The sequence below is a fragment of the Oncorhynchus mykiss genome, chromosome 1, assembly GCF_057628025.1.
Source record: "Oncorhynchus mykiss isolate SJ-2025 chromosome 1, ASM5762802v1, whole genome shotgun sequence".
NCBI lineage: Eukaryota > Metazoa > Chordata > Actinopteri > Salmoniformes > Salmonidae > Oncorhynchus > Oncorhynchus mykiss.
This window is the reverse complement of record NC_143022.1, coordinates 75635788-75779966: the sequence shown is the minus strand read 5'-3', so window position 1 is coordinate 75779966 and position 144179 is coordinate 75635788. Positions and strand designations below refer to the sequence as shown.

The 144179-nt window shown below is 42.7% G+C and overlaps 3 protein-coding genes and 1 long non-coding RNA gene across 6 annotated transcripts; 2 read left to right on the top strand and 2 right to left on the bottom strand.

Moving 5' to 3' along the window:
• Positions 1-590: 590 nt before the first annotated feature.
• On the bottom strand, positions 591-15802 carry prokr1b (prokineticin receptor 1b). The gene is made up of 2 exons (XM_021600162.3): positions 15084-15802; positions 591-1518 (listed from the first exon to the last, which is right to left on the bottom strand). The coding sequence occupies exons 1-2, from the start codon at positions 15551-15553 to the stop codon at positions 807-809; spliced, it is 1182 nt and encodes a 393-aa protein (XP_021455837.1). The 5' UTR covers positions 15554-15802; the 3' UTR covers positions 591-806.
• Positions 15803-34182: 18380 nt separating this feature from the next.
• On the top strand, positions 34183-51602 carry bfsp1 (beaded filament structural protein 1). 2 transcript variants are annotated; one of them, XM_036984882.2, is made up of 8 exons: positions 34183-36032; positions 36720-36780; positions 37629-37724; positions 46490-46582; positions 47756-47869; positions 48888-49108; positions 49550-49641; positions 50071-51602. In XM_036984882.2, exons 1-8 carry the CDS (start codon positions 35662-35664, stop codon positions 50997-50999), a joined length of 1977 nt encoding a protein of 658 aa, XP_036840777.1. In that variant the 5' UTR covers positions 34183-35661; the 3' UTR covers positions 51000-51602. The 2 variants fall into 2 exon arrangements, with proteins under 2 accessions (XP_036840777.1, XP_036840778.1); XM_036984883.2 differs by having other exon boundaries at positions 35462-36032; positions 47762-47869.
• Positions 51603-52468: 866 nt separating this feature from the next.
• Positions 52469-141227, bottom strand: pcsk2 (proprotein convertase subtilisin/kexin type 2). Of its 2 annotated transcripts, none has more exons than XM_090240338.1 (12): positions 140623-141227; positions 135995-136099; positions 119066-119179; positions 118520-118628; positions 109968-110005; positions 100976-101052; positions 97262-97350; positions 95332-95507; positions 80943-81158; positions 79140-79264; positions 76839-77066; positions 52469-53684 (listed from the first exon to the last, which is right to left on the bottom strand). In XM_090240338.1, the coding sequence occupies exons 1-12, from the start codon at positions 140815-140817 to the stop codon at positions 53198-53200; spliced, it is 1959 nt and encodes a 652-aa protein (XP_090096464.1). In that variant the 5' UTR covers positions 140818-141227; the 3' UTR covers positions 52469-53197. The 2 variants fall into 2 exon arrangements, with proteins under 2 accessions (XP_090096464.1, XP_021466718.2); XM_021611043.3 differs by having other exon boundaries at positions 79140-79240.
• On the top strand, positions 74585-78409 carry LOC149985642 (uncharacterized). The gene is made up of 2 exons (XR_016497112.1): positions 74585-74817; positions 76788-78409. It is a non-coding gene; the product is annotated as an uncharacterized LOC149985642 (long non-coding RNA).
• Positions 141228-144179: the final 2952 nt, after the last annotated feature.

The following is a 144179-nucleotide window of genomic DNA, read 5'->3' as shown; positions in this document are numbered from 1 at the left end:
CCTGTCAATTGAAATACATTCCAGGTGACTACCTCATGAAGCTGGTTGAGAGAATTCCAGGAGTATGCAAAGCTCTCATCAAGGCAAAGGGTGACTACTTTTAGGAATCTCAAATATAAAATATATTTTGATTTGTTTAACACTTTTTTGATTACTACATGATTCCATATGTGTTATTTCACAGTTTTTATGTCTTTACTATTATTCTACAATGTAGAAAATAGTCAAAATAAAGAAAAACCTGTGAATAAGTAGGTATTTCTTAAGTTTTTACTAGAAATGTATATTGGACTCAGTATATTGTTGAAAAGAGGAGATTCTGAGCTTTAGAACAATATCCAACGTGTGCAACCAATCTCAGAATTTAGTGCAGCAGAGCTTGTTCAAACAGAAGTGTCACTGATCGGCTGTTTAGAGAAAATAAACCCTGAAGTGTGTTATTCATTTTCAGGAAATGCACTGATGGCTTGTAGGCTATTTGATCAGTAGATTAATTGCTGCAATTTTGAGCAGAATAAAGGAGAAGACCGTTTTTTTTCTTCTTACATTTGAAATTAAATAAATGTTTGTTAAGAGCAGCTGGCCGACTCGTGTGTTCACTGAATGCTGCCAAAACAGGTATTGAAATATCCCTTTTCAACAGTATTGTGTATGTGATCACTGAGATCGTGTGAGGATGTCATAAAACAATATTAACATTAGTTTCTGTCGTTTCTGTAAAAGTTTCTGTTGTGCCAAAACACCAACAAAGACATCTCCCTGACAACATCACAAGATCTGAATGTTTCAAAATGGCGTCTCCTCGTTTATCTCAGGCGAATGCATTCGACCTCCTCGGTCAACGGCATGGAGGACGTCCGGATATCTGCCTCGTCCACAGTCTTACTGGGAGCGTAGGTGGACCTCCAGCGCAGCAGCACAATCCTTTTCAGGTACTTGACCGTGTTGTTCTTGACACTGACAAAGCAGAAGGTGTTTATCATGCTGTTGCTCATGGCGATGCACTCAATAATGTAGAAGGCCACCAGGGAGTTCCTCTGGCGGGAGATGATCGTCGGGTGGAAGTCTCGTAGGATGGTGAAGCCGTAATATGGTGCCCAGCACAGAATGTATGCTGTCAGGATCCCGATCAGGACCATGACTGTCTTCCGCCGACAACGCAATCTCTTCCGGATCTGCTCCGTCTGGAAGCCTGGGACACTCTTGAACCAGAGCTCTCGGGAGATCCGTGCGTAACATATTGCCATGACAAAAACGGGCCAAAGGAACTCCAGGGCAAATATAAACAGGAAGTAGGAGCGGTAGTAGGCCTGCTGGTCCACAGGCCAGATCTGGGCACAGAAGGTCTTGTGGGTGTTCTGAGAGGTGCTGGCACCGCCATGAGGGTACATGGTCTCGGAGGCAAAGTAGGCAGAAGGGATGGAGATTAGGATTGGTACAACCCAGACACCAGTGATCAGACAGTATGCCGTCTGGTACTTCATACGAGGCCTCAGAGGATGGACGATGGCCATGTACCTGAGGACAGAGGAGAGGGTGTATTAAGGTACATAAAAATTAGCAAAAAGGACATTTTTGTCAGTATATATTTTCATCAGGCTACTAGGACACATGCAAATGAAAAGTATACTGTCGCTAGTCCTTGCAATTTAACCAAGGTGCATAACATTATGAGCGAACCAATCCTAATGGGATCTACAAACAAGTTTGAGCTGCTCTTGAAGGAACAAACAAAAATTCTAATGAAAATATAGAAACAGTTTTCCATGCTCCACCTAGAGTGGTTGAATATCTTTAGTAGATCAAATCAAAGTTTATTTGTCACGTTCGCCCAATACAACAAGTGTAGACCTTACAGTGAAATGCTTACTTACAGGCTCTAACCAATAGCGCAAAAAAGGTATTAGGTGAACAATAGGTAGGTTAAGAAATTAAACAACAGTAAAAAGAGAGGCTATATACAGTAGCGAGGCTATACAAGTAGTGAGGCTACACACAGACACCAGTTAGTCAGGCTGATTGAGGTAGTATCTACATGTAGATATGGTTAAAGTGACTATGCATATATGATGAACAGAGAGTAGCAGTAGCGTAAAAGAGGGGTTGGCGGGTGGTGGGAGGGACAAAATGCAAATAGCCTGGTTAGCCAATGTGCGGGAGCACTGGTTGGTTGGGCCAATTGAGGTAGTATGTACATGGAGGGGGCACACAATGCAAATAGTCCGGGTAGCCATTTGATTACCTGTTCAGGAGTCTTATGGCTTGGGGGTAAAAACTGTTGGGAAGCCTTTTTGTCCTAGACTTGGCACTCCGGTACCGTAAACTTTGCTGTTACATGTATACTGGGGTAGCGGTATACAGTGGGGAGAACAATTATTTGATGCACTGCCAATTTTGCAGGATTTCCTACTTACAAAGCATGTAGAGCTCTATAATTTTTTTCATAGGGACACTTCAACTGTGAGAGACAGAATCTAAAACAAAATCCAGAAAATCACATTGTATGATTTTTAAGTAATTAATTTGCATTTTATTGCTTGACATAAGTATTTGATACATCAGAAAAGCAGAACTTAACATTTGGTACATAAACCTTTGTTTGCAATTACAGAGATCATACCTTTCCTGTAGTTCTTGACCAGGTTTGCACACACTGCAGCAGGGATTTCGGCCCACTCCTCCATACAGACCATCTCTAGATCCTTCAGATTTCAGGGCTGTCGCTGGGCAATACGGACTTTCAGCTCCCTCCAAAGATTTTCTATAGGGTTCAGGTCTGGAGACTGGCTAGGCCACTCCAGGACCTTGAGATGCTTCTTAGGGAGCCACTCCTTAGGTGCCCTGGCTGTGTATTTCGGGTCGTTGTCATGCTGGAAGACCCAGCCACGACCCATCTTCAATGCTCTTACTGAGGGGAGGAGGTTGTTGGCCAAGATCTCGCGATACATGGCCCCATCCATCCTCCCCTCAATACGGTGCAGTCGTCCTGTCCCCTTTGCAGAAAAGCATCCCCAAAGAATGATGTTTCCACCTCCATGCTTCATTTTGGGATGGTGTTCTTGGGGTTGTACTCATCCTTCTTCTTCCTCCAAACATGGCGAGCGGAGTTTAGACCAAAAAGCTCTATTTTTGTCTCATCAGACCACAGGACCTTCTCTCATTCCTCCTCTGGATCATCCAGATGGTCATTGGCAAACTTCAGATGGGCCTGGACATGCCCTTGCTTGAGTAGGGGGACCTTGCGTGCGCTGCAGGATTTTAATCCATGATGGCGTAGTGTGTTACTAATGGTTTTCTTTGAGACTGTGGTCCCAGCTCTCTTCAGGTCATTGACCAGGTCCTGCCGTGTAGTTATGGGCTGATCCCTCACCTTCCTCATGATCATTGATGCCCCACGAGGTGAGATCTTGCATGGAGCCGCAGACCGAGGGTGATTGACCGTCATCTTGAACCTCTTCCATTTTCTAATAATTGCGCCAACAGTTGTTGCCTTCTCACCAAGCTGCTTGCCTATTGTCCTGTAGCCCATCCCAGCCTTGTGCAGGTCTACAATTTTAATCCTGATGTCCTTACACAGCTCTCCGGTCTTGGCCATTGTGGAGAGGTTGGAGTCTGTTTGAGTGTGTGGACAGGTGTCTTTTATACAGGTAACAAGTTCAAACAGGTGCAGTTAATACAGGTAATGAGTGGAGAACAGGAGGGCTTCTTAAAGAAAAACTAACAGGTCTGTGAGAGCCGGAATTCTTACTGGTTGGTAGGTGATCAAATACTTATTTCATGCAATAAAATGCATGTATACGTACATGGCCCTTTTTTTCAATAGTTACATAGCAATAATAAAAGTATTTGATATTTTGATATATGTTACATCTAAATATATAGTATAAGTACTATCTATACTTATATTATAAATCATGTTTTTGGTCAAACTGAGCTTTTAAACCCACCTCTCATCTATTCTCCCTCCATCCCATCTCTCTTTGTAAACCACCCTCTTATGATTTCCATGTGCCATATATTTTTCTACTGTGCTATGATGTTTGACATAAATTCTGAACCTGTCTAGTTGCATAGTATACCATATACAGATTGTGAGTTAAAGATAATTATTTTTGCTAAAAGTATTATTATATTGTTGATTGATTGACAATGGTTCTCCACATCCCCCAACAGTACTATTGCAGGATTAATTTGAGATAAATTCCCATATCTGTGACCAGAAAATAAGTGATCAAATTATCAAATGATTCTATCACTTGGTAGCAAAATCTGCAGAGCTGAGATGGTTGTATGCCCCATATAGATAACATTCTGTTTGTGGCAATCATTTTGTACAATAATTTAAACAGAAAAACTCTCTTTTGAAAAGCTCTGTTTGAATCAAGCGTTGTTTTGTGTATCAGTTTATTAACCAGGTGCCATGGAATCAGCACATCAAAAATTTATTCCCAGCTATTTTGCAACCCGTATGGCGTCGCGGTCAACATTTTGGTCCTCAAGTAAAACTGATATATTTTTATATTCATGTTTTTTTTGTGCTAATTTGGCCAAACAAACATGTTCCCTACCTTCTCCCCCTTCCACTTGCCTCCTCCATTTTTGCGGTAATGCTGCAATCAGTTGTTTATAATTTTGGAGAGAGCAAACATTTCCGTATACAGTATGTTTGTTAACTTCACATGTGACATAACTCCACCTTTCCTATTCATAATATTTAACAAAGATAATTACTTAAAACAAAATGTATTTCCATAAATATATATATATTTTCTATCAATTAGTATATTTTAAATTAACTATATAATTTGTTATATTATTTGTTCTGTGTTTTCTGGGGGATGAAACTGGTATTGCAGCCAGCTTCGAATGTCTTGTTTTAGAAAGGGTGATATTGTGAAAAAGGTTCCATTTTCAATTAACTGAAAGTGACAAGGGATGAACAAGGGATGAACAAGGGATGAGACATTCTTACTAATCTACTGGAGAACCAGTTTGGGTCTTTTGTATGACTGATGCTTTTAGTGAGAGGTTTAATGCATTGATATTTAGTACTTTTTGCCACCCAAACTCATTTTTATTATATAAATAAGCCCGTTTTATTTTGTCTGGCTTGCCATTCCAAATCATTTGAAAGAAAAATAGTTTGGCGTAGACAGTGTCATAAGTAAATAGGTAAACCGGGATATGACAAAATATTTACTCAAGGTGATTTTTCCACAAATAGACAGGTATTTATCTCTCCATGTTAGCAAGAGCTTATCTATTTTGGCTAACTTTCTGTAAAAATGAGTTGTAGTATGTTCCTTTATTTCGTTAGGGATAGGAATAGCGAGTCTGTCCACTTCACCGTCAGACCATTTTATTGGTAAACTACACAGTAACCTAAAAGTTGTCTTTTTTTAGCGATCCAATACGTAATATGGTACACTTATCATAGTTTGGTTGTAATCCAGATCCACATTGAGGTTGTGCAGGGATCCAGATGGCAGATTTAAAAGAAATCTATGTCATCAGCATACAATGCCACCTTTGTTTTTAAGCCCTGGATTTCTAGACCCTCTATATATTTTTGTTGGATATGATTTTAATAGCTAACATTTTGATGACCATAATAAATAGATATGCCGATATTGGACAACCTTGTTTTACTCCGAGGGTCTTGTACCGAGTGTCAGGATAAAGACCCTCTGTGCCATTTTTGGAAAAAGTGGATCCTTGCCTTTTGGCTGATCCATTTGTGGTTTCAGACTGGGTGAAAACAGATTTGGACGCTGTGGAGTCAGTGAAGGTATCCAGAAGTGGTCTTATATCAATTGTTTGTGTTTCTGCAGGTCAGAGGGCGCAGGCGCTTCATGTTAAACGAATGGGGAAAAGAGATGTGAATTGTTTTGCTTTCAAGAAAAGGGTGCCATTGAAATGACTGATTATGGGGTAGCGGTAAATGTGAAAGTTGACCAACTGAACGGGAAGATTCCCAGTGTTTGTGATGCTCGTTGTTTAGTGTGATGCAGACAGAGGGGCGTGAGTGGTGAAACAGAAAAGTCATTGTCTGTTCCTTTGAGTTTTGATGTTGAGTCTTTGCCCGACAAAGGCATGTTAGGATACATAAGTTATCCCGTACAGGTTTTTGTGCCAAATATATTACATTGTTACAGGTGTCAAGCTTATGGGCATGTGGCAGCAGTGTGTAGGAGGAAGGTCCCTACTGTAGCTGTGAGAAGTGTGCAGAAGGGCATGAGACAAAGGAATGTGTAGCATTGGGGAAAGTAGTGGTATGTGTTAATTGTAGGGGTGACCATGGGCTGGGGATCAGAAATGTCCGGTGCGAGAGAGCACGGTTGAGGTTTCCAGGGTTAGAGTAGTGCAGAAGTTGTCGTATGCTGAGGCAGTGAGGAAAGTTGAGGAAGAAGGATCAAGGGGGAAGGATCTTGAGAGGGGTGGTATGAGTAGTAGATCTGTACCAGTACAGAGGAATACATGCAAGTCATATATGCTTCAGTAAAGTCTGATTTTTAGAGATTATAGCAATGCTTATCAACTGTACTGCAGGGATGGAACATAAATGGCAGAAATTTGAAGTTGTGGTGGCAGCTGCAGAGAGGGATTTGGGTGTACGAGACGTGACGTCAGAAGAGTTACAGGGTGTTTTGAGTGGTGGTGTCCCGTCCTTTCAGGCTGTTGACCTGAGGTAGGACTAGGTAGATTTAAATAGTGGAGTAAGGTGTGGTGGGTTTTTAGTGTAGGGTTAGATAGTAGGGTTAGACAGTAGGGTTAGATAATAGGGTTAAATAGTAGGGATAGACAGTAGGGTTAGATAGTAGGGTATTTGTTGATTTTGTTGATCTGCTTTAAAAAAAAAAATTAAGCAATGTATAAAGGAGTTGTACTCCAGTCTAGTAGGTGGCGGTAATGAAACATTTATTTGATGCCAACTGCTGTTACCCTGGTTGAAGAAGAAGATACACGTGAAAATAATAGAGGGCTTGTAGTTGTGTCACAAATCACCTAGAAACCGTACCAGGCACCATGTTTGAAGACCAATGTTAACTTAAAACTATTATTCAAGGTGAACAGCGTCATTGTTGATTCATCACAGCTCACAATTCTGCAGTAAAGCGGGTAAGGGAATCTGCCACTAATGTCTGTGTTGTATTCTCAAATTAACATTAACTAACTTTTTGTATAGTTGTAAACGCTCCTAATAGTGTTGTTTGATTACCACTCTTTTTTTCCGGATATCAGCCATGTGAACCCATTTTGCAGCTGATAATGGCGTGCAATGCCAATACAGCCATAAGCCTACAGCAGTGGTTCTCCAGTCCTTTAGTACCTCAACAGAACATTTTTGTTGCAGTCCCAGACAAACATGCCTGATTGAGAGTCTGATGATTAGTTGACAAGTTGAATCAGGTATGCTTGTCTGGGAAAACAATAAACTGTGTATTGTTGGGGGTACTTGAGGACCGGACCACTGGCCCTACAGTATGATGGCATCAGCGCAGAGTTTCCCAAACTCTGTCCTCGGGACCCCAAAGGGTGCATGTTTTGGTTTTGCACTAACACTGCCCAGCTGATTCAAATGATCCAAGCTTGATCTCTCTCCAACGCACCTGCTGTCTCGACCTCTGAATGCTCAGCTATAAAAAGCCAACTGACATTTACTCCTGAGTACTGACCTGTTGCACCCTCTATAACCACTGATTATTATTTGATCCTGCTAGTTATCTATGAACGTTTGCACATCTTGAAGAACAATCTGGCCTTAAGTTACCATGTACTCTTATAATCTCCACCTGGCACAGCCAGAAGAGGACTGGCCACTCCTCGGAGCCTGGTTCCTGTCTAGGTTTCTTCCTAGGTTCCTGCCTTTCTAGGTAGTTTTCCTAGCCTGCTTCTACATCTGCATTGCTTGCTGGTTGGGGTTTTAGGCTGGGTTTCTGTACAGAATTTTGTGACATATGCCAATGTAAAAAGGGCTTTATAAATACATTTGATTGATTTATGATTAGTTTATTATTTGAATCAGCTCAGCTTTGTAGTGCTAAGGCAAAATCCAAGATGTGCACCCCTTCGAGGACTGAGCTTAGGAAACCGTGAGATTAGCCTTATGGGCATTTGCAATGCACCCCTTGACATTGTGCATCTGAAGCAGAGAATAACTTAACTCATACATTTTCTACATTTTGTTGAGCTACATGTTCTCATTTTAAGAATGATACCAGTAGACCAGGTATTCCCAAACTGGGGTACGCATAATGGGGCAGTAGCTGTAGGGGGTACGCCAAATAAAATGTGACTCACAATATATATATTTTTTATTATGTTTTTTTGTGGTTTTTTTCTCACATTTTCAAACAGTGCATTTATATTTTCCAACAGGGCTATACATTTGAGTGAGGTTATTTCTCTCGCCTGAGTAGCCTCATTTCACTGTGAAAAATAAAATGAAACCATCTAGTGTTCAGCAAAACAACAACACAATGTCAAATACAGGTAGCCTAGTTAAATAATTAACATCCAATCACATGAACTGTTACTCTCTCGCGGGAAGTCCAATAGCGGTCTGTATGTAGCCAAACGTAGCTGCTGCTCATTCTGTTTGCTCGAAAATTGATAAATGGTTAAAGTAAGACCCGCGTCCATAGAGACACATACCAGCTCTACTGGAAGTACTCTTACTACCAGCAGTACTACACCTGCACCTGTCGACGACACAAGTTGTTCTGCTTCCACGAACACATCCAATGCTAGCATCAGTAATTGTACATTTGTTGTTAGCCCATCTAGCATGGACACTGACAGTTGTGAATCTGATGCAGCCGAAGAGTTACTGCCCCCTTACCCTGGAAAGCATCGAACAACAGACATGGACGTTGGTCCATCGAAGAGATGCAAATATGATGAGAACTACATTGATTTGGGGTTCACTTATATTGAGATTAGTGCCTTTTTCTCAGCCACAGTGTGTTATATGTGGACAAGTACTATCTCACAACTCTATGAAATCTTCACTCTTGCTCAGACATTTAGAAACAAAACATGCCAATTTGAAAAATAAGCCACAGAAGTTTTTGAGCAAGAATTAAAAATACTTTCGAGTAGTATATAAAACATATATAAAATAAACAGATACCATTAATAAGAAGGGGCTTGAAGCGTCTTATATGTTGAGCTACCGAGTGGCTAGGACAGGGAACCCCCATACTATTGTGGAGGACTTCATTCTTCCTGCTCCCGCGATATGACTGGGACAATGCTGGGTGAAAAGGCCCAAAAAACTATACAGACAATGCCTTCATCAAACAATACTGTTTCATGACACATCAGTGACACGGCAGGAGATGTTTTGAAACAATTACTGCTTCGCATACAAGCCAGTGAATTATATGCGTTACAGCTGGATGAGTCAACAGACGTGGCGGGCCTGGCACAGCTCATGTTATATGTCCGTTACATTTATGGGGGATCGATTAAGGAAGACATCCTCTTCTGCAAACCACTGGGAACCAGGACAACAGGAGAAGAAATGTTTAATAAAGTACTGGACAACTTTGTGACATCAAATGGACTTTGGTGGTCAAGATGTGTTGGTATCTGTACTGATGGCGCAAAAGCCATGACAGAGAGTCATAGTGGAGTGGTAACGAGCGTTAAAGAAGTTGCTCCTGACGCCGCTTGGGTACACTGCAGCATCTACCGAGAGGCTCTTACTGCCAAAGGAATGACAGCTTGAAATTTTCTAAATTTTCTACAAAATGTTAAATTTTCTGCTGAATGCAATAATATGGGCAGCAACCATGCAACACTTTTACAACATACAGAAGTGCGCTGGGGGGCAAAGTATTGACATGTTTTTTTTAAATTGAGAAATGTGCAAAAAGTTTTCTTTAATGACTATAATTTTCACTTGCAACAAAATTGCAGCAAACGGTTCTGTGAAAATGTAATTTAATCAGAAGCGGCTGCCAGATTTCTGGTTTGGGCTGCGCTCAGAGTATCCTGCCTTGGCCAATCGTGCTGTTAACATCTTACGGCTGAAATCCCGTTAACGGGATCGATTTGACAACAGCCAGTGAAAGTGCAGGGCACCAAATTCAAACAACAGAAATCTCATAATTAAAATTCCTCAAACATACAAGTATTATACACCTTTTTAAAGATAAGTTGTTGTTAATCTCACCACAGTGTCCGATTTCAAAAAGGCTTTACGACGAAAGCATACCATGCGATTATGTTAGGTCAGCACCTAGTCATAGAAAAAAACAGCCTTTTTTCCAGCCAAAGAGAGGAGTCACAAAAAGCAGAAATAGAGAAAATGAATCACTAACCTTTGATGATCTTCCTCAGATGACACTCATAGGACTTCATGTTACACAATACATGTATGTTTCGTTCGATAAAGTTCATATTTATATCCAAAAATCTCCAGTGATCTCCAGTGATTTTGCAGAGCGCCACATCAATTTACAGAAATACTCATCATAAATGTTGATGAAAATACAAGTGTTATACATGGAATTAAAGATATACTTCTCCTTAATCTTCCAGTGTCTGGTGGAAAGCAGACTGAACCAGGTTTTCCTTTACGATTTTACCTGTGCTTAGCTCCATTCCTTGTATTTTTTTTATCCTGAAAAACTCCCCAGTCCTTAATGATTACAAGCATAACCTAACTGATGCAGCCACCACTATGCTTGAAATTACGGAGTGTCGTACTCAGTAATGTGTTACATTGGATTTGCCCCAAACATAACACTTTGTATTCAGGACAAAAAAGACAATTGCTTTGTCATCTTTTTTGCAGTAATACTTTAGTGCCTTGTTGCAAACAGGATGCATGTTTTGGAATATTTGTACTCTGTATAGGCTTAATTTCTTTCACTATTTCAATTAGGTTAGTATTGTAGAGTAACTACAATTAAACTCTGTGACTGTTTTAAAGTCACAATTGGCCTCATGGTGAATTCGCTTAGCGGTTTCCTTCCTCTCCAGCAACTGAGTTAGGAAGGATGCCTGTATCTTTGTAGTGACTGAGTATATTGATACAACATCCAAAGTGTAGTTCATAACTTCACCATGCTCAAAATGTCTGCTTTGTTTTTCCCATCTACCTATAGATGCCTTTCTTTGCAGGGCCAATTATGAAACTTCAGAAGCTTTCTTTTAAGAAATTTGGTCCTAGAGTCATGAAATGTTCAAAGTACATTGAGGTACAATTGCAATGGTTGCTGCTGTGGCTAATTCAGAGGACTATGAATATAGACAAGCTATTGACATTAACAACATTTTATAGAACATTCTTCTTTCATAATTGCGTTTTGATACAGTTTTGGATTTAAAGTATGGTGTTCAAGCAAAGAAAACATGAGACTGGTCTTTTTGATGAGGAACAAATAAAGCAGCTAAATGCCGCTTGAGGGTAGTCGATTATTTCCTGTACAGCAGGCTGATCTTTTATTAAAGATGTGCCCCAATAGCTTACCTTCCTCCTCTCTCTTTTAGTTTGTTTAGAAAATATTTGAAAGGTGGAAACTGTGTGTAACCGTGGGTTTGTGGAAAGTTTGTACACTACCGTTCAAAAGTTTGGGGTCACTTAGAAATGTCCTTGTTTTTTTAAAGAAAGGCACATTGTTTGTCCATTAAAACAACATCACATTGATCAGAAATACAGTGTAGACATTGTTAAATGTGGTAAATGACTATTGTAGCTGGAAACGGCTGATTTTTAATGGAATATCTACATAGGTGTACAGAAGCCCATTTTCAGCAACCATCACTCCTGTGTTCCAATGGCACGTAGCCTTATCTAATCCAAGTTTATCATTTGAAAAGGTTAAATGATCGTTAGCAAACCCTTTTGCAATTATGTTAGCACAGCTGAAAACTGTTGTTGTGTGCCCTGAGAGTCGGGAAGCAAGTACAGGGAGTGAGTGTTTTAATAAATAAACACGAAACACAAACACACCAACATGAAACAGAGTCAATAACACCTGAGGAAAGAACCAAGAGGAGGGACAGATATAGGGAAGATAATCAAGGAGGTGATGGAGTCCAGGTAAGTGTCATGAGGCGCTGGTGTGCTTGACGATGGTGACAGGTGTGCGGGGTAATCAGTAGCCTGATGACCTTGAGGCCGGAGAGTGTATAGGTGACAGTACCCCCTCCCCGACACGCAGCTCATGCCGCAGGACGCTGACAAAGGGGACGAACCCAGGGATCAGGAGTGGACCGGTCACCCCTGCTGAAGCGCGGGACCCTGTCACACCGGCTGAGGCATGGGAACCTGTCGAGCCGGCTGGGGCGCAGTAACCTGCCAGACCAGCTGAGGCAGGGGAGCCTGGCGATCCGGCTGAGGCATGAGAGCCTGACGAGCCGGTGGAAGCAGGGGAGCCTGGCGATCTGGCGGAGGCATGAAAGCCCGATGAGCCAGGCTGAGGCAGGGTAGCCTGGCGATCCGGCTGAGGCATGAGAGCCTGACAAGCCGGTGGAGGCAGGGGAATCTGGCTGAGGCATGAGAGCCTGTAACGGCTCCCAGACCCAAAGTAATTTACACTGTCACAAAAAAAAAAACTCCTTGATGCTTCTCTTAGGTGAGGTGTTATTCTGTAATGAGTGCGCTGAGACTCGGGAAGCAAGTACGGGGAGTGAGTGTTTTAATAAGTAAAGAAAACAATAAACATGAAACACAAACAACGCACTGACATGAAAGAGAGTCAATAACACCTGAAGAAAGAACCAAGGGGAGTAACATACAGTGCCTTGTGAAAGTATTCGGCCCCCTTGAACTTTGCGACCTTTTGCCACATTTCAGGCTTCAAACATAAAGATATAAAACTGTATTTTTTTGTGAAGAATCAACAACAAGTGGGACACAATCATGAAGTGGAACGACATTTATTGGATATTTCAAACTTTTTTAACAAATCAAAAACTGAAAAATTGGGCGTGCAAAATTATTCAGCCCCCTTAAGTTAATACTGTGTAGCGCCACATTTTGCTGCGATTACAGCTGTAAGTCGCTTGGGGTATGTCTCTATCAGTTTTGCACATCGAGAGACTGACATTTTTTCCCCTTCCTCCTTGCAAAACAGCTCGAGCTCAGTGAGGTTGGATGGAGAGCATTTGTGAACAGCAGTTTTCAGTTCTTTCCACAGATTCTCGATTGGATTCAGGTCTGGACTTTGACTTGGCCATTCTAACACCTGGAAATGTTTATTTTTGAACCATTCCATTGTAGATTTTGCTTTATGTTTTGGATCATTGTCTTGTTGGAAGACAAATCTCTGTCCCAGTCTCAGGTCTTCTGCAGACTCCATCAGGTTTTCTTCCAGAAAACAGGCCCAAATCATGATGCTGCCACCACCATGTTTGACAGTGGGGATGGTGTGTTCAGCTGTGTTGCTTTTACGCCAAACATAACGTTTTGCATTGTTGCCAAAAAGTTCAATTTTGGTTTCATCTGACCAGAGCACCTTCTTCCACATGTTTGGTGTGTCTCCCAGGTGGCTTGTGGCAAACTTTAAACAACACTTTTTATGGATATCTTTAAGAAATGGCTTTCTTCTTGCCACTCTTCCATAAAGGCCAGATTTGTGCAATATACGACTGATTGTTGTCCAATGGACAGAGTCTCCCACCTCAGCTGTAGATCTCTGCAGTTCATCCAGAGTGATTATGGGCCTCTTGGCTGCATCTCTGATCAGTCTTCTCCTTGTATGAGCTGAAAGTTTAGAGGGACGGCCAGGTCTTGGTAGATTTGCAGTGGTCTGATACTCCTTCCATTTCAATATTATCGCTTGCACAGTACTCCTTGGGATGTTTAAAGCTTGGGAAATATTTTTGTATCCAAATCCGGCTTTAAACTTCTTCACAACAGTATCTCGGACCTGCCTGGTGTGTTCCTTGTTCTTCATGATGCTCTCTGCGCTTTTAACGGACCTCTGAGACTATCACAGTGCAGGTGCATTTATACGGAGACTTGATTACACACAGGTGGATTGTATTTATCATCATTAGTCATTTAGGTCAACATTGGATCATTCAGAGATCCTCACTGAACTTCTGGAGAGAGTTTGCTGCACTGAAAGTAAAGGGGCTGAATAATTTTGCACGCCCAATTTTTCAGTTTTTGATTTGTTAAAAAAGTTTGAAATATCCAATAAATGTCGTTCCACATCATGATTGTGTCCCACTTGTTGCTGATTCTTCACAAAAAAATACAGTTTTATATCTTTATGTTTGAAGCCTGAAATGTGGCAAAAGGTCGCAAAGTTCAAGGGGGCCGAATACTTTCGCAAGGCACTGTATATAGGGAAGATAATCAAGGAGGTAATGGAGTCCAGGTGAGTGTCATGAGGTGCTGGTGCGCTTGACGATGGTGACAGGTGTGCGGGATATTCAGCAGCCTGATGACCTAGAGGCCGGAGAGGGAGTATACGCGACAGTTGTTCGGATTTTAAAAAAGCAATAAAACTGGACTTCTTTACACTAATTGAGTATCTGGTGCATCAGCATTTGTAGGTCCGATTACAGGCTCAAAATGGCCAGAAACAAAAGGAAGGGGAGTGGGAGGCCCCGGTGCACAACTGAGCATGAGGACAAGAACGTTAGAGAGTCTAGTTTGAGAAACAGACGCCTCACAAGTCCTCAACTGTCAGCTTTATTAAATAGTACCTGCAAAACACCAGTCTCAACATCAACAGACTGGCCAATAAAAACAAAATATTAAGATGGGCAAAAAAACACATACACTGGACAGAGGAACTCTGCCTAGAAGGCTAGCATCTCGGAGTCGCCTCTTCACTGTTGACGTTGAAACTGGTGTTTTGCGGGTACTATTTAATGAAGCTGCAAAAAAGGAAGGAAGACACTGACAGGGGAATATTTTGAGACATTGACACTGACTTTGATGGCAGACTATGCTAGCTAAGTCACTTATTGATTGCTACAAGGCTGAAACAAGGGGCAAGGTGCCTTCAACAAGATAAAACTCCTGACAAGTGCAAGGCAATTAGAGGACACACACACACACACACACCTGTCATTGAAAGATGCTAATAAAAGGGGATAAGGCACTGACCCACCTGTCTGCAGCGATAGCCAGCAGTGCGTTAGTGGACACGTAGAGAGACACAGTCCTGATGTAGTTGACAGAGGCACACAGCACCAGGCCATAGTCCCAGGACAACTGCTTCACCACATAGTAATCCACCAGGAACGGACAGCACACCACTGACACTATGAAGTCTGATATAGCCAGATTAGCTATGAGCAGGTTAGTGAGGTTACGTAGCTTCTTGTACCGTGCCAAAGTAGCGATAAACAGGAAGTTGCCAACACCGCAGACGAGCATAATGCAGATGAGCACCATGGCGATGACGATGGTGGCAACGAAGAAGGCTGTGCCCTGCGTAGTGTCGGGAATCTCATTGTCGGGAATACCATAGTCTGTGTCGTAGTTATCCGTAAACGGGTCCAGCTCGCTTCCTCCCAGCACGTGGCCAGGGGTCTCAGCGTACACTGCAGCCAGCTGGCTGATGTTGGGATCTCCCATGGTGAATTCCCAATAAGTGTTAGGTTTCTTGTTTTAATTTGTGTTTTCTTTCTAAATTATTTCAGTGTCTTCCAGGAACCATTTCAGAAGGTTTTTGGGTCATGGTGTCAGTGTCTTGCAGGAACTATGGAGGTGGATGAGGGAGGGTCTTTTTGAGTGTAGAGAAGATCCCACTTGTCACTCAGACAGCCAAGAGATCATCTTCGACTGACCTGCAACACAGTTGTTCTCAACTTAGACTCACAGAGAGACCAGAGAATGTGTGAAATTTCATTAAACATTGATTTCAGATTCAAACATGCTCCCCGGATCAAATAAGCATGAATAAATGTAGCATCTTGTGGGTGCCGCTGTTGACATTGCAGAGCTGGTAAAATAATAATGAAAACCGCTATGACAATTTATTTTCTGCTCAACAGTTTTATTATTGGTCAATGACACAGATTCTTGCCCCCAGTCTGCTCTCTATTGAAGAGCAACCCTGGGTTATGTACCTAGCAAGTATGTTGTAAAATTATTCACTTCAATCTACATGAATGGACATTGCGTCAGAGTGATTTGTGGTCAGGACATAGAATAACCATGACAAAGCTGAAAGAGAATTAGCCAATTTACTCTCATTGTTAGAATAATAATGCGGAATAAGAGCCAGCTGTAATAACCTGGACACCATCCGACACACAATAGAGTGTTGTGAAACACTCAGAAAAAAGGCTTAACACTGACTCAATAGACAAGCCCTCCACAAACAACATCAACACTCTTGGCAAGGGAGAGAGAGTGTGTGTGGAGGGCAGAGGACAGGAAGCAAGTGACAGAGTGGTTGGGGGAAGAAATATCACTTGTATGAGATAGATAGATAGATAGATAGATAGATAGATAGATAGATAGATAGATAGATAGATAGATAGATAGATAGATAGATAGATAGATAGATAGCGAGAAAGAAAGAAAGAAAGAAAGAGATAGCGAGAGAGGGACAGAAAGAGAGAGAGAAAGAGGAAGAGAGAGAGAGTACAATCATGCAAATAATACAATTTAAAGCTGTTGGGAAAATAAAGCAACAATCATGCACACATATGCAAATCAACAAATTAAATAATCACTTGTTGCAATTAAATGCAAACTGAGTTTGCTAATTGCACCTTGAAAAGGTGAGGAGGTGGTATATTGCATTAAATGGTTTCTCATACAAACAGGCTCGTCTCTATTTAACCAAACCACTGGGACTAGATCATTTAGCCCTACTTTACAATGAACCACGGCATACCTGTCACCTTTGGAGTTCCAGCTGACTCAATTTACATCTGTGCTCTTCCATGATTAGACTGTTAGGCTATGTCGAATTATCAAGTGCAGAAAACATCCGATCTTTCTCTCACACCAATGGAAAACAATATGAATTCGGACTTATGCACTGTCCAACTAAGCATCACACAGACATTTAAGATTAAAGCTTTAACTTTCAAAATGTTATTGGTCTATATAACATTTAATGAGCTGAAGCTGCACCACTGTGTTGTGAAGAGTTATCCTGACTGATAGGCTACAAACACCCGACTATGCACGCACAAGGTATTTTCCTACATGCGTTTTCAACATGTGAAATGGATTCCATTCCATTAAACCTCTTTGAATGAAATAAGCAAGTGGACGTGGGCTAGAGAAAAACAAAGAAATCCGTCACTGTGGGTACATTATTCAACAACGCAGTGTAAATTACATTTTGCTAAGATTTACCGTTGTGGAAAGTAACATTTAAACTCGTCTCTCAAAAAGATCACCAATTTGATACATAAGAAACTGAAAATATATCCAGAATACTGACTTGCGTTCAGAAGATCCCAGGAAGTGTTGTCTTTTCGCGTTATCAATCTCATCTTGAGCAGTTCATGTATTTAGCATGTAGTCTAGCCCACGTCCCCAGGCAATTACTTTCCGTAGGCTATTGTAAGAAAACAACGGGTCCTCTCCTCTTCATCCCTCCAAATGCACTGTCGCTCCTGTCCTTCCTGCTGTTCACTCCTCTCCACCAACGTGCTCCTAGATAATAAAAAATTATGCTTCCTCCTCCTCTCCCTCTTCTGGCAATGTGACACATACTGTTTCTTCTTTTCTAGCAGAGAGGCTTCCTTTCTAGCTGAGAAGGTGTTTTATAAAGGTGTCCTGTCTCAAGTCTTGAATGCAGGGTTGGATACATCTTGTCCAGTTCCCTGTATTGACAGCTAGCACGTATGGTGGAAAATTGCAAGACTATGTTATAATACTTTTATTGCATCAAATGGTTGTTTTATGCAACAGAATAGAGTATTCTTAACTATTGTGAGTGTGTTCTACTGAGGATTGGCCTCTGGGAGATAACACTGACAGGAGAGATTTACAATGTATTTTGGGTGATAAAACCTAAAGAGCATTCCAGAGCATGAGTTAATGTTTCTGCTCTATACCGTACCAGGAAGAGATGGTTCCAGTTTGGAGTCAGAGGGCCAGACACTGGTCTCTACACAATGAAAACTGTTAACACAGCATATACTATCTGCTATGTATTATAGGTATCTTTCATACAAATCTTAACCTTGTGACCCATTCTATATATCTGTTCGTCATGTAGGTTGAAAGGGGTGTATCTTGGCTATAAAAGACCTTTGTACTTTTATCTCGGGGCTCTCAACGAATCATCTGAGTGTGAATCGTCGACCAGCCATGACCAGCCATCATTACCGTAGAGCACTCAATCGATTCACTTTATTAATAAGTGATTCAAGATTTAGTTTAAGTATAACTCTGACTTGCGTGATACGTTTGTCTCTCATTTGATAGTAAAGAAACTAACCACCACACATGACATCACTGGCTTTGCTAATTGAATTGTGGTGCACCTGTTATAACGTTATAGTCAATGGGGAGATTTTCCAGTACCTTGGCAGAGGTCACAGTTCGCTCACTCATGGGGCCACACTGTTTAATACGTTTCTAAAATACAAATTCAAGACTATTCATAGGCCTAATGGGTGACATTTCTCTTCTCTAAGTGACATTTTAACAAATTAGCTAGTTTGTATAATCACAAAATGTCCTTCCGAATAACACTTTGGCATTAGAGCACGCATTTTAGCAATCAGTTATGTCAATGGCCAGACTGCATGTTACCCTTGGAAGCAATTCCATTAGAAATACATGCACTGGTGGTTGAATAAATGTGAAAATATACAGATGAAGCATATACATTTTAACTCATTAGTTTTGATAATGAACATGCATCTGATAATGAATATGCATATTTAAATGTGTATGATGTGAGAATGTGTGTGTATGTGATTCTTTTAATGAAGGTGATGCCAAAGAAAAATGTCCATCCTGGATGGACAATAAAGTTTTATTATATTCTATTGAAAGTTCCACTGTCCTCTTTGCTGAATATGTTTCACATGTTCCCAGCTCATTTGTGAATGCATCTTGTTTGGAAAGCAAGTTAGTGAGGGTATTAGTTTTCCTTTGTACCAGTGATGAGAATAACTATCTTCAAAGTATTGACTCTGGACGCCGGGTTGTGAAGTGAAAGCTTCTTTTAGTAATACTACTTGTTCACGTTACATTTAACAACTTTAGATTCTACAAACAATAAAAGAAAGTTGCTAGTGAAAGTCCGGATAATCACTTGTCACTTGTACATAACTGGCGTGTTCTTCGTTTTTCTACTACCTGTAGCAAGGCATTCTGGTACTTGCAGTCAGTAGCGTAATCCAGTACTAACCAATACACCATCAATATGTATGTAGTGCTCTCAATCTCAATCACACAAATTTTAATACAATTGCATATGTAAATAACTGTAAAGAAAATATCTTTAGATCCAGCTCAATGGGTTAACTTTAAACATTAACACTGTATGTAACCCATTAAAAGTTACAGCATCCTCCCACTGATGAAAAACTGTCTTCAACTAAATCTCTAAGCAGTATATCAACTGAATAGGTCTTCTCAACAAAGTACCTGAAGCAGTACGAACTGAATATGACCTAAAAACAGTTCCTGTTTGGTAGGAATCCTCAATCTTTCCTAGTTTCCAGGTTTGTCTGGGTGTGTTATCTTCTCCGATGAGTACAACGTCACCCACTTCCAGTGGGGTGGGCTGTGGTGTGTCACAGCGGTGTGCTGACTTTAGATCCAGCAAGTAGCCTCTTCGCCAGCTGTTCCAGAAGCTGGTCACAAACCTCTGCCTGTATTCCATCTGCGTGTAATTTTCTCCTTGTTTAGCATTGGATGCTGAGTGTCTAGCAGAGAGGATGTAGATATCCCTAGCAGAGAGGATGTAGATATCCCTAGCAGAGAGGATGTAGATATCCCTAACAGAGAGGATGTAGATATCCCTAGCAGAGAGAATGTAGATATCCCTAGCAGAGAGATCTGTTTTTGTTCCATTTGCAGTGTGATCATCCGGTTGTTTGCTAATCTCACTCCAATCACAGCTCCCATGAGCTCCAGACGTGGCGGATTCATTTTCCTGAATGGACTTGGATGCGCCTAGACTTGTCATTGTTTCCGTGTCTTGTGATTCACCCTGCACCGTAAGCCCATTCACTTGCGCCACAGAACACGTGTAGTTTCAGTGTGTGGCTGTTCTGTGGCCGCATGTCTGTTCTGTACCTCCTTGGCGAGCTGGTGTAACTGGGTTAGTTCTGAACACCACTGTTGCCATTCTCGTGTTAGATCAGGTGGTAATTCTTCAACCCAGCTGAGTCCCCTCTCCCACATTTCCTGGAACATGCACTTGATCCTGATGGTGAAGGGGGTCAGGAAACCAAGAGGGTTGAAGATACGTGCAGATGACTGCAGAACACTTCTCTTTGTGTTTTCCTTTTGCTCTAGAATGTGCAGTAGCGGCCTGAGGTTCAAACACAAAGTCATCTGTTCCCGGTCTCCATACTAAACCTAAAACCTTCAGCACTAATCCATGTGTTTCTAGCGCCAACGGGTGGTCAGTTGTCGTACTCTCCCATTTTGTTTTCAGTTCAGGTGAGTTGGTCATCCACTTGCAGAGGTCCATGCCTGCAATCGGCAGCATTCGCTTTGCAGTTGTTGTCACAAGGTAAGCCTCTTCAACATCTCGTGAACTTGCAATGAAGTCATGTACATAGAGTGACTCTCTTAATATGTCTACAACTTCTGGTTACTTTGTTTCATATTGTTTCAGGTGCTTCCTGATTGTAGCTGCCAGCAAGAATGGACTTGGGGAAGCTCCATATATCACTCTTTTTATCCTACGCACACGCAGCTCCTCTTCATTTTCTCCCCTTGGTGGGCCTGTGAGCCATTGGAATTTCATGGCGTCTCTGTCCCTCTCTGCTAGGGATATCTGCAGGAAAGCCTTCTTGATGTCTGCCATGAATGCGATCTCATGTAGTATGAACCTTATCAGAACGCTGAGCAGATCAAGATTCAGGTTCGTTTCTGTGAGTAGACAGTCATTGAGGGATGGACAGTCATCTTCATGGGACGAGGCATCAAACACTACTCTCAGTTTTGTCATAACCTTACCTTCTCAGATGGTGAGGTGAGGTAAGTAGTATTTTACGTTGTCTGTGCTTGATGCGTTGTCCTTGTGCACATCCTCTGCCTGTTGTAAGTAGTCCTCTACTACTTCATTGTATCTGCTATACAGCATCACATCCTTCTTCAGTCTTTTATTCAGTCCTTCAACCGTTTCTTGGCGATTCTATCGTTGTCTCATTTCCATGGCAACCATGTGGTATCGTCCATCTTTGAAGGTGGTTGTTTTCTCAAACCTCTGTAGGGCCTTGTTTTCTTCTAGGTTCTGGGTTTTCTCGCTTATAATACCCAGAGACTCAAGCTCCCGGAATGCATGTAGTTGTTTGGAGACTAGTGTGTCTTCATCAAGTGGGATGAACCTGCATGTTGCCTCGGCGTCACTTGACATGGACACTGGTCCCTGCACCGACCATCCAAAGGTGCTCTCTAAAGCAACCAGCGTCTCCGTCCGTCGCTCCACTCTGCCTGATACCATCTGCCAGTAGTAGTCTGCTCCTATCAGGACAGAGAGTTCAGGATCATTGTCATCTCCTGGAAAGTCTGCGAGCTGCAGTCCCTTTCTATTGAGCTCATGTTTAACCTGTTCACCGGGAACCTTCATCACAGCTGTGCACACTTGTGTGGTTTCAATTCCCTCTACTACTATTCTCTGCTGTGTGTCCCAGACATTCTCCAAGACGACTTTCACTGTGTTGCGTTGGGACGTTGCTGAAGCAGAGGAACCAAACGTGTGAAGAGTGAGTGCCTCTTGTCTGATTACTGGTAGCATCAAGCCCTTCACAAGGTTTTCATGTACGAAGCTTCTCTGATTGCCTCCATCTAGTAAGCAATGAGCTATCTTCCTGCCCGATGAGCCTTCTACCCATGCCTTTGTCATTTGTAGCAACACAGTGTTCTGTCCATTTAGTTTCATCTTCACTGAATGGGGAATAACTGAGGAAACAACAGCATCTGCAGAAACAGTAGGGGGTTGCACCTCACTCCTCTTACCAGTACACACAGCAATGCTTCCACTTGTTTCACATGACACATCTTTGAATTTAAAGAATGTTGCTATGTGTTTCTGTCCTAAACATACAAAGGATCTTCCCATTCTTTAGTTTCTCTTTGCGTGTAGCAATATTGTGGTCAGGGCAGTTTGTGGTCTGCACGATCACAGAATAGACAGTTTTGTTCCTTCTTGCTGGCTGTATGCAGTGCCACAGCCCACAGTTGGGTCTTTTTATTTTAATTTAATTGGAGGAGCAAGACTTGTTCCATGGTTTGCTCTCTTTCTGTTGGTTGCATGATCTTGTCATTTGTAGTGCTCTCCCCCTGCTCTGAACCTCCTTCTGTAGGAAACTGATGATTCCATCCATCATCTACTCACCTAGGATGACTATAGTCAAGAGCTATGTCCTCTGGAATCATCAACAGTAAGATTGGGCATAGTAGGCTTCCATAGGTTTCTGACACTACACCCAGTGACTCCAAGCTCTTAATCTGAATTGCACATTCATCATATAGCTGCCTCAATGCATTTAGAACAGAGGATTTTTTCAGGATTAAGATTCCGCAGCTTTACCATGTGAGCACTAATCACAAGATCTCTCCTTTCAAATCTGCTCTTGAGCAGAGCGATTGCATCATCATAGATTCTGTCTGTTAACATCAGTCCTGCTACTGCCTTAGCAGCTGGTCCAGTGAGATACATTTTCAGATAGGTAAACTTCTCTTTATTACACAGTGAATCATTGTTGTGAATAGCAGTCTCATACTGGCTCCAAAACTCCTGCCACATACTGACATCTCCATAGAATTTTTCTATAGTCAACTTTGGTAGCCTTACTGATTGTCTCTGTGATCTGTTTGAGTTAGCATCAATCACCCATGCTGATAGTGGATTGAGGTCCTGTTTTGATCACCCATTGTGCACGGCTCTTCAGCATGATAACACGCTCTTTGTAATCCTCCATGCATGTAATCTCCGCCTCCAATCCGTCCAATGGCGTTAACTGTTCAATTCCATTATCAAGTTCAAACAAGCTGTCCTCCTTAGCTGACAGCAATTCCAACAATGTACTCAAGTGATCGGTATCCGGACTTGACTGGATTATTTCCACGTCAATCGGATTCAAAATCCGTGTTGAGGCACCTCGATTGGTACCCCGCTTTCGTCTCATTCTTTCTGCATTATGCCGACGTTCCTCCTCAGCCATTTTTGCCTCTTCATCCCTATGATCTTCGTTGTAGCTCATTCTTCCCAGGTTTTGGCACCGAAAATAACTATCTTCAAAGTAATGACTCTGGACGTCGGGTTGTTAAGTGAACTCTTCTTTTAGTAATAATACTTGTTCACATTACATTTAACAACTTTCGATTCTACAAACAATAAAATAAAGTTGTTAGGGAAAGTCAGGATAATCACTTGTCACATAACTGGCGCAGTCTTCGCTTTTCTACTACCTGTCGCAAGGCATTCTGGTACTTGCAGTCAGTAGCCTAATCCAGTACTAACCAATACAACATAAATATGTATGTAGTTCTCTCAATCTCCATCACATGAATTCTAATATAATTACATATGTAAATAACTGTAAAGAAAATATATTTAGACACAGCTCAATGAATTAACTGTAAACATTAACTCTGTAACCCATTAAAAGTTACAACACCTGTACAGTACTGTACGTGACGAGGAAATGCTTCCATTATTATATCAGGTCAAGTTGTGCTGGAACATGACAGTAGTAGATACAGTGAGGGAAAAAAGTATTTGATCCCCTGCTGATTTTGTACTTTTGCCAACTGACAAAGAAATTATCAGTCTGTAATTTTAACAGTAGGTTTATTTGAATAGTGAGAGACATAATAACAACAACAAAAATCCAGAAAAACGCATGTCTTAGTACTTGGTGTTATGGTTACACTTGGTGTGCGGTTGTGAGGCAGGGTGGACATACTGCCAAATTCTCTTAAATTATGTTGGAGGTGGCTTACGGTAGAGAAATTACAATTCAATTATCTGGCAACAGCTCTGGTGGACATTCCTGCAGTCAGTATGCCAATTGCATGCTCCCTCAATTTAAGACACCTGTGGCATTGTGTTGTTTAAAAAAATGCACATTTTAGAGTGGCCTTTTATTGTCCCCAGCACAAGGTCCACCTGTGAAAAAAATCATGCTGTCTAATCAGTTTCTTGATATGCTACACCTATCAAATCAAATCAAATTTTATTTGTCACATACACATGGTTAGCAGATGTTAATGCGAGTGTAGCGAAATGCTTGTGCTTCTAGTTCCGACAATGCAGTAATAACAAGTAATCTAACTAACAATTCCAAAACTACTGTCTTGTACACAGTGTAAGGGGATAAAGAATATGTACATAAGGATATATGAATGAGTGATGGTACAGAGCAGCATAGGCAAGATACAGTAGATGGTATCGAGTACAGTATATACATATGAGATGAGTATGTAAACAAAGTGGCATAGTTAAAGTGGCTAGTGATACATGTATTACATAAGGATACAGTCGATGATATAGAGTACAGTTTATACGTATGCATATGAGATGAATAATGTAGGGTAAGTAACATTATATAAGGTAGCATTGTTTAAAGTGGCTAGTGATATATTTACATCATTTCCCATCAATTCCCATTATTAAAGTGGCTGGAGTTGAGTCAGTGTCAGTGTGTTGGCAGCAGCCACTCAGTGTTAGTGGTGGCTGTTTAACAGTCTGATGGCCTTGAGATAGAAGCTGTTTTTCAGTCTCTCGGTCCCAGCTTTGATGCACCTGTACTGACCTCGCCTTCTGGATGATAGCGGGGTGAACAGGCAGTGGCTCGGGTGGTTGATGTCCTTGATGATCTTTATGGCCTTCCTGTGACATCGGGTGGTGTAGGTGTCCTGGAGGGCAGGTAGTTTGCCCCCGGTGATGCGTTGTGCAGACCTCACTACCCTCTGGAGAGCCTTACGGTTGAGGGCGGAGCAGTTGCCGTACCAGGCGGTGATACAGCCCGCCAGGATGCTCTCGATTGTGCATCTGTAGAAGTTTGTGAGTGCTTTTGGTGACAAGCCAAATATCTTCAGCCTCCTGAGGTTGAAGAGGCGCTGCTGCGCCTTCTTCACAATGCTGTCTGTGTGAGTGGACCAATTCAGTTTGTCTGTGATGTGTATGCCGAGGAACTTAAAACTTGCTACCCTCTCCACTACTGTTCCATCGATGTGGATAGGGGGGTGTTCCCTCTGCTCTTTCCTGAAGTCCACAATCATCTCCTTAGTTTTGTTGACGTTGAGTGTGAGGTTATTTTCCTGACACCACACTCCGAGGGCCCTCACCTCCTCCCTGTAGGCCGTCTCGTCGTTGTTGGTAATCAAGCCTACCACTGTTGTGTCGTCCGCAAACTTGATTATTGAGTTGGAGGCGTGCGTGGCCACGCAGTCGTGGGTGAACAGGGAGTACAGGAGAGGGCTCAGAACGCACCCTTGTGGGGCCCCAGTGTTGAGGATCAGCGGGGAGGAGATGTTGTTGCCTACCCTCACCACCTGGGGGCGGCCCGTCAGGAAGTCCAGTACCCAGTTGCACAGGGCGGGGTCGAGACCCAGGTGTTGAATGCCGAGCTGTAGTCAATGAACAGCATACTCACATAGGTATTCCTCTTGTCCAGATGGGTTAGGGCAGTGTGCAGTGTGGTTGAGATTGCATCGTCTGTGGACCTATTTGGGCGGTAAGCAAATTGGAGTGGGTCTAGGGTGTCAGATAGGGTGGAGGTGATATGGTCCTTGACTAGTCTCTCAAAGCACTTCATGATGACGGAAGTGAGTGCTACGGGGCGGTAGTCGTTTAGCTCAGTTACCTTAGCTTTCTTGGGAACAGGAACAATGGTGGCCCTCTTGAAGCATGTGGGAACAGCAGACTGGTATAGGGATTGATTGAATATGTCCGTAAACACACCGGCCAGCTGGTCTGCGCATGCTCTGAGGGCGCGGCTGGGGATGCCGTCTGGGCCTGCAGCCTTGCGAGGGTTAACACGTTTAAATGTCTTACTCACCTCGGCTGCAGTGAAGGAGAGACCGCATGTTTTCGTTGCAGGCTGTGTCAGTGGCACTGTATTGTCCTCAAAGCGGGCAAAAAAGTTATTTAGTCTGCCTGGGAGCAGGACATCCTGGTCCGTGACTGGGCTGGATTTCTTCCTGTTGTCCGTGATTGACTGTAGACCCTGCCACATGCCTCTTGTGTCTGAGCCGTTGAATTGAGATTCTACTTTGTCTCTGTACTGACGCTTAGCTTGTTTGATAGCCTTGCGGACGGAATAGCTGCACTGTTTGGATTCGGTCATGTTACCAGACACCTTGCCCTGATTAAAAGCAGTGGTTCGCGCTTTCAGTTTCACGCGAATGCTGCCATCAATCCACGGTTTCTGGTTAGGGAATGTTTTAATCGTTGCTATGGGAACGACATCTTCAACGCACGTTCTAATGAACTCGCACACCGAATCAGCGTATTCGTCAATGTTGTTGTCTGATGCAATACGAAACATGTCCCAGTCCACGTGATGGAAGCAGTCTTGGAGTGTGGAGTCAGCTTGGTCGGACCAGCGTAGGACAGACCTCAGCGTGGGAGCCTCTTGTTTTAGTTTCTGTCTGTAGGCAGGGATCAACAAAATGGAGTCGTGGTCAGCTTTTCCGAAAGGGGGGCGGGGCAGGGCCTTATATGCATCGCGGAAGTTAGAGTAACAATGATCCAAGGTCTTTCCACCCCTGGTTGTGCAATCGATATGCTGATCAAATTTAGGGAGTCTTGTTTTCAGATTAGCCTTGTTAAAATCCCCAGCTACAATGAATGCAGCCTCCTGATAAATGGTTTCCAGTTTGCAGAGAGTCAAATAAAGTTCATTCAGAGCCATCGATGTGTCTGCTTGGGGGGGGATATATACGGCTGTGATTATAATCGAAGAGAATTCTCTTGGTAGATAATGCGGTCTACATTTGATTGTGAGGAATTCTAAATCAGGTGAACAGAAGGATTTTAGTTCCTGTATGTTTCTTTCATCACACCATGTCACGTTAGCCATAAGGCATACGCCCCCGCCCCTCTTCTTACCAGAAAGATGTTTGTTTCTGTCTGCGCGATGCGTGGAGAAACCCGTTGGCTGCACCGCCTCGGATAGCGTCTCTCCAGTGAGCCACGTTTCCGTGAAGCAAAGAACGTTATCAGGTGAATGGATTATCTTGGCAAAGGAGAAATGCTCACTAGCTGGGATGTGCACAAAATGTATGCTACAAATTTGAGAGAAATAAGCTTTTTGTGCGTATGGACTATTTCTGGGATCTTGTATTTCAGCTGTGGTGGAAATTCAGTACTGAGAGAGACTTGGTCATTTCTTCAAACATTCATCTGTATTTAATATTGATGAATTATTGCAATAATGAGGCTGGTCAACCCCCCACCCTTGAGTGTTGGACCGAGTAACCTAACCTTTACACAAATGCATATTACTATATATAGCTGACACTAACAATGTTCAGTCATGGTTGGTTCAACCCCCCTCATGCAGACCAAGGAGCATCATAAGCCACTCTGGGTTCATCCTATCATTATCTGCGCGTAGGTTGTTGTCTTATCCCCTCCCTGGCTGAGTTTCCCAGATGCAAAGATGATTTTGAGACAATGAGGGATTGTTCTGCTCCTAAACTATCTCTAGTAAAACACATTATTGTCTATGTAATGCAGTCTTTAACTCATTTGTCAGCTCAAGCCATCTCTGGTGACCATACGCCCAGATTGACTCCAGGGAACTAGAGTGGAGCCCATGAAAACACAGACACTAGTAGGACAGAAATGTATTTCTATTAGTTAAATATGAATTGTTAACCTACAATATCAAATAGATCAGTTAAATATGTAACTTTTCTATCAAACAGCTCATGAAACATGGGACCAACACTTTTAGATGTGGCATTTATATTTTTGTTCAGTAATAGATTACTTACCCAAGTCCCCCTTTTAAGCAAAGCTGTATGATTCCTATTGACAGCAGTGACTAAACGCTTCCATTGTCAGTTGTACAAATGGCACTAGGTTTGGGGATATTGTCCATTCTATTATGTTGGAAAGAATAATGACTGTAACTTTCATAGAGCCATGTCCATGGATTTTGGCACTGAGAAGTCTTACCTTCATCTGCTACAAGCAGAATGAGCAACCTCCGTGGCAAAGCACTTCCAAAGGCAGCCTTGAGAGAACATTTACTGTGTGATAATGTTGTGTTTCCTGTTTACAATGTTCCTTCTAGTTTTTCTCAACATGTCCTCAGCAACACAAGGTTGTTTCACAATATCTTTTGTATGCATTATTTTGATGACACGTGTTATGGACAATGTTGGTCCTTCAGTAAGAATACACTTTATATTTTACAATATTACAATAGTTCATAATGTGCTAGCTAGATATAGCTACACTACCCCATGCATGAATCTGATTCCAAGCTCCAAGACTGCTTCCATCACGTGGACTGGGATATGTTTCGTATTGCGTCTTGCGAGTTCATTAGAACTTGCGTTGAAGATGTCGTTCCCATAGCAACGATTAAAACATTCCCAAACCAGAAACTGTGGATTTATGGCAGCATTCGCGTGAAACTGAAAGCACGAACCACTGCTTTTAATCAGGGCAAGGTGACCAGAAACATGACCGAAAACAAACAGTGTAGCTATTCCCTCCGCAAGGCAATCAAACAAGCTAAGCGTCAGTATAGAGACAAAGTAGAATCGCAATTCAACGGCTCAGACACAAGAGGTATGTGGCAGGGTCTACAGTCAATCACGGATTACAAAAAGAAAACCAGCCCAGTCACGGACCAGGATGCCTTGCTCCCAGGCAGACTAAATAACTTTTTTGCCCACTTTGAGGACAATACAGTGCCACTGACATGGCCCGCAACCTTCACTGCAGCCGAGGTGAGTAAAACATTTAAACGTGTTAACCCTCGCAAGGCTGCAGGCCCAGAAGGCATCCCCAGCCGCGCCCTCAGAGCATGCGCAGACCAGCTGGCTGGTGTGTTTACGGACATATTCAATCAATCCCTATCCCACATGCTTCAAGAGGGCCACCATTGTTCCTGTTCCCAAGAAAGCTAAAGTAACTGAGCTAAACGACTACCTTTTTTGGTAATGTGTGGGTGGACCAATTAGCACTCACTTCCGTCATCATGGAGTGCTTTGAGAGACTAGTCAAGGACCATATCACCTCCACCCTACCTGACACCATAGACCCACTCCAATTTGCTTACCGCACAAATAGGTCCACAGACGATGCAATCTCAACCACACTGCACACTGCCCTAACCCATCTGGACAAGAGGAATACCTATGTGAGAATGCTGTTCATCGACTACAGCTCAGCATTTAACACCATAGTACCCTCCAAACTCGTCATCAAGCTTGAGACCCTGGGTCTCGACCCCGCCCTGTGCAACTGGGTACTGGACTTCCTGACGGGCCGCCCCCAGGTGGTGAGGGTAGGTAACAATATCTCCACCCCGCTGATCCTCAACACTGGGGCCCCACAAGGGTGCGTTCTGAGCCCTCTCCTGTACTCCCTGTTCACCCACGACTGCGTGGCCACGCACGCTTCCAACTCTATCATCAAGTTTGCGGACGACACAACAGTGGTAGGCTTGATTACCAACAACGACGAGACGGCCTACAAGGAGGAGGTGAGGGCCCTCGGAGTGTGGTGTCAGGAAAATAACCTCACACTCAACGTCAACAAAACTAAGGAGATGATTGTGGACTTCTGGAAACAGCAGAGGGAACACCCCCCTGTCCACATCGATGGAACAGTAGTGGAGAGGGTAGTAAGTTTTAAGTTCCTCGGCGTACACATCACAGACAAACTGAATTGGTCCACCCACACAGACAGCATCGTGAAGAAGGCGTAGCAGCGCATCTTCAACCTCAGGAGGCTGAAGAAATTCGGCTTGGCACCAAAAGCACTCACAAACTTCTACAGGTGCACAATCGAGAGCATCCTGTCGGGCTGTATCACCACCTGGTACGGCAACTGCTCCGCCCACAACCGTAAGGCTCTCCAGTGGGTAGTGAGGAGGGCAAACTACCTGCCCTCCAGGACACCTACACCACCCGATGTCACAGGAAGGCCATAAAAATCATCAAGGACAACAACCACCCGAGCCACTGCCTGTTCACCCCGCTATCATCCAGAAGGCGAGGTCAGTACAGGTGCATCAAAGCTGGGACCGAGAGACTGAAAAACAGCTTCTATCTCAAGGCCATCAGACTGTTAAACAGCCACCACTAACATTGAGTGGCTGCTGCCAACACACTGACGGGAATTGATGTAAAATATATCACTAGCCACTTTAAACAATGCTACTTAATATAATGTTTACATACCCTACATTATTTATCTCATATGTATACGTATATACTGTACTCTATATCATGTACTGCATCTTTATGTAATACATGTATCACTAGCCACTTTAAACTATGCCACTTTGTTTACATACTCATCTCATATGTATATACTGTACTCGATACCATCCACTGCATCTTGCCTATGCCGCTCTGTACCATCACTCATTCATATATCTTTATGTACATATTCTTTATCCCTTTACACTTGTGTGTATAAGGTAGTAGTTTTGGAATTGTTAGCTAGATTACTCGTTGGTTATTACTGCATTGTCGGAACTAGAAGCACAAGCATTTCGCTACACTCGCATTAACATCTGCTAACCATGTGTATGTGACAAATAACATTTTATTTGATTTGATGTGACTAAGCTGGAACTTTTCTGATACTCTGGAGGCATAGCATTGACCAAGCTGTAGAAAGCCTTAACAGAAATGTTTCTATAGTAATCCATCGTACAGACCAGATAAACAGATGGACAGATGGCAGCTGTGGGATGTGAAAATCAATCATCATTGTCACTGTCCCCGCTTCGCTCATCATGCTCTATCCCTCTCTCAGACGTCAAGAGCTGCAGGCCGGCTTCAAAAATCTTATTCCTTTGGATATATCGACTTTTTAAACTGAGAGTCAAGGAGGGAAAATAAATGGGTCTCTTTAATGTTTCATTTTAACTATAGAGTAAAGCATTATATGATTCCCTGCTTAGGTGCATCTACCTATTTTGGTCATCTTCTTGTATCGACAGACTGTTTTTAAGGCCTGACGCACAATAAAGTAGCCGCTGGGTTTTTCTGTTCTTTTTAACACCCTTAAAATTTACAGCGCCACTAACACAGCCAAAGCCTCAGGTCAAGTCTGTTGTTAGAGCCAAGCAAACCTGACGGGCAGTATAAACACAAGGCTCTCATTTCCACCAGCTTTCTAATCTCAGGCAAGGCTCTAGATTTACGACCACTATTATCTAATATATGTGAAGGACAAGTGTCCGGGAACCTAGCCTGCACCTTATCCCATTTCTCACGTGGACGAATTATGCAAACAACATAAATTCCTTCTGAAATGAATCCTGCGGATAGTTGGTGTATTTATGGCCACTTTGAGGATAGAGATCAGTGGTGTACACAGATATACAGTATATCCAGTGTAAAAATGGCCAGACTGTGGTTCTGTGCAGCCCGTTGGCTTGGATTTTGTTTTGTTCCGGGATGCTGATTTTGCAACACTCTGTTAATGTTGGGAGTGTATGCAGAGTTTGTGTGTGTGAGCGTGCGCTATGAGTGTGTCTGCAGTGACCAGTGATAGCGCATTTAAAGACTATATTGGATTGTGTGTGAGTGTCCTTCTCTGTGAAGTCCTATTTAGTGGCTGAAAGCAGAGTTACCTGGATGAACTGAACACCTATCATCTCTCACCTATCATCTCTCTCTCTCTGCAGGTAAGAGGTATAATGTACGTGAGCATTTCCTTCTGAGTGCTCTGACAGGCTGAAGATCCAATGTTGAACAGAGGAGAATGAAACTCTAACAAACAGTGGCTGAAGCAGCCCAAACTCCTGTGGATTATGTGCTGTCCAGCCATATTTAGTTTGTTGAAAGTGCCATTTAGTAGACTCGCGACAAGCTAAGGGGTTAAAGCTAACCTTCACTAGTAGGAATGTATGCCTAAACTTATGTTTCATTTTAACTTTTGCACAGTTTGACTGACAGCTAACATGGCAAATATGCCATAATTAAAAGGACAATACACACTATATACAGTATCTGTTGCCAGCTGTTTTCTTTGGAGGTTGCATTTGGCAGTGGAGAATTAAAAAAAAAACATGTTTCAATGACTCCAACCTAAGTATATGTAAACTTCCGACTTCAACTGTATATTTCTCTGGTCATCCCCAAAGCCAACTCCTCCTTTGGCCGCCTTTCCTTCCAGTTTTCTACTGCCAGTGACTGGAACGAATTGCTAAAACCACTGAAGCTGGAGACTTATATCTCCCTCACTAACTTTAACCATCAGCTGTCAGAGCAGCTTACTGATCATTGCAGCATACACAGCCCATCTGTAAATAGCCCACCCAACTACCTCATCCCCATGTTATTTTAATTTTTGTTTGCTCCTTTGCACCCCAGTATCTCTACTTGCACATCTCCTGCACATCTATCACTCCAGTGTTAATGGAAAATTGTAATTATTTCTCCACTATGGACTATTTATTGCCTTACCTCCCTAACCTTACTACATTTGCACACACTGTATATAGATGTTTCTATTGTGTTATTGACTGTACGTTTGTTTATTCCATGTGTAACTCTGTGTTTGTGTCGAACTGCTTTGCTTTATATTGGCCAGGTCGCAGTTGTAAATGAGAACTTGTTCGCAACTGGCCTACCTGGTTAAATAAAGGTGAAATAAATAAAAAAATACCATCAACCCCGGACTGTCTTGTGTCATTACGCACATCAGGTTCCCATTCCCCCTGATTAGTGTATATGTGCCCTCTTTTTCCCATTGTCCTTGTCAGTTATTGTTATCGTGTCCATTAGTCTTGTGAGTACCTGTGTTTGTATAGGCTTCCATGCTATGTGTTATTGTGCACTTGTTTTACAGGTCTCGTCCTGTGTATTATTTAGAGGTTTACACCTCACTCTTTTGTTTGGGTGGGTGGAGAAAATAAAAAACCCTATTACGTATTCCTGCGCTTGTCTCCTATCATTATACAGTGTGACAGTGTTATTGTAAGGTAAATCAATAGGGGCCTACAGTGGACTGAACTTGAAAATCTATAAATAACAAATTAATATATACTGAACAAAAGTTTTAACGCAACATGGTCTTTCCATTTTTCATGAGTTTAAATAAATATGCACAAAAAGCTTATTTCTCTCAAATTTTGTGCACAAATTTGTTTACATCCCTGTTAGTGAGCATTTCTCCTTTGCCAAGATAATCCATCCACCTGACAGTTGTGGCATATCAACAAGCTGATTAAACAGCATGATCATTACAAAGGTGCACCTTGTGCTTGGGACAAAATGCCATATTGGAAACAAGACATTATCACACAGTAAATGTTCTCTCAAGGCTGCCTTTGGAAGTGCTTTGACAAGCAGGGTGCTCATTCTGCTTGTAGCAGATGAAGGTAAGAATTCTCAGTGCCAAAATCCATCGATATGGCTCTATGAAAGTTACTGTCCTTGCAGTTTTGTCACAACACAATGCCAAGGTGCACCTGGGGGGGGGGGGGGGGCACCCATGTCTTAGCCTCTGTCCAGTCATGTGAAATACATAGATTAGGGCCAAATTAATTTATTTCAATTTACTGATTTTCTTCTATGAACTGTAACTCAAAATCTTTGAAATTGTTGAATGTTGTGTTTATATTTTTGTTCAGTAATACTAATACTAACATATCTTTAACAGAACTCAGAGCCTATGCCTTTTTTCTCTGAACCCCTGGCTTTTCTAGGGTCAGAAGTGCTGATGTAATACATTGTGGCATGTGCTCCATTCAGCCTTATATGGGCAGACAGCCCCTCTAGATCTGTCGAGTGTGACCACCCACCACACAGGACAATGCCCTAATGCACATACACACCATTTGAACAAAATACACATACAATATATAAATACAATATATGTCAACACACAAACTGACACAGTTGGGTTAGGTCTTGAGGTCATGAAGTCATGAAAACGTACATAGCAGAGCACTGCTACCGCCCTGGAACAAGATGAGTAATTTATGCACTCAACCTGTGCTACTCAACCAACACTGGTCTGCTGCAATGTGAAGTGAGGTCACACATGCACACACACACACACCACCCACCAGACACAGTTTAAATAGCATTGCTTGAGGCACAAGCATTTATCAGCCTCCCTGAAAAAAAGCTGTTGTCTGGGCTCTATTTGACATTTTTACAGTTTATGTAAACATTCAGTGAATTTCTGAGGTATTTCAGGTTGAGAGCTTTCCTTAAGGGAGCAGCAACACCATCCGCATATAAACTTAGGTGAGAGAGAGAGAGCTCTTTGGCTTTTGGTGTGTTGTTGTGAGGTGAGGGTGGATGCAACATAAGCTAATTTGTACAGATACTAGTGTTACTGTGGCTGCACCTGGCCTTGAATTGGCTAATTCCACAGAGGAATACACATTTTACAGTAACACCAATCCCCAAACAGAAGCAGGCTGTCGATTTTTTGTACAGTCAATCCATTCCGAATATTCAGTAGACAAGTGGAGAGCTAAACCAAACATTCCAAGATCGTCTGCAGTTTACATAAGACCAAGCCCTTTGGTCCCATATGTATTCAAGCAGTTGATAAAAATGTTTTAAAAAATTACCCATGGGACAGTTATTCAATTGTTGTGACTCCCATCAGTGGGATTGTAATTTCGTATAATCTCTATGCAATTGGAACGGTTTGTATAATGTATGACCGACCATTTTCATTATTTGAGCTGGATCTTGGCCAATGCTGTGGGTTATTGTGTGTAATAATTTAATGTTTGCGGATCTATGAATATTCAATTCACTTGTGTGATGAATAATGTGACAGGGTTTGCCAATTTGTAACCGTTTGTATAATAATCAGTAGGAGAACAAAATAGCTCAAATCTGCTTTAGGGGTTACTAGGGTACTTTTGGCACATTAGTAATTGGCTATGGCCTGTAACAAAAACCTGCACAGCATGCTATTTCCACTTGGTCATGTGGTAAACCTAGGCCATAGTCCAAAATTCCCCATAAATCAAACCGAGATCTAGAAAAACAGTTGATTGGAAACAATGAGGCTTCTGATAATGGTCCATTTGACACAGCAATATTCTCCCTCGCCTGTCTGTCGTTTGTTTTTGTCTTTTTGCTCGATCATCATTGGCAGAGCTTTTGTAATGTCAGCCACAAAGGCTAACAAACTCTGGAAGGCCCTATGCGCGCGGCTTGCGTGGGATCAGGCCAGCAGGAGATTTGTGGGGGTCTATTTCGCAGCCGGCAGGGGCCGGGCAGCCTTTAGTCTAGCATGAGACAGCCAAGGGTGAGCACCCGAGTTTTCACACACTAAAGGTGCTAAGGGGAGAACGCACTCCGGGGATAACACCAACCGAGACAGCGGGAGAGCGACAACCACCACCATGCACCAGACCAGTTACATGCACGAGGTGCGCAAGGAGAAGTATGAGCGCTCCGATGTCTTCGAGGAGCCCTACGGACCTGACGCGTCGGCGGGCGCCTCGGCCATCCAGGGCTGGGAGAGCCTGCAGGAACTCAACAGCCGTTTCGCCCGCTACATCAACCGGGCACGCGTGCTGGAGCAGCGCAATGCCGTGTTCCGGAAGCAGCTAGAGACGCTGCAGCGGATGGAGGAGGCTAGCGGGCTCGAGGAGGCCTTTACGGAACAGATCGGCCTGAATCAGCAGCGCATCCGGGAGCTCTCCGCTGACCGTGCCAAGCTTGAGCGAGAGCTGAAGGACTCTTGCCGCATGCTGGACGAGTTCACCAACAAGTAAGTGATGTCCGTGAGTTTGAAGGTGTGCGTGCTTGTATTTGTGTGCGTGCGTCAGTAAGGGTAGTGTGTTTTTTAAAACTGATGTGTGGGTCAGAGAGAAGGAAAGTGTGGATGGGCCACCGCCTGTGAGTAACCAGTGCAGGGGTGAGGTGCCCTTCTTTAGACCAGATGCAGAGTAAACTGTTTGTATGCTGGTGAAGGCTTAGTTTCCCAGATAATCTGACTGTGATACATTGTGATACATTGTCCACCTGTTGAAAGTCTGTCTTCAATAAAGGGGTTTATTGACATGGAAATGGCAGGTGCTGTGAGTTCAGTCATGGTAAGTGTCATGGATTTCTATCTTCTAACACCAAGACAGTACTAAGAAGAATACTGCACAAGTGGCTGTGTGTTGAAAAAAGATAACAAACATCCCTTTCAAGTGCTCTCAAGGGGAGTCAGGTTGATTAAGGAAAATGAAGAGGTAATAAAAACGAAAAAAATAATGTTTTATTGTCACACAGATAGGTGTAGTGAAATGTGTTGTTTTACAGACATTGTAAAGTCAGAAAAGCCAGATAGAGAAAAGTCGATCCTCTCAATGTGCTCAATACACAAACTCATGTAAAACAGAGCAATAGAAGGTAGGTCACACAAAATTCTTGAATGTATGTTTTGTGACTATGTTTTTGTACTCCAAAGATACAGAAATGAATGTGAGTATCAAGAACAGCTGCGGGGTACACTGGAACAACTCAACAAGGTATGTGTGTGAGTCCTATGACAATTTCACCCGTTTAATTTAATGTAAAAAAAACCTAAATTAAACCTACTCCCAGACAAAAAAATAATTTGATGGACATTCTCCATTGGGCTTGCTTTTTAGACCAGGACTAGGCCTAATCTGTTTGCGGGAAACCTCCTAAAATGTTAAACTGTAATACAACTGCTAAACTGTCCTGCTGCATTATTAGTGCCCTAACCATAAAACACAACTTGTGAGCAAAGTTTTCTGCATAAGCCCTGTGCATGAAAGCGGCTTTGCAATGTGGAACAACAAAAATATCAAATATATTTTCTGTCTGGTTAATAATCTACAAGCTTTGTAGATTATAATTAGAATCATAATTATATTGTGTATCTGCAATACTGATAGGACATTGGGGCTGAGAGACAAAGCTTAAGAGATCAGGACAATACAGTGAGCTCATGGAACTGAATTAAAATGTCTTATCATATTGCTGTCTTTCTGGGTTAGTGATATCAGAGGCTTTAGACATAATGGAGGAATGTACTAGTGAAGAAAAGGCTTTGTGTGGTGTTCAGATGAATAATAACCGCAGTGTAAACTGTGTGAGGCTTTATGAGGAGTGGATATCTACCTATCGACTTGCCTCTCTCTCTTCTCTTTTGCTCCCATCTTCTTCTCTTCTTTTATTTTCTCTTCCCTCTTTTCTTTTCCTCTCCTCTCCACTTGTCCCTTTCTCCTCTCCTCTCCTCTCCTCTCCTCTCCTCTCCTCTCCTCTCCTCTCCTCTCCTCTCCTCTCCTCTCCTCTCCTCTCCTCTCCTCTCCCCTCCCCTCCCCTCCCCTCCCCTCCCCTCCTCTCCTAGGAGGCTGACTATGCCTTGTTGAGGAACCTGGAGTTTCAGATCCAGTCCCAGTTCCTTCAGGACGACATCAACTCCACCAAAGACAGACACAGGAAGGTAAGAGGTATACAACCTACATATCATCTGCAGTCTATTACAAACTCATTCTGCCTTTATATTGTACAATCATACAATTAGCCCTGGGGGAAGTATTTTAGGTCAGTGGAGTGTACTAATCATTAAAAAAATACTTATTGGAAAGGAAACCGGTACAGTGTGCATAGCATATCGCCTTTCAACCTGCAGATGTAGGATCATAACTTCTTGACGCTACCCATCCCGTTAGCAGGATTATTTTCGTCAGCAACCGCTGAATAGCATAGCACCACAGTCAAATAATATTACTAAAAAATATTAATATTCATGAAATCACAAGTGCAATATTGCACAACACAGCTTAGCCTTTTGTTAATCCACCTGTCATCTCAGATTTTGAAATTATGCTTTACAGCGAAAGCAATCCAAGCATTTGTGTAAGTTTATCGATAGCATAACAAAACATTATGTACACTAAGCGTTCAGTAGCTAGCTCACGAAAATCAGAAAAGCAATCAAATTAATCAATTACCTTTGAAGATCTTCGGATGTTTTCACTCACGAGACTCCCAGCTACATAACAAATGTTTATTTTGTTCCATAAAGATTATTTTTATACCCAAAATACCTCTGTTTGTTTGTCACGTTATGTTCAGAAATCCACAGGAAAGAGCGGTCATCACAACGCAGACGAAAATTCCAAATAATATCCATAATGTCCACAGAAGCATGTCAAACGTTTTTTATAATCAATCCTCAGGTTGTTTTTAAAATATATATTCGATAATATATCAACCGGGTGTGTAGGTTTTTCAATAACACCGGGAGAAACAATGGCCGCTTTACTCTGTAGCGCAAAATTCACTCTGAGAGCCCCCACCTATCCACTTACGCAATGTGATCTTTCACACTCATTTTTCCAAATAACAGCCTGAAACTATGTCTAGAGACTTTTGACACCTTAGGGAAGCCATAGAAAAAGGAATATGGTTGATATCCCTTTAAATGGAGGATAGGCATGCATAGGAACAGAGAGGTTTCAAAATAAGAGGCACTTCCTGATTGGATTTTCCTCAGGTTTTCACCTGCAATATCAGTTATGTTATACTCACAGACAATATTTTTACAGTTTTGGAAACGTTAGAATGTTTTCTATCCTAATCAGACAATTATATGCATATTCTGGTTTCTGGGGCTGAGAAATAGGCCGTTTCAAATGGGTACGTTTTTTTAGCCAAAAACGAAAATACTGCCCCCTACACGCAAAAGGTTAAATTGACCAGTCTCGCAACAGGAGTAACATAATCCTGTAGCAAGAGGATTTGATTCGAAAAAATATTTGTTTTCATAGGCCACAGTAAGCTATTAGGTGTAGCCTAGCGCTGCATTTCTGTATACTCTTGCATGTCGTACTGGAGACCAATACACTCCCTTCTGTATTTATTTAGACAGTGAAGCTACAACTTTTAATTTGGCTCTATACGCCAGCATTTTGGATTTGAGATCACTTTATGTATCTAGTCCCCCCATTTAAAGGTGTCATAAGTATTTGGACAAATTCACTTATAGTGTATTAAAGTAGTCAAAAGTGTAGTATTTGGTCCCATAATCCTAGCATGTAATGACTACATCAAGCTTGCGACTCTACAAACTTGTTGGGTGCATTTGCAGTTATATTTGATTGGGTTATGGATTATGTTGTGCCAAATATATATTAATGGTAAATAGTGTATTTTGTCATTTTGGACTCACTTTTATTGTAAATAAGAATAGAATATGTTTCTGAACACTTCTACATTCATGTGGATGCTAACATGATTTCGGATAATCATGAATGAATTGTGAATAATGATGAATGAGAAAGTTACAGAGGTACAAAGATCATTCTGCCAAACCATGCTAGCCTCTCACCATTACCAATAACAGGGGAGATTAGCATTTTGAGGGGTTATGATATTTATCCCTCTGTGACTTTATCACAAAGTAAAAATCCAAAATGCTGGTGTATAGAGCCAAATTAAACATTTTAGCCTCACTGTCAATATGTGACTAGTTTCAGGAAACTAGGGCATTTTTCGCACGTCACAACTTCACAGGAGAGCCTTCTGGAACATGTAAACTTTCATGTGCCTTAAAAACAAACTTGTCTGCTGTAAATACGAATAAAATATCTGTAAATACGAACAAAATTGTTAAATGACGAGCCTAGTTGGTTTAGCCACGGAAAAAGTCAACTGAGACAATGAGTAGGCTGGACATGCCGAGAGATGAGTTCGGATTGGTCTGTCGTGTAGCAGGCTTCTGTCTATAACAAGAGCTGTTACATGAGCTGTCAGTATGTGAAGGTAATCCTTTCCAACCCAGCTTTTTTGAAAGATATCACATAGTAGAACTGCACAAGTGTTGCTCTCCACTTTCTGGAGGACCGTGTTTTGAAATCAGTGGAATTAGAGTATGATAGCTAAGGAGATGGAGGAAATTCTGGTGTTTGATTGCAAATATGCAGACAGAGTCGAAAAGAGAACACACAGAAGGCTGTTGTATAAAACACCTGTTTCCGGATTACATCTTCAAACTAAGGGCAACCTTGGCATCCATGACAGAGAGAGAGAAGCGTCCATCCATTTATACGGGTAAGAGAGTCTAGCTAGCTACATTTATCTAACGTTAGCTGGCTGGCTCGCTAGCTAACCTTACATGTATGATCTGTGTAGTAATATTATTTGTTTCTCAGAGCCATTTGCATTGCTAGTTGTAGCCTAATGTTAGCTAGCTAACATTGAACCTGGTTGGTAAGCTACCTGCAAATTCATTCAGGGTAATAACGTTATGAGTTGGTATTATGGTTTATTGTTTAGCTAGTTAGCTACATGTCTAAACAAAAGACTCCACTATGCAAGTAACCATTTCAATAGAATGTTCATGATGTCACTGTGACTAATGTCTATAGACATAGCTGGTAATTCTCTCTGGCTATCTACTCTGATTTCAGTGCACTCATGTCTGAGTGTAGCAGAGCGCAGAATAATAACTGACGAATTTACGAACGCTCAACATGCATTGTGTCAGTAAATGTTGGCAAAAAAGCGTAATTAAATTGTTGCCAGTAGCACAGTTGCAGTCACCAACGCTCGGGATAGCATAAAAGCAGCCTAACCAGCTCTGCTAGGGTGAGTAAAATGGTCAGAGTGAGCTGTTCTCTCATTTGTGTCTGGAAGTAGCTAACAAGCTAGCCAACGTTAGCCAGTTAACTTGGGTGCTTGACTGCTGTTGTTAGGTCAGAACGCTCGGATCAACCCTACTCCTTGGCCACAGCGTCCAGTGTGATCAAAGAGCAAAACGCTCTGAATTTACAAACGGACAATCTGAAAACGCTCTGAGTTTACGAATGCCCAGAGCACACTCTGGCACTCCAGATTAAATTTACAAACCCATAGTATAAACCAGCCTTTAGTCTTAAAATCTTTTGTTGTTTAGTATTCACATGTGAATCCTTAAAGAGATGGGTGAGGCTAAAACTTAACAGGGTGTGAATGATGCTGAATGGGTATAGACAAAGAAGAGCTCTCCAGTAGGTGTACTAAAACATTCAAAGACCATTTTCTCAAGTGTGAGGTTACAAGTTTATCAACTTTCAGAGCAGAATTACTTTCCCATTGTTCCTCAACTGTAGTGTATGATATACCATTTTCTATCTCTGAGTCTCTGAGTCTCTACAATTTAAAATTTTGCTACATAAGACCTAATCGAGCCGGTTGGTCACATATATATGGATGGAAAGGAGTGTATCTGTCTTGTGTTACTAAGCTATATAAAACAACGGTTGTCGATATGCATGTTACGAATTTTCAAAATGCATGATATGTTATGAATAACAATTTTGTGGTGGCTAACGTTAGCTAGGTGGCTAACGTTAGCTAGGCTAGGGGTTAGGGTTTAAGGTTAGGGTTAAGGTTAGGAGTTAGGTTAAAAGGTTAAGGTTAGGTGAGGGGTTAGCTAACATGCTAAGTAGCAAAGTAGCAAAAAAGTAGTAAGTAGTTGCAAATTTGCTAAAGTTGTCCGTGATGAAATTCAAATATGCAACCTTTGGGATGCTAGACGTTCGCCACCTCTGCACCCCGACCAACAACCTTACTTTTGTTTTGCCTTAAGTAACCTTCTGTCATATGTAACAATACCAAACGTAACATACTGTGTCATACTATTTTAAGTGTCCCGCGTTTACATTTAATATGTTATGTCTAGTCTATGAGACCAGGCTGGCATTTCAGGTAAACATTTTTACATTTGAATGTGGCAGTAGTAGGATGTACAGTAGTAGGATTTTTATTCTGTCTGCTGCTTTAGCTTTTGAGCGAGCAAGAGAGAAAGAGAACTGGAGGTTTTCAGTGAATTTAGGTAAATCACAAGGATTATTGGATTTTTCTGTGATCAAATTAAGATGCCACATCCGTAATGCTTTGTTTACGTCCACCAGATGGACCATATAAATCCAATTAATAAATACTGAAACTAAATCAATGACTAGTGAATTTAACAACCCACCTCAGTGTGTTGGTGTTTACCCTGCAAACACATTTTATTTGCTTAGGAAACATACTTAACGAGGCTATTAAATGTGTAATTGCACACATATTTACTCTTAAATTCTTAATCAGGTTAGGCCTGTACTGATGCAGGTCAGGCAGAACACCTCAAAGAGTCAAACAATTTGGACACATTTAAAGGCTGTAATGATGAGCCCAGTGGTCTACCAAACTCTTCACACCACTGCCTTCATTTACAGAGGCTACAGAGGCTGCTGATATTGGCTAGGTCATTAACAGCCCCTTGTAAATAGACAATATTACCGCTGCGTCTTTAGCCACATACTGTACCACATTTTGCTAAACCTTTTTCTAATGGACGTACCTTGTTGAAGTAGGCTACAGATGTCGGATTTTAACTTGGTCACTCGTTTTTCACAGATCATTTTCCTGATGCATCAGGAAATTCAAATGAGCCTTGTGATTCTCTGAAAATGAGCAGTTCTCTTTCTCCATGCGGGGGAAGTCGAGTCATTGGGATCAGAACTGGCTTTCAAAATAAGATTCTCTCTCACTCACTCAAACGCTAGGCCTAGGTCCTATTACTGCAACATTCAAATGTACAAACATTTATCTGAAATGCAGCCGTACACATCAACAACCATTGTTTTATATAGCTTAATGACACAAGCTAGATATTGGTCTCCACTAGGCTACAACATAAAAATGTCGAAATGAAATTAAGGTTTCGATTGAACTGTCAACATTTAGTTCAATAGTGGCCTGGGGTGGTCTAGCGGTTAGGGCTGCTGCCTTCCACACCCACATATAGGTCTACAGTGTCAGCGTGGGTTTGATTCCGGCCCATGCCCTTCTGGCATAAATAACTGGTCCTGTGTGGCTCAGTTGGTAAGAGCATGGCGCTTGCAATGCCAATGGCTCAGACACAAGAGGAATGTGGCAGGGTTTACAGTCAATCACGGACTACAAAAAGAAAACCAGCCCCGTCGTGGACCTCAATGTCTTGGTCCCAGACAAACTAAACAACTTCTTCTGTCGCTTTGAGGACAATACAGGCCACCGTCACGCCCGCCATCAAAACCTGCGGAATCTCCTTCACCGCAGCCAACGTGAGTAAGGCTGCCGGCCCAGACTGCATCCCTAGCCGCGACCTCAGACCAGCTAGCTGGTGTGTTTACAGACAAATTCAATCAATAACTATCCCAGTCTGCTGTTCCCACATGCTTCAAGAGTGCCACCATTGTTCCTGTTCCCAAGAAAGCTAAGGTAACTGAGCTAAATGACTATCGCCACGTAGCACTCACTTCTATCATCATGAAGTGCTTTGAGAGATGAGTCAAGGATCATATCACCTCCACCCTACCTAACACCCTAGACCCACTCCAATTTGCTTACCGTCGAAATAGGTCCACAGACGACACAATCACAATCACACTGCACACTGCCCTAACCCATCTGGACAAGAGGAATACCTATGTAAGAATGCTGTTCATTGACAACAGCTCAGCATTTAACACCATAGTACCCTCCAAACTCGTCATTAAGCTCAAGACCCTGGGTCTCGACCCCGCCCTGTGCAACTGGGTCACGGACTTTCTGAGGAAAAAACAAAAAAACAGTATCAATAGCATTTTTTGCACCACCCAGGTGGTGGGGGTAGGAAACAACATCTCCACTCTGCTGATTCTCAACAGTGCTCTCAGCCCTCTCCTGTACTCCCTGTTCAACCATGACTGCTTGGCCATGCACACCTCCAACTCAATCATCAAGTTTGTAGATGACACTACAGTGGTAGGCTTAATTACCAACAATGACGAGACGGCCTACAGGGAGGAGGTGAGGGCCCTCGGAGTGTAGTGTCAGGAGAACAAACTCAACATCAACAAAACAAAGGAGATGATCGTGGACTTCAGGAAACAGCAGAGGGAGCACCCCCCTATCCACATCGGTGGGACAGCAGTGGGGAAGGTGGAAAGTTTTAAGTTCCTCAGCGTACACATCACGGACAAAATGAAATTGTCCACCCACACAGACAGCGTGGTGAAGAAGGCGCAGCAGCGCCTCTTAAACCTCAGGAGGCTGAAGAAATTTGGCTTGTCACCAAAAACACTCACAAACCTTTACAGATGCACAATCGATAGCATCCTGTCGGGTTGTATCACCGCCTGGTACGGCAACTGCTCCGCCCACAACCGCAAGGCTCTCCAGAGGGTAGTGAGGTCTGCACAACGCATTACCGGGGGAAAACTACCTGCCCTCCAGGACACCTACATCACCCGATGTCACAGGAAGCCCAAAAAGATCATCAAGGACAACAACCACCCGAGCCACTGCCTGTTCACCCCGCTACCATCCAGAAGGCGAGGTCAGTACAGGTGCATAAAAGCTGGGACCGAGAGAATGAAAAACAGCTTCTATCTCAAGACCATCAGACTGTTAAACAGCCATCACTAACATTGAGTGGCTGCTGCCAACATACTGACTCAAATCTCTAGCCACTTTAATAAAAAAAATGGATGTAATAAATGTATCACTAGTCACTTTAAACAATGCCACTTTATATAATGTTTACATACCCTACATTACTCATCTCATATGTATGTACTGTACTCTATACCATCTACTGCATCTTGCCTATGCTGTTTGGCCATTGCTCATCCATATATTTATATGTACATATTCTTATTCATTCCTTTACACTTGTGTGTATAAGATAGTTGTTGTGAAATTGTTAGATTACTTGTTAGATATCACAGGTCGGAACTAGAAGCACAAGCATTTCGCTACACTTGCATTAACATCTGCTAACCATGTGTATGTGACCAATAAAATTTGATTTGATTTGGTTAAAGATTTAATTCTCACGGGGGACCAGTATGAAAATGTACGCACGTCTGCTAAATTATGTAAGTCGTCTGCTAAATTATGTAAATATAAATCCCCCTGATTTACTAGAATTAGTTACAGATTTCAAATATGGTAGCTGGGAAGTAAGTTGCCTTGCACAAGCCTTAGCTTGGAACAGCTCATAGGAGCAGGAGCCTACCTCCTGTTTTTGTAGTGTGAGGCAGCTTGATGTAGTACACCCCCTGGACAGGGAACGCTAGTCTATCACAGGGCCTTACCCCCAATCTACATTAGCTACTTAAGCTGAGTGGTTCCATGTTTACAGTCTTTGGTATTACTTGGCCAGGGATTGAACTCCCAACCATGGCCAGCCCTCTATCAGGCAGGATTAGGCGGCCACCAATGGCGGCAGATTGACGAGGGCGGCATTTTCTGAGCTAAACGGACCAAGACGCACCTCCAACAAGTACAAATAAAGCCTCACGTAATTCTATCCAAAAACAATTTCAATTTCTCTCATCCTGTGGCATATGGGCTTTTTAGGTGAGTGCTGATGCAAACCTGTGATATGCAGTGCCCACTTTGTCAAAGGCAGGGGCACAAATATTTTGCGTATCCATTCCCAGCCTGCCTCTCCAGTGTGCTGTTCTAGAGACGTATCGCTGCGGCGTCCACCAACGTTCTGTCAAAGATATGATCTAACATACAGTACCAGTCAAAAGTTTGGATACCCCTACTCATTCCAGGGTTTTCTTTAGTTTTACTATTTTCTACATTGTAGAAACTATGAAATAAGACATATGGAATCATGTAATAACAAAAAAGTGTTAAACAAATCAAAATATAATTTATATTTGAGATACAAGATACATACAATACACTATTCTAGTTTTGTAGGGGTGACTTTTTTTGGTCTCACCTAGGGCGGCAGAATGGCAAGGACCGATCCTAGTCCTATCCTTTCGATATCAGGGCGGACCCTAACCACACGGACACTGAGTTGGTTATGGATATTGTGTACTCTACAGACCCTGGATTCAAAATACACAGTGCACGCACATGTAATACTGAGGAAAATAAAGGGATGACATACAGGGTGGGTATATTTAATAAAGTTAGGATTAGAGTACATAGACGTTGTGTACTTTGCTCTAATCCCAACCATATTAAATACACCCACCCTGTAACGCAGTCCTCTTTATTTGTTATAGTCCAGGATCTAATATTGTATTGGGGAACGTCTTAAATGCAATGTTTGTGTTTTAAAGGCAAAGTTTATTTTTCATTTGATACAGCAGCAGTATGTATACAAGATCATTTCAAGTAAAATATCATGTTAACTCATCCCCTCTCCTCCTCTATTCCTCTCACCCCACCACCCTCTCCCTGTAGAACCTGGCAGAGATCCAGACCTACGTGAACATCCTGCACCAGATCAACCAGACAATATCCCTGGTGCCCAACGTGGCCGTGGGCATCTCTGAGGTAAGGTCACCAGGCGTCTTTCTGTGTCCAGGGGAACCAGCTGAGTCAGACCAGATAACAATAAAGCCCCAAGGACCACCAGTGGAATCAGCTATGTGAGCTGAACTTTGTTTCTTTGAATGGAACATGTGTGGTGATGTCTTCCAATGTGTTAATGTGTACTGACATTTCTGTGAAATAATATACTTCTGTTTATTATTATGGCAGTTAATCCCAGCTCTGTGTGTCATGTTGTCCCTTTATAGAAAGTATGTTGATGCTGTCAGTCTGTAAGCTGTTTGCTTGTCTGTCTATGAAGTTGCAAGTAAAGCACTGTAATCTAATGTACACTGAGTGTACAAAACATGCTCTTTCCATGACAGACTGACCAGGCGAATCTAGGTGAAAGCTATGATCTCTTATTGATGTCACTTGTTAAATCCACGTTAATCAGTGTAGATAAAGGGAAGCAGACAGCTTAAAGATGTATTTTTAAGCCTAGAGACAATTGCAACTCAATATTAGGAAGTTCCTAATGTTTGGTATACGCCTGTCTAGTTGTTCAGTGTTTATTATAACTGGCCTGTGGTCCCTTTGTGTGATCTCTATGTGTTATAACTGGACTGTGGTCCCTTTGTGTGATCGCTATGTATTATAACTGGCCTGTGGTCCCTTTGTGTGATCTCTATGTGTTATAACTGGCCTGTGATCCCTTTGTGTGATCTCTATGTGTTATAACTGGCCTGTGGTCCCTTTGTGTGATCTCTATGTGTTATAACTGGCTTGTGATCCCTTTGTGTGATCTCTATGTGTTATAACTGGCCTGTGGTCCCTTTGTGTGATCTCTATGTGTTATAACTGGCCTGTGGTCCCTTTGTGTAATCTTTATGTGTTATAACTGGCCTGTGGTCCCTTTGTGTGATCGCTATGTGTTATAACTGGCCTGTGGTCCCTTTGTGTGATCGCTATGTGTTATAACTGGCCTGTGGTCCCTTTGTGTGATCTCTATGTGTTATAACTGACCTATGGTCCCTTTGTGTGATCTCTATGTGTTATAACTGGCCTGTGATCCCTTTGTGTGATCGCTATGTGTTATAACTGGCCTGTGGTCCCTTTGTGTGATCGCTATGTGTTATAACTGGCCTGTCTTGTCTCTGTGTGATCATTGTGTATTATAACTGTCTCTGTGTGAAGGAGCAGGAAAAGCAGCTGGCCCAGAGGAGAGTTCCAGCCCTGCAAAGCCAGCTGGAGGAGTACAAGAGCGCCCTCTGCCAGCTCCAGGCACAGAAGCTGCATCTGCAGACCGAGGTAGGTTCCTGTCCATTACTATGATAACTTAGCGAACATCTCATGCTCAAGTGTTTGAAAGTGTCACATTCCAAATCAACCCCTAGGCTCTACTCTCTATGCATATTAGTGAGGAAGGGAGATGAGGTAGCCACTTGAATTGAGGAAGACAGTTTACATGTACCCATGGAGGACAGTACATAAATTGGTTGTAGTTGCACAGGGGCGCCAGTAGGTGTCAGTCATCACCTTTAGATTAGTGAGTAAAGATGATACAAGCAACAGAGAAGCGGGAAAATACAAGTGTATCTCTTAGAAAAATACTAGTAAAAACTAAAAGACATAGAAGGACAAAAAAACAACTCTCAATGTCTACCTCAAACTGATGCATAAGTCCATGTTTATTTTCTCCAAAAGTTGTGAATCTATTGAATCATTTCTTAAATGAGCATCCCTTCATTTTAGTTGTTTGGTCCCTACCTCTGCTTTCTTCCCAAATTATGCTTTTCACTTTGTTCATTTTCTGTAGCCTGTACCTCATGACTGTTTGTGTTTCCTAGCAAAACATTTTCAAATGGCATTCTATAACTTTTTTTTACATTTATGACTATAATTGCAAGAAATCTGAGTATTTTAATGAAATAATTATCATATATTTCTCTAAAAATTCTAAAGGCTCAATTTTCAATCGGAGACAGGTTGCCATGAAGGTTGAATATGTACGTGGGTTGAACACCTGTGTAGTACTACAGTTGTCACCACAACATCCTCAGAGAGTACAGTAGTCATGATGTTCTGATTTATTCTGTCTTTTTAAAGTCAGACAACTGGCACGTTAGCATAGTTCGATGACCAAGCAGGAATGACAACGATCGCTTAAATAATAAAAAATTAAGTTGAACTTTTCTATATGACATATATTCTGTTTTTTAGTTGATTTTTTAATAAGCGGTGTACAGTAGCATACCATATGATAAAATGTTTCCCACCTCTATATTGAAATGATAATCAGATTTCTCTCTCTCTCTGTGTGTGACAGACATCAGTGTTGGAGAATTCCATCAAGAGCACCCAGGAGAGCTATGACGATGAGATCCAGCTGTACAACGAGCAAATTGAGTCTCTGAGGAAGGACATTGAGGAGGCCGAGAGGTCCCTGGAGAAATACACCAACGAGTGCCGCCACCTGGCCATGTACCAGATCTCCCTGGAGAATGAGCTGGAGAGGTACAAGAGGATCATTGAGAATGAGGACAACAGGTAATTACTAACCACAACACACAGTGACCAGTGTCCTGCTACTGGATATTAGGAAGCACTTCAATGTGTTGACTCTCACGAAATCTTGTAGTAGTATATATCAGCCACTGTGTGGCAGTGTTGGATATTATATTTGTGTGTTTTCCACCTCAGATTTGTTCAATCATGGTTGAATATCTCTTCAGGAAGGTTATTTATTTTTAATGTAATATTTAATCCCCTTTAATATGGCCTAATCCTTCTTTTGTTTACTTTATCAATACATATTTTCTTTACAGCCTCACAATACAAAAATGCGAAAGTAATTAGAAAAAGGACAAAGGAATTTTCCTCTTAGAATTACTAATATAATGTTTAGTACTAACACATACAAATACACTATCACATGCTGCTTCTGTGGTGGTGTCCTAACTGATGTTTCTTCCTCATTCTCTTCCACAGGTTGAATTCAGCGATAATTGGGACTCCCATTACCTTGTTCACCACCAATTACCGCTTTACCCACACACCCACCGTGTCGAGCAGGGGCAGAGGTGAGGACATGCCACGTCTCATTCCACAGCTTCTTCACGCTGATAGTTTCCATACATACAGAGCAGACACATAACAACCCATCGTCATCATAGGCTATAACCACACTAGCTAGAGCCCTAATGAATACAGCCACACAGTGATGTGATTCCCACCCAGTTAAAACAACAAACAATGGATCCTCCTGAGGTCTATACATGGATAATGGTGATCGTGGTTAGGAGGATCCAGGTTCTGCAGGAGTCCTTTCCTCCTTCGATAATGTGTTTTGAATTTTTAAAGTGTGTTTTGTCTTATATAAAGGTTTCTATTCATGATCCAGGTTAGGATGATACAGGTCCTGCGGAAGTCCTTTCCCCCTTCAATAATATTTTTTTGAATTTTTAAAGTGTTTTGTCTCATATAAGATGTTTATTTTGTTTATCTGCCAGACATCACCCAAGCCATCCAGGACATCAGCAGTGTCAAGCCTCGCCAGAAGAACCTGGCCAAGAAGGTCATGAAGAAGAAGGAGATCAGTCCCAAAGACGTGATGGACAGTGGCCAGGAGGAGAGAGTCGGTGGAGCTGAACACATGGAGGATGAGAAGGGAGGGATGGAGGAGGAGGAGGACGAGGTGAATAGGGAGAAGCAGAGTTCGCTGTACACGGGTGTGTCCCCCCAGGACGTCCCAGACGGAGCTCAGATCAGCAAGGCCTTCGACACGCTCTGTAACATCGTCAGAGACCGCATGAGGAAGTACAAGAAGCCAGAGCCTATTGCTGACTTCTATACTAAGGGGCGCTATGTGCTGGTGACGGGCGACGGCAGCTACCTCCACCCCCATTTCTACACCTCCAGCCCCTCCGCTGGACACGTCTTTGTCACGATCTGCGACGGCATGGTCTCCCCTTATGACCCCTTCAGCCCATACACCCCCTCCCCTGACCCCCCTCATCCACAGCCTATGCCACCCCCTTGCCCCTGTATTCCCACCCCACCTTCCGACGGAGAGGGTGGCAAGGGTGACGATAAGGGCGGAAAAGGTGGTGGGAAGGGGAAATCTAGGGACGTAGATCCTACTCCCCCCCCACAGCCCAACCCTGCCCCAGCTCCAGGCCCTGACCCCAAAGACCCCAAATGCCCCAGCAATCCATCCGGACCCAAGGGGGGTAAAGATGACAGTCGCCGTAGGGGCCTTCCTCCCATGCCCTCCCCCCGTGGCGCTAGCAGCATGCCCCCTGACTCCATGAGCTACGAGAAGGTGGAGATGGTGGAGTCAGTGGAAAGGTTCTCCAACGACCGCAAGACCAAGGGCTATGAGGAGACGGCCATGGTGGTGGAGACCATGATTGAGAAGACCAGCAAGAAGAAGCACTGAGTCTGAGGAGATTGACCTCGACCAAAAGAGCTGGACAGACTCCTCACAAGTTCCACCTCACCTTATGCCAGCAAGAACAAACAATGAGACCAATATGAGACTCTGCTAAAGACATTCTAAAAACACTGTTCAACCGTGGATGAGACCAACTGCTATGAGCCAGTCCTCACATAGGAAGCTGCTAAAGACATTCATGATACTGCTCCTCCATTTCCTCACGCTCTCTGGCTTTGTGTTCAGCAAGAGTTAGCTGGTTCCATAATGCTGCTGTTGTTGTTTCTACCTACGCCAATACCTTATGCCTTTACTGTCTGAAAACTCAAAGTACCAGCATCGAAACAACAGAACAAGCCCCCCCCCCCCCCCCCCCCCCACAAAAAAAAAATAAAGTGAATAAAAACATGACTTTGATGTGTGAAAAAAAATGGATTACATGCTACTGCCCTTATGGATGTTTGCCACCCTTCCAAATCAAACCTTAACCCAAACCTCCACCCAAGACTTAATTTGCTCAATTGAATGCCATTGACCTCCCTCGACACAGTCTTGCTGTGTATAAAACTGCTTAAATAATAAAAAGTAATCACGTTTCACAAGCATAAAGCTCTCCTGTCTTTGTGTTTTAATGTTAAGACCGCTGTTATGACACACGGTTGCTTTACAAACGCCCCGCCCCCAGTCCTTCTCATCATCTCATGTAGTTCCAAGAAAGATGAAACGATTCATATTATATTCTTTGAATAATAACAGCTGATGTTTCATATTTGTACTTTCTATGTACTGTATGCAGTTTAAGCACTCTTTACCTGCTTTATAAAGATGATTGAAGGATAGAGGCGATCCTGTTTTACTTAGATACTAGAGGAATATTAATTGCACCAAAGTGAGGACACTACACTAGGTAAGCTAGTGCAGTGTTTAGTAAACATCGGGAGTCTCCCAGCCCAGAGTGAAAGTTGTTACCTTGAACTCTGCAGCTACTGAAGGGAAGACATAAATGTTTCATTGGGGTGCTCTGGAGGAGCAGACAGCGACCTCTGAACTCTGCATAATCCACTCTCCCTTAGAGGGACAGACAAGAGAGAGAAAAAGAGAATGAGAGAGAGCATGTGTGTGTGCGTGTGACAGAGAGACAAAAGTAAGACAAAAAGGGGAGAGAAAGAGAAGCTAATAGTGTTTTATACGATATAGTCTCTTTACACAGTGTGTGATCTAAATGTCCCTGTGCTTTGTGCTCTCGAGTTAACAAATAAGGGCTTCCCATTACCGCATAGGCTTCAGTTGACTGGCAATGACCATTGTAAGGCAAAATGACTTACCTTAAAAAGTGGAATTGGAATACAGAGGCACGTACGCAGGTTCTGACCTGTATCTCTCTGCTGGTCTTATTTCTCATCCTTATTCAAATGACAAAGAGACTGAAGACATGTCTGCTACCTGAATGTGCATTGCCGAGTGAGGCAAATCACTTTAACAAACAGCTGAATAGATTTATTATGGTATTCTTTTTTAGGTGCACAGGCGTCAAAATTAATCACACGTTCCTTGTCTTGTTTATATAGAAACAGTTGCTTGTCACAAAAATATAAACAGAAAGAAGTATCACTGCTCTGATTGCAAGATATTCAACTTTAAGAATGACACAGAAAATCGTTTACAGTCACAAACTGTACAATAGTTGTTTTACCAGAGGTGGAGGGGCGGGGAAATGCAATAACACCATATAGTGGATATATTCTGTTTATATACATTTTAGTAAAGTGTAAAAAACATAGACAGAAAGCAAGATGGGATCTTTTAGTTTTCTCTATAGAACAGATTATTTGAAGGTTACACTTTTATCATAATCGGATTACAAGAAACATCTATCGAAAGTGGAGGGCTAATATAAACACAGAAAAACAAAAAGCAGAGAAAAGGGAGGGAGGGGAGAGAAGGAGAGAAAGTCAATGAGAGAGGAGAGAAAGGAGGGAGGAGAGAAAGTGTGAGAGAGGGCAAGAGAGGGAGAGAAAGTTATTTGGTGAGAGAAAGGGAAAGTGAGAGAATGGGAAAGTGAGAGAAAAATAGGAGAGAAGAGAGAGGGGGAGTGAGAGAAAGATAGGAGAGATGAGAGAGGGGGAGTGAGAGAAAGAAATAGAGAGAGAGAGAGTGGCCCGGCATGCTGACCTGACCAGACGGTGTTTAGTTAGCTACGTCAGCTAGTTTTTACTCAGCAGGCTCTTCAGGCTCCTCTCCACCGCCTCGTCCAGCTCTTCCTCCAACTCCTCCTTTTTGGACATGGCTAATTTAGACTGGTAGTCACGCACTATCTGGTCTATGTAAGGAGCACTTTGTGTTCCATGCAGCATGAGGGTCCACTCCTTCAGGACACCCCTCTGTGGCTCGTTTCCCTGGAAGCCCACCTCCAGGACCCAGGTCCCGCGGGGGTCCTCTCCCCAGGTTTGGGTAGTCATGAAGGGCCACTTGTCGAAGCCCACCTTGGCATCGTCGTCCCGGGGCCGGCGGCTTAGTAGGATGGACTTGGTGCCCATGGGGGAGGTCATGTTGATGTTGAGGTCACCACGGCGACTGCCATTGACGGTGATCACGGCCTGAACATGCTCCAGGTAGCGGACAAAGTTGTCCTTCCCCTGGCAGGAGTCAGTGGAGATGGCCAGGATCAGCTTGTCACCCGACTGGATCTTACTGCAGGGAGAGAGGGTTGGAGGAGAAAGGAGAGAGAAAGATTAGGAAGGTGAAGGCAGAAGAAGAGTCAAGAGATACCCAAAGGGAAATAAGAAAGTGATAAAAGTAGGACAATGATAAGGGACAACAGAAAGAGAGATGGAAAGAGGGATTAACAAGACTCGTGAAAGGGAGACAGAAGACGAAAGTTCGGAAAGGGAGGGTCAGAGAATGAGAGAAACACCGGAAAATGGAGAAAGCAAAAACAGGACAGAAATAAATAAAAAGGAAGATGGAGGTTGCAAAAAAAGAGGCTAATATAAAGATGTATTAAGGAAGAGAGAGGAGAGAGAGAGAGAGAGAAAAATAGCAACATTATCAGTATTCTGGTCAGCTCATTGAGAAAGCTGGTGTCCCTGTATCTAGTTCAATCTGAGATTTAGCCTGGGGGTGCAGAGTATTTACCATAGCCCAGTCGGTCTAGTTCTGTCTACGCCTCCACCCTCAAATATCCTGCTATTACCTGACCTACTTAGCATGGACCCAGTAGACCCTGATACAGCACTGGTAGTGCCTCAAATCCTGATCCCGCACGGCAAAACACAACAATGACAGAAACAACACTTTCTTTGCCATTCAATTATTAGAATAAACCGAAGCGTGCAGGCTTTTTGGTTAGACTTAGACTATTATCTTCGACCACTATCTTAGCTGCCAATCTTTATTACAGATTGAGATTCACTTGATACATCAAAATAAAGCATTTATACGTAATTTTGATGTGATTGTATGAACTTAAATACTATGGCTAGTACCTGAGATAACTCATGCATTTCAAAATGCTTTGAGGATGTTTGTCTCAAGGACACATCACTGTTTGTGTCCAAGAAAATACCATCGACAACACCATTACCCTTGCCCAGAGAGACCGGCTGAAAAATACACCTAATATTCTAGCCCTTTTTGAATAAGCAAGAACTGTTATGAAAATGTTAATGACTAGTGTTGAATATTGAATGGAGGAAAATTAGAACGTGTGTAGCACAGTAGAACTCCATGGAGTCGCCCTGAGGCCAGCCACAGGCACTAGGACCACCCTAGAAAGAACAATACTATGACAGAGCCTGTCTCCTATTGCCTACCATGTAGTTCTAACAGATATGAATAAATGGATGGATAAACAATCTAGGTCCATTTCAGAAATCTGCCAGTCATCTTCATGATATGTAGTTCAGAATAATATGTCATGTCATGAAAGCTCATGCCATTTATTCTTACTATGCTATGTAATGTTTAGGATTAAAAAAGACTTGTGGTTTATTTTCCTTTCAGATATTGAACTTGCATCCTACTATTGAACTTGTATTTCAAAAGGAACATAGATTAAACAAGAAAAGGACAGAATAACATTTACATAAACTAAATGTCACTCTATTCAACAGTTTTTTTCTCCATCTTGCCCAAAGCAACAGGCTCTACTACACAATCACGCCCACAGCATTTCACTGTTCACTCCAGGATTACAAGGGCCTACAGTAGCTAGCAAACTAGCCAACGTTAGCTTGGGTGCTTGACTGCCGTTGTAAGGCCAGAACGCTCAAATCAACCCTACTCCTCGGCCCGAACGTCCAGTGTGCGCTCCGAGAGCGAAACGGTCTGAATTTACAAACGGACAATCTGACAACACTGAATTTACGAGTGCGCCATATTTCTATTCCATCCTAAAGGAAACCCCGAGGGTTTTTCATTTTTCATGGAATAGAAACACCATAATATTAATCAAATTAAGTAAGTACCAGTCAAACGTTTGGACACACCTACTCATTCCAGGATTTGTCTATATTTTTACTATGTTCTACATTGTAGAATAATAGTGAAGACATCACAACTATGAAATAACACCGGTCTCCCGCGTGCCCCGCATTCTGTAGTACAGACATGGCCTGCTTTCCCTTATGTAAGGAATTAGGCACTTTCCCATGTTTACCACAGTATGTATTGTAGACAGCACAGTAGCTTAATAAAAAATAATCACATTTTGTTAATAAATAATGATAAACAAATACTCTTTCAAAATACAGATGTTGATTTAGTTATGGATCCATAACAAATTACTATGGCAATAAATATCACTGATTTGCAGAAATATTGGAACAAAGCTGTCTAATGAAGGAAAACAATTTAGAATCCTCCAATCCTGTAGCCTACTCCCGACCTTCACATTGTACAGCGCCATATTTTCCATTCCATCCTAACGGAAACCCTGAGGGTTTCATTTTTTGTTTTTCTCTGAATAGAAACACCATAATATTAATCAAATGAATTAAGCCAAATTTCTTCAAATCAATCCCATGTACTATGTTAGTACAACAAAAGGTTTTAAATTCTCTGGTAATGCCAATACGGAATACTATCAAATGCTTCTCAAAGATGCCCTCTGGTGGTCAAACTAGCCGTAACAGAAAAAATGGCTGAAAATCAAATGACGTGCCACAGAATGCTGCGGCAGCACGCAAGGTCTGCCGCAGTATGACGCAACTTTTAAAGGAGGAACCACTATAGCAACCCAAAGTCACATTGGACCACCTAAGAATTATATTATCTTCCTTCCTATTCAACTCATGGCAGAGAGCTGGTGCAGGGAGATTGCCTTGTCCAGATTGAGGGTCCCAAGCCAAAGCCTTAGGAGCAGGGATGTTCTGTTGCTATTCTCTGGTTCAGAGGCACACACAGGAACCCTGCTGACTCCTTGCTTTGTGGTGAGGCGGTGAGGGTGTTAAGAGCTCACTCGGGCAGGGGTGGACCACTGGGTAGCTAGAGAGATGGGGAAGCTGAGCTGAGGAGAGGACGATGGGGGTAAAATGGACCTAATGGCATTATTAGAGTCAGGGGCCAAATCTCTGGCCCATTACAGCTCTCTCAGATTAGCACAGCACACAAAAGAGAAGGACAGAGAGAGAGAGAGGGGGGGGGAGAAAGAGAAAGAAAGAAGGAGAGGTATGTTCTGGGAAGCACATTGGTTAGAATATTATCCTGAGCAGAGAGGTGTGCTGAGGTCTGATGGTGAGGTGGTTAAATTAGTGGAATTTAGTGGGTCAATGGGATTCAGTACAATACACTGTCATGTGGTTTCATTGAAAACCAGATGTAGTCTGTTACGGCTCTGACCTACAGTTAACTTCTTTGGGACTGGGGGGCAGTATTGAGTAGCTTGGATAAAAATGTGCCTAGAGTAAACTGCCTGCTACTCAGGCCCAAAAGCTAGAATATGCATATAATTAGGATTTGGATAGAAAACACTCTGATGTTTCTAAACCTGTTTGAATGATGTCTGTGAGCATAACAGAACTCATATGGCAGGCAAAAACCTGAGAATAATCCAATCCAAGTGGGAAATCTGAGGTTTCTAGTTTTTCAAGTCATTGCCTATCAAATATACAGTGTCTATGGGGTCATATTGCACTTCCTAATGCTTCCACTAGATGTCAACAGTCTTTAGAACCTTGTTTGAGGCTTCTACTATGAAGGAGGAGAGAATGAGAGCTGTTTCAACCAGGTGTCTGGCAGAAGGCCATGAGCTGATCACGCGCGTGCCCGTGAGAGGTAGCTGTGTTCCATTGCATTTCTAAAGACAAAGGAATTCTCTGGTTGGAACATTATTCAAGATTTATGTTAAAAACATCCTAAAGATTGATTCTATACATCGTTTATCATGTTTCTATGAACTGTAATATAACTTCTTTGACATTTCATCTGAACAAGTGATCACGCATTATGCATTTGGATTACTGCGCTACACGCGCAAACAAAAAGGAGGTATTTGGACATAAATTATGGACTTTATCGAACAAAACACAAATGTATTGTGGAACTGGGATTCCTGGGAGTGCATTCCGATCAAGATCATCAAAGGTAAGTGAATATTTACAATGCTATTTCTGACTTTTCTGACACCACTCCTTTGGAAAATGGCTGGATGTTTTTCTGTGACTAGCGCTGACCTAACATAATCGCAAGGTGTGCTTTTGCCGTAAAGTCATTTTGAAATCTGACATAGCGGTTGTATTAAGGAGAAGTTTTTCTATATTTCCATGCATAACACTTGTATCTTTTATCAATGTTTATTATGAGTATTTCTGTAATTTGATATGGCACTCTGCACTTTCACCGGATGTTTGTTTGAGACAATGCATTTCTGATCATAACACACCAAATTCAAATGAGGTTTTTGGACATAAAGATTCACTTTATAGAACAAAACACACATTTATTGTGTAACATGAAGTCCTGTGAGTGCCATCTGATGAAGATCATCAAAGGTTAGTGATTAATTTAATCGCTATTTCTGATTTTTGTGAGCCCTCTCCTTGGCTGGAAAATGGCTGTATGGTTTTCTGTGACTAGGTGCTGACCTAACATAATCATTTGGTGTACTTTTGCTGTAAAGCCTATTTGAAATTGGACACTGTGGCTGGATTTACAAGAAGTTTATCTTTAAAATGGTGTAAAATACTTGTATGTTTGAGCAATTTTAATTATGTGATTTCTGTTGTTTTGAATTTGTCGCCCTGCAATTCCACTGGCTGTTGGCGAGGTGGGATGCTACCGTCCCACATATCCCAGAGAAGTTAATGAGTTTTAACAGTGAATTAGTTGAGAGCTTTTCTTGCTTTCTGATAATTCATATGATAGATTATCAACAATACCTTCAAAACTGTTTTTCAAAGATGTTATCATAGATAATAATAAATACATTATATGTGTAGATTCATACATGTTTTGTATTCCAATTCCAAAACAATAGAAATACAAATTAATTGAAAGTTAATGTTTAAGGCCACTATGTAATATGTAGATGCTTTGATGTAACTGTATCCTGTAGATCCATAACCCAGAATACATTTCAGCCAGGTGGCCCAGCTGAGAAGTTAATGAGTCGAACTGTGAACCTCATTGGTGGCCTCTATCTGCCACCAAAATGTCACCGGATCACATCACATCCTGAGACAGGAGGGATATTGCATTCTGCACTGATATGACAGTATCTATCATTGAAAAGCAGAATGTGTGTATGTGTGTGTGTCTGTCTGTGCATGTGTGTGCACGAGTACATAATATGTGTTGCTCTGTGTGTGTCTGGGCTCATGAATGTGTGCAGAAATCAATTTGTCGGCAAAATGATTTTCCTGAACAGCAGGTGCAGCAATCTCATCAGATAATGTATGAGAATAATGACTCCCTATGGTCATAAACCCCACCACTAGTGCTTCCCACACCTCATCACAGCAACGTCACACTTCCTCACTTCCTCGTTGTCTCCATGCTGCTGTGCTGTTTGATGCGTCTTGGTTACCTGCAAACTTTTCGTTTTTTACATTTTTTATAAACGTTTAATCCAAACTCTGCATTTAACACATTTGCCAACCTTTTGTTTTTTCCTCGCTTCACTTTTTTCATTCAACTTTTTCACCCAAACACTTTAGTACCTGGATACCAACAATCAAACCAGGCAACCAAGAGCTCCAATCATATAACGCTCTCTATAGAACTATAGAGAGCATGTTAATGTGACTACAATTGTTGGCCAGGACATGCTGTAATTGTATGTTTTGTGTTCCCCACGACTATAGACACTGGGGACACGCCCAACACGGCTGTGAGAGGCTACACCAAACGCTACCACGCAGCCGGACCGGTGCGTAGCAAGGAACAGCCGGCGTCCTGCCACTGACAACCGACGTAGCATCACCTGGCCCCCTGCGCTTCTCTCTCGCTCTTCACATTCAACGAGAAACTGACAACAACATAGTTGTGCGAGGCACAATGAAGCGTTGGTACGAGGTATTATAGCGAAGCCGGGAAATGTTTGTTCCCTTTGATTGTCGCCGTTCAGCAGTGAAAACTCCTTTGAATCTGCTGGGGACTCACGTGCTATTAAGTGTATAATCTGCGACATGTTCATAGTTGTCACGGGTAAAATGTATTGAACTTGATGCAGCTAAAGAAAGGATTATTACTCTTCATGAAAAAATAAAACATTTAACCAAGCACCTTGAACTGAATAAGGGTTCTATGAGACTATCGGCATCTTTAAATGCTTCCAATCAAAACATCCAAGAGGATCATAATGGGACCACCCTAGACTATGATTAATTTCCCACACTGCACCCCTCTACTAACTTGAACCAGAAAATGACTGCTCATTGTTCGACTCCAGGTGAGCGTAAATGGATGCGTGTCGAAACCAGAAAGAAGTAGAATAATCGTTATCGGCGTGCCTGCCTTCTTACCCAGCATCCAGACTTAGGACTTTCAAATCGCTTAGAGCCCCTGTACCAGCTGTCTTCTGCCGTGGACTTAGATGCTCCATGGCTGTGGATGCCACTCCAGCAACCTCTCCCTGTCCTAGTCAATCAATTGTCTGGGCACAGCCTGGTCCACCTTGGCCCCCCTCCGCTAGGTTGTGCTCTCTTGATGCCTTTGGCTGTTGTGGCCTGCACGCAGCTGGCGTCTCAGCAGCTCTCTTCTCAGGGGAGTTCTGTGACTCTGGCCTCGCAATCTGCTTCGAGACATGGTAGAGGCCGGATCATTCTGGAGATTGTGATAGGAGTTTAATTGTGAGGCATATATCTGTACCTGGGGCAAATACTTGGTGTTTTCCTGGGGGAAAACTTTGCTTTGCTTCAAGTCCTTAGGAAACTGTGCAGCATTTTGTTTTTTGTATGTATTATTTCTTACATTGTTAGCCCATAAAACCTTAATTATTGGGAATAATTATTGGACATCAGAGAGATGTCAACTTTGCCAACACAACCAGTACTACAACCATGAATACGACTTTCCCAAAGCGGATCCTTTGCCTGCACCTCCCAGGGCATTTGAACTGATTCCAGAGGCCGACCCAAAACAACACCGTCGAAGGAGGAGAGGGTGCAGAACGGTCCTCTAGTGAGGCTTCGGATGAGCGTACACCACCCACAGCTTCCGAGTATATTACACGCTAATGTCCAGTCCCTAGTTAACAAAGTCAACAAAATTAGGGCAAGAGTTGCTTTCCAAAGACATACCCGAGATTGTAGCATACTCTGTTTCACGGAGACATGGCTAGCTGGGAACATGCTGTCAGAGTCCGTTCAGCCAACGGGATTTTCAGTGCATCGAGCCAACAGGAACAAACATCTCTCTGGTAAGAAGAAGGGCGGGGGTGTATGTTTCATGATTAATGACTCATGGTGTAATTGTAGCAACATACATGAACTCAAGTCCTTTGTTCACCTGACCTAGAATTCCTCACAATCAAATGCTGACAGTATTATCACCCAAGAGAACTCTCCTCGGTTATCGTCACAGCCGTGTATTTCCCCCCGCAAGCGGATGCCAAGACGGCCATCAAGTAACTTCACTGGACTATGCAAACTGGAAACCATATATCCTAAGGCTACATTTATTGTAGATATTCTGCGATGCATACAAGGCCCTTCCCTGCCATCCTTTTGGCAAATCTGACCATGACTCCTTCTTGTTGCTCCCCTCCTATAGGCAGAAACTAAAACAGGAAGTGCCCGTACTTAGGTATATCCAATGCTGGTCTGACCATTCGGGTTCCACCCTTCAAGATTGCTTTGATCACGTGGACTGGGATATGTTCCAGGTAGCCTCAGATAATAACATTGACATATACGCTGACTCTGTGAGCGAGTTTATAAGGAAGTGTATAGGAGGTGTTGTACCCACTGTGACAATTAAAACCTTCCCTAACCAGAAAATGTGGATTGATGGCAGCATTTGCGCAAAACTGAAAGCACGTACCACTGCATTTAATCATGTCAAGGTGACTGGAAACATGAATGAATACAAACATTGTGGTTATTCCCTCCGGAAGGCAATCAAGCAAGGAAAGCGTCATTATAGAGACAAAGTGGAGTTGCAAATCAACGGCTCAAACATGAGACGTATGTGGCAGAGTCTACAGACAATCATGGATTACAAAAAGAAAATCAGCGCCGTTGCGGACATCGACGTTTTGCTCCCAGACAAATTAAACAACGTATTTGCGCATTTTGAGGACAATACAGTTCCACCGACACGGCCCACTACCAAAGGCTGTGGGCTCTCCTCTGTGGCCGACATGAGTAAAACTTAACTTGAGTAATTAACTTCTTGACGCAACCCATCCCGTTAGCGGGATAATTGTCATCAACAACCGCTAAATTGCAGAGTGCCACATTCAAATAATATTATTACAAATATTTTAGATTCATGAAATCACAAGTGCAATATAGCAAAACACAGCTTAGCTTTTTGTTAATCCACGTGTCATGTCAGATTTTGAAAATATGCTTACAGCGAAAGCAATCCAAGCGTTTGTGTAAGTTTATCGATCACTAGACAAAATATTATGAACACCTAGCATCAAAGTAGCTTGGTCACAAAAATCAGAAAAGCAATAATATTCATATCGCTTACCTTTGATGATCTTCAGATGTTTTCACTCACAAGACTCCCAGTTACACAATAAATGTTCCTTTTGTTCCATAAAGATTATTTTTATATCCAAAATACCTCTTTTTTTGGCACGTTGTGTTCAGAAATCAGCGGGCACGACAACGCAGACAAAAATTCCAAATAGTATCCGTAATGTCCACAGAAAAATGTAAACTGTTTTTTATAAACAATCCTCAGGTTGTTTTTAAAATATATAATTGATAATACAATGCTAAAAAAAATAAAGGGAACACTTAAACAACACAATGTAACTCCAAGTCAATCACACTACTGTGAAATCAAACTGTCCACTTAGGAAGCAACACTGATTGACAATAAATGTCACATGCTGTTGTGCAAATGGAATAGATAACAGGTGGAAATTATAGGCAATTAGCAAGACACCCCCAATAAAGGAGTGGTTCTGCAGGTGGTGACCACAGACCACTTCTCAGTTCCTATACTTCCTGGCTGATGTTTTGGTCACTTCTGAATGCTGGTGGTGCTTTCACTCTAGTGGTAGCATGAGACGGAGTCTACAACCCACACAAGTGGCTCAGGTAGTGCAGCTCATCCAGGATGGAACATCAATGCGAGCTGTGGCAAGAAGGTTTGCTGTGTCTGTCAGCGTAGTTTCCAGAGCATGGAGGCGCTACCAGGAGACAGGCCAGTACATCAGGAGATGTGGAGGAGGCCGTAGGAGGGCAACAACCCAGCAGCAGGACCACTACCTCCGCATTTGTGCAAGGAGGAGCAGGAGGAGCACTGCCAGAGCCCTGCAAAATGACCTCCAGCAGGCCACAAATGTGCATGTGTCTGCTCAAACGGTCAGAAACAGACTCCATGAGGTTGGTATGAGGGCCCGACGTCCACAGGTGGGGGTTGTGCTTACAGCCCAACACCGTGCAGGACATTTGGCATTTGCCAGAGAACACCAAGATTGGCAAATTCGCCACTGGCGCCCTGTGTTCTTCACAGATGAAAGCAGGTTCACACTGGGCACGTGACAGACGTGACAGAGTCTGGAGACGCCGTGGAGAACGTTCTGCTGCCTGCAACATCCTCCAGCATGACCGGTTTGGCGGTGGGTCTGTCATGGTGTGGGGTAGCATTTCTTTCGGGGGCCGCACAGCCCTCCATGTGCTCGCCAGAGGTAGCCTGACTGCCATTAGGTACCGAGATGAGATCCTCAGACCCCTTGTGAGACCATATGCTGGTGTGGTTGGCCCTGGGTTCCTCCTAATGCAAGACAATGCTAGACCTCATGTGGCTGGAGTGTGTCAGCAGTTCCTGTAAGAGTAAGGCATTGATGCTATGGACTGGCCCGCACGTTCCCCAGACCTGAATCCAATTGAGCACATCGGGGACATTATGTCTCGCTCCATCCACCAACGCCACGTTGCACCACAGACTGTCCAGGAGTTGGCGGATGCTTTAGTCCAGGTATGGGAGGAGATCCCTCAGGAGACTATCCGCCACCTCATCAGGAGCATGCCCAGACATTGTAGGGAGGTCATACAGGCATGTGGAGGCCACACACACTACTGAGCCTCATTTTGACTTGTTTTAACCTCTAATGACTCCCCATCTCGCATGAGGGAGCGTAATCATCGACTGACACTAATTAGCATAACGCAACGGACATAAATATTCTGAGAAAATATTCCTATTCATGAAAATCACAAGTGAAATATATTGAGACACAGCTTAGCCTTTTGTTAATCACCCTGTCATCTCAGCGCTTTCAAAACATGAGGCACTTCCGGATTGGATTTTTCTCAGGCTTTCGCCTGCAATATCAGTACTGTTATACTCACAGACAATAATTTTACAGTTTTGGAAACTTTAGAGTGTTTTCTATCCTAAGCTGTCAATAATATGCATATTCTAGCATCTTGTCCTGACAAAATATCCCGTTTACTACGGGAACGTTATTTTTCCAAAAATGAAAATACTGCCCCCTAGTCACAAAAGGTTTTAAGGACATTACATCAATGTTGGATCAGCCTGTAGTGTGGTTTTCCACTTTAATTTTGAGTGTGACTCCAAATCCAGACCTTCATGGGTTGATAAATTTGATTTCCATTGATAATTTTTGTGTGATTTTGTTGTCAGCACATTCAACTATGTAAAGAAAAAAGTATTTAATAAGAATATTTCATTCATTCAGATCTAGGATGTGTTATTTTAGTGAGCAGTGTATATCAACCGACACTGTCTCTTTTTCAGGAGGAGAGGGAGAGTCAATGGCTGCCCCACTGTGTTGCGCAAGCAAAACTCATATGAACACCCAGCTATACACTACGCAATGTTATCTTTCTCGCTCATTTTTCCAAATAAAAGCCTGAAACTAGGTCTAAAGACTGTTGACAACTTGAGGAAGCGATAGGAAAAGGAATCTGGTTGATATCCCTTTAAATGGAGTGAAGGCAGGCTATGGAACATGGAGCTTTCAAAATAGAAGGCACTTCCTGGTTTGATTTTCCTCGGGTTTTCGCCTGCAATATCAGTTCTGTTATATACTCACAGACAATATTTTGACAGTTTTGGAAACTTTAGAGTGTTTCTATCCTAATCTGTCAATTATATGCATATTCTAGCATATGGGCCTGAGAAATAGGCCATTTACTTTAGGAACGTTATTTTTCCAAACATAAAAATAGTGCCCCCTAGCTGAAAGAGGTTAAACGTGTTAACCCCGCAAGGCTGTCGGCTCAGACGGCATCCCTAGCTACGTCCTCAGAGCATGCACTGACCAGCTGGCTGGTGTGTGTACGAACATATTCAATCAATTCCTATCCCAGTCTGCTGTCCCCACATGCTTCAAGATGGTCACCATTGTTCCTGTTCCCAAGAAAGCAAAGGTAACTGAACTAAATGACTATTGCCCCGTAGAACTCATTTCTGACATCATGAAGTGCTTTGAGAGACTAGTCAAGGATCATATCACCTCCACCCTACCTAACACCCTAGACCCACTCCAATTTGCTTACCGCCCCAATAGCTCCACTGACGACGCAATCGCCATCACACTGCACACTGCCCTAACCCATCTGGACAAGAGGAATACTTATGTGAGAATGCTGTTCATCGACTACAGCTCAGCATTTAACACCATAGTACCCTCCAAACTCGTCATCAAGCTTGAGACCCTGGGTCTCGACGCCGCCCTGTGCAACAGGGTCCTGGACTTCCGGACGGACCGCCCCCAGGTGGTGAAGGTAGAAAACAACATCTCCACTCCGCTGATTCTCAACACTGGGGCCCCACAAGGGTGCATTCTCAGCCCTCTCCTGTAGTCCCTGTTCGCCCACGACTGCATGGCCATTTACGCCTCCAACTCAATCAACAAGTTTGCAGATGACACTACAGTGGTAGGCTTGATTACCAACAATAACGAGACAGCCAACAGGGAGGAGGTGAGGGCACTAGGAGTGTGGTAACAGGAAAATAACCTCTCACTCAATGTCAGCAAAACAAAAGAGATGATCGTGGACTTCAGGAAACAGCAGAGGGAGCACCCCCCTATCCATGTCGATGGGACAGCAGTGGAGAAGGTGGAGAGTTTTAAGTTCCTTGGTGTACATATTGGCAAACTGAAATGGTCCATGCACACAGGCAGTGTGGTGAAGAAGGCGCATCAGCTTCTATCTCAAGGCCATCAGATTGTTAAACAGCCACCACTAGCACAGAGAGGTGGCTGCCTACCTACAGACTTGATATCATCGGCCACTTTAAGAAATAAATACATATCTCGCATTACTCATCTCATATGTATATACTGTATCCTTCATTATCTATTGCATCTTAGCCGCTCTGTCACTGCTCATCCATATACTTTATGCTTATATATTCTCATCCCATTCCTTTACTAGATTGTGTATTAGGTTTTGTTGTGGAATTTGTTAGATATTAGGTTTTGTTGTAGAATTTTTAGATATTACCTGTTAGGTACTGCTGCACTGCCGGATCTACAGTAGAAGCATTTCGCTACACTCGCAATAACATCTGCTAATCATGTGTATGTGGCCAATAAAATTTGATTTGATTTGACAAACGCACCATAATATCTGTCCCTCTGCCCTCCCTAAATCGTGTCAATGAATGGTTCAAAATGGTTTTAGCCCTCCATAACTGGCTACGACAGAGATGGCCGCCTCGCTTCGTGTTCCTTGGCAACTATGCAGTTTTTTGGTTTTTTTACGTGTTATTTCTTACATTGGTACCCTAGGTCATCTTAGGTTTCATTACATACAGTCGAGAAGAACTACTGAATATAAGAGCAGCGTCAACTCACCATCAGTACGATCAAGAATATGACTTTCCCGAAGCGGATACTGTGTTCTGCCTTTCACCCAGGACAACGGAATGGATCCCAGCCGGCGACCCAAAACAACGACTTCGTAAAAGAGGGAAACGAAGTGTTGTAATAACATATTAAAACATGTAATGACGCATTCACTGACTGTTGTTAAACACACTGATAACCCATGAATATACACTGCTCAAAACCCTTTGGGATGGGCTACAAAGACAAAGAACTCTGTCAAGAACCAATGGGATACTGACAACAGGCTGGAGAGGACTGTCTATCACCTACGAACAACCAACCAGAAGCCAGGACTACCAGAATCTACCTACGTCATTTCAATGTATAAATGTACTGCCCAAATATGTGGGACGGTCTCTTTTTCCGAAAACTCCCTAAGGGTTGGACGATAAGGGCCGTGCTGCACGTTTGCCGGATATTCTTATGCTCGATTAAAGTGCCTCAAATATACCGTATCCGCCTTGTCCAGAGTCTCATCTTGGTCTTGTTTCTCCAATAACTAATCATTGACAGAAGCGATCTTCTGGTCAGACTCCGGAGACGGGCACATCGCGCATCACTCCCTAGCATACTTCTCGCCAATGTCCAGTCTCTTGACAACATGGATGATGAAATCCGAGCAAGGGTAGCATTCCAGAGGGACATCAGAGACTGTAACATTCTTTGCTTCACGGAAACATGGCTCACTCGAGAGACACTATCGGAGTCGGTGCAGCCAGCTGGTTTCTCCACGCATCGTGCCGACAGAAACAAACATCTTTCTGGTAAGAGGAGGGGCAGGGGCGAATGCTTTATGGTTAACGAGACGTGGTGTGGTCACAACAACATACAGGAACTCAAGTCCTTCTGTTCACCTGATTTAGAATTCCTCACAATCAAATGTCGACCGCATTATCTACCAAGGGAATTCTCTTCGATTATAATCACAGCCGTATATATTCCACCCCAAGCAGACACATCGATGGCTCTGAACTAACTTTATTTGACTCTTTGCAAACTGGAAACCACATATCCTGTGGCTGCATTCATTGTAGCTGGGGATTTTAACAAGGCTAATCTGAAAACAAGACTCCCTAAATTGTATCAGCATATCGATTGCGCAACCAGGGCTGGTAAAACCTTGGATCATTGCTATTCTAACTTCCGCAACCCATATAAGGCCCTCCCCCGCTCTCCTTTCGGAAAAGCTGACCACGACTCCTTTTTTTTGCTCCCTGCCTACAGACAGAAGCTAAAACAAGAAGCTCCCGAGCTGAGGTCTGTTCAAGGCTGGTCCGACCAATCTGATTCCACGCTCCAAGACTGCTTCCATCACGTGGACTGGGATATGTTTCGTATTGCGTCAAACAACAACATTGACGAATACGCTGATTCGGTGAGCGAGTTCATTAGAACGTGCATTGAAGATGTCGTTCCCATAGCAACGATTAAAACATTCCCAAACCAGAAACCGTGAATTGATGGCAGCATTCGCGTGAAACTGAAAGCGTGAACCACTGCTTTTAATCAGGGCAAGGTGACCAGAAACATGACCGAATACAAACAGTGTAGCTATTCCCTCCGCAAGGCAATCAAACAAGCTAAGCGTCAGTATAGAGACAAAGTAGAATCGCAATTCAACGGCTCAGACACAAGAGGCATGTGGCAGGGTCTACAGTCAATCACGGATTACAAAAAGAAAACCAGCCCAGTCACAGACTAGGATGTCTTGCTCCCAGGCAGACTAAATAACTTTTTTTGCCCGCTTTGAGGACAATACAGTGCCACTGACACGGCCCGCAAACAAAACATGCAGACTCTCCTTCACTGCAGCCGAGGTGAGTAAAACGTTTAAACGTGTTAACCCTCGCAAGACTGCAGGCCCAGATGGCATCCCCAGCCGAGCCCTCAGAGCATGCGCAGACCAGATGGCTGGTGTGTTTACGGACATATTCAATCAATCCTTATCCCAGTCTGCTGTTCCCAAATGCTTCAAGAGGGCCACCATTGTTCCTGTTCCCAAGAAAGCTAAGGAACTGAGCAACTGGGTACTGGACTTCCAGACGGGCCGCCCCCAGGTGGTGAGGGTAGGTAACAACATCTCCACCCCGCTGATCCTCAACACAGGGACCCCACAAGGGTGCGTTCTGAGCCCTCTCCTGTACTCCCTGTTCACCCACGACTGCGTGGCCAAATAATATTTGTTGGTCCGTGGTGTGTAATGAGGAGTAACCAGATGCTGCACATTAAACATTTATGAAATTGCTTATCCCAGTTACTAATAAGCATGCACCCATGTCTGGCTGTACAAACGATTGGCAAACGTACTGCAAATTGAGAAATCATGTGAGTAAACTGAATAAAGAGAAGAATAAACTAAACTATGAAAGATAAATGACATAAGAAAGCTAAATGACAAAGAATGATAGTAAAAAGCTTTGGAGCACCTTAAATTACATTTTGGGCAAAAAGTAAATCTCTGCGCTACCATTAATGTAATCATAAGGCTCATTCATCACAAAACCCACTGATATTGACAACTACTTTGGTGTTGGAGGGCCAGTAGGAGGCACTCTTTCCTCTGGTCTAAAACAATATCCCAATGTCCAAGCGCAGTGATTGGGGACACTGCCCTGTGTAGGGTGCCGTCTTTCGGATGGGACATTAAACGGGTGTCCTGACTCTCTGAGGTCATTAAAGATCGTCAGAGTAGGGGTGTTAACCCCGGTGTCCTTGCTAAATTCCCAATCTGGCACTCAAACCATCACGGTCACCTAATAATCCCCAGTTTACAAATGGCTCATTCATCCCCCTCCTCTCCCCTGTAACTATTCCCCAGGTCGTTGCTGCAAATGAGAATGTCTTCTCAGTCAACTTACCTGGTAAAATAACGGATAAATAAAATGTTAAAAAATACTTTCATGATTTTTTCATTAGCAAGATTAGCAAATTTAGGCATGGCATGCCAGCAAAAAACACTGACACTACATATCCAAGTATATCTGACCAAATTATGAAAGACAAGCATTGTAATTTTAAAAGTAAGTGTGGTAGAAATGAAAAAATGATTGTGGTCTATCACCAATGAAAAGCCACCGGGGTCTGACAACTTGGATGGAAAATTACTGAAAATAATAGCGGACGATATTGCCATTGCTATTTGCTATATCTTCAATTTAAGTCTACTAGAAAGTGTGTGCTCTCAGGCCTGGAGGGAAGTAAAATGTATTTCCGTACCTAAGAATAGTAAATCCACCTTTAATGGCTCAAATAGACAACCAATAGACAACCCTTAGTACACTTTTGGGAAAAAAAAATTGTTTGACCAGAAACAATGCTATTTTGCAGTAAACAAGTTGACAACAAACTTTCAGAATGTTTACAGGGAAGGACATTCAAGAAGCACAGTACTTACACAAATGACTGATGATTGGCTGAGAGAAATTGATGATAAATGGATTGTGGGGGCTGTTTAGTTAGACTTCAGAGTGGCTTTTGACATTATCGATCATAGTCTGTTGCTGGAAAAACATATTTGATAAAGCTTTACACCCCCTGCTATGTTGTGGATAAAGAGTTACCTGTCTAACAGAACACGGAGGGTGTTCTTTAAGGAAATCCTCTCCAACAAAATCTTGGTAGAATCAGGAATTCCCTCTCTAGGCCCCTTACTTTTTTCAGTCTATACTAATCTTTGAGTAAAGCCTGTGTGTCTATGTATGCGGATGATTCAACACTATACACGTCAGCTACTACAGCCGACTGAAATTACTGCAACATTTAACGAAGAGCTGCAGTTACTTTCAGACTGGGTGGCAAGGAATGAGTTAGTCTTAACCTTTCAGTGTGGGTTCGAAATATCTCTAACTGTAGCTCCTGCTTGAGTTTTTTCATGCGCGTGATGTTAGAATGCTCTCACTGTTCCAAAATGTGATCATTACGCAATAGGACAGTTACCCGTGCTGCCCTCAAACCAAGGCACGCTGCCTGCTAATTATCAATAGGCTATGTTTCAATTAGTCAATTTAAAATTATTTTCTAACAAGTTTTATTTTAGAACAACAGTTTGAATTGAGGTGTGTTCCGCCTCCTCGTTAATTCGCATAAGACGTAGCCCATTTCACTCTTGCGGACAATTTATGTTTGAGGCACTACTGAGCAGACAAACTTCTCTCTTCAACTAGAGCCCAAGCACTTCCCTAGTGTTTCCCCAGATCAAGTCTGAAGAAATTGCAGATCTCTAGTCAGAACAGGCCTTGCAAAAACGTTTTCCCCCAGCACATTTCTGACTGGAGCCCGCATTGCCTTCATGGTTGTTTGTCTTACAAATTGGACTTTGGACATGTGTGCGTTCCTATCAAAGTAAGTGGCTTATTTTCAGTATAGCGTGTTGTCATTTCTGCTGTAGCACACCGTACGTATGTATGGATCATCATTTATTTACTGTTTTATTAACATTTTCAAGTACTGGTGACAAATCATGCATTCCGATTCTTGAATAGATTGTATTGGACACATATGATGTGTGTAAAATACTTGAATATTGTACTGATTATGATGAGCTAACGCTAAGCTATTTGCCGGCTATTTGTGGTGCCATGTTTCTTGACATCATACAATGCATTCTCTTTGTCATATAAGTGTCCGTCAGACCAAAGATGTTATAACAAGGGATAGTTCACTTGACTGACTTATGGTGCTTTCAAGACAACTGTGAAATGGGAAAAATACTAGGTAAAATCATGACGTCAATGATCTTCAGGTCGAAAATTCGTAGCTTTAGAAAGAGGCCCGAGCTCCCCAGTTTGAATTCCAAGTTGGATGACCATTCAAAACGATTTTTCCCAGTCGGAGCTCGTTTTCCTACATCATATCCCCCCATGATATCTTCCCCCATTTCTACCCCCCAAGGACTTGAAACCCCCCCACCAAATTAAATGAACCCCCACCACAAACCGCCCTAAAATGGTTTCATCCCTGTTTTGTTTTGCGCATTGCTTAGGCTAGACAGTAGGCTTGTATTTAATGTGATGATCTGTGAGGTGAAAACATTTTATTTGCTTTGTGATTTTATAACAAGTACATTGACGATTTGTAATATGCTGAAAGTGGCTAAACTAAGTTCATATTTTTCAGGCAATGAGCACAGCCATCTTTGACTTTGTTTATTTACGTCTTATAGTGAATGGCATTCTGGGATTAGGGAGTTTTCGCTTGTCAAATGTAAACAAACATGGCTGCCATCATAAAGAATTTAGCTGCTGTTAGCTTAGCTGACACATGTTTATTTTCTAAACAACATTATATTAGTATCTTGTGCTTACCAGAGATGTGGTACATTGTAAACAAGTCTAGCTGTTAGGTCGCTAACTTATGTTTAGTTTTTTTGTCAGCGCCGCCTGTTATTTATTTAGACTGGTCACAGTTTGGCTGTGGATGTGTTCTGTGTGATGCTTGGATAATGAAGTTCGCATGTATCTTTTACAATAAAAGGTCAAATTGAGGAATAGAGTTTAAGACCTATATTTTCCATCAGTACAAAAAATATTCAGATGCTGTTCAGACAACAATGGTGTTCAGACGCGTTTGTTGTGTCATACGTTCTGTTGCTACTCTTCCAATCACGTATTTGAGATCGTACGCTGCAGGGACCACTCAACAATGATCACAAATACGTGATTGTACGCATCAAATGGTTAAATATTTCTAAAACTAAAAGCACTGTATCATTCGCTAAACCCTAAACGTCAACTAAATATTGTAATGAATAATGTGGAAATTGAGCAAGTTGAGAAGAATAAACTGCTTGGAGTAACCTTGGATTATAAACTGTCATGGTCAAAACATATTGATACAACAGTAGCTAGGATGGGGAGGAGTCATGTCTATAATAAAGCGCTGCTCTGCATTCTTAACAGCACTATCAACAAGGCAGGTCCTACAGGTCCTAGTTTTGTCGCACCTGGACTACTGTTCAGTCATATGGTCAGGTGTCACAAAGAGGGACTCAGAACAGGGCAGCACAGCTGGCCCTTGGAGGTACACAGAGAGCTAACATTAATAATATGCATGAATATTATGTCAATATCATCCTGCCTCAAAGTAGATAGAATCCATCACTACTTGAATACACCGAGCTGTCTGTCTGAACTACTGGCATACAGCTCGGACACCCATACATACCGCACAAGACATGCCACCAGAGGTCTCTTCACAGTCCCCAGAACAGACTATTGGAGGTGCACAGTAACTACATAGATCCATGACTACATGGAACTCTATTCCACATCAAGTAACACATGCAAGCAGTAAAATTAGATTAATATAAACAGATACAAATACACCTTATGGAACAGCGGGGACTGTGAGGCAAAACAAACACACTATAACCTACGAATTATACACACACGTACACATGGATTTTGTGTTTTAGATATGTGGTAGTAGAGTAGGGTTCTGAGGGCACACACTTAATATGTTGTGAAATTTGTTGTAATGTTTTTAAAATTATATAACTTCCTTAATTTTGGCAGCAGCTAATGGGGATCCATAATAAATACAAATACACAGAGGAGAGGAGAATAGAGGAGAGAAGAGGTATCTGAAATGAGAAACCAGGCGAGATTGTAAAACCCAAACTCAGCCGAGCCGAGGACACTACAACAGCAGGACTGATAATCAGAAGTTCTGACCCAGATAGCCGGACCAAAACGCACACAGCAGTCAGTGATGTTAAGTAGTGGTGTGTGTGTGTCTGTGTGTGTGCGTGCGTGTGTGCGTGCATCTGTGTGTGTGACGTGATACATTCTCCATTATCATAGGGGCTATCCAGTCCTGATGCTCTGTATTAAAATTAATTCACTGTCACAATGGGGACTGCTGCACTTTGATGTAGCACTGGTACTAGATGGAGTCCTGGTTGTACTGCGCTGCAGTGCTGATTCAGAAGGGTTGGGTTAAATGCGGAAGACACATTTCAGTTGAATGCATTCAGTTGTACAACTGACTATGTACCCCACTTTCCCTTTACCTCATATCAGCCCAAAATAACGTTCTTATCAAAGACCCTCTGCATTTCAAACGATGGCCATGCCACTGTATTTGACTCAAACAACCCACGTATGAACAGAGCACATTCCACCCACATATCTATTCACTAGAGATGTGTGTATGTGTGCGTGCGTGCATGTGTGTGTGTCTACATGTGTGAGGGCAGACTCTCTTTGTGTCATCTCTCTGTGCTTATTTAACAAAAGACTCCACTATGCAAGTAACGGGTGCATATGTAAATTCAGTCGGGCCATCTCGGGGTGTTGAGCACTCTTGTCTGAGTGTGCCAGAGTGCAGAATAACTGATGAATTTACAAGCGCACAACACCCGTTGAATATGGCCGGTGTCGGTAAACGTCGTCAAAAAAACGTAATTAAATTGTTGCCAGCAGCACAGTTACAGCCACCAATGTTCTGGATAACATAAAAACTGCCTAACTAGCTCTGCTAGTGAGAGTAAAATGGTCAGTGGTGTGTTCTCTCAACTGCAGAGTCTAATTTATAGTAGCTATTACAGCAACAAAAACACCATGCAATTGTTTGAGGATAGTGCACAACAACAAGCCACTTTTATCAAGACAACTGGTTTGATACATTCCCCTCTGACAGTACATTCAGTAATGTTGCTCTGATTTGTCATCCTGGGGTTCCCAGAGATACAATGTAGCGTAGCTTTGTTTAATAAAATAAATGTGTATACACGATCCATTTTGTATAGAGCGTTTCGTATGAATTCCGACTCTTTCAACATGCAACAAAACAATCTATGAAATCTACATGGCTAAACTTTGTTTCACCCAGTCAAGTTCGTTTTCTGTGTAATCCTCAGACACTCTAGAAGGCAACCAAACATGGTTTCATTATTCCACATTACGTATTGGCTACACAACACGTCTATTAGCTCACGAAGGACAGACATCATTACGCACCAATGAGAAGGGCGGTGGTCACTTGATTGACAGTCTCTTGGTTCAATGACCACCTATCATTTGAAACATAGCCAGCTAGATAGCCAATGAGCTGGGCTTTACATGGGTATGTGATGTCCCTTTGTAGAAGTAACGGCCATTGACTTATGGCTGCCGCAATGCGATTAATTCAGTTTACGTTGTGCAGCACTCGCTTTCTTCTACAAAGTTTTCTCAAAACTTAAAAATTACAACATGGGTACTAAGAGTATAAACGCTGAATCGAACTTCAAGTATACACATTTGGATGAGATTATTGTAGAAATTGACCGGGAGAGCGACATGAGGAGTCCGGCGCGCAAGAAAGATTGGAAGGAGAAGGTAACCTTACTTTTTTATATCGGTAAGTAAAATACGTTTTTGCTTCTCGTGCTAATCCATTTTTTAAAAATGGTTTCATATTCATGTAAGATATTTGTATTTGATTTCTATATATGTTTATATAATATATATACCTGAGGCATACAATATATTAGTATAGTCTATGCATTTTATTGCCTATTGATCCACATATTTCATTATAGTGATTGTGTTCCCCATACTCTATATAATAATATATGTTTATAGATATGTGTTGTGTATTTGATGTATCGATGCAGTGCTCACCCCCTGCTAAAATAAAAAATACATGTTAAATAAAATAAGTAACAGAAAACTTGTGCTCTAACAGAATTGTTCAATAGTGGTAGGGAGTAAGATGACTTGTGGGAGCCAACTTCCAACACCACATTCAAGTCCATCCCCCACTCATTCAAATGTAGGAACTGGCTTCTCCAGTCTGACCCCTCTGCTCTCTCTAGCTCCACACCCACCCCACACGGCCATCTAGAGGTATGAGTACCTTTTTTGTAGCGAAGCTAATGATCCATCATGTATCACATTCCTGGGAGTATGTAAACTAAAATGTTTTATTACCATAGCATTTTTGTATATTCTCTATAGTTATGTACTTGGGAATGTATCAATTGACCAATTCGGCCACTTGGGTACATTTGGGCAAACTCATGAGGGACACCTGGGAGACTTGATACTAAATATTATGTAGAGCTGTCATTCTTGAATGTATCAGTCTGAAACTTTGCACACACACTGCCACCCTCTTGTGGACAACATCTAAAGTAGATTCCTAGGTCAATGTATGGTATTTCATTTGCATTTCAAAGATGATGCAAAAAAACAAACAAAAAACAAGTTTACCAGATCTAATGTGCTATATACTCCTACATTAATTTCACATTTCCACAAACTTAAGTGTTTCCTTTCAAATAGTGCCAAGAATATGCATATCCTTGCTTCAGGTCCTGAGCTACTGGCATTTAGATTTGGGTATGTCCTACTTCAGGCCTGCTGTGTAAAAGCAGCCTCCTCTACACTGGACTTAAAGGCTGTCATTACAGGAGCTTAGATACACACCTTATCTTCACACACACACCAGCGACTGACTCTGCCATGACTGGGCTCCTCTGACACACACACACACACACACACACACACACACACACACACACACACACACTCTGGTTGCCATTCTGCTGTGTTGCCATGGCCATCCCAACTGTGGACCACAGATTAGGAAGGAAAATGAGAGGGGTGATATCTATTGAAAGGTCAGCATAGGAAGATGTGGGCAGTCACACGCACACACATGTATGCACACACGCACACACACACACACACACACACACACACACACACACACACCGACCTCGCCCCCAGACACACACATAGAATCCACCTTCACACCCACAGACAGTCATGACGTCCCTCCACGCCTGTTACTCGGTCTTATTGACAGGGTTGCTAGGGCAAGCTGTGCCAAGCGATGTGTTGGGGTCTAATTATAGTGTGTGTGTGTGTGTGTGTGTGTGTGTGTGTGTGTGTGTGTGTGTGTGTGTGTGTGTGTGTGTGTGTGTGTGTGTGTGTGTGGGGGTGGGTGCTTGTGAGCCTCACGCAGGGACACACTGGAGGACATAAGTCCAAAGCTCTGGAAACGGGCTGATGCAGAGGGTACAGTGAATGAGAAAGTGAGGGGGAGTGAGAGAGGGAGGTAGGGGGAGACCAAGGGCAGACATGCAGTTGTAACAGGTAGGTATGGATCATATCACTGAGGCTATCACCCCACAGCACAGACCAGATAAACCCACTGTAATCAGCATCAAAGCACTTTGTAACACACAGGCCTATTCTACAGACAGATAGAGCTAACAATTTGAGTCTAACTGCAGATGAACCACACAGTCAGGTACTGGAGCAGACTTAGCTAAATACAAACAAACCTATCAAAACAAACTAACATCTTAGTGCTAATTCTAGTTTCAGCCTGGTCGGTAATTTGCTAAGTCTGAAGAGAACCCAGTCACTTACTGGACATCCTGCAATGATCCAGCCACGCAGTGAAAACGCTCAGGGACGGTCTTCCACTCCTTGGCCATCTTGACCATGCCGCCAGCATCCAGCACACCGTAACCAAACAGGTGGTTGAACTCCAGGCCCACGCCGTTCCTCCGCCACTGGTGCACCTCATCATGAAGCTGGTTCCTCTTGGAGGTCAGCACAGACAGGTGCTGCATGTCCCTCCATGTCAGGTTGGGGCTGTGGGGTGAGGAGGGGAGAGGGAGGGAGGGAGGGAGAGGAGAGTTAGATGTGTGTACCAGGTGGACACAGGTGTCTGATCAGGGATTATGGTTATAATATACACGTTCAACACTACAGTACTTCACAGACAGGGGCAGTAGATGATAACATGTTAATGAATCTATTCTATTCACCTTGACAAGCAAGCTATCAAAACCACCCATCTACAGCACAGCACAGCACAGTACAGGAAAGTATCAGATGGAGTGGAGCGGCAGGTAGCCTAGTGGTTAGTGTGCTGGACTAGTTACTGAAAGGTTGCAAGATCGAATCCCCGAGCTGACAAGGTAAAAATCTGTCATTCTGCCCCTTAACAAGGCAGTTAACCCACTGTTCCTAGGCTGTCATTGAAAATAAGAATTTGTTCTTAATTGATTTGCCTAGTTAAACAAAGATCAAATCCAGCAAATCATGTGCTAGATCTCCTTCTAAGTCACAAAGTAAGGGAAATGATCAACACATCCAATAGAAGAGACTGAATGGATTCTGGTGCATTTTGTCATAAAAGTGATGAATGGAATGAAGGTCTGATCTCTTGATACACTTTGATGATAACGCCTCAGATGTGTGAACATTAAAGGGTCTGCTTTGAGACGGCTGGCCGCACGTCTCTACTGCTTATCTCTACTGTGGAACAACAGCTTTATTCTGTGCTGACTCACTGAATCCTGACACCACACAGTCCAAGTGTGTTTGGCCAGTAAAAAGGGTCTCGGCACTCACTAACACACACCAGCTTTATACCTCTAGCCAGCGCTAGCATCCGCTGCCCCTGACACTAACATCATTATTGTGTATTAAGCAAACAGCTTCTCTTTACACAGTCCTGGTCTGTGCCATTGGCTAATGGCATAGAGAACAAAAACACCAGCCCTTAATATGGCAAAAGGGCTGTCTGAGTTAAAAGGATTGAAAACGATTGGGGACAGTGGGTGAAACCTTTCTAGAAACCCTTGTACTTGCATCTTGTACGTGAGATAGAATGTTCAGAATATACTACTTTTATATAGTTTTTTGGTCTTCCGGGAGCAGCTGGAGCCTGGCCTAGCTCACAGGACTTCACTTTACATGCTCCCATAGTATCTAAAGTAACTATCAAGTCAAATGTATTATAATATTCAGATCAAATGTGCCATTTGACTTCATTAGCATATGTTTTACATTTTCGAGACCATAAGGACCAAATTAAGATACGTTTTCACATCCGCAGTGAATTCATGATGTATGAAATGAAAGACTTGTAAATGTTGCTGTTGCCACAGTGTAATATTTGTTGAACATAATAAAACCCCAAAACAAAACGTTGCATTATTAATTATGGATTTTATCGTCTAAATGGGCTGAGGTATTTGTACGGTTCACTGGGCAACATCGTGACATACGCGTCCTGGCTGGCTATGCTGGGAGAACACTTCACCATCATCTTACATCACCAGCTAGCGCTGAGTTGCTCTGGTTCATGTATATGGGCCATTTGGTAATTCATAAAACATGAACGTGCACTTTGGGCCAAATCTACAATAGAAACCTTGTGTTTCAGCAATGTAACGAGGTATAAAGAACACACGCCGGGCCAAATATGATTTGTATCCCTGGCACGAACACAGAGACTTAGTAATAACTGGGCAAGACAACAAACAACTTTCCCTTTTATTCATGGAGTAGGTCTGTTGGCCTAATGGTAGCTTTGTTTAATAAATTATTCTGTGAAGAGGGAAGATATGAAGTGTTCTGGAGAGAAGGATAGAAACGGAGGGGGGGTGAGAGAGAATATGGGAGAGAAAGACAGTGAGGGAATAGGTTGTATGTAATGAGACAGCCATGGTTTCAGTCAGTGTGGAGCTGAAGTTATGAAACACATCTTGTCCATGTTAACAGAGTTAGAACAGCCATATTCTCCTCTGATTGTAAGACCTTCAGGCACTGACCAGTAATGTGTGTGTGTGTGTGTGTGTGTGTGTGTGTGTGTGTGTGTGTGTGTGTGTGTGTGTGTGTGTGTGTGTGTGTGTGTGTGTGTGTGTGTGTGCATACTTGGCCTCCAATGCCAAGGCAAACACTCCGGCTGCTTCAGGAGCTGCTGCTGATGTTCCAGAGTGGCGCAGGGTGCAGTTTCCATACAGGTCCGTGGTGGCCTGGTATAACACAACCATGGAAGACTGTAATCATATCAGTGGAATAACAACATTCAATGAGAGGAGTGGAGTGGAAAGTGGAGAAGAGAAGACTTCAGAAATGCAAATGATTCAGTAAACATGTGATTCATAATGTGTAATTTAATGACAGATAATCAGAGATAATATACAATTAGTCAGAGAGAGAGAGAAGCACACGAGGGAATTCCTGTCTCTCTCTACCGTCATTGGCTTCCTGGTGAAAGTCAAAATACCAAATACGGTTCTCATATTGGAGAGAGACATCTTTTGAAAATCAATACACTGAGAGGGGGATTTATTTGTCAGAATATTCTCTGATTGAATAGCCTTGACTGAACACAATCAAATCAAATTGTATTTATATAGTGCTTTCTTAAAAAGTTGCCTACGAATTACAGAACAACAAAACAATGGAAGAACAAGCTACCGTGGGGCAAAGTGGCAAGAGAAAACTCAAAAGAGTGAGTGAAACGGATTAGTATGACCAGAATGACCAGAATGACTGTAGTATGACCATCAAGGTCAGATGGTATTTTCTCTCTCTCTCTCTCTCTCGCTCTCTCGCTCTCTCTCTCTCTCGCAGAGCATTTATCTAAGGCACAGATGATTCACACACTGTCTTGTGATAACTCTGCCCGGTGACACAATTCCCCAGATAAATACTGAAATAACAACAAAGCAGACAGTTGTAGCCCATGTGTCTCTGCTAAGTCATTGTCCCAATCCTCTACTCTGATGACAGATATGAAACAGTCACAGGGTTGTTGAGCAACTGGCTTGTCTTCTAGACCCACAGATCATTTCAGGGACAGAGTTTGTTCTCGATATATATTCTATGTATTCTAAATTGAACAATAACCTGAACAAATCCCAGACCACATGCAATCTACAAATGGGGAACAATAGTAAAATATACTGTGTCTTGTCTACATCTTCCTTATAGTAAAATCCTATTTTATACTTGTATGTCCTGTTTGACAGTAAGCAGAGATGAAAAGGGTTTAACAATCTCCCTCCTTCCAGTCCTCTTTTCTATCTTCTTTCATTATCCATGAAAACTAGACCATGATGAGACATTAAATCGGGGACCACTAGAGTGTGAGCTGTCTATCTCAGTGCCTGATACTTTGAGGACCCCAGATGTTCTTTGTTACACTGTGTTAGAAAGTGGGATGTATAACTGATCACACATCTGCCCCCTCAATATCCACCTGATATGTCACACCCACAGTGAAACCACAGGCTTATAACCTCCCCTGTCTCATCCCAGAGCTTTTCTTCTGCTGAATGGGCTGACATACATTGAAATAAGGAATAGATTGAGTGCCGTGTTTCCATCTCTGGGGATTGTTCAAATGAAAGAGAATAGAACAATCCCTCAATCAATCACAGAGAAAGAGTGCATACAATTAGGGATAGGTATTCAGTCTTCAGTGAATAGTTAATGTCTCGTAACGACACAGAACAATGGAAAGTTGGCTGAAAAGACCACATCATTATGCAACCTTGTCTTTGTAGGGTTGGATTCAGGGATAGAAATCATACAGATCTGAGCACTCAGTGTACTCAATGTACTCAGACTGAGGATAACAATGAGATGAACTTGGTCAACCACACACACATGCTCTCTTTTTCTTTTTCTCTCTTTCTCTGTCATTCACACTCTTTCTCACACACTCACCACGCCAGCTTCAGGGTTCCTCTTGCGCCCATTGCTGAAGGTGGATGCGAGGGTGGAGGAGCAGCTCTCGTCGTACAGAGCCGTACGACCATCGTTGATTGCTGAGTTGATGGAGATGGTCCACATGCTGGAGGCGTAACCGTCACAGTTACAGTCGTCATAGCTACCGCCGTCTCCAGATGCCCACACGTAGATACTGCCTTTCCCTCCTCGGCCCTACGAGACAACACATCAACTGACTTCAGCATGTGTGATAGTGGTAGAAACAGTGGTAGTGGTAGTGGAAGCAGTACATTAGCAGTAGTGCTGTAGTAGTAAAACTAGTTACATTATTTTACAATGTTCCAACAATGATCATAAAAACTGCTAATAATGAAGACTACAATCATGCTGTACTGAAAAAAAGATATAAACGCAACATGCAACAATTTCAAAGATTTTACTGAGTTACAATTCCTAGAAGGATATCAGTCAATAAAAATGAATAAATGAGTCCATAATCTATGGATTTCACATCGCTGGGCAGGGGTGCAGCCATGGGTGGGCCTGGGAGGACATAGGCCCACCCACTTGGGAGCCAGCCCCAGCCAATCTGAATGAGTTTTTCTCAAAGGGCTTAAATTACAGACAGAAATACTTCTCAGCCCCACGTGGTCTGTGGTTGTGAGGCCGGTTGGACGTACTGCCCAATTCTCTAAAACTGACATGGTAGAGAAATTAACATTAAATTATCTGGCAACAGCTCTGTTGGACATTCCTGCAGTCAGCATGCCAATTGCATGCTCCCTCAAAACTGTGGCATTGGGTTGTGTGACAAAACTGAACATTTTAGAGTGGCCTTTTATTGTCCCCAGCACAAGGTGCACCTGTGAAATGATCATGCTGTTTAATCAGCTTCTTGATATGCGACACCTGTCAGGTGGATGGATTATCTTGGCAAAGGAGAAATGCTCACTAACAGGGATGTAAATACATTTGTGCCCAAAATTTGAGATAAATAAGCTTTTTGTGCATATGGCAAAAAAATTGATGTTTTATTTCCGCTCATGAAACATGGGACCAACACTTTACATGTTGCGTTTATATTTTTGTTCAGTATAATTAAACATTGCCTGACTATCCCTACAACTGCTACTATGACTATTACCACTGCTACTATTATCAAATAATACAGCAAAAAATGTGCAATTGCCTATTTATTTATTTGCATCCCATTAGCTTTTAAGCAAGCAGAGCTACTCTTCCTGTTGTCCACAAAAATCACAATACATGACAAGTAACAAAACACTGATACACTGATAGACAAGAAAAGTCACACAAATTTAAAATAAAACAATATACAAACAATGAAACAAAAAAAAGTATACAAACAATACAACTAAATCATAGTGTGTGTGTTAGAGTGTGTCTGTGTGTGTGTGTGTTTGTGACCCCCCCCCCCTCACAGTCCCCTCCATTCCATGAGTTGTTTTTAAATCCGTTTTTTAAAGGTTATTTTGCTGTTTGCTTGAGTAATTGGAGATGGAAGGGGGTTCCATGCGATCATGGCTCTGCATAAAAATGTCAGTTGCTGTGAATTCGTTTTGGACTTGGGGACTGTGACGAGACCCCTGGTGGCATGTCTTGTCGTGTACTGTATGTATGGGTGTCTGGGCTGAATGTTATTTGATTATGCAGACAATCTGGAAATTTCATCACAGTATTATTTCTCATAAAAACTCCAAGAGAAGTTAATCTCTTGTCAACCATCAACCAGAAAAGACTGGCATGCATGTTGTTGATGTTAGTTCTGTATGTGCAGTGTGAATGAACATTTTTTGTTTGTGCTTTCTAATAACCAATTCGACTGGGTTCATGCAAATCAGTACAAGCAATTTGGCAGTACGTCCAGAACATTGCTTTGAGAACGGAACGGGATATCTCAGTCTTAAGGTCTCAGCTTTGAGAGAAGAAGACTAGTTAGGTATTGGTCGGTCACATGCATGATCCAAAAGTTAATTTTGAATGAATAATGAATACTGTAAATCATGCAAATATAACTTGTCTGCGTAAGCAGTTTATAAGAGAACTAATGGGACTGCCCCGACGGAGCTCCCGACCAACGTGTAATATGGTGCATTAAGTTTGTTGGAACCTCTCCAGATTGCTGTCAATAAAGAATGATTCATTTAATATTGACTTCAGGTGTCCCTGGTGGTCATTTCCACGACAGCAGTTAAGGGAAAGGTGTGCTGCTCTGTTTTGAGACAGTTGCAGCTTTGCTATGTCTTTCTTTGCTGTACTTGACCATATTACCGGACAGTAATTCATAGTTTTTTTTCTCTCGCTTTGGTACTATTTCCACAAGTATGTGGTAAAATTTCACAACTATTAGTACAAAACTCATCAAAAGTCTTTTTTTTTCTTCTAAACGTTAAGCGCAACACACAACATCATACAGTAACTTTTTCAGCAAACCTAATCAGTGTTTCATCTAGAAATAACTTTCATACCAAGTAATTGCCTTTCACAATGCAATGCTCACAATACTATTCATATGATTCTCTTCTCATTTGTTTAAATACATTTGACTGTCACTTAATCCAACTGTGCTTAATGGTTGGTTAATCACTTAACTGTTTGGTAAACCTATAGATTTTAAACTGGTGTGTCTACTATAAATGTAAATTGAGAACTATAGAAATAAAATGTGTGTTTGTAAAGTATAAACATCTAAATGACATGTATGATAGATGATTAACATATATAATGACTACTTGTTATTGCTAATTGACTTAACATTGTGCTAAGCACAATAAAATAAAAGGGTGTGTGTGAACACTTGCAATGTCTTTCAACATGGAGCAGGATAGAAGGAATAAATCAAAAAGATTGTGGACAAGAGGCCCGTCAGAGAGGTGGGCATGGGACCCATCAAACAGGTGGGCATGGGCCCCATCAAAGGGGTCAAAGAGGTGGGCATGGGCCCCATCAAAGAGGTCAAAGAGGTGGGCATGGGCCCCATCAAAGAGGTCAAAGAGGTGGGCATGGGCCCCATCAAACAGGTGGGCATGGGCCCCATCAAAGGGGTCAAAGAGGTGGGCATGGGACCCATCAACCAGGTGGCATTGGACCCATCAAACAGGTGGACATTGGACCCGTCAAAGAGGTGGACATTTTTGAATCAATGGTTGTCTGGTGGAGGATCATCACCGATCCTCCACCAAATTCCACAGTGGGTGCGAGACCTAGAGAGGCCTACAAGCCACAGTGTCTCGCACCCACTGTGAAATTTGGTGGAGGATCGGTGATGATCTGGGGGGGGTACTTCAGCATGGCTGGAATGGGGGCAGATTTGTCTTTGTAAAGGACGCATGAATCAAGCCACGTACAAGGTTGTCCTGGAAGAAAACTTGCTTCCTTCTGCTCTGGCAATGTTACCCAACTCTGAAGATTGGTTTTTCCAGCAGGACAATGCTCCATGCCACACAGCCAGGTCAATCAAGGTGTGAATGGAGGACCACCAGATCAAGACCCTGTCATGGCCAGCCCAATCTCCAGACCTGAACCCCATTGAAAACCTCTGGAATGTGATCAAGAGGAAGATGGATGGTCACAAGCCATCGAACAAAGCCGAGCTGCTTGAATTTTTGCACCAGGAGTGGCATAAAGTCACCCAACATCAATGTGAAAGACTGGTGGAGAGCATGCCAAGACGCATGAAAGTTGTGTTTGAAAATCAGGGTTATTCCACCAAATATTGATTTCTGAACTCTTCCTAAGTTAAAACATTAGTAGGGTGTTGTTTAAAAATAAATATTAACTTATTTGATACAAATGAATGCGTGCTAAACGTTGTGTTTTACTTTCATTCATTTAATTTCTTACATTTGATTACAGACAGTTTCAATTCTATCTGAAAAATATATATAAAAATTGGCATGAATAATTGTAGAGGATGTCTTCAATGACCACACCTTTGATTTCCCATTGTATAGATATTATGGAAATGATATATTTTCTGTCAATTTTGTTGGGTAATGTAAGTGTATTGCCTAATGTGAAAATGGTCAAATTTACAGTTCTGTAGCATATTACTTTCAACACTTCTAAGGGAAATTTGAAATATGTATCTTGCATTGTTTGCTATTTGATTAAATGGTCATTAAAACGACTAAATTGAAAAGATATCATTATGTTGCATTTAGATGATTAAGACAATTTTCTCATTACATTTCACAATAAATGCATATTTTGAATCAATGGTTGTCTGGGGAGAGATGTTTACAATCCAAAGAATGCACAATGACAGGTTTTGAATGAAAGACTGGCTGCGTTACAAATATGGCCAGTTTGAAATTTTGTACTAAGAGTTGTGAAAATGTATCACATACTTGTGAAAACAGTACCAAAGCGATTTACAAAAAAACTCAGATGGGACGAGACCAGAGCCTGTACAACTAGTAATTGATTTTTGTGTGAAAAATTCTGAATATCTTTTTATGACAGTATCGCTCCCCATCTTCACAACAACGTTGTCAATATCACTTGCCCATGATAATTGACCATCCAATGTTATACCTAGGAGTTTAGCTTCCTCAACTTGCTCAATGGGCACACACTTTATGTACAACTCCAGTTGAGCTTTAGATCTTAAGAGAATGTTTTAAATGTATTTAAGACCAGTTTATTATTAATCACCCATTCTGATACTGACTGTATCTCCTTATTTTGAATTTCAGTGAGTTCACTGGCTTTGGGTGCTGACTTGTAGAGTGTGTCATTCTAGCTTTGTGTAAGTCCTTTGTAAAAAAAATAATAAAAAAATAGAGAAGAGTAATGGCCCAAGGAACTGCCCTGAGGGACACCGCACTGTACATATGTGATGTTAGAGAAACTTCCATTGAAAAACATTCTCTGCGTCCTATAGGATAAATAACTTTCCAACCATGTGATGGCAGGTGATGTAAAGCCATAACAAGTGAGTTTTTTAATAACAATTCATGATCAATAATATCAAAGGCTGCACTGAAATCTAACAGTACAGCTAAAACTATCATCTTATTATGCATTTATTTTAAGCAATCATCAGTCATCTAAGTCAGTGCAGTATAAGTTGAGTGACCTTCTCTGTATGCATGCTGAAAGTCAGTAGTTAACATGTTCTGTGAAAATAGCATTGTATTTTGCCAAACACAATCCCCTTCAGTTTACAAAGAACTGACAGCAAAATGATTGGGTGGCTTTTAGAACCAGCAAAGGGTGCTTTCCTATTTTTCGGTAGTGGATTTACTTTAGCTTCCTTTCACGCCTGTGGACACACACACTCTCCTTTAGGCTTCAGTTAAATAAATAGCAAATAGTGGTGGGAAGACAGTCTGCTACCGTTCTAAATAGTTTCCTATCAAGGTTGTCTATACCTGGCGGCTTATCATTATTGATGGATAACAATAGTTTTTCCACCTCTTCCATACTAATTTGACCACATTCAAAACAGTAATCCTTCTATTTCATTAGTAAATCTTTTATACAAAAATATGATTGTTAAATGATCAATGTTGTCATCTCACTTCTGAGTTTTTCCACTTGATTAGTGAAATGGTGATTGAAATGATTGGCAACATAAATAACCCATCAACTTCAACGAATGATAGAGATGAACTGGGTTTTCTGCAGCTGATCTAATTTAAAGTAATCCAAAGTATTTGTCCATTGTGTTTATGTCATTTCTCTTTGTTTGGTAATATTATTGATTCAAATTTTTGTTAAGTTCAGTCACAACATTTCTCAATTTACAGTATGTTGAGCAGCCTGACTTGTTTGCCACCTCTTTCGCATTTTTCTTTAAGCAGTTCTCACAGTTAGTTTTTGAACAGGTGCATGCTTGTCAACAATTGGTGTGAATCATTTTACAAATACTTCCAGTGCTGTATTTATATTCACTTTCTCATACACATCAGACCAACAAACTTTAAATTTTCATCAAAATAATCCTGAGTAAACATTTTGTATGATCTCTTATAAATTACTTTAGTCCCCACCTTTGGCACAACTCTTTGGCTTTTCTTGTTATTTCCACAATGTTATGGTCACTTCAGCCAATGGAAATGTATTTTGCTTTGGAGCAAAGCTCTGCAGCATTAGTGAAGATATGATCAATACAAGTGGATGTCACAGATGCAACACTATTGGCATGCTCTCTAATTGGTTGAGTGATAACCTGGGTCATATTGCAGCTTCTTCTTGGGTCACAGTTACAAACTTCCTCTTGAGAGGACAGCTAGTTGCTAACCATTCAGTATTCAGGTCACCCAGGAAATAGACGTCTCTGTTAACATCACACACATTATCAAGCATTGCACACATACAGTTTTATTCAAATACTGACAGTTAGCATTTGGTGGCCTATAGCAGCACGCCAAAAAAAAGAGGCTTTAGATGTAAACTTGCAACCACAACACTTCAACGACATTTGACAGGAGATCTTCTCTAAGTTCACAGGAATAAGGCTCTGAATATATACAGCAACACCTCCCCTAAAGGCATTCCTTTCTGTAGATGTTATATCCTTGTATTGCTACTTCTGTGTCATCAAGGGAATGATTTAAGTGACTTTCAGAGATGGCACGTTTATTAATGTTATCTGATGTTAACAAGTTAATGATTTCATTAACATCATTTCAAAGGCAACATATATGAATATGGGCTATTATTAGTCCTTTCCTTGGTAGTTTATCAGCGATAGATATACATTGGAGACAACATAAATGTGTATGTCTGATGTAAGGCTGAAAATACCGACCCTGAGGCTCTCTCATTCCTCCCAGGCATTTGGGAGGGAAGGTGGACAATGAGCCTGTCATAGCAGATGTAAGCAATGTTCTCTTGCTCTCTGACAGCTTCCATAGTTGGGTTAAGTTATTTCCTCCTCTGGATGATCAGACTTTATGGTTTTTATACCAAGACCTGTAGCTACCTTGTCAGAGAGACATCCATAACGGTATCATGTAGAGAATCACCAGTGTCAAGCTTTAAGTTTGCGGTTTATTTTCCTCAATCTCTAATACCTGACACATATTTGTGCTATGATAGCTCTCATCCTCTGTTGCTGACAATCGGTTACATAAAGAACGCGAGAAAGAGGTGGGAGTTTGAAGAGTCGTGCAGAGGAAAGATGTTAGAGGGGAAAAAAATGCATTTTGGAGAGGGAGAGAAAGACCGTCTTTTATTCACTCCAGCAACAATACAGATAGTGTATTTTAGTGCTAGTGTCACAAACCAACCAAAACAAATCTCAGGTTTAGTCAAAGCACTATAATTGTTTACTCATTATCTCTAGCTGTTGAGCTAATAATGTGAAAAGATGTGGGAGGGAGCCATTCCTGGTTGTACAAACATACCAGAGCTGTATCCCACTGGGCACAAACTGGTTGAATCAACATTGCTTAATTTGTCAACGTATTGTGACGTGGAATTTATGTTGAAAATACATTGGATTTGAAAAAATGGTAACATTTCTACCACCGGATTGTGTCATTATGGTAACCAAATGTCAACATACACAAACCTTATATAAAATATGTTGAATTTGTTCCTTAAAACAACGTCAGATCTTCAACGTTATATCCACTATCAGAAAATAAAAAAAAACAATACAGTTGAAGTCAGAAGTTTACATACACCTTAGCCAAATACATTTCAACTCAGTTTCACAATTCCTGACATTTAAGAATTCCCTGTCTTAGGTCAGTTAGGATCACCACTTCATTATAAGAATGTGAAATGTCAGAATAATAGTAGAGAGAATGATTTATTTCAGCTTTTATTTCTTTCATCACATTCCCAGTGGGACAGAAGTTTACATACACTCAATTAGTATTTGGTAGCATTGCCTTTAAATTGTTTAACTTGTGTCAAACATTTAAGGTAGCCTTCCACAAGCTTCCCACAATTTTTTTTTGCCCATTCCTCCTGACAGAGCTGGTGTAACGGAGTCAGGTTTGTAGGCCTCCTTGCTCGCAAACGCTTTTTCAGTTTTCCCACAAATGTCCTATGGGATTGAGGTCAGGGCTTTGTGATGGCCACTCCAATACCTTGACTTTGTTGTCCTTAAGCCATTTTGCAACAACTGTGGAAGTATGCTTGGGGTCATTGTCCAGTTGGAAGACCCATTTTTGATCAAGCTTTAACTTCCTGACTGATGTCTTGAGATGTTGCTTCAATATATCCACATAATTTTCCTTCCTCCAAAAATATAGATATTTTTGTACCTGTTTCCTCCAGCATGTTCACAAGGTCCTTTGCTGTTGTTCTGAGATTGATTTGCACCCTTCACACCAAAGTACGTTCATCTCTAGGAGACAGAACGCATCTCCTTTTTGAGCGGTATGAAGGCTGAGTGGTCCCATGGTGTTTATACTTGTGTACTATTTTTTGTACAGATGAACGTACCTTCAGGCATTTGTAAATGTCATCACTACTCTAGAGGAGATCTGCATGGAGGAATGGGCCAAAATACCATACCAGCAACAGTGTGTGAAAACCTTGTGAAGACTTACAGAAAACGTTTGACCGCTGTCATTGCCAACAAAGGGTATATAACAAAGTATTGAGATAAACTTTTGTTATTGGCCAAATACTTATTTTTCACCATAATTTGCAAATAAATTCATTAAAAATCCTACAATGTGATATTCTGGATTCCCTAATTTTGTCTGTCATAGTTGAAGTGTACCTATGATGAAAATTACAGGCCTCTCTCATCTTTTTAAGTGGGAGAACTTGCACAATTGGTGGCTGACTAAATACTTTTTTGCCCCACTGTATGTAAACTTCCGACTTCAACTGTATATAGGCTGGGCATCACCTCCTACTGAACAATGTGCTATCAATGTGCATGAGAATAATTGTAGAGTGATCTCCACTTAAAAACTCAATAGGTTTACTGTTGCTATCAAAGTCATTCCAAAGGGTAGGTTTAACAGAGCAAATTAAATCTGACCATACCCTATCATTCAGACAGTATATCATCAATGATTTTATTTAGGACTACAGTATATAACACTTGCAAAGTCATCAACAGCTATTGTTTCAATTCAACCTGAAAAGCTGAAATGTCTTGGGGCTATCAGTATTCAACCCCTTTGTTATGGTAAGCCTAAATAAGTTTAGGAGGAAAAATGGGCTTAACATGTCACAAATTGCATGGACTCACTCTGTGTATAATAATACTGTTTAACGTGATTTTTTAATGAATACCATAGCGCTGTATCCCACACATACAATAATCTTCATGGTCAGTGGATCAGTGTATTTCAAACACAGATTACCTCGCAAAGATCCGGGAGGTTTTCCAATGCCTCGCAAAGATCGGCACCTATAGGTAGATGGGTTAAAAAAAGCAGACATTGAATATTCCTTTGAGAATGGTGAAGTTATTAATTAAACTTTGGATGTTGTATCAATACACCCAGTCACTACAAAGATGCAGGCGTCCTTCCTAACTCAGTTGCTGGAGAGGAAGGAAATCGTCAGGGATTCCACCATGAGGCCAATGGTTACTTTAAAACAGTTACAGAGTTTAATGGCTGTGATAGGAGAAAACTGAAAATGGAACAACAACATTGTAATTGCTCCACAATACTAACCTAATTGACAGAGTGAAGATAAGGAAGCGTGTACAGAATAAAAATATTCTAAAACATGCATCCTGTTTGCAAAAAGGCACTAAAGAAATACTGCATATGTGGCAGGGTCTACAGACAATCATGGGTTACATAGGGCAACCCAGCCCCATCGCGGACACTGACGTCTTGCTCCCAGACAAGCTAAACACATTCTGTGGGCTCTCATTCTCCGTGGCCGACATGACTACGATATTTAAGCGTGTTAACCCTCGCAAGGCTGCAGGCCCAGTCGGAATCTCTAGCCATGTTCTCGGAGCATGCGCAGACCAGCTGTCTGGAGTGTTTACAGACATACTCTACCTATCCCAGTCTGCTCTCCCCACTTGCTTCAAGATGTCCACCATAGTTCCTGTGGCCAAGAAAGCAAAGGTAACTGAACTAAATTACCATTTCCCTGTAGCACTCACTTCTGTCATCATGAAGTGCTTTGAAAGGCTAGTTAAGGATCATATCACCGCCACCTTACCTGACACCCTAGACCCATTTCAAATGACTTACCGCCCCAATAGATCCAAAGACGATGCAATCGTCATCGCATTGCACACTGCTCTCTCCCATCTGGACAAGAGGAATACCTATGTAAGAATGCTGTTCATTGACTATAGCTCAGCCTTAAACACCATGGTACCCTCCAAGCTAATCATTAAGCTTGGGGCCCTGGGTCTGAACCCTGCCCTGTGCAACTGGGTCCTGGACTTCCAGACGGGCCGCCCCCAGGTGGTGAAGGTAGGAAACAGCACCACTATGCTGATCCTCAACACAGGGGCCCCACAAGGGTGGTGCTCAGCCCCCCTGTACTCCCTGTTCACCCATGGGTGCGTGGCCACGCACGCTTCCAACTCAATCATCAAGTTTGCAGACGACAGAACAGTAGTAGGCCTGATTACCAACAATGACGAGACAACCCACAGGGAGGAGGTGAGGGCCCTGGCGGAGAGGTGCCAGGAAAATAACCTCTCCCTCAAAGTCAACAAAACAAAGGAGCTGATAATGGACTTGAGGAGACAGCAGAGGGAGCAAGCCCTTATCCACATCGACGGGACTGCATTGGAAAAGGTGAAAAGCTTCAAGTTCATCTGCGTACATATCACTGATAATCTGAAATTCTCCACAACACAGACAGTGTGGTGAAGAAGGCCAAACAGATGCACAATTAAGAGCATCCTGTTGGGCTGTATGAATGCCTGGTACGGCAACTACACCTTCCGCAGCCACAGGGCTCTCCAGAGGGTAATGCGGTCTGCCCAACGCATCAACGGGGGCACACTGTCTGCCCTCCAGGACACCTACAGCACCCAATGTCACAGGAAAGCCAAAAAGATCATCAAGGACATCGACCACCCGAGCCACGGCCTGTTCACCCCACTATCATCCAGAAGGCGAGGTCAGTACAGGTGCATCAAAGCTGGGACCGAGAGGCTGAAAAACAGCATCTCAAGGCCATCAGACTGTTAAATAGCCATCACTAGCCGGCTACCACCCGGTTACTCATCCTTGCACCATAGAGTCTGCTGACCTATGTACATAGACATGGAATCACTGGTCACTTTAATAATGGAACACCAGACACTTTAATAATGTTTACATACTGTTCTAAACATTTGATATGTACAGTATATGCTGTATTCTACTGTATTTTAGTCAATGCCAGGCCGACACTGCTCGTCCTAATATTTTTCAGTATATTTCTTAATTCCATTCTTTTACTTTTAGATTTGTGTGCATTGTTGTGAATTATTAGATACTACTGCACTGTTGGAGCTAGGAACACAAGCATTTCGCTACAACCACAATAACATCTGTTAAATATGTGTACTGTATGTGACCAAGAACATTTGATTTGATTTAATCTCATTGATCAACGTCTCAATCAAATATTATCCAATTATCCAGGTTTAAATTATGTGGTGTGCCCAGTCGGATGCTATTAGTTTTCTTGATTGCTTTCATTTTCTCCTCTCCTTACACGTATGGCCACTGAGCTCATAGGAGTGGATACAGAGAGGTAATGTGGTGGAAAAGCCACTGAGCTCATAGGAGTGGATACAGAGAGGTAATGTGGTGGAAAAGCCACTGAGCTTGACCCTCAGCATCAAAGCCAGGGTCAGTTCCATTTCCGGTTAATGCAATTGAATATGGAATCTGTCCATGGATGTAAAATTACAAATCTGATTGAGCCCTGTTGAACCCAATCCCAATCTAATCCGAATTAGCATACTGGTTGGTCATTTCAGTAAAGGGTTGAGAAAGGGGCTAAGAAAAGGGGACTAAGTGTTCCAATAGGGCATTCTCTGAACAAGGTATTGCATTGTATTATATTGTTCCAAACCATCTTATTTTTTCTCTCTCTCTCTATTATAGCGACTCTCTTCTCGACCATAACAATCAGATACGAAACAGATACACCATGTGAATTGAAAAGAGCAAACAACATATCCATATCATAAAACAGTTTTGGGATGACAAATGGGCTCTCACTGGGCACACTATGTCATTTCAACATGGATCATTGGGTAATATTTGGTTGAGACGTTTATCACAGAGATTACAGCCTAGAACTCACCCACTCAAAAAGACAGCCAAAGTTAGTTGAATTTCCAATGTGTATCACTATGCTTTCAGCCATCTGAATGCACAAACAAATTCCAGATATTTTGTTTATTTGTACAACAGATGAAAATGTTATCACTGTGCTTCATCTAATAGCAGAACCAAATGACCTGGATTGCAGTTGAGATTACACTAAAGGTACATGGTTCAAATGGCCAATGCCGTTCAAGATTCTGCACAGATTATTGCAGCAATTGTGGAGATCCAAAGACCTGTGACGATATTTGTATGCTATCCTGAACATGCACACTTTCTATGATTACATAAAAAGAAATGTATAGTTACAGTAACCACTGACTTAGTCCTCAAAAGAATAGGACTAAATCAAATGAAATCAAACTTTAAATTCCTTTTTAAATAAAGATTTAATTTAGTCCTACTCTTTAACTTGGATTTTTGGTTGAGATGGAGATGGAAATCTAATGATTAATTTGGAGACAAACTGGAATTAAAGCCAGGCTAATTATTGGCAGAGATGGAATTTTCCAAGCAGAAGATACAGATCCTTCAAATGTTTATATTTTGTTGCGTTGACAACGACGCACAATTCAACATCACTAAATAGTATCACATTTTAAATGTTAATCAGAGCTTGAAACCTTAGACCTATTGTATTGTCTATTTTTAGTTGAATTCTGGGTTGAATTGAAGTGATTGCTGTTGATGACTTTACAAATGCTAGAGGACTAAATAGCACATTTCATTTGCTCTGTTAAACCTACCCTTTGGAATGGCGAGTGGGGAGTGCTCAACAATCAGTCTCACGATAGTACATTGGTAATAGTCAGTAACAAATATCATAGCTAAGCAAGGTTGGGCTTGGTTAAAACCTTGAATGGGAGACCAAAGGGTAGATGTTGATAGATCCAGTAGGAGGTGCTGCCAAGCCTATAGTTTATTTTCTGAATGAGATATAATTTAGAAAATCTGGTTTCAGGGTACTAATTCAACAAATGTTGTAAAAGGTTTGTCTATGTTGACATTTGGTTACCATAATGACATAATCCTGTGGTTTAAATGTCATCCTCGGAACAACAGTTTACGGTGATTACCTTTTTCAAATCCAATGTACAGTATTTTCCACTTAGATTCCACATCACAATATGTTGACAAATGACGTTGAAACAATGTTGATTCAACCAGTTTGTGCCCAGTTGGGTGATATGAAACACTTAGTATCCCACTCCAGTTGAAGATTTAGCACGAGAGGTGTCTGCATCTCAAATCCCTTCGGTTTATTTGTGGAGGATCTAGGTTCACCAGAGTTACGTACGTGTCCCTCTCTCCACATCTATACCTCCCTTTCCATTTACATTGCAAAGTGCTGTTTGAAATACGGTGAGATCACCTATGTGCACGGCTTCTGTCTCCGGCGCTCCAACAAGCACTCTCATATCTCTAGCGCCGTCCTGGAACATTCCGTGTGATTTGTTTCCATTATCCACGTCAATTTGCAAAACGAAGCCGCCTCGCTCAAGATGCAAACTAAGTGACTCGTTTAGAGTGAAGTGATTGGACCAGGGTGGGGGTGACAAGTGTTCCCTAACTGTTGAAGAAAATTGAGGAAACATGCATGGCTGTTCAATGGAAAAAATGCTAATTGAATGATTCTCATCTTGGGTTGTTGTTTTACAATGTGCATCCTGCCTAACCTACGTAATGGTGTACATATTGTATATATATATATATATATATATATATATATATATATATATATATATATATATTAGAAGGCTGAGTGAAATACTGCTTGATTAGCCAGGCTTAGAACACATTTTGCACCTATTCAGTAATGCTGCTTGAGATCTGGTCAGAGCAGACCAGACTACCCCTCTGCATGTGGTATTATGATTAATCAAGCAGCTAATTGTCACTGGCACAGGCAGTATGCTAAATAACTGTGTGTTCCAGGGTGTCTCTGAAAGTGTCTAACAGCAAGGCTGTTCTTGTGTAAAGCTGTTCTTTTTCCAATTTTGTGACTCGAGTCTCATATACTGTGTGCCTATTCAAAGAACCCAGTTATCTGAGTAAGACAAGTACTCTACAACCCTGCTATCCACAGTTAGACCAGTGTTTTTGTGTTTGTGTGTGTGTGCATGTGCGTGTGTGAGTACCTTGTTGACTCCGTCAGCCATGGCCTGCAGAGTGAGCTCTCGGGGTCCGTCTACTGTCTTTCCGTCATCGGTGGGCCCCCAACTGGCACTGTAGATGTCAATGACCTGGGGCATGTGGCTGATGGACGATGCCTCGATGATGTCCGTCATGAAGGGTTGGTCTAGCATGCGGATACCTGGGGGGGGACAGTAGGCAGGTGTGGAGAGACAGAGAGTGTAAGGTACACACTATTACAATTCTAAGCCACTGTTGACTGAATATCCCCAGCTAGCACATTTGGTTCCTGTTTTTGGTTTCAAATTGGTTGTGGGAACAAGCCATACATACTGGTAAATCTGAATGTTTTTTAAACGTTCTGAGAATGTTTCTTTTTAGTTTGCAGGGAGGTTCTGAGAACGTTTATTATGGTTCCTTGAAAGTCTTCCTGGGAGGTTTTATTAGCACTCTGAGAATGGAAATTATAGGTTATTAACATTGAAATGAAATGTAAACATTTTTTTACTTTTAGGAAACGTAAAGGAAATACCAAGAAAATAATGTTTTTTTGTCAGGTTCCAAACATATGGTTCTCAGGAAGTTATGTGATAGCTGGGAATTTTCTTTATGGCTTGACTATAATAATTATAATAACTAACATAATGTCACGACTCCCGCCGACAGTTGGCTCCCCTGCCTGTTCTGGCGGCGCTCGGCGGTCGTCGTCACCGGCCTAATAGCCGGTGATAGATCCCTTTTCCTTTTCTGTTAGTTTAGTCTTATTAGTTGCACCTGTTCCTATTTATGTTTTCTTGATTGGCTCGCCTATTTAAGCTTGTGAAGCCCGCTCTTGTTTGTGCGTGATTATTTTGTGTTCACGGTTTGAGTTGGAGGTGTTATTGTGCTCCGGACCGTGTTACCCTGTGTTTTGGGTTGGTCAGTGTTTTTCGCCCGGTGTTTGGGCATGATCATTTTGTGCCGGAATAAATTGCCATTTGTCCTTCAACCCTCTGCTCTCTGCACCTGATTCTTACCTTCCACTCCTAGTCATCCGTGACACATAAATAGCATTCCTCTCTGTTTGAGCCAGATGTTTGAGTAGGTTAAGTAACCTCGCTGCATTAGCTAGCTAAGTAAGTGAAAGTGAAAAAAAATACAATGAAACATAGCTCTCTCTCTGTCTCTGTCTCTCTCTCTCTGCGGCTTCTCCTAATTAAAAAAAAAATAAATACATTTGTTCAAAAAAAGACCAACTATTGTCTTTCCCTCTCTTTGAGTCAACTACTCACCACATTGTATGCACTGCAGTGCTAGCTAGCTGTAGCTTATGCTTTCAGTACTAGTTTAATTATCTGATCCTTTGATTGAGTGGACAACATGTCAGTTCTGATAGGTTGGCGGACGTTCTCCGGAAGTCGACACTTGTTAAATCCACTTCAATCAGTATAGATGACGGTGAGGTGACAGGTTAAAGAAGGATTTTTAAGCCTATAGAAAATTGAGACATTGATTGTGTATGTGTGCCATTCAGAAGGTGGTATGGTAGTAGGTGCAAGGTTTGACACAACTGTGGGAAGCATTGAAGTCAACAGGGGCCAGCATCCCTGTGCAACGTTTTCGACACCTTGTAGAGTCCATGCCCCGATGAATTGAGGCTGTTCTGAGAGCAAAAGGGGAAGGTGCAACTCAATATTAGGAAGGTGTTCCTAATGTTTGGTATCCTCCGTGTAGATAATCTTTGATCACTGTCACCAGCTATCACTAGCTACAAGGGCTGAAAAAATGGCTATGTAGCCAACTTGATTCTTCTTACATCTACTACTAAAGTTAAAAAGCATTGGATAGGTTATTATGACTGCCACTTTTACAAGTTTTCAAAGATGACTGTGATCACTAGTACTTTTACATCCAAGCCAGCTGTTATTTACCACAGTATTAGAGTAGTCTACATACCTGCCACCTTAGAGTTGTAGGCCACTCCTACTCCGCAGATGTTGTTGTTGGCTGCTGCAGACACCTCACCAGCACACCTTGTTCCATGACTACACACAGAAACACACAGATAGATTGGGGAATGGGCTAAGGTTGGAAAACATATTGGGTATCGATGTATTAGGTCAATGTACCAGGTCTTTAACCACCTATTGTAGACTTTGTGACTTCTGTGTAAACCTATTATGCCTATCCGGAATAGGATTACCGGTTGGAAGACACAAATTACCGGTTGGGGCACAAATCAATAAGAATTAGAATGAGGAATCAGCCCATTGCGCCACCTGGATAATATTAGCTTCAACAATTCCTACCACATTCATTCGAAAGAAGATTAAGAAATTGGTAGAATCTCCGATTTGCATGGTTGGTTGAGGTGTGAAATTGCGTTGTGTGTGTGTGCACATGCCTATGTGCCTGTGTGTTTGTGTGTGTGGGGGCTTCCCACAGGGTAGCTGCAGTGAGCCCTCTCGGCTTTCCCAGCATGCTTTGCCACAGAAAGTCTGCTATTTATAAACAAACAGCTAATTAGCCACAGAGTCCTGCACTGCACTAATTCAGCAGCGGCGACGCTACACCACACACGCACGCACGCACACACACACACACACACACACACACACACACACACACACACACGCACGCACGCACACACACACACACACACACACACACACACACACACACACACACACTCACTCACTCACACTCACACTCACACACACACACACACACACACACACACACACACACACACACACACACGCACACACATGTGGTAGAGAATGGAGAGCAGTGAGGGTAGATGGTGTTCTCTATGTTTAATCGTCTAGTCCTTGAGGTGCCCTCGGCAGCAGTGGGTCATGAAGTCTGAGTTGGCGATGGGAGAAAGATACAACGCTATCGGACATAAGGTCGCCCCTGTGAGCACTGCAGACAGGAGCGAGTGGACAAATGCCAATCTAGCCACCGTATCTCTGTGTATCTCTCATACCTGTAGAAGATCTCACAGAGTGCATTGTCTAGGTAGATTTACATCACCGGAATGTAAAGCAAGGTAGGCAACTCATCCAAATAAAGAGTACATTTAAACTGTGTCTAAATACTATACAGATGACAAGCTATCAAACTAAATGAATCCATAATTTATCAGCCAATCTTCACTTCCACTCATACAGATATGCAGGAATAAATTGCAACACACAATGTCTTCTAACTCACAGTACCTACCTTCCATGATATATCTCCTTAATAACTAGTCTGGGCGGTATATGTTGTGGACTGCAGTAATGCAGCAGCTATAAGGGCCCAAAGATATTAATGACTAGAGCTACGTGGAGAGATTCTTTTATATACATTTTTTATTTCACCTTTATCTAACCAGGTAGGCCAGTTGAGCACAAGTTCTAATTAACAACTGCGACCTGGCCAAGATAAAGCAAAGCAGTGCGACAAAAACAGCAACACAGTTACACATGGGATAAACAAACGTACAATCAATAACACAATAGAAATATATGTATAGAGTGTGTGCAAATGAAGTAAGGAGGTAAGGCAATAAATAGGCCAATAGTGGCAAATAATTCATTACAATTTATTACAAATTACACTGGAGTGATAGATGTGCAGATGAGGATGAGCAAGTAGAAATACTGTTGTGCAAAAGAGCAGAAAAACATGGTGACCAGTGAGCTGAGATACGGCGGAGCTATACCTAGCAAAGAATTATAGATGACCTGGAGCCAGTGGGTTTGGCGACGAATATGTAGCGAGGACCAGCCAACGAGAGCATACAGGTCGCAGTGTTGGTAGTATATGGGGCTTTGGTGACAAAACGGATGGCACTGTGATAGACTGCATCCAATTTGCTGAGTAGAGTGTTGTGGAGGCTATTTTGTAAATGACATCGCCGAAGTCAAGGATCAGTAGGATAGCCAGTTTTACGAAGGTAAGTTTGGCAGCATGAGTAAAGGAGGTTTTGTTGCGAAATAGGTTAGCCGATTCCAGATGTAATTTTGGATTGGAGATGTTTAATATGAGTCTGGAAGGAGAGTTTACAGTCTAACCAGACACCTAGGTATTTGTAGTTGTCCACATATTCTAAGTCAGAACCGTCCAGAGTAGTGATGCTAGTCGGGCGGGCGGGCGCAGGCAGCGATCGGTTGAAGAGCATGCATTTAATTTTACTAGCATTTAAGAGCAGTTGGAGGCCAAGGAAGGAGTGTTGTATGGCGCTGAATCTCGCTTGGAGGTTTGTTAACACAGTGTCCAAAGAAGGGCCAGATGTATACAGAATGGCGGCATCTGCGTAGAGGTGGATCAAAGAATCACCCCGCAGCGAGAGCGACATCATTGATATATACAGAGAAAAGAGTCAGCCCGAGAATTGAACCCTGTTGCACCCCCATAGAGACTGCCAGAGGTCCGGACAACAGGCCCTCCGATTTGACAGACTGAACTCTATCTGAGAAGTAGTTAGTGAACCAGGCGAGGCAGTCTTTGGAGAAACCAAGGCTGTTGAGTCTGCCGATAAGAATACGGTGATTGACAGAGTCGAAAGCCTTGGCCAGGTCGATGAAGTCTGCTCCACAGTACTGTCTTTTATCGATGGCGGTTATGATATCGTTTAGGACCTTGAGTGTGGCTGAGGTGCACCCGTGACCTGCTCGGAAACCAGATTGCATAGCGGAGAAGGTACGGTGGGATTCGAAATGGCAGGATGGATATAGATCTATAACAGTTTGGGTCTAGAGTGTCTCCCCCTTTGAAGAGGGGGATAACCGCGGCCCCTTTCCAATTTTTAGGAATCTCAGACGATACAAAAAAAGAGGTTGAACAGACTAGTAATAGGGGTTGCAACAATGGCGGCAGATACATTTAGGAAGAGAAGGTCCAGATTGTCTAGCCCAGCTGATTTGTAGGGATCCGGATTTTGCAGCTCTTTCAGAACATCAGATGTCTGGATTTGGGTGAAGGAGAAGCTGGGGGCGCTTGGGCCAGTTGTTGCGTGGGGTGCAGAGCTGTTGGCCGGGGTTGGGGTAGCCAGGTGGAAAGCATGGCCAGCAGTAGAGAAATGCTTATTGAAATTCTTGATTATCATGAATTTATCAGTGGTGACAGTGCTTCCGGGTCTCAGTGCAGTGGGCAGCTAGGAGGAGGTACTCTTATTCTCCATGGACTTTACAGTGTCCCAAAACCTTTTGGAATTAGTGCTGCAGGATGCAAATTTATGTTTGAAAAAGCTAGCCTTTGCTTTCCTAACTGACTGTGTGTATTGGTTCCTGACTTTCCTGAAAAGTTGCATATCGCATATCAAACTCACTCCTCAAACTCACTCCTCTGCAAACACACATTCATGCATGCCCACACACGTATACACACGTACACACACACACACACACACACACACACACACACACACACACACACACACACACACACACACACACACACACACACAATTGAATACACTGACAGGTTGCATACACATGCCCACACAAGTATACACATTCACACACATTTAATTGAATACACTAACAGGTAGCGCACACACACACAAACACACACACACACAAACACACACACAAATGGAAAAACAGTAAGAAAACTATAACTGTGTGATGAATTCTTATGGGGCAGATTACTTTAGAGGGGTGAGGGGCAGCTGGTTTTTACCTGTTAAACCAGTCGTCAGTGTAGCGGGGGTATGGGTATGGGTCATTGCTGCTGAAGTCATAGCTGGCCTCGGCGTTCTGAAAAGACCGAACACAAGCAGTTTAATCAGACAGGCTACAAGACACAACAGGAAGAGAGAGTGAGAGAAACAAGAAGGTAACAGTAACACAAAACTACAGAGCATCCAATAGAGGTGCAGTGACCTTCTCAAATCTAGTCTTGTCTTGTCCAGTCCCAACCTAGACCGCTGTGATGTGTCGCTTTACTAACGACTCAACTGATGTTCTTGTTGTTGCAGCCTCTGTATATTGGGTGTGGTTCACTGTGTTGTGACGTTTCAGATTATTCTATTCATTTTCCTCTCAGTTACGCAACATGTGTGAGTAAAACACTTTTCTGGACAACACTGAGTCCAATTGTTCTTAACCTGGCAGAATAATTAAAAGGTCGATTGCTTCGAGAATTTTCTTGTAGAATGTCCTCACGCAAAAACATGCTATAATGAAGACCTTTCAGTCTGATGGAAGCATGTCACGTGGAACAGATTAATATGAAGAAAATATCCAAAACACTCACTCGCACAAACACACACACACACACAGTACTAATATGATGGTAATGCATGGTCACAGCAGGGAACAGCGGCTGAGACACTGACACACCAATTATTCCCGCCATTTAATTCCACGTGGCCAAAAGTAATAGAAGCGGAATTAACAGCGGAAAAGCAGGAGAAAACAGATGCATTAGAAGCACATCTGTCGGAGAGTCATCAATCCATGCTGCGTAATCAGCAAATGGCCTGCCCTGCAGCCACACTCACTCACATAGGCACGCACACACAAACAAATCTACAAATCCACCAACCATTACAGGAATCTCAATCTCTGATTTATTCTCTCTCTCTCTCTCTCTCCCCCTCTCTATCTCCCTCTCTCTCTCTCTCTCTCTCTCTCTCTCCCTCTCTCTCTCTCGCTCTCTCTATACACCCCTCCCTCTTTTCTGTAACACTTGCTTCCCTTTGAGATTGTCATTTCAGAAGCCATCTGGAAAGGATGTCTCTCTCAAACTTTGTTGTCTGGAAGTCACTCTGTTTTTCATTTTCCTCTTCCTATTTTTCCACTTTTCTCAACCCAAAACAGTCAACTAGTCACCTTCAAGTCTCTTGCCACTGGGCAACAACTGGTTGAATCGATGTTGTTTTCACGTCATTTTCTTCAACAACAAAATGTAAGCTGATCAAAATCAAATAGACAAATGTGTCACGTGCCCCGAATACAACTGGTGTCGACTTTACCATGAAATGCTTGCTTATGAGCTCATAGTCTTGTGAGTGTGCATAGAGTCAGTGCAAGATATTGTCAATGCAGATAGTCCGTGTAACCATTTAATGAACTATTTAGCAGTCTTATGGCTTGGGGTAGAAGCTGTTTCGGAAACCTGTTAGTCTGAGATCTGATGCTTTGGCGGACGGCAGCAGATTTAACTGTCTAGGCTTGGGTGGCTGAATTCTTTGGCAATTCTTCGGGCCTGCCTCTGACACCGCGTGATAGAGGTCCTGGATGGCAGGGAGCTCGGCCCCAGTGATGCCCTGGGTAACGCTTTGAGGTCGAAGGCAGTGCATTTGCCATACCAATCAGTGATGCATCCAGTCAAGATTCTCATCATGGTGCAGCTGTAGAACCTTCTGAGGATCCACGGGCCAATTTCAGCCTCCTGAGTGGGAAGAGGTGCTGCTCTTTACAACAGTGCGGGTGTGTGTGGACCATGTTAAGTCCGTAGTGATGTGGACGCCAAGGAACTTGAAGCTCTTGGCCTGTTCCACTACAGCCCCATCGATGTGGATGGGGGCGTTCTCTCCCCTCTTTCTCCTGTAGTCCACGATCAGCTCCTTGGTCTTACTGACGTTGAGGTTGTTGTCATGGCACCACATTGCCAAGTCTTTGACCTCCACCCTGTAGGCAAGGGGTTCCCAATTTTTTTTAGTCCACGACCCCATTTTGATATCTCAAAATTATAGCGACCCCAACCATGTGAAAACCATTATGTAATTAACAACCAATGTTTACTTTTTTAATGTGGGGCTATGACGGTCAATTTCAAATGTGTCTGACATAATGTCTCTGTCGCGTTCAAAACAACTGGAAACTGGGAACTCATAAATCTCTAACTTCCGACTTCAGTGCATTCAAGACAACTGGAACTTGGGGAGAAAAAAAATTCGCTTTGAACAGTCATCCAACTCCAAGTCGGGAACTCGGGCCTCTTTCCAAAGCTCAGACTTTCTGACCTGAAGATCACTGATGTCATGATTTGACCTAGTGTTTTTCTGAGTTTCCAGTTGTCTTGAAAGCATCATTATCTCACCACCACTAATGAGATGGGTGTGCTTGATGCATGTCACGTCAGAGCTTCTCAAAGTCAGGGGCTGTGATCAACAGTGTGCATCTCATCTCTGCTGTCACATCCAACCTGGTTTGATATTTGGTTTTAATGCAGACAAGAGCAGTGCTGATTCCAGCTTCACACAGATATGAGCTGGTGAAGGATACAATACGTTTTAATGTTCTGAGGGAGATGGCAGGGTATTATTCACTTCGAGTCAGGAACCAAAACAGCTCGAAAGGCTCCACTTAACTTGACAGATCGAAAGGCCCCACCGCACCCCTGAAAGTGGCCTACCCTCCCCACCTGGGGCCCGCCCGTCAGGAAGACCAGGATCCAGTTGCAGAGAGAGGTGTTCAGTCCCAGGGTCCCTAGCTTGGTGGTGAGCTTAGAGGGGACTACGGTGTTGAACGCTGAGCTGTAGTCTATGAACACCATTCTCACGTAGTTATTTCCCCTATTGTCCAGGTGGGAGAGGGCAGTGTGATGCGCAATTGCGATGGTGTCATTTTTAGATCTGTGGGGACGGTATCCAAATTGGAGTGAGTCCAGGGTGTCTAGGAGGGTGGTGTTGATGTGTTTCTTGACCAGCCTTTTAAAGCACTTCTTAATTACAGATGTGCGTGCTACAGGGCTATAGTAATTTAGGCAGGTTACCTTACCTTGGAGTTCTTGGGAACAGAGACAATTGTGGTCAGCTTGAAACATGTTGGGATTACAGACTAGGACAAGGAGAGATTGATGATGTTGAATCAACATGGAAAACTGAGTCATCAATGTTAGGGAATTTCATATATTTTTCATCCAACTTTTAACCTAAATCCATGGTAACATTTTTTGTTGATTTCCCAATGAATTCACATTAGGTGACAACTCAACCAAATCAAAACTAAATGTTGAAATTATGTCTGTGCCCAGTGGGTTGTCACTGTGTTTCCCCTGTTTTTATGTTAGACAGTCTCTCTCTCTCTCTAACTCTCCACTGCTGTCTCTCTCATCTTCCTCTCTCCTTCAGCTCAGTCACATTCAAAATCCCCTGTAGTTCTAATCACCATTCCCCGTCATTTCTCTATTTGTAGCTTGTCTGTCTGAATGGCATTTATGACTCGTGGAGTTTTTACAGAGCAGTGTGCTCGGTCACCAGAGACACGAGGGAGATGGCGGTGAAAGTGTGGTGGTGATCATTAGAAGTATAGAGCTAAACCCATCAGATTTTACCGGGTGGACTGGCCAGGTCAGACCTTAGCAAGATACCAGCTGACATTTCCCAGCGAGGATATAGGGATGACTCAGTGAGGGACAAAGAGATGCCAAAACACTGCACCCTGCTGCTCTGCTCTGCTGCTCTGCTGTATCAGCCGAGTGAAGCAGGAAACCAGGTAGTAACAAGGTGAAGAGAATGACTTCCAGCACCGTGGCTGTAGTGTGAGTAAGATTGTCTGGAGGGGTTGATACCTCGGTATCAGTGGAGGCTGGTGGGAGGCACTATAGGAGGACGGTCTCATTGTAATAGCTGGAATGGAATAAATGGAAACGTTTGGTTTCCATATGTTTGATGTGTTTGATACCGTTCCATTATTTCCATCCCCGCCATTACAATGAGCCTGTCCTCCTATAGCTTCCTTCCATCAGCCTCCTCTGCTCTGTATACAGAGAGGGTTGAGGCTGAAGGTTGGTGTTAGGACAAAAAGTTACTGGTGTTAATTTATTTGTCACATGCGCCGAATACAACAAATCAAATCAAATCAAATCAAATCAAATTTTATTTGTCACATACACATGGTTAGCAGATGTTAATGCGAGTGTAGCGAAATGCTTGTGCTTCTAGTTCCGACAATGCAGTAATAACCAACAAGTAATCTAACTAACAATTCCAAAACTACTGTCTTGTACACAGTGTAAGGGGATAAAGAATATGTACATAAGGATATATGAATGAGTGATGGTACAGAGCAGCATAGGCAAGATACAGTAGATGGTATCGAGTACAGTATGTACAAATGAGATGAGTATGTAAACAAAGTGGCATAGTGGCACAAGTGTAGACCTTACCGTGAATTGCTTACTTACAAGCCCTTAACCAACAGTGCAGTTCAAGAAGAGTTAAGAAAATATTTACCAAGTAGACTAAAGTTAAAAAAATAAAAATTAAAGTAACACAATAAGAATAACAATAACGAGGCTATATACAAGGGGCACCGGTACAGAGTCAGTGTGCGGGGGTACAGGTTAGTTGAGGTAATTTGTACATGTAGGTAGGGGTGAAGTGACTATGCATAGATAATAAACAGCAAGTAGCAGCAGTGTACAAAAGGGAGGGGTGGTGGTCGATTTTATTAATTGTTCAGCAGTCTTATGGTTTGGGGGTAGAAGCTGTTGGTCCTAGACTTGGTGCTCCAGTACCGATTGCCATGCGGTAGCAGAGAAAACAGTCTATAACTTGGGTGACTGGAGTCTCTGTCAATTTTATGGGCTTTCCTCTGACACCGCCTATTATATAGGTCCTGGATGGCAGGAAGCTTGGCCTCATTGATGTACAGGGCCATTCACACTACCCTCTGTAGCGCCTTACAGTCAGATGCCGAGCAGTTGCCATACCAGGCGGTGATGCAACCGGTCAGGATGCTCTCGATGGTGCAGCTGTAGAACCTTTTGAGGATCTGGGAACCAATTTCAGTCTCCTTAGGGGGAAAAGGTTTTGCCGTGCCCTCTTCATGACTGTCTTGGCATGTTTGGATCATGATAGTTCATTGGTGATGTGGACACCATAGAACTTGAAACTCTCGACCTGCCCCACTACAGCCCAGTCAATGTTAATGGGGGCCTGTTCGGCCTGCCTTTTCCTGTTGTCCACGATCTTCTCCTTTGTCTTGCTCACATTGAGGGAGAGGTTGTTGTCCTGGCACCACACTGCCAGTTCTCTGACCTCCTCCCTATAGTCCATCTCATCGTTGTCGGTGATCAGGCCTACCACTGTTGTGTCGTCAGCAAACTTAATGGTGGTGTTGGAGTCATGTTTGGCCACACAGTCATGGGTGAACAGGGAGTACAGGAGGGGACTAAGTACACACCCCTGAGGGGCCCCAGTGTTAAGGATCAGCATGACAGAAGAGTTGTTGCCAACTCTTAACACCTGGGGGCGGCCCGCCAGGAAGTCCAGGACCCAGTTGCAGAGGGAGGTGTTTAGTCCCAGAGTTCTTAGCTTAGTGATGAGCTTCGTGGGCACTATGGTGTTGAATGCTGAGATGTAGTCAATGAACATCATTCTCACATAGGTGTTCCTTTTGAGTATACGTCAGCACAAAATGTACAGATCATTCAACATTATACAAATACTTGGTGGTTGTATTCAAACCACTCACAAAAAGTCAAATTTAGGACAGGCAGAACTTAATGTGCTCGTGCAGGCTTCCGCTGGATTTCTTAAAACGCGACACACGGGAGATTACATGTGTGTTATAAAAACTTGATTGCAACCACCCACAATAATAAACAAGGAGATCAGTTGATCTCTCGCTGTTACCGTGTCAAGTGATTATGATACTAGACAGCTGTGTCTAGGTTCTCTACTCCCACCAACAATGAAAATATCAACCTATCAGGAGTATTTAAAACTGTAAAAAAAGTAAAAAAAATTTAAACTGTAAAAAAAGTATACTTATTTGAGTATAAGAATATAGAAGGAGTAGGCCTATATTTCATTTAAATGTTTCACCTTAAATGACAAAATAACATGTGTGCTGTTTGAAATAACTTTATCAGACAGCCTTTTATTTTGAATAAAATAGATAATATAGACCTAACTCATCATAATTGACTTGATTCAATACACATTTCAAATATGGACAGTCCGGGATAGTTTTCCCCAAGCTTGATAAGTAACAACCATACTATTCAACAATAACTTTATTTTTAAAACAATATGTAATTAATGGATTACATAAAATTATAATAAGAATAGGCAACGCCAAAAAGTAGTGCAACTGAGATCAGCTGTGTGGGTGATTTTTCCACGTATGGATGGTTTAACGAGAGATTACCTTGTGTTAGTACACTGGCCAATGTTCATTGCAATAGGCCCCTTATATTATATAAGGTCAAAGCCCTGCTTAGATTTTCAATCCCCTGCTGTATTGAATATTACCACATCCTCAAATTAACTATGCACTAGAAATGCTCTCATGCCTCTCTCAGAGTACCACTTATGATATTCTCATTATGAACAAAGGAAGGTCGTTTGATATTAAAAAAGTATAAATATTCCAAAGCTTGGTCCAAAGCTTTTGAATATGGAGTGTCCTCATATACCAGTTTGGAAACACATACTGTGAAATTTGTTGTAGACTAATTTACATCAATAGACTACTAATTGATATCCTAAGTGTGAAAAAAAAAGAGTTCTCTCTGGTTCCTTATTAAACTCATTCGTCATGATTATCTTTACCACACCATCTTCGTCATGCAGTACTTGCCAATACAAGAGACTCAGAATCCCTTAACAACCTAATAAAATACAGGCACACGCACACTAAAACACACACTGTACGAGATGAACCCTTGTGATTATGTGACATCACCGGGCGTTGGCATGGTAATTTCCCTTAGAGGAAAGAAAGTAATCCTTGAACAATATAAAGACACAACATCCAATAATACTGCAGTAACAACATCCCAATGCAACATCCCAGTGCAGATATGGGCACTGACAAACCTCCAGCTTGCTAGAGACTTCCCAAAGACCAGATAGGAGAAAAAAAATCACATTGTCAAAAGTCCTTCAGATGATAACATTGATAACTGCTTTAAGTTAGTTACATTATCAAGAGTAGGATGTCTGTCGGAACGATGTGTAAGAGGCGCTAAACAAGATTGGCCCGGCTTTACCTGACATCTGCTGCCCTTTGATAATGGCATCATATTATAATGATGACTACGGCACCATAATTTCTTATTTCTGTTTTAAATTTTGATAAATGTGCAAAAATGTCAAAAAAACTGTTTGTGCTTCGTCATTATGGGGCAGTGTGTAGATTGATGAATTTTAGAATAAGTCTGTAACATAACAAAATGTGGAAAAAGGGAATTGGTGTGAATACTTTCCAAATGCACTGTATAATCGTGCGCTCTTACACATACTAATGCAGACCAATCAATAGTGGCTGATTGCAGTGTTTGTAGTCTTCTGAAAAATAGGAATACATAAACCAACAACAGCTTCGGCCCTGGAAGAGAGTGAAGATGCAATAAATGAGATTATCAGCCTCCTACACACACACACACACACACACACACACACACACACACACACACACACACACACACACACACACACACACACACAAACCCACAGGAAGTGTATAGCACTAAGTCAGTTTTAGATCGTTACACAGCGTGATCCATCAGCCCAGTAGAGCATGCATGTCCTGCATCATCCTGACTGCCACGCTCACGACAGGCTATTTTTGGGGTAAGACTCATCCCAGTTAACAGGCAAGAAACATACACACACACACACAGGCATCACACAGGAACCACAGAGCTTATGTCAAAAAGCTGAAAAGCTGAACAGAACTGCACACAGTATCAAGTTTCCTTGCCTATCTTAAAATAATTCCCCTTTTTCCAATATCCTCCGACTGAAAGGAAATAGTTTACATTTAATCATCTCTCTCTCTCCCTCACTCTCACTCTCTCCCTCTTCTGCCGTCTCATCTTTCACCTTCTCTGAAGCTCTGAAATCTTTCCAAGATGAGAGGAAAGAGAAGGGAGGAGAAGCAGAGATGAAGGGATGGAGGAACAGCACTGTGTGTATGTGTGTGTGTTTGTGTGTGTCTAATTGCATCCCACAGCAGAGATGCAGCATAGCCTTTCAGTACTGTTCATTACTGTGTCTCTATGAGAGAACATATTACTGGATGGTGCTGTGTTACAAAAGACATGACTGGTTTCCTGTATCAGTATTGGGCACCCTGCTGTAAACGATTCTGTCAGATCCGATAACATTCACAACTCTCACTATCAGTCAAAACAACAGCCATTTCAACAACAGCCATTTCAACAACAGCCATTTCAGAATTTCAGCAGTTGGCCAGTTCTGTTTACCACTGAACACTGGGCTTCTTGAGTACATAGTCAATAGATGTTCACTAGTACTGCACTGTTAATAGTTAAATAATATATTTTGTAATGTGAGTTCCTTACTTTTACTCCTTAGTCTTTTTCCTGTTTCTGGCCAGCAACACTGGCAGTCTTTTGAGGTGTTATTATCAGTATTCTGGAGTTGGAATATCACAATATGCGGTGCTAGCTACCCTGGCATTATCTGTACCAGTGACAGATCGGCCTGCCATCCCGCCTGCCACAGTGCTGTACGCATTAACATTAAACAGCTTGGCTGGCCGGATGCCTGTCTACCCGTCCTCCAAGGATTCAAGGAGACTTGCCAACCATGAAGGAAACTTGGAATACACCTGCCACTGGCACCGCCACTGGCACTCAACAACAGACCTGTGACAAGTGCCATTTCAAGGCCTGATTTATGTCAAAACAGCAATACAGGGAATTAACAGAGAGGATTGTGAAATGAGAACAAAGATTAAGCACTTACGTAGTTTGATGCAAGATCTGGGTGGAGATAGTCGATCCCTGAAACATAATTTCAACATAAATTAGTGAGATAATGCTATACATTTTTCCCCAAAGGAATTTAGGTCTTGAGGGGAGGTTTTGACCTTTATAAGAAGATGTCAACCAATAAATGGTCACTTATTTTACGTTGTACTTATTACATTCTAATGTGGAGCTGGTCGGTACTTGTACATGTCATTTGTTCAAATGGTATTTAGTTCATTAACCATGTGTAGATACCTTGTCGTCATGAACTATAAATAACCACATTAATAAGTGGATGACTAATACCTTTAAATCTGTATTTATAATTGACACATACTGTGTAGTGGCCACCAATTGTTATGAATGGCTACCAACTCTGGTCCTGAATAGCTACAGGTAGTGGTGGAAAAAGTACCCAATAATAATACTTTACAAACACAGTATTTGTGTTTAGTGAGTCCGCCAGATCAGAGGCAGTAGGGATGGCAATGCGTTATATTGATAGGTGCGTGAATTGGACCATATTGCTGTCCTGTCTGAGCATGCAAAATGTAAGAAGTAGTAAAAAGTAAAAAGTACAGAATTTATTTTGAAACGTAGTGAAGTAAAAGTAAATATAAATAGTCAAAAAAACTACAGGAATTACTTAAGTAGTACTTCAAATTCTTTTTACTTAGTTCCTTAACACTGGCTACAGGGTATAAAGTAGGGGTATCAAACACACAGCCCCTGCGGGTGGTATGACAAAAAAAAGCCCTCAATCTACTGTGCATTTAAATGATTAAAACCAAATCGAAACTGTGTATAAATTACATTATACAGTCTCTTCACTCTGTCCAGCTCACTAACAGTCACCTGATTAAAAGCTAAACAGTCAGAGAGAATCAAAAAATCCCCACAAAAACATGGATAGCTGACCTTATGTTTATTGCAAATTTTGACGGTGAGGAAATATAACACATTTTCAGAGTGAACATCTGGACCTCGGTGGAGGCCGAATGTATAGGGCTTTAGCCCAGAACTACAATCCCAGTGATGACCTCTATTAAGATATTACTCTGGACTACTCACTATTCTGGACGGTTCTGACTTAGAATATGTGGACAACTATAAATACCTAGGTGTCTGGCTCAACTGTAAACTCTACTTCCAGACTCATATTAAGCACCTCAATCCAAAATTAAGTCTAGAATCGGCTTCATATTTTGCAACAAAGCCTCCTTCACTCATGCTGCCAAACATACCCTCGTAAAACTGACTATCCTACTGATCCTTAACTTTGGCGATATCATTTACAAAATAACCTCCAACACTCTACTCAACAAATTGGATGCAGTCTATCACAGTGCCATCCGTTTTGTCAGCAAAGCCCCATATACTACCAACCACTGCGACCTGTATGCTCTCGTTGGCTGGTCCTCGCTACATATTCGTCGCCAAACCCACTGGCTCCAGGTCTCAGCTCACTGGTCACCATAGAACCACCCACCCATAGCACGTGCTCCAGCAGGTACAGTGCCTTGCGAAAGTATTCGGCCCCCTTGAACTTTGCGACCTTTTGCCACATTTCAGGCTTCAAATAATAAAGATATAAAACTGTATTTTTTTGTGAAGAATCAACAACAAGTGGGACACAATCATGAAGTGGAACGACATTTATTGGATATTTCAAACTTTTTTAACAAATCAAAAACTGAAAAATTGGGCGTGCAAAATTATTCAGCCCCCTTAAGTTAATACTTTGTAGCTGTCATGTACTGTCATGTTGTGTCTTGTCTCTGTCCTTTCCCTTCACCCTGTCTCCCTCTGCTGGTCGTTGTTAGGTTACCTTTTCTCCCCCTCTTTCCCCCAGCTGTGCCTTGTCTCCTCCTAACCACCTCGTCACCCCTTTTCCCACCTGTTCCCTTTTTCCCTCTGATTAGGTCCCTATATCTCTCTCTGTTTCTGCTCCTGTCCTTGTCGGATTCTTGTTTGTTGTGTTTCATGCCTGAACCAGACTGTCGTCATGTTTGCTGTAACCTTGTCTTGTCCTGTCGGAATCTGCCGGTCCGTCTGAGCCTACCTATGTTTGGTAATTAAAGAAGCTCTGTTTAAGTTAATTCGCTTTTGGGTCCTCATTCACGCACCGTAACAGAAGAATCCGACCAAGAATGGACCCAGCGACTTCGGATCCTCTCCACTCAGCCGTCGGGATCCAGGGAGCGATGCTAGGCAGACACGAGCAGGAATTGTCTGCTGCTCGACATGCCGTTGAGACCCTGGCCACCCAAGTCTCCAACCTCACAGAACAGGTTCACCATCTCCGCCTCGATCCACCGGCCACTTCCAGGGCTTTCGAATCTCCGGAGCCCAGAATCAATAACCCGCCGTGTTACTCTGGGGAGCCCACTGAATGCCGCTCGTTCCTCACCCAGTGTGATATTGTGTTTTCTCTCCAGCCCTACACTTTCTCCAGGAGCACTGCTCGTGTCGCCTACGTCATATCTCTCCTTATTGGACGGGCTCGTGAGTGGGGCACGGCAATCTGGGAGGCAAGGGCTGAGTGTACTAACCAGTATCAGGACTTTAAGGAGGAGATGATACGGGTTTTTGATCGATCTGTTTTTGGGGAGGAGGCTTCCAGGGCCCTGTCTTCCCTATGTCAAGGTAATCGATCCATAACAGACTACTCTATTGAGTTTCGCACTCTTGCTGCCTCCAGTGGCTGGAACGAGCCGGCTTTGCTCGCTCGTTTTCTGGAGGGTCTCCGCGCAGAGGTAAAGGATGAGATTCTCTCCCGGGAGGTTCCTTCCAGCGTGGATTCCTTGATTGAACTCGCTATTCGCATTGAGCGACGGGTTGATCTTCGTCACCGAGCTCGTGGAGAGGAGCTCGCGTTCTCCGTTGCCCCCCTCTCCGCATCACTACCATCTTCCTCTGCCGGCTCGGGTGCTGAGCCCATGCAGCTGGGAGGTATCCGCATCTCGACTAAGGAGAGGGAACGGAGAATCACCAACCGCCTCTGTCTCTATTGCGGTTCCGCTGGTCATTTTGTCACTTCATGTCCAGTAAAAGGCCAGAGCTCATCAGTAAGCGGAGGGCTACTGGTGAGCGCTACTACTCCTGTCTCTCCTTCAAGATCCTGCACTACCTTGTCGGTCCATCTACGCTGGACCGGTTCGTCAGCTTCCTGCAGTGCCTTAATAGACTCTGGGGCGGAGGGCTGTTTTATGGACGAGACCTGGGCTCGGGAACATGACATTCCTCTCAGACAGTTAAAGGAGCCCACGGCCTTGTTCGCCCTGGATGGTAGTCCTCTCCCCAGGATTCAGCGTGAGACGCTACCTTTAACCCTCACTGTTTCTGGTAATCATAGTGAAACCATTTCTTTTTTAATTTTTCGTTCACCTTTTACACCTGTTGTTTTGGGCCATCCCTGGCTAGTTTGTCATAATCCTTCCATTAATTGGTCTAGTAATTCTATCCTCTCCTGGAACGTCTCTTGTCATGTGAAATGTTTAATGTCTGCTATCCCTCCTGTTTCCTCTGTCTCTTCTTCACAGGAGGAGCCTGGTGATTTGACAGGGGTGCCGGAGGAATATCACGATCTGCGCACGGTGTTCAGTCGGTCCAGGGCCACCTCTCTTCCTCCACACCGGTCGTATGATTGTAGTATTGATCTCCTTCCGGGAACCACCCCCCCCCCCCGGGGTAGACTATACTCTCTGTCGGCTCCCGAACGTAAGGCTCTCGAAGATTATTTGTCTGTAGCTCTTGACGCCGGTACCATAGTCCCCTCCTCCTCTCCCGCCGGAGCGGGGTTTTTTTTTGTCAAGAAGAAGGACGGGTCTCTGCGCCCCTGCATAGATTATCGAGGGCTGAATGACATAACAGTGAAGAATCGTTATCCGCTTCCTCTTATGTCTTCAGCCTTCGAGATCCTGCAGGGAGCCAGGTTTTTCACTAAGTTGGACCTTCGTAACGCTTACCATCTCGTGCGCATCAGGGAGGGGGACGAGTGGAAGACGGCGTTTAACACTCCGTTAGGGCACTTTGAATACCGGGTTCTTCCTTTCGGCCTCGCTAACGCTCCAGCTGTCTTTCAGGCATTAGTCAATGATGTCCTGAGAGACATGCTGAACATCTTTGTTTTCGTTTACCTTGACGATATCCTGATTTTTTCACCGTCACTCCAGATTCATGTTCAGCACGTTCGACGTGTCCTCCAGCGCCTTTTAGAGAATTGTCTTTTTGTGAAGGCTGAGAAGTGCACTTTTCATGCCTCCTCCGTCACATTTCTCGGTTCTGTTATTTCCGCTGAAGGCATTAAGATGGATCCCGCTAAGGTCCAAGCTGTCATTGATTGGCCCGTCCCTAAGTCACGCGTCGAGCTGCAGCGCTTTCTCGGCTTCGCGAACTTCTATCGTCGTTTCATCCGTAATTTCGGTCAGGTGGCAGCTCCTCTCACAGCCCTTACTTCTGTCAAGACGTGCTTTAAGTGGTCCGTTTCCGCCCAGGGAGCTTTTGATCTCCTCAAGAATCGTTTTACATCCGCTCCTATCCTTGTTACACCTGACGTCTCTAGACAGTTCGTTGTCGAGGTTGACGCGTCAGAGGTGGGCGTGGGAGCCATTCTTTCTCAGCGCTCCCTCTCTGACGACAAGGTCCAACCATGCGCGTATTTTTCTCATCGCCTGTCGCCGTCGGAACGTAACTATGATGTGGGTAACCGCGAACTGCTCGCCATCCGGTTAGCCCTAGGCGAATGGCGACAGTGGTTGGAGGGGGCGACCGTTCCTTTTGTCGTTTGGACTGACCATAGGAACCTTGAGTACATCCGTTCTGCCAAACGACTTAATGCGCGTCAGGCGCGTTGGGCGCTGTTTTTCGCTCGTTTCGAGTTCGTGATTTCTTATCGTCCGGGCTCTAAGAACACCAAGCCTGATGCTTTGTCTCGTCTCTTCAGTTCTTCAGTAGCCTCCACTGACCCCGAGGGGATTCTCCCTGAGGGGCGTGTTGTCGGGTTGACTGTCTGGGGAATTGAGAGGCAGGTAAAGCAAGCGCTCACTCACACTCCGTCGCCGCGCGCTTGTCCTAGGAACCTTCTTTTCGTTCCCGTTCCTACTCGTCTGGCCGTTCTTCAGTGGGCTCACTCTGCCAAGTTAGCCGGCCACCCTGGCGTTCGGGGTACGCTTGCTTCTATTCGCCAGCGTTTTTGGTGGCCCACCCGGGAGCATGACACGCGTCGTTTCGTGGCTGCTTGTTCGGTCTGCGCGCAGACTAAGTCCGGTAACTCTCCTCCTGCCGGCCGTCTCAGGCCGCTTCCTATTCCCTCTCGACCGTGGTCTCACATCGCCTTAGATTTTGTCACCGGACTGCCTTCGTCAGCGGGGAAGACTGTTATTCTTACGGTTGTCGATAGGTTCTCTAAGGCGGCTCATTTCATTCCCCTTGCTAAGCTTCCTTCTGCTAAAGAGACGGCACAGATCATCATCGAGAATGTTTTCAGAATTCATGGTCTTCCGTCGGACGTCGTTTCGGACAGAGGTCCGCAATTCACGTCTCAATTTTGGAGGGAGTTTTGCCGTTTGATTGGGGCTTCCGTCAGTCTCTCTTCCGGCTTTCACCCCCAGTCTAACGGTCAAGCAGAACGGGCCAATCAGACTATTGGTCGCATCTTACGCAGTCTTTCTTTTCGCAACCCTGCGTCTTGGTCAGAACAGCTCCCCTGGGCAGAATACGCCCACAACTCGCTTCCTTCGTCTGCGACCGGGCTATCTCCTTTTCAGAGTAGCCTCGGGTACCAGCCTCCGTTGTTCTCATCTCAGTTCGCCGAGTCCAGCGTCCCCTCCGCTCAGGCTTTTGTCCAACGTTGCGAGCGCACTTGGAAGAGGGTCAGGTCTGCACTTTGCCGTTATAGGACGCAGACTGTGAGGGCTGCTAATAAGCGTAGAACTAAGAGTCCACGATATTGTCGCGGTCAGAGAGTTTGGCTCTCCACTCAGAACCTTCCCCTTAAGACGGCTTCTCGCAAGTTGACCCCGCGGTTCATTGGTCCGTTCCGTATTTCTCGGGTCATTAATCCTGTCGCAGTTCGACTTCTTCTTCCGCGATACCTTCGTCGCGTCCACCCGGTCTTCCATGTCTCCTGCATCAAGCCCGTCCTTCGCGCCCCCGCTCGTCTTCCCCCCCCCCCCCCCATCCTTGTCGAGGGCGCACCCATCTACAGGGTCCGTAGAATTTTGGACATGCGTCCTCGGGGCCGTGGTCACCAGTACCTCGTAGATTGGGAGGGGTACGGTCCTGAGGAGAGGAGTTGGGTTCCCTCTCGGGACGTGCTGGACCGTGCGCTGATCGAGGATTTCCTCCGTTGCCGCCAGGTTTCCTCCTCGAGTGCGCCAGGAGGCGCTCGGTGAGTGGGGGGGTACTGTCATGTACTGTCATGTTGTGTCTTGTCTCTGTCCTTTCCCTTCACCCTGTCTCCCTCTGCTGGTCGTTGTTAGGTTACCTTTTCTCCCCCTCTTTCCCCCAGCTGTGCCTTGTCTCCTCCTAACCACCTCGTCACCCCTTTTCCCACCTGTTCCCTTTTTCCCTCTGATTAGGTCCCTATATCTCTCTCTGTTTCTGCTCCTGTCCTTGTCGGATTCTTGTTTGTTGTGTTTCATGCCTGAACCAGACTGTCGTCATGTTTGCTGTAACCTTGTCTTGTCCTGTCGGAATCTGCCGGTCCGTCTGAGCCTACCTATGTTTGGTAATTAAAGAAGCTCTGTTTAAGTTAATTCGCTTTTGGGTCCTCATTCACGCACCGTAACAGTAGCGCCACCTTTTGCTGCGATTACAGCTGTAAGTCGCTTGGGGTATGTCTCTATCAGTTTTGCACATCGAGAGACTGACATTTTTTCCCATTCCTCCTTACAAAACAGCTCGAGCTCAGTGAGGTTGGATGGAGAGCATTTATGAATGTATTTGGCTCCATCCATCTTCCCATCAATTTTAACCATCTTCCCTGTCCCTGCTGAAGAAAAGCAGGCCCAAACCATGATGCTGCCACCACCATGTTTGACAGTGGGGATGGTGTGTTCAGCTGTGTTGCTTTTACGCCAAACATAACGTTTTGCATTGTTGCCAAAAAGTTCAATTTTGGTTTCATCTGACCAGAGCACCTTCTTCCACATGTTTGGTGTGTCTCCCAGGTGGCTTGTGGCAAACTTTAAACGACACTTTTTATGGATATCTTTAAGAAATGGCTTTCTTCTTGCCACTCTTCCATAATGGCCAGATTTGTGCAATATACGACTGATTGTTGTCCTATGGACAGAGTCTCCCACCTCAGCTGTAGATCTCTGCAGTTCATCCAGAGTGATCATGGGCCTCTTGGCTGCAGCTCTGATCAGTCTTCTCCTTGTATGAGCTGAAAGTTTAGAGGGATGGCCAGGTCTTGGTAGATTTGCAGTGGTCTGATACTCCTTCCATTTCAATATTATCGCTTGCACAGTGCTCCTTGGGATGTTTAAAGCTTGGGAAATCTTTTTGTATCCAAATCCGGCTTTAAACTTCTTCACAACAGTATCTCGGACCTGCCTGGTGTGTTCCTTGTTCTTCATGATGCTCTCTGCGCTTTTAACGGACCTCTGAGACAATCACAGTGCAGGTGCATTTATACGGAGACTTGATTACACACAGGTGGATTGTATTTATCATCATTAGTCATTTAGGTCAACATTGGATCATTCAGAGATCCTCACTGAACTTCTGGAGAGAGTTTGCTGCACTGAAAGTAAAGGGGCTGAATAATTTTGCACGCCCAATTTTTCAGTTTTTGATTTGTTAAAAAAAGTGTGAAATATCCAATAAATGTCGTTCCACTTCATGATTGTGTCCCACTTGTTGTTGATTCTTCACAAAAAAATACAGTTTTATATCTTTATGTTTGAAGCCTGAAATGTGGCAAAAGGTCGCAAAGTTCAAGGGGGCCGAATACTTTCGCAAGGCACTGTATATTACACTGGTCATCCCCAAAGCCAGCACCTCCTTTGGCCGCCTTTCCTTCCAGTTCTCTGCTGCCAATGACTGGAACGAATTGCAAAAATCACTGGAGTTGGAGACTTACTGTATATCTCCCTCACTAACTTGAAGCATCAGCTGTCAGAGCAACTTACCAATCTCTGCAGCTGTACACAGCCCATCGTTAAATAACCCATCCAACTACCTACCTCATCCCCATATTTGTTTTTGTTTTTCTGCTATTTTGCACACCAGTATTTCTACTTACACATCCTCATCTGCACATCTATCACTCCAGTGTTAATTGCTAAATTGTAATTACTTCGCCACTATTGGCCTATTTATTGCCTTACCTCCTTACTTCATTTGCACACACAATATATAGCTTTTTCTATTGTGTTATTGACTGTACGTTTGTTTATCCCATGTGTAACTCTGTGTTGTTGTTTTTGCACTGCTTTGCTTTATCTTGGCCTCGTTAAATAAAGGTGAAATAAATCAAATAAAAAATAAAAAGATAGTGATACACCTTCAACCGTAAGGTCTATCTATACTGGTACCTACCATCGTCCATGATGGCTATGGTGATGCCTCTCCCGGTGTAGCCCAGCCCCCAAGCCTCAGCCACATTGAGGTCCAGTCCGGGGGTCCCATCAGCCTGGCCCGTGTTGATCTAATCAGTCACACAAACAATATGGAGACAGTCCGTGACGCAGGGCACCCAGCCGAGCGGCCATTAGATAATTAGTCAACATGGAGGAAGATAGGGGTAAGGAAGGGGTGAGGAAGAGATGAGGTGTGGAGGATGGGAGGGAGGGGGAGTAAATGTCACAGATATGGCACTTAGCTGGGATCCTACTGCAGAGCGTTTAATCTGAGAAGTGGAACAAAGGAAGGCACGTTGGCCCTGGCGGAAAGGAAAGTCACGCTTGCCAGTCTAGGGTAAACACTGGGGGAGGAGACTGACATAAACAGGGAGATGAGATGGTGTGGGCAATATTGACTGGCCTAATGAGAAGACTTAATCTCCATAGGAGGAGCAGCAGTGAATATGTCTGTGATCAGTGGTCAGTGAGTGAACAAGTATAACGGATGCTGATGACAACTCACCAGATACCACTGTTTGCTGAATAGGGGGTCGGTAATTTTGACGTCAATTTCGTTGATGCTTCTGTAGCCTCGCTTCTGTCGGCCGAAGCCCTCCTGGTCCAATACATTCTTTACCTGAGAAAGGAAATGCAAATATTACACCATGAGCCCTTTATATTCAGAGTAATCTGAATCAATATAGTCAAAATGTATCATTACAATGTACTTCAGGTGTATATGGTGACTATACAAGAAACCCACTCATAAACACTTTACCTATAAGTAATTTGCATAACTGTGCAAAGTGTACATTGGAGGGAACTGCTTTTAATTTGTTTGAACTGAACATCCATTCAAAGGGAATATTAGCTGACATATGAAATTGTTTGAGATGGTCATACTATAGATTATTTAGCTATATGATTTTTAATTTTAGGGCCCCTTTAGGTATCAAAAGTTTGGACACACATACTCATTCAAGGGCTTTGCTTTATTTTTTACTATTTTCTACATTCTAAAATAATATTGAAGACATCACAACGATGAAATAACACATATGGAATCATTGAGGAACCAAAACATTGTGAAACAAATCAAAATATATTTTAGATTTTAGATTCTTTAAAGTATCCACCCTTTGCCTTGATGACAGCTTTGCACACTCTTGGCATTATCTCAACCAGCTTCACCTGGAATGCTTTTCCAACAGTCTAAAAAGAGATCCCACATATGCTGAGCAGTTGTTGGCTGCTTTTCCTTCACTCTGCAGTCCAACTAATCATAAACCATCTCAATTGGGTTGAGGTCGGGTGATTGTGGAGGCCAGGTCATCTGATGCAGCACTCCATCACTCTCCTTCTTGAACAAATAGCCCTTACACAGCCTGGAGGAGTGTTGGGTAATTGTCCTGTTGAAAAACAAATGAGGGTCCGACTAAGCGCAAACCAGATGGGATGGCGTATCGCTGCAGAATACTGTGGTAGCCATGCTGGTTAAGTGTGCCTTGAATTCTAAGTAAATGAATGACAGTGTCACCAGCAAAGTAAGCCCACACCATCACACCTCCTCCTCCATGCTTCACGGTGGGAACCAGACATCTGTAAATCATCCGTTCACCTACTCTGCATCTCACAAAGACAAAGCAATTGGAACCAAACATCTCAAATTTGTACTCATCAGACCAAATGACAGATTTGTCATGTTCATTGCTCATGGTTCTTGTTGCAAGCAAGTCTCTCCTTCTTTTTGGTGTCCTTTAGTAGAGGTTTCTTTGCAGCAATTCGATCATGAAGGCCTGATTCATGCAGTCTCCTCTGAACAGCTGATGTTGAGATGTGTCTGTTACTTGAACTCTGTTAAGCATTTATTTGGGCTCAATTTCTGAGGCAGGTAACTCTAATGAACCTATCCTCTGCAGCAGAGGTATCTCTGGGTCTTCCTTTCTTGTCGTGGTCCTCATGAGAGCCAGTTTCAACATAGCGGTTGATGGTTTTTGCAACTGTACTTGAAGAAACTATAAAAGTTCTTGAAATGTTCCAGATTGACTGACCTTCATGTAATGATGGACTGTCGTTTCTCTTTGATTATTTGAGCTGTTCTTGCCATAATATGGACTTGGTCTTTTATCAAATCTGATTTACTCAAACGCATTAAGAAGGAAAGAAATTCCACAAATTAACTTTTAACAAGGCCATCTGTTAATTGAAATGCATTCCAGGTGACTACCTCATGAAGCTGGTTGAGAGAATGCCAAGAGTGTGTAAAGCTGTCATCAAGGCAAAGGGTGGATACTTTGAAGAATCTCAAATATGAATTTGTTTAACACTTTTCTGGTTGCTACATGATTCCATATGTTATTTCATAGTTTTAATGTCTTCACTATTATTCTACAACGCACAAAATAGTAAAAAAAATAAATAATAATGAGTAGGTGGGTCCAAACCTTTGACTGGTACTGTATATAATTTTTTGGGGATCAAATATAGATTTTGGCCTTTACTACTAAAGCCCACAGAAACGCATTGAATAATACATTCATAAATGGCAAAAAAGGACAGTCAAAAAATACATCATAAGGAACAAGGTTTTGAAGTGCCTGTCCTAAATCCAAGAGATATACAGCATATTTTTTTACACATAGTTAATGAACCCCTGTTTTGGGGTAGGTACAAAACAAGCTTTATTTTGTAACATAGATTGACACACCGGTGCAGCAATCGACTCTAGGGGGTTAACATGATTTTTGAATGACTACCTCATCTCTGTACCCCACACATACAATTATCTGTAAACCACAAAGACCAGGGAGGTTTTCCATTGCCTCGCAAAGAAGGGCACCTATTGGGAGACTAAAAAAAATGTATCTAAAAATGTATAATAATAATAACCTGACATTGAATATCCCTTTGAGCAAGACAAAGTTAATAAATAGACTTTGGAATGCTGTATCAGTGCACACCCGTTTCTACAAAGATGCAGGTGTCCTTCCTAACTCAGTTGCCAGAGAGGAGGAAACCACTCAGGGATTTCACAATGAGGCCAATGGTGACTGTAAAACAGCTACAGAGTTTAATGGCTGTGATAGGAGAAAACTGCTCGGGGCGGCAGGGTAGCCTAGTGGTTAGAGCGTTGGACTAGTAACCGGAAGGTTGCGAGTTCAAACCCCCGAGCTGGCAAGGTACAAATCTGTCGTTCTGCCCCTGAACAGGCAGTTAACCCACTGTTCCCAGGCCGTCATTGAAAATAAGAATTTGTTCTTAACTGACTTGCCTGGCTAAATAAAGGTAAAATAAAATAAATAAAAAATAAAAATAACTGCAAAGAATGTGGTAAAGAAATGAATGTTACAGCATGTCCTGAATACAAAGCGTTATGTTTGGTGCAAATCCAGCACAACACATCACTGAGTACCACTCTTCATATTTTCAAGCATAGTGGTGGTTTTATCATGTTATGCGTATGCTTATCTTCGGCAAGGACTAGGGAGGTTTTTAAGATAAAAATAAACGGAATATATCTAAGCACAGGCAAAATCCTTGGAGTAAAACCTGGTTCAGTCTGCTTTCCAACAGACACTGGGAGACAAGTCCACCTTTCAGCAGGACAATACCCTAAAACACACAGCCAAATATACACTGGAGTTGCTTACCAAGACGACATCGAATGTTCCTGAGTGGCCTAGTTAGAGTTTTGACTTAAATCGTCTTGAAAATCTATGGCAAGACTTGGCCGTCTAGCAATGATCAATAACCAATTTAACAGAGCTTGAAGAATTGGAATTGTTAAAAGAATAATGTGCAAATATTGTACAATCCAGGTCTGAAAAGCTCTTAGAGGCTTACCCATAAAGACTCACAGCTGTAACCACTACTAAAGGTGATATGACATGTATTGATGTGAATACTTACTTAAATGAGATATTTCAGTATTTCATTTTCAATAGATTAGAATAGAACACACTTTGTCAGTATGGGATATATTTCTATTTAATCCATTTTGATTTCAGGCTGTAACAGAACTAAGTGTGGAATAAGTCAAGGGGTATGAATACTTTCTGAAGGCACTGTACATTCATAATGCCCTACCCCGTCCACCTGTGTCTCTAGTGTAGGGATGGAGGGGGGCGTCACATACATCAACAGGCTAATTCTATTTGTCTCAGTCTGAATCATCTGAATCATACATGCCATGCAGCTGGGTCCCTACAGTACCACACACACACACACACACACACACACACACACACACACAGGGGGATTTGAAAGAGACTGTTTCAGAGGGTGCCCTAGCAGACAAAAGAACTCCCCAATTAGCCTGACAAAGTCCTTGTGTTTGTTCCCATCATCAAAGACACTTTGACTAAAGAGCTTATTTACTGCTGCAACAGGGACACTTTTGCAAAAACAGGATCAACAACAGAGGGTGTTTTTTTTCTCATGATTTCATAAAGATTTACAATGGTGTTTCTAAAGGAGTGGTTTGTTAATATCTGGGTTATATGGTCTGATCTAATCAAGATAAACTAAATGTGGACACAAACGGTATTCAAGATGAAAGGGAGACATGAATGATCTAGTGAGGGGGCAGTGTGTTTCGCTAGAGGCAATGTAACTTAAGCCTATTTAATATAAAAGCTGGAGTTGAATTCAAGTAGAATTGAAACAGTAACAAAAGGCCATCTCGCCTCTGTTTCGGTAAGAAGCTGAGGGATGGGCCTGGAGAAGTGTAACCACTCAAGTTCATAGACAGAGCAATGGATTCAATGACCGACCATCCATGGTATCAAAATTATAGTTTTAACCATGTTTTGAGGCTATACAGTCTTTGTTCAGATTTACATTGTTTACAAACATTGCATTAAAGCAAGCGTTGCGTTCTGATGGGTATGACAGTTGAACTAAGCTCATGAGGCATTTAGAAGTTATATTCTTCAAGAACCAATGGTATACTAAATTAATGTATACATCCAAAACGTTATGTAGCAACAAAGGATTCTGGCTTTAAGTCCAAAAATCCCATTAGGGAATAATTGAACAGTCAAGCATAAAAAGCAGTTATCTCCACATTGGCAAATGTATTAAAATCTACATGCTTTGTCTATCATTTACTGTACAGCAAAATGCACAATATAATATAAAGCTCAAGTTAATAAAATTGAGTCTGAAAATAACATAACCAATATTGCTACATGAAATTGTGACCTGGCTGAATATTATATTAGACATCATCTAACGGCTCAAAGCCTTGAATCCTCTCACTCTCCCTATCATTCTCAGCGACTCTGAGGCAGTTAAACTAAGATAAAGGTATATAGCAATGAAAGATGACTCAGACAGTGACCAGAGCCAAATCAAGTGCCTGTACAGTAATGCTTTATATTCTCTCTACAGCCTGGGCTACAGCCTCATTTTCAGACTGGAGTAGGGCTCTCTATCTGGAAGTTATTAGGGAGAGTAAAGGACCTTGCTCTACTTGTCACTAGCTGCTCAAGGACACTAATTTAGTTGGAACTCCTTGCTCAGAATGACTGGTAAAGTACACGGTGCTGTCTTAAGATGAGCTCTATAAATGTACCTCTCTCCAGCTAATAGCTCATCCTCAGATGGAATTTACATTATTTTGCATAATGTCAAGGTAAGTTTCCATCAAGGCACTACTATTGAATTCCAAAATCTTTCAACTCCCTTTACAGACTTAAAAATATAACAACTTGCAGCTAGTGGCTCAATTTGGCCAAATAGCAATTCAACCACAGCTAGGTTACTTATCACATTGATGTTAAGTTCATAATATTGAGTCAATATTTTATTTTCAACTGCATGCTTGTTGAATAGAGTCAGATATGCAATGAAAGAAAGTCCTTCCTGAGCTTACATGTGTAAACACACATGATGGAGAGCGGACTAGGCATTGTCCGATGTGTTTTACCACCGTAGATAAGGGATCCGCCGTTAAGCATGCTCTTTACAAGGCTAGAGGACACTTATTGTTGGCTTTAAAAGGGACCAAGCCCATAAAACACATCTCTTCTTTCACTGCCTAAGTACCTGCGACAAATATAGCAGTCAGTGTGGACCCCTGACGATCCTATGTTACAGATAGATGCGAGCAAAACGTTTTGCATTTTGTCACAAAACAATTTTCAGACTCAGAGCATTGTGTTTTCTATCCTGTATACCTTTTCATTTTGCTAAACTGTCCAACATAGATGGAAAATGGACTAATGTGCACTATATAGCCATTTAATGGAGCCACATAGCACATCTCAACCTGGTGACGTACAAGGGAACGTAAAATAACCATCCATCTTCCTTCATCTCTCTCCCTCTCTCCTTCCATCGCCTATCTCCCTCGCTCCCTCCCTCTTCCTTCCTCCTTCCTCCCTCCATACCCCTCCATCCGTACCCTCCATTATATGACTAGCACTGGTGTTTCCCCTCGAGACAGCCCTCGACCCAGTGTCTCATGTCGCCCACTCACATCATCAGAAGGAGCCCGTGCACAATCATCCTCCCCGCGCTCTGCTCCCCACCTGCTCTCTGCCTGTTCCCTGTTCCTGCCTGCCAACTAGAAGCACCACCAAGCAAGGCTTCAAACGCCACCTCATTTCAAAGGGCTGAGCTGTCCTCCATCTTTCTCTATCTTTCTCTCCCTCCCTCTCTCTCTAAATCATCTCTATTTCAGAGCACCAAGATACAGCACATTTAGATGGATTAATTCCCTTCCAACATGGTACTGTCTTAACAACAAAGTGGATTTTTAGATGTAATGGCAAAATTTAGATTTCCACCTAAATAGATATACCTAAAAAGAACTGCTATTCATGTGTAATTACATGATTCCGACATGCCAAAACATGGTATATCTGGAAAGAACACATCTGGGAGATTATGAGGAAATTATCAGACGATAGGTAGGCGTTACATAGTTCAGAATACACAAGATCAAGCACACACAAAATAACAGTTTTTTTATTTTGAAAGTAATCCTTCATTGACAAGCTGTAAGTGAATTACTGATCTCCAGAACAGGAAACACATCAGATGGCTTCCACAACATGTGAATAACATCAGAAAAAAATGGGATTGATAGACCTAACAACTAGAAATGGGACGTTGTTTTAGTAAGTGGTGTCAGGTGTGGTCACGGGACAATTCCAGGTATCCCTAAACCTCTCCAAAGTGGCATATTAAATTAGATAATTCCAGTACTATTACATATTTGTAATCCCTAAATGCTATTTGTTAAGTATAAAAACACAATTTCTACCATATCAACCTCACTCAAATAGTGGTGGTGTTAATGGATATCCAGGGTACTTTCAAATGTCCTTTCAACCTGTCATGACTTCTGCCAAAGTCAATGCCTCTCCTTGTTCGGGCGGTGCTCGGCGGTCGATGTCACCGGTCTTCTAGCCATCATTGATCCATGTTTCATTTTCCATTGGTTTTGTCTTGTCTTCCTACACACCTGGTTCCAATCCCATTGTGTATTTAACCCTCTGTTTCCCCTCATGTCCTTGTCAGAGATTGTTTATTGCTATGCTCGTATTTTATTTTATTATGGACGTTGGTTTTGGAGTTTTTGTTTTACATTATTAAACTACTCCATTATACCAAGTTTGATTCTCCTGCGCCTGACTTCCCTGCCACCTACACACACGGCATGACAGAATCTCTGACCATAAATATGAAGTCAGCAGGAGTAAGTACCCCGGACATGGAGGTGGAGAAACGCGTCCAAGAGCATACGGAGAAGCTTTACCATCTGGGCGTCGCCATGGATCACGTGCTCTAGAATATGGACCGCTGGGAGAGACAGGGAGTTCTTCCAAGGCCGCCACCAGCACAACCGGGGTCTATCCTGAGCGCCCCTTTCCCGCCTGAACCCAGTGGGATCCGTCTATCCATGCCACAGGGGTACGTAAGAAATGCTGCCAACTGCCAAGGTTTCCTCCTCCAATTAAACCATTATCTGGCCACGGTCCAACCAGCTCCATCGACCGTGGGAAGGGTTTCGCCCTCGTCTCGTGCCTCACCGGGAGAGCACTGGAGTGGGCCAGCTCCGTGTGTGAACACAAAAGATGCGGCGTTGGACCATTTTGAGAAGTTCACCCGCCGTTTCCGGGCAGTCTTCGACCACCCACTCGAGGGCAGAGCGGCAGGTGAGCGTCTCTATCATCTGAGGCAGGAGACGAGGAGCAGTGTGCCCTCTGGAGTTTAGGACCCTGGCTGCAGGCGCGGGATGGAACAACAGGGCCGTGATCGACCATTACCGCTGCAGTCTGCGCGAGGACGTCCGTCAGGAGCTGGCCTGCAGAGACACCACCCTCACCTTCGACAACCTGCTGGCTACTCGCGGACATCCAGATCGGGTTCTGGTGGTTCCATCCTCCCACACCGATACCCATGAAGCTGGGAGGGACGGTTCCCGCTCGTGCACCATCTGTGGCCACAGAGGGCACACTGCTGGTCAGTGCCGGGTTGGGAATCGAGGCAGCAGGCAGAGGCAGCAGGCGGGGCACTCTTGCGTCACCCCAGGTGAGTCGGCACCATTCTCACCCAGAGCCCTCTGTCGCACATATATTTGTGTCTGTTACATTTCCTGAATTTTCCCCTCGTTCCCAGCATAAGACGCTAGTAGATTCAGGCGCGGCTGGGAATTTCATTGCTGAAGTGTTAGCTCGTAGTTTAGGGACCCCTATTGTTCCTGTGGATGTGCCTTTCCCCGTTCACGCCATAGATAGCCGACCATTAGGGTCAGGGTTTATCAGGGAGGCCACCGCTCCTTTGAGTATGGTGACGCAGGGGGGTCACACGGAGAAGATGAGTCTTTTCCTTATTGACTCTCCTGCGTATCCAGTGTTGCTAGGCCTACCCTGGTTAGCTTATCATAACCCCACTGTTTCTTGGCCACAGAGGGCTCTCACGGGACGGTCGAAATAGAGCTCAGGTAGGTGTTTAGGGGTTTCCGTTGGTGCTACTACGGTGGAAAGTCCAGACCAGGTCTCCACCATGCGCATTCCCCCAGAATATGCCGATTTGGCTCTCACCTTCTGTAAAAAGAAGGCGACTCAATGTTTTTTTTATTTTTTTATTTCACCTTTATTTAACCAGGTAGGCAAGTTGAAAACAAGTTCTCAATTACAATTGCGACCTGGCCAAGATAAAGCAAAGCAGTTCGACACATACAACGACACAGAGTTACACATGGAGTAAAACAAACATACAGTCAATAATGCAGTAGAAACAAGCTTATATACGATGTGAGCAAATGAGGTGACATAAGGGAGGTACAGTGCCTTGCGAAAGTATTCGGCCCCCTTGAACTTTGCGACCTTTTGCCACATTTCAGGCTTCAAACATAAAGATCTAAAAAAAAATTTTTTGTGAAGAATCAACAACAAGTGGGACACAATCATGAAGTGGATCGACATTTATTGGATATTTCAAACTTTTTTAACAAATCAAAAACTGAAAAATTGGGCGTGCAAAATTATTCAGCCCCTTTACTTTCAGTGCAGCAAACTCTCCCCAGAAGTTCAGTGAGGATCTCTGAATGATCCAATGTTGACCTAAATGACTAATGATGATAAATACAATCCAGCAGGGACAGGGAAGATGGTTAAAATTGATGGGAAGATGGATGGAGCAAAATACAGGACCATTCTGGAAGAAAACCTGATGGAGTCTGCAAAAGACCTGAGACTGGGACGGAGATTTGATCCAAAACATAAAGCAAAATCTACAATGGAATGGTTCAAAAATAAAGCAAAGGAACTAAATAAATAAAATAAAATAAATACAGTCGTGAAAGAGCTAGTTGTTTAGGCTAAATTATAGATGGGCTATGTACAGGTGCAGTAATCAGTGAGCTGCTCTGACAGCTGGTGCTTAAAGCTAGTGAGGGAGATAAGTGTTTCCAGTTTACCACCCCATTGACGGGGGGACTGTGCGATAGATCTCCTGGTAGACGCTGCACTTCCCAGGAGTCACGTGTATCCCCTGTCGCAAGCGGAGACGGTGGCTATGGAGACATATGTCTCCGAATCTCTGCGTCAGGGGTACATCCGGTCCTCCACTTCACCCGTCTCCTCGAGTTTCTTTTTTGTGAAGAAGAAGGATGGAGGTTTGCGCCCGTGCATTGATTATCGAGGTCTCAATCAAATCACGGTGAGGTACAGTTACCCGCTTACCTCTTATTGCCACGGCGATTGAGTCAATGCACGCGATTGAGTCAATGCACGGGGCGATCTTCTTCACTAAACTAGATCTCAGGAGTGCGTACAACCTGGTGCGTATCCGAGAGGGAGAAGAGTGGAAGACGGCATTTAGTACCACCTCAGGGCATTATGGGTACCTCGTCATGCCGTACGGGTTAATGAATGCTCCATCAGTCTTCCAATCCTTTGTAGACTAGATTTTCAGGGACCTGCACGGGCAGGGTGTAGTGGTGTATATTGATGACATTCTAATATACTCCGCTACACGTGCCAAGCATGTGCCAAGCCCTGGTGCGCAAAGTGCTTGGTCGCCTGTTGGAGCATGACCTGTACATCAAGGCTGAGAAATGCCTTTTCTTCCAACAGTCCGTCTCCTTCCTAGGGCATAGCATTTCCACATCAGGAGTGGAGATGGAGAGTGACCGCATTGCAGCCGTGCGTAATTGGCCGACTCCCACCACGGTGAAGGAGGTGCAGCGATTCTTAGGGTTTGCCAACTACTACCGGAGGTTTATCCGGGGTTTTGGTCAGGTAGCTGCTCCCATTACCTCACTGCTGAAGGGGGGGCCTGGTACGCTTACAGTGGTCAGGGCTTTTAGTCACCCGAAAGCTCTGTTTACCTCGGCTCCTGTGTTGGCCCATCCGGATCCCTCTTTGGCATTCATAGTGGAGGTGGATGCTTCCGAGGCTGGGATAGGAGCTGTGCTCTCTCAATGCTCGGGTACGCCACCGAAACTCCGCCCCTGTGCCTTTTTCTCGAAGAAGATCAGCCCGGCAGAGCGAAACTATGATGTGGGGGACTGGGAGCTATTGGCTGTCGTTAAGGCTTTGAAGGTGTGGAGACATTGGCTTGAGGGGGCTAAACACCCCTTTCTCATCTGGACTGACCACCGCAATCCGGAGTACATCCGGGCGGCGAGGAGAATGGATCCTCGCCAGGCAGGGTGGGCCATGTTTTTCACCCGTTTTGTGTTTACCCTCTCTTACAGACCAGGCTCCCATAACGTTAAGGCAGGCGCACTGTTCCGGCTGTATGACACAGAGGAGCGGTCAATGGATCCCACTCCCATACTCTCAGCCTCTTGTTTGGTGACGCCGGTTGTGTGGGAGCTGGACGCGGACATTTCCCGGGCGTCACGTGCAGAGCCCGTTCCCCCTCAATGTCCAGCTGGACGTCTGTACGTTCCGTCTGCTGTCCGCGATCGGCTGATCTATTGGGCCCACACGTCACCCTCCTCTGGTCATCCTGGGATCGGTCGGACAGTGCGCTGTCTTAGTGGGAGGCACTGGCGGCCCACTTTAGCTAAGGACGCGAGGGTTTATGTTTCCTGCTGCTCAGTGTGCGCCCAGTGCAAGGCTCCTAGACACATTCCCAGAGGTAAGTTACAACCCTCACCCGTTCCACAATGGCCATGGTCGCACCCGTCGGTGGATTTTAAAACCGATCTTCCACCTTCACAGGGTAACAACACGATCCTGGTCGTTGTGGATAGTTTTTCCTGTCGCCTCCTCCCTTTGCCTGGTCTCCCTACGGCCCTACAAACTGCGCAGGCCCTGTTTACACACATCTTCCGGCACTACGGGGTGCCTGAGGATATAGTGTCTGATCGGGGTCCCCAGTTCACGTCAAGGGTCTGGAACGTGTTCATGGAACATCTGGGGGTCTCGGTCAGCCTCACCTCAGGTTTTCTCGGGGGGGGGGGGGGGGGGGGGGGGGTACTGTCATGACTTCTACCAAAGTTGATGCCTCTCCTTGCTCGGGCAGGGCTCAGCGGTCGACGTCACCGGTCTTCTTCCTACACACCTGGTTCCAATCCCATTCATTTATTGTTGTGTATTTAACCCTATGTTTCCCCTCATGTCCTTGTCAGAGATTGTTTATTGTTATGCTCGTGTTTTATGGATTGGTGCGCGACGGGTTCTTGTACCCATGTTTATTTTATTATGTACTTTGGTTTTGGAGTTTTGTTTTACGTTATAAACTACTCCATTACACCAACCTCTCTCAAACACTGTGGTGGTGTCGGAGGACATACAGGGGATATCCAAGTGTTTTCATCATATTTTTCATGCGCAAAGATATAGTCACTCGGTGGACATTCAATGTTGCCATTACCAACCTAAGGATTAATTTCATATAGTTATAGCTCAAACACAGACCAAATCAAACATTATCTTGTAAGATGTATGCTGTTTGGTGAAAACGTTTTGACTCTCTGGGCTGGTGATGAATAACGGTAGGTCACAGGCAGACAAAGAAGACATGATCTGTGGAGTCCAGGCTTTCGGAATCAACCTATTCCGTGTTTAAGTGGGTTTAATGTTTTTATAATGTTTACATAATGCTTTATTCATCTTATATGTATATAGAGTACCAGTCCAAATTTTGGACACACCAAGTCATTCCACGGTTTTTCTTTACGTTTACTATTTTCTACATTGTAGAATAACAGTAAAGACATCAAAACTATGAAATATCACACATAGGATCATGTAGTAACCAAATACGTGTTAAACAAATTCATATTTGAGATTCTTCAAAGTAGCCACCCTTTGCCTTGATGACAGCTTTGCACAATCTTGGCCTTTTCTCAACTAGCTCCATGAGGTAGTCACCTGGAATTGCATTTCAATTAACAGCCTTGTTAAAAGTACATTTGTGGAATGTATTTTCTTCTTAATGCATTTGAGCCAATCAGTTGTGTTGTGACAAGGTAGGGATGGTATACAGAAGATAGCCCTATTTGGTAAAAGACCATGTCCATATTATGGCAAGAACACCTCAAATAAGCAAAGAGAAATGACAGTCCATCATTAATTTAAGACATGAAGGTCAGTCAATACAGAAAATGTCAAGAACTTGTGTGAAGTCGCAAAAACCATCAAGCGCTATGATGAAAATGTCTCTCATGATGCTTCAAAGAGTTCAGGTAACAGAAACATCTCAACATCAACTGTTCAGAGGAAACTGTGTGAATTATTGTTAATAAACCACTACTAAAGGACACCAATAAGAAGAAGAGACTTGCTTGGGCCAAGAAACACAAGCAATGGACATTAGACTGGTGGAAATCTGTCCTTTGTTCTGATAAATCCAAATTTGAGATTTTTGGTTCCAATCGCTGTGTCTTTGTGAGATGCAGAGTAGGTGAACAGATGATCTATGCATGTGTGGTTCCCACCGTGAAGCATGGGGGATGAGGTGTGATGGTGTGGGGATGCTTTTCTGGTGATACTGTCAGTGATTTATTTAGAATTCATGGCACAATTCACCAGCATGGCTGCCACAGAATTCTGCAGCGATACGCCATCCCATCTGGTTTGCGCTTAGTGGGACTATCATTTGTTTTCAACAGGACAATGACCCAACACACCTCCAGGCTGTGTAAGGGCAATTTGACCAAGAAGGAGAGGGATGGAGTGCTGCATCAGATGACCTGGCCTCCACAATCCCCCGACCTCAACTCAAATGAGATGGTTTGGGATGAGTTCGACCGCAGACATCTGCTATCTGAGCAGCTAACCGATCGCTGCAGCTGTACATAGTCTATCGGTAAATAGCCCACCCAATTTTACCTACCTCATCCCCATACTGTTTATATTTATTTATTATTATTATTATTACATATTTATTTACTTTTCTGCTCTTTTGCACACCAGTACATGACCATCTGATCATTTATCACTCCAGTGTTAATCTACAAAATTGTAATTATTCGCCTACCTCCTCATGCCTTTTGCACACAATGTATATAGACTCTCTTTTTTTCTACTGTGTTATTGACTTGTTAATTGTTTACGCCATGTGTAACTCTGTGTTGTCTGTTCACACTGCTATGCTTTATCTTGGTCAGGTCGCAGTTGCAAATGAGAACTTGTTCTCAACTAGCCTACCTGGTTAAATAAAGGTGAAATAAAAAAAAAAGAGTGAAGGAAAAGCAGCCAACAACTACTCAGCATAATTGGGAACTCCTTCAAGACTGTTGGAAAATAATTCCAGGTGAAGCTGATTGAGAGAATGCCAAGAGTGTTCAAAGCTGTCATCAAGAATGCCAAGAGTGTTCAAAGCTGTCATCAAGGCAAAGGGTGGATACTTTTAAGAATCTCAAATATAAAATAAAACATTTTTTTGGTTACTACCTTATTCCATATGCGTTATTTCATAGTTTTGATGTCTTCACTATTATTCTACAATGTAGAAAATAGTAAAAAAATGAATAAGTATGTGTGTCCATACTTTTGAATGGTACTGTATGTATATACTGTATTCTAATCTACTGTACATTAGTCAATGCCATTCCGACATTGCTCGATCTAATGTTTATATCTTTCTTAATTCCATTATTTTATTTTTAGGTTTGTGTGTATTGTTGTGAATCATTTTTAGATACTACTTTACTGTTAAATACTACTGCACTGTTGGAGCTAGGAAAACAAGCATTTCGCTACACATCTGCTAAATATATGTATGTGACCAATACAATTTGATTTGATTTGATATATGCTTCACCATACAAACCGGAATGTAGGTAGCAGCCATTTTGAAATGAGGTCATCGGCTCGGCCTGCTCTTATACATTCATATACAGTATAGTAAGTCATACCAAAGATTTTAAGGCACAAATCAATAGCCAAGATACTCTGCTTTCCGCAGACACCCTGCTTTTGCAGATCGTTCTCATACCAGACTGAATTTAATTTTTAAAAAATCAAATAGGGTCCTTTACATTTAAGAGGATAAACTACAAAGATAGAGCACATTTTATATTCATGGTCAGAAATGTAGCCCTATGAATTATAACTCAAAGGTCATGTTCCCCAGGTGGAACAAATGAGAGGTTTATACCAAGACATGAATGAATAGGGAAGAGGGATAATGTCAAAATGAAGACACAAGCAGACATGTGTCACAGATCTGTCTGTAGTTGGCTTGAGGAAGGAGTAGCCCTTAACCACAGATCTAGGTGAACATTGTCCTACCCCCAATCCTAATCGTTTCTATTAGAGGGATGGAAAAATATCTGATCCTGTATCAGTGGTTAGGGAAAACTCAGAGATAACAGAGCTGTGTGTATAAACCAACCTCCACTTTTTACCCGAGGACATAAACAGAATCTAATCAATACTCTACTTCAGTCAATAGGGCCACTAGACAATCTGTTGGTTTTCTAAGGAACCTGTAAGATCATGATTACTCCTTATGTCGTCGTAAAAGGCTCATAAATTCAACAAAATTGCACCTGCTTAGGTATCCATTTTTTATCATTCAGAATAATAACTAGAACCTGGAAGAATTCTATCTGGGTCATCCTCCACAATACAACCCATTGTCCTAGGAGAAACACTCAAAGCACAACAGGAGAACAAGCTAGTAATACTTTAAAAGAGACAGAGGCAGCAACAATGTGCAGCTAACCTCTCCCACCATTTCAGAACCACAGAAAGCTGAAAATATGAGCATGTTGAGCAGAGAGCATCCCCGATGTAGAGCTTACGGGGTTTACACTATATTTCCGCCCTGCGGGAATCGAATTAACATAAAAAAATCCCATTTACATCTGTCAGTTTAACCTCTATAGGATCGGTGTGTCCCCCATGGAACGGTTAAGCTAACGTAGGCTAATGTGACTAGCATGAGGTTGTAAGTATCATGAACATTTCCCAGGACATAGCCATATCTGATATGGGCAGAAAGATTAAATTCTTAATTTAACTGCACTGTCCAATTTACAGTAGCTATTACAGTAAAATAATACCATACAATTATTTGAGTAGAGTGCACAATTATGAACTTGAAAATGTATTAATAAACCAATTATGTACATTTGAGCAATCTTGATACAACATTTTGAACAGATATGCAATGGTTCATTGGATCAGTCTAAAACTTTGCACATATACTGCTGCCATCTAGTGGACGAAATAATACAATATGGCCTTTCTCTTGCATTTCAAAGATGATGGTACAACAACAACAAAAACGCATGTTTTTTTCTTTGTATTATCTTTTACCAGATTCAATGTGTTATATTCTCCAACATTAATGTCACATTTCCACAAACTTCAAAGTGTTTCCTTTCAAATGGTATCAATAATATGCATATCCTTGCTTCAGGTCCTGAGCTACAGGCAGTTAGATTTGGTTGTCATTTTAGGTGGGAAAAAAAATAGGGGGAAAAATGGGGGGATCCTTGTGAGGTTGCACTTCCGCATCTGGGGTGAAAGATGACAGAGCTAGAGTGGTGTTTGTCAGACCATAAGACATCCCGAAAACTATTATGGAAAGATGAGACTATCTACGACCCCCACAAGTGTCCGAAGCTGCTTGGTTTGTTTCTCAAGCATTCCCGGAAGTCTTGCGAGGTTGCGCCTCTGGGTTTAGAAACTCTGTGGTTAGATTTGGGTCACCTTCAACAAAATTGCTTTCACCCATAAACATAGAAATTTCATGCGATATAAAGATGGAAAATTGTCATTCTATCTTCCTGATAAAAGCATCCCATTCATGAAGAAGTATTGATATTCTGCTCTTCTTTTACATTTCTGAATGAAATCTGCAGTAGTTTTGAGATCATTATCATATGCTCGGTATAACCTACTTTTGGTGCCTATTTTCTGTAGGCATTATACAGTATATCCAAGTCAGTAACCAGGGGCTGTCTATGCCTTTTTCACCTTTATATCTATGTGAATAAATGTGGCTAGATTGAAAGAAAGGTGCAAAACCAATTTCTCAGTTTGACATGAAACATGAGATTAAAAAGAAGTGCATTATGTTTAAGTGTTATATTTAATTTAAGAACTGAATTAATACTTTCCTCGTGGCACGGGCTGGATGGAATAATGCTGTGTAGCTTTCTGAAGTGATTATGTAGGCTACTATAAGAAATCACATGGACTTCAGCACTAAACATACAAGTGGCATGACTAACATCAGTTTTAATCATAGCTTGTTACAGCCCAAGCCTTTCCTAGTCATCATATTCATACTGCAAAAGAATGAGTGATTTTTTAAAAATAACACTGTATGCAAAGACAAGATAATAACTTTGATAGATAAACTTGTTAGGGGCTAGTATGTCCCTTGAGGAGCCAGCCTCAAATTGTAATCATTTTTTCGGGGTGGCGTTGGAACTAGGCCGGTTTCCATGGGAACCTGGGTGTCTGTGTGTGTGCGTGTGTGTGCATGTGTGCGTGTGTGTGCGTGCGCGCGTGTGTGTTTTACTTACCCTGCGGTCTTTCTCCAGACGCTGTCTGTGCCGAAGGCTGCGTTTGCTCCTCCTCTGAGGGGTGTCCTGGGGGTAGAAGTGAAAAAGGCCCTCTCCAAAGGGAAGCTGGAAAAGAGAGAGAATAATTGCGTGAGACAAGGAAAGAAAGAGAGAGGGAAGGATTGAGTGAGAAAGTGTTGGAGAAAGAAGGAAGGTAGAGAGTGGGAGAAGAAAGAGATGAAGTTATGGAAAGAAAAATGGGGGAATGAGAGAGAGCGGTTGATGGAGGCACAGAGAATGATGGAGGAAGGAGACAGGTGAGAGAGGAAAGATTAAGCAATGGACCGAAATATATATATAGAAAGTAATGGAGTGAATGGCAGAATGGCAGAATGGAAAAAGAGGGAGAGAGAGAGAGAGAGAGAGAGAGAGAGAGAGAGAGAGAGAGCATCACTCCATTCTGTGGAATCACAGGGTCTATTTTAAGAAAGTGTGCACTGCTGGAATGAACTACCATAAATCACAGGGGGTAGAAATGAGATGCATGGTACGAGCAGTGCCTAAGGCTCCCTAGTAAGATTAAAGACCTCCATACGCTGTAATAAAGGCTGGGGTGCCAGGTCACAGTTTTCAATGAAACACAGTCTAATGTGCCTGTCTGATCTATGTGAATCAGTATGTTTATGCAGCTATGTTAATGTATGGTTACCAGGGTCCACTGCACTCAGCCATCGTACAATACAGTAAGACTTGCAGTAAATAGCCGATGTGAGAGGATGTTCAAGAGTAAATCCTGGCTTCCCTTTTCACAGGATGTTATGTACAGTAAATGCTGGTGATTCAAAGTAAACATTAGGGAATTGCCTTAATGTGTGTGTGTCACTGCACAGATATTGTTTAATGGTGTGTGTGCTATGGAGACAAACATAGCTGGATATTACATAATCTAGAGAAGGTGTATGTGTGGAGCAGTGAAAGAGTGGATGGAGGGGGATTGCCTACTGTATGGAAGTGTCTACAAGGAGAAAGACTAGCAAGCAGACACTTTCAGAAACCAGTTAGAGATTGTGCCATTAAACCTCAGTCAAAACAACACACATTCCGTATCTAATCATCCTTGTCAAACTACACATCAAGTCTTCAGTAGCCAAGAGGGACATGCCATTATTTTGAATGCCGAAGTGAGAATTTTAATTCACAAAACCACAGTAACCTCGATTTTTATGCTTCGCCTCAATGCCTTGCTCCCCAGCCAATTGCACCCACGCTCTTATTCTGACATCTGACAAGGCAGTTCAGTCAGGGGGATCATTTTTCCTGTTGAGACATCAATGGCTGCTTAAGGTGTTTGATGTGTGATGACAGGGCCTGCATTCACTGGGCTGTTTAAGAGCATTGGGCAAGTAACCGAAAGGTCGCTGGTTTGAATCCCTGAGCCAACTAGGTGAAAAATGTGCCCTTGTGCAAGGCACTTAACCCTAAATGCTCCTGTATGTCGCTCTGGATAAGAGTGTCTGCTAAATTACTAAAATTATAAGTATAAACTGCCATGTCTGAAGACAAAGTAATCTGCTGGTTTCTGATCAAATTGTTTTCTACATTGAGAATTCAGTGAATTGATTTATGATAAAGTGTATGAAGAGTATACAGACTTTAGAAACGGACTCTTATTTAGATCATCTTGCTGACCCGGACAATGCTCGGTCTAAATGTATGGAACAAACACATAAATGCAGTGTAGGCGTACTTGACACCTTGGCATGTAATTCCAAAAAAAAAGCACCAAGCAATTGAACATGTGTGTGTAATATACGCTCAATGATTGGGCTCAAGGATAAGAACTTACTCAGGCTTTCACATAGCAAGTGAAAGGATCTTCTGTGGTCACACGTTATTTGGATAGTCCGGACTTTCCATACGTAGATGCTCTACAGATGGTGATACGGTCAACAAACTATATTATGATAAGCAACTGCTTGCTAAGATTACGGTTAGGGTTAGGTTTAGAATAAGGTTAAAGGCTAAGGTTCGGGTTTGGGTAAGGGTTAAGTTTAGGGTTAGGATGAGGGTTGCGGTTAGGGTTAGTAGATAGTTAGTTGAAATGTTACTGATGGTCTGTAGAGCATCTACAGATGGACTATCCCAAAAAAGTGTTACATATTCTGTTAGCAGGTGTGCATGTGTGAGAACATAGTGACCTCATCAGAATCCTTATGTTTATTCCTTGGATAATATCCGTATGTTTATTCAACCCTGAAGAAGGCACTCTGTGCCGATACGTTGGTTAGGTGTACCCATTAAATTGTTGAGAGCATATTCAGAGCGTGAAACTTTCTTTCTTTCTTTTTATAGTTACCCTCCTTTAGTCAGTAACTCTACAACATTTTTGGGGTGTGTGTCAGCTCAGGAAGCCTAGAGTGTTGGGCCCATAACCAAAAGATTGCTGGTTAGAATCCCGGAGCCGAAAAGGTGGATGAATCTGACTTTCTGACCTTGAACAAGGCAGTTAACCTCCAACAACTGCTCCCTGGGTGCCGATGACGTCGATTAAGGCAGCACCCCGCACCTCTCTGATTCAGATGGGGTGGTCTAAATGAGGAAGACACACATGCCGTCCCTGGGAGGGACGCGTCACTTGAATGGGTTGAGTCACTGATGTGATCTTCCTGTCTGGGTTGGCTCCCCCCCTTGGGTTGTGCCGTGGCGGTGATCTTTGTGGGCTATACTCGGCCTTGTCTCAGAATGGTAAATTGGTGGTTGAAGATATCCCTCTAGTGGTGTGGGGGCTGTGCTTTGGCAAAGTGGGTGGGGTTATATCCTGCCTGTTTGGCCCTGTCTGGGGGTATCATCGGATGGGGCCACAGTGTCTCCTGACCCCTCCTGTCTCAGTTTTTATGCTGCAGTAGTTTATGTGTCGGGGGGCTAGGGTCAGTTTGTTATATCTGGAGTACTTCTCCTGTCTTATCCGGTGTCTTGTGTAAATTTAAGTATGCTCTCTCTAATTCTCTCTTTCTCTCGGAGGATCTGAGCCCTAGGACCATGCCTCAGGACTACCTGGCATGATGACTCCTTGCTGTCCCCAGTCCACCTGGCCGTGCTGCTGCTCCAGTTTCAACTGTTCTGCCTGCGGCTATGGAATCCTGACCTGTTCACCGGATGTGCTACCTGTCCCAGACCTGCTGTTTTCAACTCTCTAGAGACAGCAGGAGTGGTAGAAATACTCTTAATGATCGGCTATGAAAAGCCAACTGACATTTACTCCTGAGGTGCTGACTTGCTGCACCCTCGACAACTACTGTGATTATTATTATTTGACCATGCTGGTCATTTATGAACATTTGAACATCTTGGCCATGTTCTGTTATAATCTCCACCCGGCACAGCCAGAAGAGGACTGGCCACCCCTCATAGCCTGGTTCCTCTCTAGGTTTCTTCCTAGGTTTTGGCCTTTCTAGGGAGTTTTTCCTAGCCACCGTGCTTCTACACCTGCATTGCTTGCTGTTTGGGGTTTTAGGCTGGGTTTCTGTACAGCACTTTGAGATATCAGCTGATGTACGAAGGGCTATATAAATAAATTTGATTTGATGTTGATTTGATTTCAGTTAAATGAATTCAGTTATGCAACTGACCTGTAGCACCCTCTACAACCACTGTGATTATTATTATTTGACCCTGTTGGCCATCCATGAACGTTTGAACATCTTGGCCATGTACTGTTATAATCTCCACCCGGCACAGCCAGAAGAGGACTGGTCACCCCTCAGAGCCCGGTTCCTCTCTAGGTTTCTCCCTAGGTTCCTGCCTTTCTATGGGTTTTGTCCTAGCCACTGTGCTTCTACATCTGCATTGCTTGCTATTTGGGGCTTTAGGCTGGGTTTCTGTATAGCACTTTGTGACATCAGCTGATGTAAAAAGGGCTTTATAGATACATTTGATTGATTGATCGATTGATTACAGTGTTTGACAGAGACCTATATTTATGAACTGACAACTATATTTTTAGGCTCAGGCTACAGGTCATCAACTAACTAAATTAGTTTTCAATGATGTCTTGAGTGGGCAGAGTCCTCAAGGATGATCCCAGTGTTACTGATGTTAGGCTGCTATTAGCCTGCCCTAATTCACATAATCTATTCAGTCCACATTTATAATTTCCAAAATTACTGGGGACCAAGAAATGTACTGGCAATATGGTGGCAGTTTTGGAACAAATGTAACTGATTGACAGTTTCAGTGATAGCATTCGAAGAAAATGTTAGATTACAGCAGCAATTTAGGCTCAAGACATATTTATGTATCGAATATGAAGATTAGGCGACATAAACCGATATATTATGTAACCAAATAAATGATCGAGATCAACTTAATTGACGGTCATCTGAAAAACAAAACAAATAGGGCTAGGCATAATTCAAATAATATGCTATAAATTAAAAACATGTAACTGAAGTCAAAACAAATATGTATGTTTCTAAAATAATAGCCCAAATAATATGTATAATATTCTAGGCCATTTAGAAAAGAAAAATAACAATAAGAATATTATTTTTTTCAAGTGGAGTTTAGCGACAAAAACTGGGCATGTTCATCAATGAAAATCGAATTAGCCTACATAATCCTAATTTTCTGCACATAACGTTACGATTTACCTTCCGGGAGCTTTGAAACCCGTGCTCCGTTGCAAGTTGGTGCGCTTCATCATGTGCGCCTTCGTGCAATTGAACCAAGAGATGATTTGTAAATATCCCTTCCTCCGTGGCTTGTGTTGCAAGAACCAGCGAGTTTAGTAATATCAATCCAACTGCTGTCCCATATCTGAGAGATCCGAGCATCATGTCTGGCATGTATCAGGGTGCCTGTCGGAGTGAATTCTTCGGGCGGGATGCTCCTCTGAAGAGATGTCTGAATCAGACCTTTTGGGGATACATCTCCTCGGCTGCTGAGGGCTAGTGGAAGTTGGACCGTCCTTCGGGTTTTAGCGTCTCTTTGCTGTGTGGGCGATGCTACGAGACCAGTCGACGGGTGGTTGTGTTTCAGACCAAACCTGCATCCTCAGCTCTCTCTCCTTCTTCATCTATCATTTATCAGCTCCTCCGTTCAGGTCCTCTCCGCGTGACGTTCCACCAATCGGCGCCGGCGGGTGTGTCTCCCTCTTCTCTTCCTCTCTCTCAGCTCTAGCGAGTCTTAGTGGAGAGGAGTAGGACACTTCCAGGACACCGGAGAATTCCTTCTCTGGTCAGATTTGGTGGTGAATACCTAAGTAGGAAAAGTCTGGTAGGAAATCCCTGAATAGAAACACCTACAGCAACTAGTTCTACATGGTCCTCCTTAAATAACTTTGTGAATGATTCCTTGCTTTATTAGACCCCTGGTGTGCAGAAAATTATACCAGTGTCCAAGTACAGCGCCAGGCATAAACATTTGCTGCATCTTAGTCATTTAGCAGACACTCTTATCCAGAGCGACTTACAGCTGCAATTACAGTTAAGTGCCTTGCTCAAGGGCACATCGAAAATATTTCTCCTAGTTGGCACTGGGATTTGAATCAGTGACATTTCGGTTACAATCCCAACACTCTTAACTGCTAGGCTACTATCCCAACACTCTTAACTGCTAGGCTACTATCCCAAGTAGCCTTGGTTATAAAAAAGGTAGTGCCTCAATTATTTGTCTTATGCACAAGTATGTAGACTGTAGCCTATACTTGAATGGACAACATATTTTACTGCAATATGGTGAAGGTCTGTGGTCTCTATGTGAGCAGCTGGTTCTTAGAAACAGGGGAACATGGCAGCTTCTCCTGCAGCTGAGCACCAGAGAGGGAGGAATGAAAATGGTGGAACAGAGAAGAGAAGACTGTAATGAGAGGCAAAAGGATACAACAAAAAATATGATCAAATTTGTTTTTATTAAATACATAGCCCATCTGGTATCAACGTTCTTTGTAGATATCAGTGCAAGTACTTGTGGAGGAGATTTGTGAATGTGTGTTTGGGATTGGGCTCCCAGATACAGACTGATGATATTTCCCTTTCTCTCTGCTTGCTGTGTGATGGGTCCCAGGCTATATCTTCTGCTGTGTGATATGAACCACAACTGGTCATTCAGTTCTCTAAAGTGGGCATTGATTCTAGGTCTGGACCCAACACAAACCAGGGCACAGGTCTTTGAGTCCATAACACAATACCATGTAGACAATTCATTGCAATGACAAGATGATGTGAATCATATAAAACCAGCCATGAAAATGTGGTTGTTTTCATTACATGTCATTGAAAGGACGCTTGTCGTTCGATAGAGCATATCAGGTCTCTTTATAGCCCAGAGCAGACAAAATGGTGCTCATTTGGCCTTGCATTGGAATCAACAAGAGAATGGAGGCAATGTAAGGAGCTTGCAACATCACAACAAACAGACAAAGCAATCTTTTCACCATATCTTGCACATTATTCCAGAGCTGCGTTGTACACGACATGCCGTAGATCAGCGACATCCCACACTGCTTTATAATTGGCCACATCTTACAATGTGACTGCCCATGGAAAAGTCGATTTTCTCAAAGAGAGAGCATTATCTGCTGAGCATGTTTGGGGATATTTGGAGTTGAGCGCACGCCGAATGGCGATTGGTTTTCATGCTCTGCAAGCTTACCCAATGATTACTTCTCTCATTACAATTCGCAGACACAATCTTAAATAAGGACAAGCCGAAATGTGTGTCATGATTCTCAATTGAATGATTCCGTGATATCTGTAGCAGTATTTCTCTCAGGTACAGTGACCTCATCCCAAAGGTGTAGGCTATCTGAGAATCAATACAGAGGAAACCAGACATGTGTCATCTTGGACTGCTATAATCTTATTTCTTTGACTTTCTATTACATCATCACACAGGTGTTCTATCGATCACCTAAAGTAAAGCTGTGGCAATTACAGTAGATACCATTAAAAAGCAACATATCACATAAAGGTTGGCATGATGGATCATGAAAAGGAATACCTATGCAGTATTGTCCTAGACAGAGACTGGCCTGATATCATCATAGGGAAAGAACTAGATCCTACTCATTTTTTTATTTTATATATATATATATATATATATATATATATATATATATATATATATATATACACAGTATAGGATCTTCTCCATTAATCAGTGTTTTCATCATCCCTACAGACTCCCTCCCACACACCTGCCTTTTTACATTGGTGAGACAATGATTTATTTAGCCAGACAAGATAAGCCTCCTGTCACGACTTCCGCCGAAGTCGGTCCCTCTCCTAGTTTGGGTGGCGCTCGACGTCACCGGCCTTCTAGCCATCAGCTGATCCACCTTTCATTTTCCATTGGTTTTGTCTTGTCTTCCCTCACACCTGGTTTCAATCCCATCAATTACATGTTGTGTATTTAACCCTCTGTTCCCCCCATCTCCTTGTCCGGAATTGTTTCTTGTAGTGCTTGTGTACGTTATGCTGGTAGATACCGGGTTTTGTTTGACCCATTCATTGATTGTTCTGTTTACGGTGGTTTTTATGTTTATTAAATGACACCATTGTAAATCAGTTTTTGCTCTCCTGCGCCTGACTTCTCTGCGGCCAGTACGTTACACTCCTTACTTCTTCCTGCGGCAAAAACCCCCCTGCTTGGTTTCCTCATTGATTGATGCTCACTTCCATTTTGATTGGCACATCCTCTGGTACTTTTGGTTACACACTAGGCACACCAGGCAGCTGCAAGCCAGTGTTGACAAACCTGCCAGGGAGAGTACAGTACATTCTGTTTTGTAGGTCTGAAATAGCAACTCTTTGACTCTTTTGTCTCACAAAATGTCAGTCTATTTCTCATTAAAAGACTGAATCGATGAATGAAATCCCTTAATCCTTTCATTACAAAAGCTATTTGATTATAATGACAACAATACAGTGTTCAATTAACATTGCGTGGGGGTGCTCATTCATGTCTAATCAAGGTGAAGATAAGACGTCATCCCCATGGATGCAAAGCCTCAGTCACATAACACATGACAGCCTAGTTCTCTCATCTTTCTCAAATCCTCTCTCATGCCACCTCTAGGAATACATTTGTTTCTGAGGATGATGTCAGTATAACATGACCTCTTCTCTAGGTAGGACAAATGGCTTTCTCTTACTGTGTGTGATGGTTACATATACTACAATGGCTTGATTCAATCCATTGCGATAAA

Excerpts from the sequence above, each read along its gene's own strand:
- prokr1b (XM_021600162.3), bottom strand. The coding sequence starts at position 15,553 with ATGGGAGATCCCAACATCAGCCAGCTGGCTGCAGTGTACGCTGAGACC. Across the intron at positions 1,519-15,083 it reads CTGGCTATCGCTGCAGACAG|GTACATGGCCATCGTCCATC; the intron begins GTGGGTCAGTGC and ends CTCTGTCCTCAG.
- bfsp1 (XM_036984882.2), top strand. The coding sequence starts at position 35,662 with ATGCACCAGACCAGTTACATGCACGAGGTGCGCAAGGAGAAGTATGAG. Across the intron at positions 37,725-46,489 it reads CCAAAGACAGACACAGGAAG|AACCTGGCAGAGATCCAGAC; the intron begins GTAAGAGGTATA and ends CTCTCCCTGTAG. Across the intron at positions 49,109-49,549 it reads ATTGAGAATGAGGACAACAG|GTTGAATTCAGCGATAATTG; the intron begins GTAATTACTAAC and ends TCTCTTCCACAG.
- pcsk2 (XM_090240338.1), bottom strand. The coding sequence starts at position 140,817 with ATGCCAGACATGATGCTCGGATCTCTCAGATATGGGACAGCAGTTGGA. Across the intron at positions 119,180-135,994 it reads GTCTGGAGAAAGACCGCAGG|GTAAAGAATGTATTGGACCA; the intron begins GTAAGTAAAACA and ends TTCCTTTCTCAG. Across the intron at positions 101,053-109,967 it reads CAGATCTTGCATCAAACTAC|AACGCCGAGGCCAGCTATGA; the intron begins GTAAGTGCTTAA and ends CGGTCTTTTCAG.